The sequence below is a fragment of the Moschus berezovskii genome, chromosome 14 (assembly GCF_049115385.1).
Source record: "Moschus berezovskii isolate FMDL1 chromosome 14, NW_MosBer_1.0, whole genome shotgun sequence".
NCBI classification, from domain to species: Eukaryota; Metazoa; Chordata; class Mammalia; order Artiodactyla; family Moschidae; genus Moschus; species Moschus berezovskii.
Genome location: NC_142473.1, coordinates 37,784,906 through 37,929,084, shown reverse-complemented (window position 1 = coordinate 37,929,084; position 144,179 = coordinate 37,784,906). Strand labels below are relative to the sequence as shown.

General features: G+C 41.9%; 2 protein-coding genes and 1 pseudogene across 2 annotated transcripts; 2 read left to right on the top strand and 1 right to left on the bottom strand.

Annotated features, from left to right (window-relative positions):
- Positions 1-42,543: 42,543 nt before the first annotated feature.
- BSX (brain specific homeobox) lies at positions 42,544-46,490 on the top strand. The gene is made up of 3 exons (XM_055422708.1): positions 42,544-42,805; positions 44,748-44,944; positions 46,251-46,490. Exons 1-3 carry the CDS (start codon positions 42,544-42,546, stop codon positions 46,488-46,490), a joined length of 699 nt encoding a protein of 232 aa, XP_055278683.1.
- Positions 46,491-61,907: 15,417 nt separating this feature from the next.
- On the bottom strand, positions 61,908-142,464 carry JHY (junctional cadherin complex regulator). The gene is made up of 9 exons (XM_055422502.2): positions 142,343-142,464; positions 139,436-139,854; positions 117,502-118,015; positions 96,268-96,381; positions 84,819-85,480; positions 78,914-79,208; positions 65,572-65,652; positions 64,686-64,814; positions 61,908-62,490 (listed from the first exon to the last, which is right to left on the bottom strand). The coding sequence occupies exons 2-9, from the start codon at positions 139,759-139,761 to the stop codon at positions 62,293-62,295; spliced, it is 2,319 nt and encodes a 772-aa protein (XP_055278477.2). The 5' UTR covers positions 139,762-139,854; positions 142,343-142,464; the 3' UTR covers positions 61,908-62,292.
- LOC148775572 (AN1-type zinc finger protein 6-like) lies at positions 96,466-97,476 on the top strand (annotated as a pseudogene).
- Positions 142,465-144,179: the final 1,715 nt, after the last annotated feature.

Sequence of the window (144,179 nt, the reverse complement as noted above, 5' to 3'; positions counted from 1 at the left end):
AGAAGCCCCCGCCATGAGAAGCCCGTGCACCATAGCTGGAGAGCAGTCTCTGCTCACAGCAACTAGAGAAATCCCGCATGCAGCACCAAAGAGCCAGTGCATCCCCAAATAAATAAATACAATTCAAGGAAAAGAAAGCAAACAAAACTGCCTTAGGAGGAAGATGAAAGAAAATTGTTTTGTTTTGGTTTTTTTCGAGTGGGAAGAAACATTTACTTCACAAGCATATTGGTTGGTTGTTTCTTTAAAATATGGGCCATGTTTTTTGCCCAATTTATTTTATTTTTATTGAAATATCGGTTCAGTTCAGTTCAGTTGCTCAGTCGTGTCCGACTCTTTGCGACCCCATGAATCACAGCACGCCAGGCCTTCCTGTCCATCACCAACTCCCGGAGTTCACTCAAACTCATGTCCATCAAGTCGGTGATGCCATCCAGCCATCTCATTCTCTGTCGTCCCCTTCTCCTCCTGCCCCCAATCGCTCCCAGCATCAGAGTCTTTTTCCAGTGAGTCAACTCTTCGCGTGAGGTGGCCAAGTATTGGAGTTTCAGCTTTAGCATCAGTCCTTCCAATGAACACCCAGGACTGATCTCCTTTAGAATAGACTGGTTGGGTCTCCTTGCAGTCCAAGGGACTCTCAAGAGTCTTCTCCAACACCACAGTTCAAAAACATCAATTCTTCGGTGATCAGCTTTCTTCACAGTCCAACTGTCACATCCATACATGACCACGGGAAAAACCATAGCCTTGACTAGGCGGACAAGAGCACAGTAATGTCTCTGCTTTTTAATATGCTATCTAGGTTGCTCATAACTTTCCTTCCAAGGAGTAAGTGTCTTTTAATTTCATGGCTGCAATCAGCATGCGCAGTGATTTTGGAGCCCCCCAAAATAAAGTCTGACACTGTTTCCACTGTTTCGTCATCTACTTCCCATGAAGTGATGGGACTGGATGCCATGATCTTAGTTTTCTGAATGTTAAGCTTTAAGCCAACTTTTTCACTCTCCTCTTTCACTTTCATCAAGAGGCATTTGAGTTCCTCTTCACTTTCAGCCATAAGGGTGGTGTCATCTGCATATCTGAGGTTATTGATATTTCTCCCGGCAATCTTGATTCCAGCTTGTGCTTCTTCCAGCCAAGCGTTCCTCAAGATGTACTCTTCACATAAGTTAAATAAGCAGGGTGAGAATACACAGCATTGACGTACTCCTTTTCCTATCTGGAACCAGTCCATTGTTCCATGTCCAGTTCTAACTGTTGCTTCCTGACCTGCATATAGGTTTCTCAAGAGGATAGTTGATTTATAATGTTAATTTCTCAAGTGTACAGTAGTTATACATATATGTTAATATATATATATGTATTCTTTTTTACTTTCTCTTCCATTATAGGTTATTACAGAAGAGTAGAGTTCCCTGTGCTATGTAGTAGGTTCTTGTTCAGTTCAGTTCAGTTCAGTTCAGTCGCTCAGTCGTGTCCGACTCTCCGCGACCCCATGAATCACAGCACGCCAGGCCTCCCTGTCCATCACCAACTCCCGGAGTACACTCAAACTCATGTCCACAGAGTCGGTGATGCCATCCAGCCATCTCATTCTCCGTCGTCCCCTTCTCCTCCCGCCCCCAACCTTTCCCAGCATCAGAGTCTTTTCCAGTGAGTCAACTCGTCGCATGAGGTGGCCAAAGTATTGCAGTTTCAGCTTTAGCATCAGTCCCTCCAATGAACATCCAGGATTGATCTCCTTTAGAATGGACTGGTTGGATCTCCTTGCAGTATAAGGGACTCTCAAGAGTCTTCTCCAACACCACAGTTCAAAAGCATCGATTCTTCGGCGATCAGCCTTCTTCACAGTCCAACTCTCACAACCATACATGACCACGGGAAAAACCATTGCCTTGACTAGACGGACCTTGGTTGGCAAAGTAACGTCTCTGCTTTTTATTACATACAGAAGAGTGTGTCTATTAACCCCCAACTCCTAATTTATTCTTCTCCCCACTTCCCTTTTGATGGTCATAAGTTTGTTTTTTATGTCTGTGAGCCTATTTCTGTTTTGTAAATAAGTTCATTTGTATCCTTACACAAATGTATTGTTAATTTATTGATGATAGTATGAAAACAAAACACTGTAGTCCTTAAAAAGATAGGAAAAAAGCTCTCTAGATAGATGTGGAACAGTGACCAAGATAGTTAATAGTAACAGGCAGCAGATCTATTTTTAAAGGAAAAGAGCACGGTTCAGTACAGTGTGTCCTCTTAGCTATCACTGTTGTAAATAAATAGTCTGCTGGCATAGAATATCTCTAGTAATAAAGATTACCTTTGGGGAAGATAATTGGATGGCTGGGGGCAGCGGTGGGAGGGAGCTCTCTTTTTACTGTGTATCTTTTGCACTTTTTAAGTCCATGTACATGTATTATCTATTAAAAATAAATTCCTTTATTGGAAAGAGATAGTAGGAGTTCACCAACAATATACTATTTCCTACTCCCCTTGCTTAACATACTCTCAGCTAGAACTCTCTGCACACATACCCTTTCCTTCCACAGGTGCATCTGAACAGTTAAAAGAGAGCAAGTCTTCTCCCTTGTACCGCAGAACCCAACTATGCATACGCACACAAGGCAGCCATGCGTCTGTCATACTCCCAGTCACCCCATGCATGTACCCAACAAGAGTCCCATGTATGAATATGTGTGCTTTTATGTACATTTATGCATGTGCATATGTGTTTATAGGCCTGTGTGCCTTTGACCAGCCCCCTTACTCTCTACCCTCACCTATGCCTGCTTCCATGTGTGTCCACCTGGATGGAGGCCTCCAATTACAAGGCAAAATAGGTCCTATTCAGAAGCACTGAAGGGGCCTAATTATAGGTGACTGTAAAACTCCAATTAGACAAGGACTCATTAGCTGCCAAACAAGGGAGGAGAAAGCAGACCCGAAACTCAAAGACCTGAATGACAATTGCAGCCTCCCTGACAGTTAGGAGAGAGGGGCTTAATTGCCCTTTGAGAAAACTGGGATCGGGTAGACAGGAAGGAGAGGGAGGCCCATAGTCAGAGAAGGGGAATCCTGCAGAAGAGGCCTCCTCTACTTGTTCTCCAGCATCAGCCTGGAGGCCCTTCCACTGGCTTCCATTGCTGGCATGTGAAGAGAGGAACTGGTTTATTATTTATTTTTGGCTGTATCAGGTCTTAGTTGTGACATGAGGCCCCAGAGCCCTTGGGCTTAGTAGTTGCAGCGCACAGGCTTAGTTGCCCCGTGGCACATGGGATCTTAGTTCCTTCTTGTTGTTGTTGTTCAGTGGCTAAGTTATGTCTGACTCTCTGCGGCCCCGTGGACTGCAGCATCCCAGTCTTCCCTGTCCTTCAGTACCTCCCGGAGTTTGCTCAAACTCGTGTCCATTGAGGACTCATGTCTTGCCCTCAATCTTTCCCAGCATCAGGGTCTTTTCCAATGAGGAGGCCAAAGTATTGGAGCTTCAGCAACCGTCCTTCCAATGAATATTTAGGGTTGATGTCCTTTAGAATAGACTGGTTGGATCTCCTTGCAGTCCAAGGGACTCTCAAGAGTCTTCTCCAACACCACAGTTCAAAAGCATCAATTCTTTGGCACTCAGCCTTCTTTATGGTCCAGCTCTCACATCCGTACATGACTACTGGAAAGCCCATAGCTTTGACTTTACCTGGGATCAAACCCACATTCCCTGCATTGGCAGGTGGATTCTTAACCACTGGACCACTAAGGAAGTCCCAGGAAGAGGAACTTGCGGCTCACATGCGCTCTCTCCTTTCTGCTCTCTGAGCTGCCTCAGGGCTCCCTCAAGAATCCTGGGGCTTTGGTCCCCTTCCACTCATCTGAATCCATTTACTGGGCAGCAAGAATGCCTCATGGAGAGGGTTCACGTTCTAACCCTGACTCAGCCCCTCTGTACCTGTGTGACCTTTGTGAGCCACTTACACTAAATGAATGTTTCCTCCATTACTAAATGGGCTACTAACATCTGTTTTCCAGAATTGTGAACAAACACAGAATGGTAAATGAGAAAGTGCTCCATAAACTGCAAGTTGCTACGTAATTATTGGCCATTATGGACCAGATCCATTATGGACCAGATCCATTGGACCAGATTGGACATCCCTGAAGGACAAGAGTCATGTCTGAGTCATCTTTGAGTTCAGACTCCAGCTATGGGTGTCTGATAGAGTGGAATTGAAGAGTCATTATCACTGTGGGTTCAATGACAGACCAAAACAAATACGTCATCTTTACCCTGGTGTGAACAAATGGACAGAACGTTTTACAGTGGGAAGGAGCTGTGGTGGCTGTACTTAAATCCTTACTGACCACTTACTGTGTAGCAGGCATCATCTTAAGTTAACATGCATTCATTTATTTGATCTTCACAATGTCCCTTAGGAGGGACCACATTGTCAGCATCATCTCCATTGTAAAGGAAATAAAGCATCAGATTTAGGAACTTACCCAAAGCTACACTGATGGTAATTAGAGGAACAGGTCTTGAACCAAGGCAGTCTGGCTCCTCAGCCCATACTCTTTACATAGAGTTTAGGTACCACATCACAGATGGTGAATTACATTTGCAGTTTGTGGCCTTTTTGAAGCCCTTGAGTTATTGTTATAGGAAACATCCCTTGAGTGCTTATAATACACTGGGTCCTATGTTAGGACTTTTACATGTTATCTCCTTTCAGTTCAGTTCAGTTCAGTTACATCCCTTGAGTGCTTATAATACACTGGGTCCTATGTTAGGACTTTTACGTGTTATCTCCTTAAATCCTCCCAAAAAACCTACAAGTGCTATCTTTATTTTCTTGATTTTACGGATGAAGAAACTGAGGCCCAGAGAGGGGAAATGAATTACCCAAGATCACAGTAAGGGATGAAGGTACAGGTGTACCTCATTTCTTTGTACTTTGCAGATGTTGGGTTTTGTTGGTTTGTTTGTTTTTTTACAAATTGAAGGTTTGTGGCAACCCTGCATTGAGCAAGCCTATCAGTGCCGTTTTTCCAAAAATGTTTGCTCACTTGTGTTTCCATATCACATTTTAGTAACTCTTGCATTATTTCAAACTTTTTCATTATTATTGCATATTTTATTATTTATTTTGGAGATCTGTGATAGGTGATCTTTGATGTTACTATTGCAAAAAGATAATCACATGCTGAAGACAGATGATGGTTAGCATTTAATAGCAATAAAGTATTTTAAAATTAAGGTATATAGAATGTTTTTAGGCATAATGTTGTCCACTTAATAGAGTACAGTATGGTATAAACATAACTTTTTAAAAAATTATAGTATTTTTGACTTACAGTATTTGTTAGTCTTAGGAGTACAGTGTAGTGATTCAGTTATTTTTTTCTGATAGTTTTTATTATAGGATATTACAAGATACTGAGTATTATTCCTTGTGTTATACAGTAAATCCTTGTTGCTTATCTATTTCATGTATAGTAGTTTGTATCTGTTAATCCCATACTCCCAATTTGTCCCTCCCTTCATCCCCTTTGTAATCATAGCTTTATTTTCTATGTCTGTTTCTGTTTTCTATATAGATTCATTTATATTATTTTTAGATTCCACATATAAGTGATATAATATAGTATTTGTCTTTGACTTCACTAAATACAATATATTCTAGGTTAGCCATGTTGCTGCAAATGGCACTATTTCATTCCTTTTTATGGCTGAATAATATTCCACTGTGTATCTGTACCACTTCTTCTTAATCCAGTTTTCTTTTGATGGGCACTTGGGTTGTTTCTGTATCTTGGCTATTGTATTTAGTGCTGCTGTGAACACTGGTGTGCATGTATCTTTTTGAATTAAAAAAGTTTTTATTTTTTCTGGATATATATCCAGGAGTGGGATTGCAGGATCATCTGGTAGCTCTATTTGTAGCTTTTTCTGGAATCTTCATACTGTTCTCCATAGTGGCTGCACTAATCTACATTCCCACCAACAGTGTAGGAGGATTCCCTTTTCTTCAAACCCTCTCTGGCATTTGCTATTTGTAGAATTAAAAAAAAAACACTTTCATTTATTTATTTTTAATTTTTGGCCACATAGCATGTGGGATGTGTTTCATATATTGCTAGTGCAATGTCTTAACCACTGGAACACTGGGGAAATTATTTGTAGAATTTTTGATGGTGGCCATTCTGACCAGTGTGAGGTGATACCTCATTATAATTTTAATTTTATATAAATTTCTAAAGTTTATATAATTTTTGTCTGTTTTGGGTCTTTGTTGCTGCACAGGTGTTTTTTTCTAGTCATGGAGAGAAGGGGCTACTCTCTACTTGGGGTGCATGGGCTTCTCATTGCAATGGCTTGTCTTTGTGGATCATGGGCTCTTGGGCATGGGGGCTTCAGTAGTTGCAATTTCCAGGCTCTAGAGCATAAGCTCAATAGTTGTGGCACATGGGCTTAGTTGCTCTGTGGCATGTGGGATCTTCCCAGATCAAGGATCTGTGTTTCCTGCATTGGCAGGTAGTATTTTTTTTTACCACTGAGCCACCAGGGAAGCCTGCATTGTAGTTTTGCTTTGCATTTCTCGAATAATTAGTGATTTTGAACATCTTTTCATGTGTCTGTTGGCCATCTGTGTTTTCTTTGGAGAAATGTCTGTTTATGTCCTCTGCCAACTTTTTTTTTTAAACACAGGCTATCTTTTTTTTTAAATTTTTTTTTTGGCTGCATTGGGTCTTGGTTGTAGCATATGAGCCTCTCTCTAGTTGTGGTCCATGGGCTCAGCAGTTGCCTGGCAGCATGTGGGATCTTAGTTCCCCTACCAAGGATTGAACCCATGTTTCCTGCATTGGAAGGTAGATTCTTAAACACTGCACCACCAGGGAAGTTCCCGCTGCCAATTTTCTAATTGAGTTGTATTTTTTTTTGGACATTGTTTTATGAACTATTTGTATATTTTGGATATTAACTTCTTGTTGGTCACTTTGTTTTCAAATATGTTCTCCCATTCTGTAGGTTGTCTTTTTGTTTTGTTGATGGTTTCCTTTGCTGTACAAAAACTCTTGTTTAGGTCCCATTTGTTTATTTTTGCCTTTATTTCTTTTGCCCTGAGTGACTGATTAAGAAAATATTGCTATGATTTATTTCTGAGAATGTTTGGCCTATGTTCTCGTCAAGGAGTTTTATGGTGTCACATCTTATTTTTAGGTCTTTAAACCATTTTGAGTTTATTTTTGTATATGGTGTGAGGGAATGTTCTAGTTTCATTGATTTACATGTAGCTGTCCAGTTTCCCCAACACCACTTGAAAAGACTGTCTTATCTCCATTGTATATTCTTGCCTCCTCTGTCATAGATTGATTAACAGTAGGCACATGGGTTTATTTCTGAGTTTTCTATTCTGTTCCTTTGATCAATATACCTGTTTTTGTGCCAATACCATGCTGTTTTGATTACTGTGGCTTTGTAATATAATGTGATGTCTGGAAGGGTTATACCTCCAGCTTTATTATTTGTCTTCAGGATTGCTTTGACAATTCTTAGTCTTTTGTGGTTCCATATGAATTTTAGAATTATTTGTTCTATTTCTGTGAAAAGGGTCATGGGTATTTTGATAGGGATTGCATTAAATCCATAGTTTGCCTTGAATCATGTAACCATTCTAACAAGATTAATTTTTCCAATCAAAGAGCATGGGATATCTTCCATGTCTTTGAATCATCTTCAGTTTCCTTTATCAATGTTTTATAGTTTTCAGCATATAGGACTTTCACCTCCTCGGTTAATAAACAATTTTTAAATGTGTTGGGAAACAAAAAACTCATGTGACTTCATTGAGATAGTCTCTTTATTACAGGTCTGGAGTCACACTTGCAATATTTCTGAGGTGTGCCTGTAGAGTTAAAGTTGGAACTTTGTTAGTCTGACTCAGAGCCTATATCCTGAACCTCATGATACTTTGCAATTACTTTGCAAAAGCAGCCACCTCTGTTGTTGAAACTGTAAGAACGATTCTTTGTGGTTAAGCTAGTCTTGTTCTAAGAAGAGAAAAGTCTGATGGATGCACACCATGGATGTAGAGACGGGACTGAGCTGGTCATGGTGTGTGGGCAGAGGAGGAACAGGGAAGGAGAAAGGTGGCCACAGTTCAGTTCAGTTCAGTTCAGTCGCTCAGTCATGTCCGACTCTCCACGACCCCATGAATCACAGCACGCCAGGCCTCCCTGTCCATCACCAACTCCCGGAGTACACTCAAACTCATGTCCACAGAGTCGGTGGTGAATTTAACTCGGATGACCATTATATCTACTACTGTGGGCAGGAATCCCTTAGAAGAAATGGAGTAGCCATCATGGTCAACAAAAGAGTCCGAAATGCAGTACCTGGATGCAATCTTAAAAATGACAGAATGATTTCTGTTCGTTTCCAAGGCAAACCATTCAATATTACAGTAATCCAGGCCTATGCCCCAACCAGTAATGCTGAAGAAGCCGAAGTTAATCGGTTCTATGAAGACCTACAAGACCTTTTACACCCAAAAAAGATGTCCTTTTCATTATAGGGGACTGGAATACAAAAGAAGGAAGTCAAGAAACACCTGGAGTAACTGGCAAATTTGGCCTTGGAGCACGGAATGAAGCAGGGCAAAGGCTAATAGAGTTTTGTCAAGAGAATGCACTGATCATAGCAAACACCCTCTTCCAACAACACAAGAGAAGACTCTACACATGGACATCACCAGATGGTCAACACCGAAATCAGATTGATTATATTCTTTGCAGCCAAAGATGGAGAAGCTGTATACAGTTAGCGAAAACAAGACCAGGAGCTGACTGTGGCTCAGATCATGAACTCCTTATTGCGAAATTCAGACTTAAATTGAAGAAAGTAGGGAAAACCACTAGACCATTCAGATATGACCTCAATCAAATCCCTTATGATTATACAGTGGAAGTGAGAAATAGATTTAAGGGACTAGATCTGATTGATAGAGTGATAGAGTGGTGACAGTATGTCTTCTAAAAGCAAGATATCTTAGTCTCTGTGGGGTGAAAGATGATATAGGCCTCCAAAGTGTTTGTGACCTAGAGGTGGCACAGAACTAATACTCCGATGATTAGGCTATAAGGCTTACATGTTGAAGAGAAGTGCTTTGGAGGTTCATCATAGAGAGATGCGCATATGGTAGATGGAATCAGAAGAGATAAGGAGGAATTTTACCTGGGTCTTTTTTTTTTCTTGGCTGCACAGCCTTCATGATCTTATTTCTCCAACCATGGATTGAATCCATGCCCCCTGCAGTGGAAATGTGGAATCTTAACCATTGGACTACCAAGGAAGTCCCCCTTGACCTGGGTTTTGAAGGGAAGAGAGGATACCAGTGAATGAAGAAAGCTGGGGAGGGGATTTCCAGGTCCTACAGTTGTGAAGAACTGTAAAAAAATAGATCTTCATGGCCTACATAATCACAATGATATGATCACTTACCTAGAGTCAGACATCCTAGAATGCAAAGTCAAGTGGACCTTAGGAAGCATCACTATGAACAAAGCTAGTGGAGGTGATGGAATTCCAGCTGAGCTATTTCAAATCCTAAAAGATGATGCTGTTAAAGTGCTGCAGTCAATACATTAGCAAATTTGGAAAACTCAGCAGTGGCCACAGGACTGGAAAAGGTCAGTTTTCATTCCAATCCCAAAGAAAGGCAATACCAAAGAATGTTCAAACTACTGCACAATTACACTCATCTCACATACTAGCAAAGTAATGCTCAAAATCCTCCAAGCCAGGCTTCAACAATACATGAACCATGAACTTCCAGATGTTCAAGCTGTTTTTAGAAAAAGCAAAGGAACCAGAGAGCAAATTGCCAACATCCATTGGATCATAGAAAAAGCAAGAGAATTCCAGAAAAACAACTACTCCTGCTTCATTGACTACGCCAAAACTTCTGACTGTGTGGATCACAACAAACTGTGGAAAATTCTTCAAGAGATGGCAATACCAGACTACCTGAACTGCCTCTTGAGAAATCTGTATGCAGGTCAAGAAGCAATAGTTAGAACTGGACATAGGACAACAGACTGGTTCCAAATCGGGAAAGGAGTATGTCAAGGATATATATTGTCACCCTGACTATTTAACTTATATGCCGAGTACATCATGGGAAATGCTGGGCTGGATGAAGTCACAAGCTGGCATCAAGATTGCTGGGAGAAATATCAATAACCTCAGATATGCAGATGACACTAACTTCATGGCAGGAAGTGAAGAACTAAAGAGCCTCTTGATGAAAGTGAAAGAGGAGAGTGAAAAAGTTGACTTAAAACTCAACATTCAGAAAACTAAGATCATGGCATCTGGTCCCATCACTTCATGGCAAATAGATGGGGAAACAATGGAAACAGTGACAGGCTTTATTTTGGGGGGCTCCAAAATCACTGCAGATGGTGACTGCAGCCATGAAACATGCTTGCTCCTTGGAAGAAAAGCAATGACCAACCTAGACAGCATATTAAAAAGCAGAGATATTACTTTGACAACAAATGTCCGTCTAGTCAAGGCTATGGTTTTTCCAGTAGTCATGTATGGATGTGAGAGTTGGACTATAAAGAAAGCTGAGCATTGAAGAATTGACGCTTTTGAACTGTGGTGTTGGAGAAGACTCTTGAGAGTCTCTTGGACTGCAAGGAGATCCAACCAGTCCATTCTAAAGGAAATAAATCCTGAATATTCATTGGAAGGACTGATGCAGAAACTCCAATACTTTGGCCACCTGATGTGAAGAACTGACTCACTTGAAAAGACCCTGATGCTGGGAAAGATTGAAGGCAGGAGGAGATGGGGATGACAGAGGATGATATGGTTGGATGGCATCACTGACCCGATGGATGTGAGTTTGAGTAAGCTCCGGGAGTTGGTGATGGACAGGGAAGCCTGGCGTGCTGCAGTCCATGGGGTCACAAAGAGTCAGACACGACTGAATGACTGAACTAAACTGAACTGACAGTTGTGATACCTAAATTTTCCTTTTTGCAATGGCCCTACATCTGTAAGACTGTGCTATCAAAACAGATTTATTAAGTAGTATATTTTTCTACTTATAATCAAAGCAATAAAACTATTGATTAAAGCTCCTGATCATCACTTACTAGCCAGTATGTACTCAACAAACATATATTCAGCACCTTCTATGTATATAGTGCCGTGTCTGGTACTTGAAATACATTGATAGATAAGTCACTGCGCTTCTTCAAAAAAACTTTCTGAGTTTTCTAACTGGACAGTTCTGTCCCATACTATCTTGGGTACATCTGTTATTAGGCCTTTTGAAATATTTTAAAATAAAAACAACTACCATTTACTGAGAGACAGCTCTGTGCCAGGCACACATTGGGCACTTTCTATAGGTGTGGTTTTATTCATTCATGTCTCCCTTCCACCCACACTTGAATACAAGCTTCATGTTTTGATCATTGCTGTGTCTCTAGTACTCACAGTGATACGGAGTAGGTGTTCAACAAATACTAGTTGGACTGAGCTCATGAACTAATTCAAGTCTCTAACAACCTGCAAGGTAGTTGTGATTCATTTTCTTTCACTGCTGAGCAATCTACTCAGAGATTGAATAAGCTGCTCAAGTCCGTGCAACTCTCGGTAACAGGGCAAGGGTTTAAATCTCAGATCTGTCTGACTTTAAAAGTGCTCCTCTCAGGACTTCCCTTGTGGTCCAGTGGCTAAGACTTGGCACTCCCAATTAAGGGGGCCTGGGTTTGATCCCTGGTCAGGGAACCAGATCCCACATGCTACAACTAAGAGTCCGCATGCCACAACTGAAAAGATCCTGCAGGCTGCAACTAAGACAGTGCAGCCAAATAAATAATAAATAACAATTTTTAAAATATTTATTTATTTATTTGACTGTGTTGAGTCTTAGTTGCAGCACATGGGCTTCTCTAGTTAAGGCACAGTCTTAGTTTCCCTGAAGAATGTGGAATCTTAGTTCCCAAATCAGGGATCAAACCCATGTCCCCTGCATTGCAAGGCAGATTCTTAACCACTGGATCACAAAGGAAGCCCTCCAATAAATTTTTTTTTTTTAATTTAAAAGTAAAAATAAAAGTGCTCCTTTCATTCTGTTCTTCTGCCAGAGAGGCCTGAAGATAGGCACGCTATGTTGGAAAGCCCTGAAATGAGACATGTGTGAAAGAGGGTTGAAGCAGGGGGAGTGGCCAGGGTTCAGGGTCAGAAAAGGAGCGGGGAATGAGGCTGCATCCTGTGTTATGTGGCAGGCCGATACACTGGGTAGAAGACCTTGACTGGATTGGGAAAGCACTTGTGCGTGTGGTGCCAAGTCGCTTCAGTCGTGTCTGGCTCTTTGTGACGCCATGGACTGTAGCCCACCAGGCTCCTCTGTCCACGGGATTCTCCAGGCAAGAATCCTGGAGTTGGTTGCCATGCCCTCCTCCAGAGGATCTTCCCGGCTGTGGAATTAAACCCGAGTCTCCTGTAACTCCTGCATTGCAGGCGGACCCTTTACCCTTGAGCCACTGGGGAAGCCCTGGGAAGACATTCAGTTCAGTTCAGTTGCTCAGTCGTGTCTGACTCTTTGTGACTCCATGAACCACAGCACACGAGGCCTCCCTGTCCATCACCAGCTCCCGGAGTCTATCCAAACCCATGTCCATCGAGTCAGTGATGCCATCCAACCATCTCATCCTCTGTCATCCCCTTCTCCTCCTGCCCTCAATCTTTCCCAGCATCAGGGTCTTTTCAAATGAGTTAGCTCTTTGCATCAGGTGGCCAAAGTATTGGAGTTTCAGCTTCAACATCAGTCCTTCCAATGAACCCCTAGGACTGATCTCCTTTAGAATGGACTGGTTGGATCTCCTTGTAGTCCAAGGAACTCTCAAGAGTCTTCTCCAACACCACAGTTCAGAAGCATCAATACTTTGGCGCTCAGCTTTCTTTATAGTCCAACTCTCACATCCATACATGACCACTGGAAAAAACATAGCCTTGACTAGACAGACCTTTGTTGGCAAAGTAATGTCTCTGCTTTTTAATATGCTGTCTAGGTTGGTCATAACTTTTCTTCCAAGGAGTAAGCGTCTTTTAATTTCATGGCTGCAGTCACCATCTTCAGTGATTTTGGAGCCCAGAAAAACAAAGTCATCCACTGTTTCCACTGTTTCCCCATCTATTTGCCATGAAGTGATGGGACCAGATGCCATGATCTTAGTTTTCTGAATGTTGAACTTTAAGCCAACTTTTTCACTCTCCTCTTTCACTTTCATCAAGAGGCTCTTTAGTTCCTCTTCACTTTCTACCATAAGGGTGGTGTCATCTGCATATCTGAGGTTATTGATATTTCTCCCGACAGTCTTGATTCCAGCTTGTGCTTCCTCCAGAAGGCACTGGGTAACACAAATTTTTGACTCGGTTGGAATTATGTTTTAGAAAGATTAGAAGTAGTGAACAGGGAGGTTAGGATTTTAGGGAGATGGGAGATGACCAGAGTCGTTAATTCATCATTTGAGGGAGAGGTAATCAGTAATTGAATGGAGGTGGTGACAGTAAGAATGGAAAGGAAGGATGATGTCAGAGTAGACTCAGATGTCCCAATGAGGGACCAAGATAAAGCTCAGATGTGGATTTGCTTTGATGGGTGGGTGAGGTGCCTGGTATGAATGGTCTCCTCCCCACTCCTATGTCCAGGTGGGCAGCAGCCTCTGTAGGACCACAGCTTTCACCAGTCATCTGGGCAGAGCCTATGACCAGCCATTTCCCTTGCAAATATTTATGGAGCACTTAGAACAATCTGTTCACAGTCAGCATTAGTACTGCTTTTTCACTTTGGGCTTAGGTCAATAACATGCATTAAGGCTGCACTGTCCTAGGGTTTGGAGATACAATGAGAGCAGACATATGGGACTCGATTAGGCTTCCCCATTCAATCTATATGTAACTCCTCCTTTCAGTTTCTTCAGCTGTAAAATGAGAAAAATAATCCCATCTATCTTACTGTGCTGTGAGGATTCAATGAGCTAATATAGGTTAAGCAAAGAACAGTGCCTAATTATAGGAGAAATGCAAGTGATTGTAGTAGTAGTAGTAGTAAATGATTGGTGTTTGCTAATGTGATGTGGAAGACAAAGCCCCTCCCCTCAAGGACAGCATCATATAACTGTATTCATCCAATCTAGCAAGACCCTGCAGTAACAGGTATAGACACAAGGGTCAGAAAGAGTTCTAAAGGGAAGTGATATTTTAAAAATTATTTATTTATTAATTTACTTTTTGGCTGCCATTCAGTATGTGGGATCTTAGTTCCCCCACCAGGGGCTGAATCTGCACCCCTCGATTCGAAGTACAGAGTCCCGAAGTCCTGGGAATGGTTTTTTTTAAAAAAATTTTATTGGAGTATAGTTGATTTACACTGTCATGGTAGTTTCAGGTATACGACAAAGGGATTCAGTTTTACATATAGATCTATTTTTTCAATCTATATTTTTTAACTTGTAGGAAAAACCTACAATTTTTTTCCCCTTGTAGGTTTTTATAAAATATTGACTATAGTAACCTGTGGTATACAGTGGGTCCTTGTTGGTTACCTATTTTATATATAATAGTATATATATATATGTTAAGCTCAAACTCCTAATTTATCTCTCCCCTCCTTCCCCTTTGGTAATCTTGTTTTTTATGTCTGTGGGTCTATTTCTGTTTTGTATATAAGTTCATTTATATCTTTTATTTTAGATTCCACAAAAAAGTGATATTATATGGTATTTGTCTTTCTTTGCTACTTCTCTTAGTATGATAAATTCTAGGATCATCCATGTTGTTGCAAATGGCATTATTCCATTCTTTTTTATGGTTGAGTAGTATTCCATCATATATATATGTATATACACATATACCACCTCTTCTTTATCTTTCCTCTGTTGTTGATGAGCATTTAGGTTTCTTACATGTCTTGGCTATTGTTAATAGTGCTTCAGTGCTTCAAATAGCAAAGTAAATAGTGCTTCAAATAGCACTATTGTGATAATATTTCATTGATTAAAGGTGAGTGATTCTTGTGATTACTTTTCTATTGTTCAACCGGATCCTTGTCCCTGACAGTCAAGTTCTCTTTATATTTCTCAAAAATCCTCAGTGATGAAATGACTATCCACTCTTCCCCAGCATCCAGAATGCTAGACTTCCCACGAGTGTGTGGGAGTCAGAGACACCCATATAATTCTGGAGGTGACCTTTATCCCTATCAAGCTCAGCAGATCTGCAGGAATTAAGTCCTGGGACAAATGAGATTATGTTCCCTCTGGAGAGAAGAAAAAAAAAAGAAGACAATCTTCGCCTCTCCCTGGACACAAATATTCTTTTGCCTGATCACCTGCAAAGCAGATGAGCCTCTGAGATGCCCTTTTTCTTGTTCACTTAGGGGTGAAAAATTACTAGCAAAAAACCAATTAGTATCTTCTACGAGCAGGTCCCAAGCCTTCTGGAGCCAATTTTTTTTACTCCTTTCTCTGCACAGAAGGAGCATCTGCTTTGGGATCTGGTCCTAATTGAGTCCAGCCCATGCCGTTGTCATGTGTTAATTGTATCCCCAAGAGAGAAGAGGGAGGGAGGGAAAGAAGGGACTTAGTTCCTCTTTTGTCTCCAGCCTAGAAAAAGGCAATCAAGACAGAGGGTGGTTGGCCAGAGGGGTCAGAGGTCAAAGATGGAGGAACTACCTAGACACATTAGTGACTGATTTACATGCAATAAAAAAGGATAAAAACAAATTGTTTTTTGAGCACTCATTAATTATGCACCAGGAACTTTTTTTTTTTAAGATATGCCACGGGACTTGCAGGATCTTAGCTCCCCAACCAGGGATTGAACCCAGGCCCCCAGCAGTGAAAGCCCTGAGTCCTAACCACGAGACTGCCAGGGAACTCTGACCAAGCACCATTCTAAATGCTATTTATGGATTAACAGATTAACAGATTTAATCACAGCAACTCTCCAAGTTGCTTCCCAGGTGGTGGTAGTGGTAAAGAAAAAGTTTTAGCTACTTAGTCTTGTCCAACGCTTTGCGACCCATGGCCTGTGGCCCACCAGGCTCCTCTATCCATGGGATTCTCCAGGCAAGAATACTGGAGTGGGTTGCCATTTTCTTCTGCAGTGGATCTTCCTGACCCAGGGATTGAACATGGGTCTCTTGCATTGCCGGTAGATTCTTTACCATCTGTCTATCAGGGAAGACCCAAGTGGTGAAGAACCTGCCTGCATTGCAGGAGATGTAATGGATGCAGGTTGGATCCCTGGGTGGGGAAGATTCCCTGGAGTAGATCATGGCAACCCACTCCAGTATTCTTGCCTGGAGAATTCAGTGGACAGAGGAGCCTGGTGGGCTACAATTCATAGGGTCCCAGAATCATACATGACCGAAGCAACTTAGCATGCACTTTCCAAGTTAGGTGTAGTTGTTAGTTCTCATTTTAAAAATGGGGGAAATGGGGGCACTAAAAAATTAAGTATTAGTTAAGTATTTCAACTATTAAGAAATAGTTGAATAGAAGCCAAGATTGGGCCTCAGTGTTCCTGCTGCTGCCTCTGTGCTCTAACCACTGCGCCGCTTGGCTTCTCCCTGAGGTCTCCCCTTGGCTGCTCTCAGAGAGCTGAGCCAGCAGCATCAGAGCAAAGACTCAACTGCAGGTGCTGCTGCTGAGAATCATCAAGCCTAGGTCTCTGTGATCTCCCGGTATTCTGCCAAGAGAGCCTGGATGAGCAGCAGATGGAGGTGCCTCCTGGATGTAGAACCTCTGACCTGGCTACAGAGGAGAGAGGCAGTGTTTAGGGACACTAGGTGGACTTCCCAAGCAGTTCAGTGGTAAAGAATCCATGTGCCAGTTCTGGAGACAGAGGAGACATGGGTTCGATCCCTGGGTTGGGAAGATTCACTGGAGGAGGAAATGGCAACCCACTCCAGTATTTTTTTTTTGTTTGGACTAATGAGTTTTTAATTCATATAATTGGAATTTTTAAAGTTTTATTATGATTAACATACTATAAAATTCACTCATTTAAAATATACAATTCAATGGCATTTAATATATTCACTAAGTTGAGTAACTATTATTGTTGTTGTTTAGTTACTAAGTTGTGTCCAACTTTTTTTGACCCCATGAACTTTAGTCCACCAGGCTCCTCTGTCCATGGGATTATCCAGGCAAGAATACTGGAGTGGGTTGCCATTTCTTTCTCTTCCGGTAGTCTTACCTGGGAAATCCCATGGACAGAGGAGTCTGGCAGGCTACAGTCCATGGTGTCGCAAAGAGTTGGACGTGACTGAGCAGGAACATCCATTAGGGCTATCAAGAAAACAGGATATGCAACAGGTTGAGACAAGCAAAGGCAAATTAACACCTGCCACTGGGGCCATGGCCTGAAACACAAAGCCCAAACTCTCTAGTAAAGCACCACAGGCCCCTCACCTCGTGGCTGCTGCCAAGCTCCCAGCCTCAGGTACTTGTTTTGGATAAAGACTGAGAAGAGGAAATCCCTCTCTCCTGTTGCAGCTTCTTCTCATCGCCACTCTACTGGCCAAGCCCAGCATCCCCCTGACTGCAGAAGAATTGCTTGGGTTCAAATCCACATGCCAGGCTCCAATCCTTCTGTTTCTCAGAGCACAGAGTTACATGTTCAAATATCCTTGGGAAATAAAGGAGGTATAACTCAATAGTGAGTGAGTAGTGCCTCCTGCCTTAACCTTAAAAGCACGCATTTTGCCTAAAAGCTTTCAGGATAAAAACATAAAAAAACACTACTGAGCAGTTCAGGGCTCTTGGCTCCTCAGGAGGAGGAAGGATGGGAGTGAACCTAGAATCTCTCTTTTCCTGTGAATTCCTAATAGTAAGGAAGCAGCGTGGTGTGATTCATCCACACTGTAAAGGCATGCATGGACTCTGAAGCCAGATTATGTGATTTTGACCCCAGCTCTATTATTTATTTATTTGGAGAAGGAAATGGCAACCCACTCCAGTATTCTTGCCTGGAGAATCCCATGGATGGAGGAGCCTGGTGGGCTACAATCCACGGGGTTGCAAAGAGTCAAACATGACTGAGCGATTTAACTAACTTTAGCTACTATTTATTACCTGTGTGACCTGGGACAAACTCATATGCCTCCCTTGACCCCCATGTCTTCATCTGTAAGATGGGGAAAATGTCAGGACCCACTTCATGAGAACCTCCACTTCATGAGAGCTGTTGTAAGAATTAAATGAATTACATGTAAGCTGCTTAGAACAGCATCTGGCCCTTATTTGGTAAGTGTTAGCAGTTATTATTTCTATAGTACACATCTCACAAGTTCTGGATGCTGTGGACATACAATGACAACCTACAGTTCTGTGTGCGGCCTGACAGCAAGAAGGTATATATGTCATGTGTGCATGCATGCTAAGTCACTTCAGTCATGTCTGACTCTTTGTGATCCCATGGACTATAGCCTGTCAGGCTCCTCTGTCCATAGCATTCTTCCAGGCAAGAATACTGGAGTGGGTTGCCATGCCTTCCTCCAGGGGTCTGCCCGCCCCAGGGATTGAACCTGTGTCTCTTATGTCTCCTGCACTGGTGAGCAGGTTCTTTACTATTGGTGCCACTGTTGTTGTTGTCCAGTCACTTAGTTGTGTCCAACTCTGTGACCCCATGGACTGCAGCACACCAGGCTTCCCTGTCCTTCACCATACCTGGGAAACCCCATGTATGTCACAATATCTCTAATTTATCAGGTTCCCTGGAGTTCACCACTGTATCACTCATTATTTTGTAATGATTAATAATAAATAATTAGTATTCAGTATATAATACAATGTTTTAATAATAATAAAATTAACTAAAAGTAACAGGGTTCCTCTGTCCGTGGGATTCTCCAGGCAAGAATACTGGAGTGATTTCCATTTCCTTCTACAGGGGATCTTCCCAACCCAGGGATGGAACCCCCATCTCTTGCATCTCCTGCATTGGCAGGTGGATTCTTTATCACTAGCACCACCTGGGAAGGCTACATATAGAGAATTTTCTATTAGTTGGATGCCATACTAATTGTTTTCTATGTATCATTTCAGCTTTGACGTAAGTTGTACATGACAAGGACCATTGTTATCTTCATTTTACAGATGAGGTTCCTGAGGTTTACAAAAGTTAACTAAATTACTCAGTCAATTTTTATAAAGCTGCCTCAATTGAATTTAATCCTATATCAATATCTTTTTTCACAGGACTGGAAAAAGTCAATTTTCATTCCAATCCCAAAGAAAGACAATGCCAAAGAGTGTTCAAACTACCCCACAACTGCACTCATCTCATTCAAAGTAATATTCCAAATTCTCCAAGCCAGGCTTCAACAGTCCCTGAACCAAGAGCTTCCAGATATTCAAGCTGGATTTAGAAAAGGCAGAGGAACCAGAAATCAAATTTCCAACATCTGCTGGATCATAGAAAAAACAAGAGAACTCCAGAAAAACATCTACTTCTGCTTCATTGACTACGTTAAAGTCTTTGACTATGTGGATCACAACAAACCATGGAAAATTCTTCAAGAGATGGCAATACCAGACCACCTGGCCTGCCTCCTGAGAAATCTGTATGCAGGTCAAGAAATAACAGCTAGAACCAGACATGGAACAACAGACTGGTTCCAAATTGGGAAAGGAGTACGTCAAAGCTGTATATTGTCACTCTGCTTATTTAACTTATATGCAGAGTACATCATGGGAAACGCTGGACTGGATGAACACAAGCTGGAATCAAAATTGCAGTGAGAAATATCAATAACCTCAAATATGCAGATGATACCACCCTTATGGCAGAAAGTGAAGAACTAAAGAGCCTCTTGATGAAAGTGAAAGAGGAGAGTGAAAAGGCTGCCTTAAGGCTCAACATTCAGAAAACTAAGATCATGGCATCCGGTCCCATCACTTCATGGCAAATAGATGGGGAAACAGTGAAAACAGTGACAGACCTTATTTTTGGGGGCTCCAAAATCACTGCAGATGGTGACTGCAGCCATGAAATTAAGACACTTGCTCCTTGGAAGAAAAGCTAAGACAAACCTAGACAGCATATTAAAAAGCAGAGACATTATTTTTCTGACAAAGGTCTGTCTGGTCAAAGCTATGGTTTTTCCAGTAGTCATGTATGGATGTGAGAGTTGGACCATGAAGAAGGCTGAGTGCCAAAGAATTGATGCTTTTGAACTGTGGTGTTGAAGAAGACTTTTGAGAGTCCCTTGGACAGCAAGGAGATCAAGCCAGTCCATCCTAAAGGAAATCAGTCCTGAATATTCATTTCTAGGACTGATGCTGAAGCTGAAGCTCCAATACTTTGGCCACCTGATGCGAAGAACTGACTCTTTGGAAAAGACCCTGATGCTGGGAAAGACTGAAGGCAGGAGGAGAAGGGGGCAACAGAGGATGAGATGGTTGGATGGCATCACTGACCTGATGGACATGAGTTTGAGTTAGCTCTGGGAGTTGGTGATGGACAGGGAAGCCTGGTGTGCTGCAGTCCATGGGATCACAAAGAGTCAGTCACAACTGTGTGACTGGACTGAACTAAACTGTCAGTGTCTATAAAATTTATGGATAAGAAATTCTGGAGATAAGAGGTTTTTCTTTTTTTGGCCATGCTGCATCGAAAGAAAGTTCCCTGACCAAGGATTGAACTTGGCCCTAACCACTGGATCACCAGGGAATTCCCAGAATTATTCTTTAAAAGGAATTCTTCTTGTGCTGTTTCCAGGTAGTGGCCTGTTAGGCTAGGAGGAGACAGCTTGGAGTAAAAGGAAGCAGAGAAACTCAAGGCTGAAGATGTACAATTTAAACTGTGCAAAAGTGAAATTGGAAAAATGTGCACAGCATTTGGCATTTTATTGAGTGCCTTCTGGTCGCTCTAGATTATTTTGGAAACAAGGCATCATGTAACTAAATGGGGATGTCACGTTATTTTTTGTTTGGTTGGTTTTCTTTTTGACTGTGCTGAGTCTTCGTCGCTGTGCATGGGCTTTCTCTAGTTGCAAAGAGTGGAAGCTACTCTCTAGGTGTGCTGCACGGGCTTCTCACTGCAGTGGCTTCTCTTGCTGCAGAGCACAGGCTCTAGAGAGCTGGCTCAGCAGTTGTGGTGCACCAGGTCAGCTGCCCCAAGGCCTGTGGGATCTTCCCAGACTGGGGAGCCAGTCTGTGTCTCCTGGCAGGTGGATTCTTAGCCACTGGGCCACCAGGGGAATCCTCTTTCGTTTTAGTGTTTATTTATTTGGTTGTGCCAGGCCTTAGTTGGGGCACGTGTGATACAGTTCCCCGACCAGGGATGGAACCCAGGCTTGGGAGCACAGAATCTTAGCCACTGGACTGCCAGGGAAGCCCCGCATTCTTTTCTTGAAGAAACCTCTGCAACAGTCGTGAGATCCTCATTCTCTAAATGGGGCAACTGAAACTAGGAGGGGTTGGGTGACATGCCGAAGTTCAGTGCAGACACAGGAGTCAGACTTGTGCCAGGAGGAAGTCAGGTCCTCTGCGTAGAAGAGAGATGTGTGCACAAAGTATACGGAACGTGCTGACCCAACAGAGGAGACCAAAGGGGAGGAGGAGAGAGAGGTTGCTGCCCTGCTCAAGCCTCAGCCCTATCATCTGGCACCCAGCTGAACCGCAGCACACCAGAATCTTTTGTGGCCACAAAACGTCTCTTCCTTTTCCTTTCCTCCAGTTGCCTGCATGTTTCATTATGATTTTGATTGCGGGCTGGAAGATTTATGCCCTGCAACCCTTTTCCCCAGCATTCTCATCACTTTAATTTGTTGAGCTGCCTAATTACCTAAATACTTCTGGCCAAGAAGCAGGAAGGGGATGCTGGGGCTGGTGTATCCATCACCTTCCTCCTCTTCCCCAGCAGGGCCGTCCCCATCTCAATTCCAAAGGCCCAGTGGTTTCCATCGGAGGGTAGCAGCTCCATTTCCCTCCAGTATTAATAATTATGACATTAGAGGGGTGATCTGCTGCAATTCAGCCTTTCTATTTGCAGGCTGGTGGCTGCATATCAATGGCATGATTAGGCAAATGAAATCAGATTGGCACTGTTATGAAATATTTACATGGCCAGAATGCATATGCTTCAATCTCATTGTTCCCATTATTAAGCCATTTTATAATCTCATAACATTTAGACTCACACTTTGCATTTCTAATTAACTTGAGAAGTGACTTCGCTGGGAATTAATTGCAACTTGTGCATTCTTATACACACAAACTCGCCAAAGAACAAACTGTGGTTGGCAATCATGCAGCTCACCCCCAGGCTGGACTCTAGGCTGACTTCTGTTCTAACCCATCCTCTGTCAGTTGGGAAAAGTGCTTGGAAACTTTAGTTTTCATTAAAATTTGGCAACAGATCACATGCAGGAACAGTCTGAGTGCCAGAGACCTGTTTCCCTTTGGAGGGACTTGTGTCCACCTACATAGCCTTGCACAAAGAGCATTGTGAGGGAGTAGTTTTCAGCCTTTTGGATTTCATGGATCAATAACTTCTTCAATAATAATAATGAAAGGTTTGGGATATCTAAGTAGCTGTTGTGTTGAGCTATTACATTGTCTTTATTGAAAATTACTTCAGGATGAAGAATATGGTGTATCTCGCACTCTTTAGTTGGTTAGTTAGCATTTGAAAATCTCTAATCACAAGTCCATAACCCTGAAGTGGTCGCTACAAGCACTTTAATGATCTTTAACTCCTATTAACATCAGAGTTTTGTTAATATGCACAGTTGGTGTCAGAAATGACTTTTTTACTGGAGAAATGAGTGATGTTGAAGATATTGTGGATTGGTTAGAAATACTGACAAGGCATTTTCATGAATGCCTTGTAGCCCAGTGGCCTACATGGTTCAGAAGAGGCCCAGAATTTTGCCCCGCCAAATTTTAAGAAACTTGTACAGGATCTGGCTTGGATTTGATTAAGAAATGATCTGAGGGCTTCCCTAGTGTCTCAGTGGTAAAGAATCTGCCTGCCAGTTCAGGAGACACAGATTAGGTCCCTGATCCGGGAAGATTCCACATGCTCAGGAACAACTAAGCCCGTGCACCACTACTGACTGTGCTCCAGAGCCCAGGAACTGCAACTACTGAAGCCTGAGCGCCCTAGAGCCCGTGCTCTGCAACAAGAGAGGCCAACACAGGAAGAGAAGCCCTTCCTTCACATGGCTGAAAACCTACGAACTCTCTCAATGAAACAAAAACCAAGTAGCGTGACTCCCATTCTACAGAGGAGAAAACAGGCTTCAGCAGCTTGTCCATTGTCACAAGGCTAGTATGAGTTTTCCATATCTGAACCCAGATCTCCCCACCTCTAAGATCTCAGAGAGGAAACATCTTTGCTGGGATGTGACCTCAGGATGGGGGTATGATTCCATTCAGCATCTGATGGAGCATAGGATTGAATATTCTTTGGTGGTCATCTGGTCCAGAGATTCCCAATCTTAAAATAGATCCATGAACCTTTAAAGAAAAAAATTTTAAAGTTTTCTTTTATTTATTTTTGGCTGCTCTGGGTCTTCATTGCTGTGTGTGGGCTTTCTCGAGTTGTAGCAAGTGGAGGCTACTCTTCATTGCTGTGCCCAGGCTTCTCATTGTGGTGGCTTCTCTTGTGGCTCTTGGGCTCTAGGGCACTCGGACTTCAGTGGTTATTACACTGGCTTAGTTGCTCTGTGGCATGTGGGATCTTCCTGGACCAGGGATTGAACCCATGTGTTCTGCATTGGCAGGCAGATTCTTAACCATTGGACCACTTGGGAAGTCCCATGAACCTTTTAAAGATAATTATATACCTTGATTTTTTTCCAAGGAAAAATATTTTAAAAATACTCTGATACTACTTATGCCATTTCATTGAAGAAAGTATATTTTTTTAAAAATTTTATTTATTTATCTTCATTATTTATTTTTGGCTGTGCTGGGTCTTCATTGCTGTGCAAGCTTTTCTCTAGTTGCAGTGAGTAGGGGCTATTCTTCATTGCAATGTGCAGGCTTCTCATCGTGGTGGCTTCTCTTGTTCCAGAGCATGAACTCTATGCACACTGGCTTGTGGGCTCAGTAAATGCAGCTCCTGGGCTATAGAGCATAGGCTCAATAGTTGTGGCATACAGGCTTAGTTGCTTCTTGGCATATGGGATCTTCCCAGATCAGGGATTGAACCCGTGTCTCTTGCATTGGCAGGTGGATTCTTTACCACAGAGCCACCAGGGAAGCCCAAGAAAAGATATTTTAATGCTGCTGCTGCTAAGTCACTTCAGTCGTGTCCGACTCTGTGCGACCCCACAGACGGCAGCCCACCAGGCTCCCCCGTCCTTGGGATTCTCCAGGCAAGAACACTGGAGTGGGTTGCCATTTCCTCCTCCAATGCATGAAAATGAAAAGTGAAAGTGAAGGCGTTCAGTTGTGTCTGACTCTTAGCGACCCAATGGACTGCAGCCCACTAGGCTCCTGCAATGCTAGGAGAATAGAAAGGAAGTAATCCCTTCCTTGGCCACTTCATGCGACGAGTTGACTCACTGGAAAAGACTCTGATGCTGGGAAAGGTTGGGGGCGGGAGGAGAAGGGGACGACAGAGAATGAGATGGCTGGATGGCATCACCGACTCTGTGGACATGAGTTTGAGTGTACTCCGGGAGTTGGTGATGGACAGGGAGGCCTGGCGTGCTGTGATTCATGGGGTCACGGAGAGTCGGACACGACTGAGCGACTGAACTGAACTGAATCCCTTCCTGCCTTCATTCAGTGAATATTTATCAAGTGCCCATTTCATACTTGTGTTCCAGGTGTTGGTGAAAAAACAGAAAATGAGAACATCAAAGTCCTTGTCCTCTTGAAGCTGATGTTCCGCTAATATAACTCAACTCTTTAAGTAAAAGAAGTTAAACTCTGTGAAAGATTCATTCCAGGGTACCTCTTGTTATCTTTTCATCTTAATTAGTCAAATCCTTGTGTGGTGTGTCTGGTCCACAGACCAGCATTTGGGAGCTCTGTATCTAATGCATTTATTTGTTTCCAGGGACAGAGCCCCGAAGTTATCTCAGATGGAAGGAAATCAGATCAAATTTTAGATAGTGTCTGGATTGTCACAGGGCTCACAGGGAAATGGGGCATGGCCTTGTACACTGGGGTGGCAGGAGCCAGTTTTCTCTGAGTGCAATTTCCGGTGCTTTGGTTCCACTGGTTAAGTGGCAATGTCCACGTCACTTTACTTTGCCTGTTTTTCCTGTACCCTCACTGGTATGCCTGGAGACCCTTCAAAGCATTCCAAGCACCTTCCCATCTCCCAGTTCACTGCAGCTCATTTACAGCCCTGGGAGGTTAACTGGCCAAAGAGGTCACCTGGCAAGGCAGAGGTGGCTTTAGGACCAATCCTGGCTCTTCTGCTTTTCATCCAAACTAGAGTCCTCTCTGTTGCCTGAAGCAGTGAGCTCAGAATTCACAGCAACGGGTCTGCATGGCTAGTATCTCTTACTTGCTGAGCTGTCCAGCAGGCTCAGAAATGGCAATAAATGACTCACACACTGAGAAAGTGTCCTTGAGAGAGGGCACAGTAAAGAGGACGAGCATAGGGGAGGAGCAGGCCTGAAGGTCTGAGGCTGGAAGGGTGTTCGGGGTGTTCCCCGGGCTGCCCAAACGTCAAGGTGGAAGTGAGAAGGCCAGGGTCCTTGCCTGAACTTGACAGCTGGAGAATAAACAGTGAGCTGCCCTTACTCTGCGTGAGCTTGGTTTAGTTTTGCTTTTGTTGTCCTTGTTTAGTCAAGTTCTGTCTGACTCATTTGAGACCCCATGGACTGTCACCGTTCAGGGTCCTCTGTCCATGGCATTTTCCAGGCAAGAATACTGGGGTGGGTTGTCATTTCCTTCTTCAGGGGATCTCCGTGACCCAGGGACTGAACCTGCATCTCCTACATTGCAGGTGGATTCTTTACCAACTGAGCTGCCAGGGAAGCCCCTAGTTTTGCTTTAGGGAAAGGAAATTCCTGCTGGATCTTCAAGTAGCATCTGATCTTTCCTCTGGCCTCCAGGCAGGCCTACATTGGTATCACCCCTGGTGGCTGCCGCTAGGCCGTATGCCCCTCCCTTCTGCCAGGCAATGCAAGCCCTCTGCCCTCCATCCGAACGCCTGCCCTTCCCAGTCACTTCCCACAGAAGCTTTCTCGGCTGGTGAGAGTGTGGGCCTGCACAAGTTTCACCTTGTTCATGCTCACGTCACTTTCTTCTTTAACTCTAGAATTTGTTCTCGGTCGCTGGTGCTATTGCCATAGAGAATGGTAGCTGGGCAACAGTACAAAACAGTGCCTGGTACCGAGATCCTTCTGTATGGCGCTGAGAAGTGTGGAGGAACTTCTTGAGAGAAATGCATCTCTTTTTGTTTTATTCTTTGGACAGAGACTAAAAATGAGTCTGTGGTTCCTGAGCCCACAGCAACTGCAAACCAAGTGAGGAACCCCAGGAAGCATGGTTGGGTTGAGAGCAGCGTCCTCACAATGAGTGCTTGGCCATGGAAGATCTCGACATATGCGACCAAGAGGCAACCTTTTCTTTTTTCATTATATTGTCATTGAAATAGGGTATACATGTAACATTATATAAGCTTCAGGTGTCCAATGGAATGATTCCATATTTGTATCCATTGCAAAGTGATCACCACAGTAGGTCCATTGCCATACGTAATGACAGTTGCTATCTTGTGATGAGAACTCTTAAGATCTACTCTCTTAGCAGTTTTTAAATACACAAAACAATATTATTAACTATAGACAATATGCTAAGAGGTGATCTTTTATATATAGCATTTAGTATGCTATTTAATATATATTGGGTTGGCCAGAAAGTTTGTTGGGGTTTTCTAAGAGGTTATGGAAAAACCCAAATGAAGTTTTTGGCCAACCCAGTATGTCCAAATATGTGACCAGTTTAGTTTCTGCTAGTCAATAAGATTTGGATTGACTTTTTGTCAATAAGTGTTGGATTAATTAATCAATAAATGAATACAATGTGTATTTCTATGCTGCATTATTCATACCACATTTGGAATATTATGTTCAATTCAAGGCAGGTTCTGTTTTAAAGTTCAGAGCTCCACAGCAGTGAGAAGGCTGAAAAATGATGTTACAAGGAGCAGTGCTGGTTCTGAGATTTTTATTCTGGGAAGGAGAATACTCAGAGAAAAAAGTAGAGCTTTTAATTTTGTTTGTTTGTTGGTTTAATATTGCAAAAGCTTTTCTGTAGTGGTTTAACTCCAGGTGGTTCTATGCTTAGAACAGGAAGCAGTTGTACAGGTTGCTGCTGCTGCTGCTAAGTCGCTTCAGTCGTGTCCGACTCTGTGCGACCCCATAGACGGCAGCCCACCAGGCTCCGCCGTCCCTGGGATTCTCCAGGCAAGAACACTGGAGTGGGTTGCCATTTCCTTCTCCAATGCATGAAAGTGGAAAGTGAAAGTGAAGTCGCTCAATCATCAGCGACCCCATGGACTGCAGCCTACCAAGCTCCTCCGTCCAGTTGTACAGGTTACACAGAAGTAAACTGAGACTTCGTAAGAGAGAGTTGTTACACTGTCTCACATCTTTTAGGTGGGAGGCCTACTCTGGGTAGAGTTTGGACAAATGTCTGCTAAGGCCCTTTCCTGCTATAAAATTATACTACATATATGTATATACACGGGCTTCCCAGGTGGCGCTGTGGTAAAGAACCTGCCTGCTAATGCAGGAGATGCAAGAAACTTGGGCTGGATCCCTGGGTCCCTCCTCCCCCTGGAGGAGGGCATGGCAACTCACCCCAGCGTTGCTGCCTGGAGAATCCCTTGGACAGAGGAGTCTGGCGGGCCACAGTCCATAGGGTCACACAGTGAGACTCCACTGAAGCGACTTGGCACACACGCGTGTAGCATGTGGTTCTGCTGCTGCACCCAGACATAGGTTTCCGCTTGTCTTTTATTGTGGGTAAATGTGACTAAGACCATCTGTTCTCTGAAAGTACACTATTTGAGTGAATGTGAACACGGCCTTACGTTGATATGCATATAAAGACACAGAAGCACATAACAGTATTGTCTAATTTTTGTTAGGCACTTACCATGTGCTGGACCCACCAACCACTTTCCATGCACTGTCTCATGTAAATCTCCCAACCATCCTGTGAAGAGATGGGATCATTTATTTATGTCCCCATTTTACAGATGAGACAGAGGCTCTGAGAGGTCCCAGATAACATACCCAAGGGCACACAAGAAGGGAGAGCTGGGCTGAATGTCCAGGTGTCTCTGACGATCAGCCTCATGAAAGAGGATGTGTGATTTGTGTTTAAAGACAGACACACATTCTAAGACTGGGCATTTATTGTGGAGACCTGCTGTGTCCAGGTCAGTCACTGTCTCACTGCATGATGGAACTGCAGAGGCGGTGGGGTAGCTTCTCTTCCGAGTGACAGGCTCCCTTCTTCCTTCAGGATCTGTTTACTTCAACCTCAAGGAGCTCATGGCCAGGGTGGCCACGCTGGGCTATGCTGTTGGTCTGGGGTTTCCCTGCCACAGACCCGTCATAGAATGGAAATAATCTCACATTTCTTTAGTTGAAGCAAATGAAAATTTCTGTGCCTTATTTCACTTTGGTGTTTGTATGTTTTGTGTCCATATGTACCTTATACATGGGCTTTTGTTTTTATTTTCCTAATGGATGAAGTTGGCATGGCAGAAGCTGAGCTCTCTGCAGCAGAGGGGAAGCCTCCCGATGAACGAGGGTGGTTAAATGAGAGGAGATGCTTTTCACAGTTTGTCTCAAACAATCACTTAATGGGCACAGGAAATTTCTGCGAAATGGGTGAATAGCGTGGGTCCATTTTATCAGCCCCTTAATGAAGTAAAGCCCGCTGGCTTTTAAGAGCCAGGCAGCAAAGCAAAAGTGGTCTTTATCCTCACACACCAAATCTGTGCATCGGTAAAGTGCAGGCCCTGACAGGAATTTCAATTATTTAATCAAAAAGAAAATGAAAGAGGTCTTAAGTGTTGTGATTTGAAGACAGCCTTTTCATAGACCAATCTAGTGTGCGCTCACATTGAATATGAAGCAAAATGGGAAGGAAATTAAGGCAGCTTCGGCTTAAACCATGTGATTGCAAATAGTAAATTAGTTTCTCGATGTTTTCATTTAAGTGTTTAAGTGGAAGGTTTTATTCCTAATGTAGCGTAGTGACACAGAAGAGAACCCTCACCGGCTCTAGCTTCCCCGTCTTCAGGCGGTGATGCGTTTGCCCTGGGGAGGGAGAGGGAGAAAGGGAGGCTAAGAGGGAGAAGAAGGGGAAGCGGAGCCGCAGTCACGTTGAGGTGCTTTTGTTTTAAATTGCTTGCGAAGTAGCTTTCACAGCAACTCATTAATCGGGCAGATGAGTAACGTCTGTTGAAAACGGACTGAGTGAAATGCATTTAATTTGGAAGGGAAATCAGAAACTGCATTAGTCAGAGCATTTAAATGGCAGCATCATCCAGTTGCCTGTTGTTTTGCTTGATGCGGCCTCACTGAGTTTGTTCTTAAGGGATAAGGGTTGGTAAAACCGGTTGGCATTGAGATTCAGAGAAAATATGCCCCTCTGGCTTTCAAAGGCTTCTGGGTGGTTTCGCTGGGGCTTCAGTGGTAACCTGCTGGTGGGATGGGTGAGGACATCCTGGGAATCTCTTGGGAAAGCACTAATTGGGTTGGGCCGAGTTGACCTCTGGCTGGTGCAACAAGTAGCTGGAGGTTATTTCTTTGCAAATGAGCATCCCTTTGTGTTTGTAATTAGCTTTGATTATTCGGCTAGGGGCCCACGGTGGTACACAGCAGGAGGTCTGGCTCTGGCTCACTCTGTGGACCAACAGTGTATGGACTTTTAATATCAAATTAGGCAATCCATTCTGTCGCACAGTCGTGACCGACTCTTTGCGACCCCATGGACTGTAGCCTACCAGGCTTCTCCGTCCATGGGATTCTCCAGGCAAGAATACTGGAGTGGGTTACCGTTTCCTTCTCCAAAATTAGGCAATAGGGCTTGGCATCTCTGAGGATTAGACTTGCCAGCACCCTGCCTGTAGCCCACAGTGGGAGGAGAGTGACGGTGAATGTGTCTTTAAACTTGCCATTGTCTTGGTTATGCTAGGATTACTGACCTTGTGTGTTTCTGTTTTAGTCATCCAAAGTCCCACCTCCTCCAGGAAGTATTCCTTGACTACCTCAGGCCAAGAGATTTATTTTTCCCCCCTAGGAGTCTAGAGGACTCCTAGCAAGCTTTTGGTATATGTTTCTGTGATACTTTCTGGACACTGAATACTGAACATACACAGTTTTTACTGTTGTCTGCTGCTGCTGCTTCTAAGTCACTTCAGTTGTGTCCGACTCTGTGCGACCCCACAGAAGGCAGCCCACCAGGCTCCCCCATCCCTGGGATTCTCCAGGCAAGAACACTGGAGTGGGTTGCCATTTCATTCTCCAATGTGTGAAAGTGAAAAGTGAAAGTGAAGTCGCTCAGTCGTGTCCGACCCTTAGCGACCCCACAGACTGCAACCTACCAGGCTCCTCAATCCATGGGATTTTCTAGGCAATAGTACTGGAGTGGCTTGCCATCTAACTTTCTTTTTATGGTTGAATGGTATTTTTGCCCTTCTTTCTTTTTATTATGGAAATTTTCAACAAATAGGACAAAGAAAACAGCATAAGGAATTTCCATGTATTGCTCACTAAATTTTACTGGTTATTAGCCTTTTGTCATATTTATTTCCTCTTCCCTGCCCTGGTCTCCAAGAGTTAGTTACCTTTTTCCATTATTCTAAAATAATTTTTTATGCTTGGTATGTTCAAAGCAGGATCTAATCAAGGACCACACATCATGTTTGATTTTGTGTTTTAAGTTTCCAGTCCTCATTTTATTTTTATTTTCCTCATGGCATTATTTTGTTGATGGAAATGGGGAATTGTCCCATGGAATGCTGAATCGCCTGGATTTATCTCACTACTTCTATGCAGTATGGTTTAGCTTACCTTTGGGTCCTTTGTATTTTCTGAAACTTAAAGTCAGATCTAAACCTGATTGGATTCAGGTTAAGTATTTGGCAGGAATACTTTATAGGTGATGACAGGTGCTTCACGTAACATCACAGCAAGGACACAGGTAACGTCTAGTCGTCCCACCATTAGGGATGTTAAGATTGATCACTGAGTTGAAGAGTTGACCGCCTGATTGCACCAATATAGAGTTATAGTTCCTTATCTGTAGACAGCAAGTAATCTGTGGGGTGGTACTTTGGTGCCATCAAAAAAAAAAAAAAATCAGTTTCCCCATTTCACAGCAAATGAGGGCCAAGAACCTTGCATTAGAAAGTTTCCTGTTTTCTGTAGCACCTAGTTGTGTAACCGATATGGTAACAATTCAAAAAGTGTTTGGTTTTGAGAGAATAAAATAAAAAACTTAATGAGAAATTCTGTATACCCTCCTGTGACTGATACATTGGTTAAAGGGTTCAACAACTTTGGGAGTCATGAAACACTAACACTTCACTGGATGTGGAGAGACTCAGGTTTCCTAGCCTCAACTCGGCCAACAATTTGCTGTGTGACTTTGGGCAAATCACTTACCTTCTCTGGAACTGATTTGTAAAACAAGGAATACAAAAAGAAGAAATCTGGGACTTGTTGGCAGTCTAGTTGTTAAGACTGTGCTTCCAGTGCAGGGGGTGATGGTTTGATCCTGGGTTGGGAAACTAAGATTCCCACATGCTGCAGGACATAACCAGAAATAAAAAGAAATCTTTAAGTTTCTACCAGCCTTAGAATTCTAAAAAATATGAAGAACTATTTGGACCAGGTGGTTGTAGCCTGCAGATCTTGAACCTACTTGAATTTGCAAACCACCAGCCCCCTCTTGCACCATAGGTTTGTGGTATTTAATAAGCTTACAGGTTGTCATAGCAACCACTGCCCTCCCCATAGCTTATTATCTGATTGCCAGGTCAGCTCTCTGCCCCATTTGATAGTGAATTGGAAAGGTGACCAGGCATTGATTGGCTTTCATGCCATTTTATAAACAGTGGAAAACAACTTGCTTCTTTCCCAAGCCAAGAAAAATCTTCCAGGCTTGATCATCAGAATGGCTCTTTCACCTATGCTCTTATTTATTCACTTACTCAATAGTTGAGACCTTACTATGTGCCAGACATTGAACTCGATGCTTGAAAGATCATTGGTCCTCCTTACTGTGGAGTTTACAGTTTAGAGAGGGAGTGATGGTTTAGTCGCAAAGTGGTGTCTGACTCTTTGTGACCCCAGGGACTGTAGCCCACCAGGCTTCCCTGGGGTCCATGGGATTTCCCAGGCAAGAATACTGGAGCAGGTTGCCATTTCCTTCTCCAGGGGATCTTCCCAACCCAGGAATTGAACTGGGGTCTCCCGCATTGCAGGCAGACTCTTTACTGACTGAACCACAAGGGAAGCCCCTAGAAAGGGAGACAAATGATTAAAGAGGCAGTTGCAATATAGTGAGAAAACTGTGATGATGCCAGAAGTATGGTAGCACAAGGGCAGGGCACCTAATCCTCCTGGGGGCATCAGGGAAAGGCTTCCGGGAGCAAGTGATTTGTTTTAGCTGAAAACTGGAAGCCAGCGCCGGCATGAGAGGTGGCAAGAGCAATGAATGTTCCTGGCAGAGAGGGTAACTTAACCTACTGCCAAAGGATTTTAAGCATGGACTAACAATCAGTTTTGTACTTTTGAATCATCACATTGGCTAGTGAAGAAAGGATTGGAAGGAGTGACAGAAGGACACAGAGACTATTAGCATTTAAGATTATGCAAATATCATGAGGTTTGAAAGTCTGAAAAGCAGATGATGTTGTATTTACATCTTCTAAGCTACTGCTGCTGCTCCTGCTAAGTCACTTCAGTCGTGTCCGACTCTGTGCGACCCCACAGACGGCAGCCCACCAGGCTCCCCCGTCCCTGGGATTCTCCAGGCAAGAACACTGGAGTGGGTTGCCATTTCTTTCTCCAATGCATGAAAGTGAAAAGCTAGGCTTCCCTAAAAGCTTAGTTGGTAAAGAATCCTCCTGCTATGCAGGAGACTCCGGTTCAATTCCTGGGTCTGGAAGATCCTCTGGAGAAGGGATGTCTACCCACTCTCGTATTCTTACCTGGAGAATTTCATAGACTGTATAGTCCATGGGGCCGCAAAGAGTCAGACACTGAGCAACTTTCACCTGACAAGCTACTACTATCATGGCCGACATCCACAGAAAGTGACTAATAAACATTTGTTGGGCTTCTGTTGTGGCTCAGTAGTAAAGAACCTGCCTGTGATGCAGGATATCGTCTGCAATGCAGGAGACTGGGGTTCGATCCCTGGGTGGGGAAGATCCCCTGGAGGAGTAAATGGCAACCCACTCCAGTATTCTTGCCTGGGAAATCCCATGGACAGAGGAGCCATGGACTGGCGGGCTACAGTCCGGGGGGAACTCAGCAACTAAACAACAACAATACAATGCTATCAGAGAGTAAGTGCTCTAAGCTATTATCCTTAATAATAATTAGCATTTTCATGCTGCTGGACAGCTTTGAAAGATCTTTTGCATATTTTCCTCATAAAATAGTCCTACAATGGGTCTCTGAGGTAAGTGACATTATCCCCACTTTGCAGATAGAGTAACTAAGCCTCTTAAAGTTGGAAGAGTAGGATGGGAAGATTTTTCACTTCATAACTTCTATGGTTTTTCACCTTGAATGATTTGAATATTTTTCCTATAGAAAAAATAGCACATAGTCTAGTTGGAGAAACAGAACATGGCCATGAAAAGAGATAAAACATATCAATGTTGTAATTAACCTATTCTAAAAGCCCAGTGAGTGGAACATCTGCTAATACTATGGTGACTAAGTGCTGTGGACAGGGGTAGTTTTCTCAGGGACAAGGGTATGAACTGGATCTAGATCTGGATGGAAATTTTCTATGTAGATGGGAGGTGATATGGATGAACCTTCCTGAAAGAGACAGATGAAAGAAAGTTTTAATGATCAAGTTTTGTGAGGTTAAGACCTCAGAGTGCAAAAGAAGAGAGTGAAAAAGCTGGCTTAAAACTCAACATTCAAAAAACTAAGATCATGGCATCCAGTCCCATCACTTCATGGCAAATAGATGGGGAAAAAGTGGAGGCAGATCAAACCCACATCCCCTGCTTTGCAAGGCAGATTCTTAATCACTGGACCTTCAGGGAAGTCCTTGATAATATTTTCTAAATTAATGTTTTTGAACTCTGTCTGGGGGAAAGTAGGAACATGAATAACACAGCCATCCAATAAGAAGTTGTCATCTTTCTTAAAATCATCTTCAAAGTATCTTCTAGAGCTAAATAGCTATTCCCTACGTGGATCCAAGAGATGACTCCACCTTCTCAATACATTCTTTTATTTTTTTTCTTGACAAAAAACTCTTTCTGCAATTATATAAGCCTGCTTTTGTCTAGCAACATGGTATCAGATTCATTAATCACTCATGTCTGTGGTATTGCTCATTTGGGCTTGCTTTTATCAGTTAGTTAGGCCACCAAAACCACTGCCACCACCATCACCTCCATCTCTATCACCAGCAGTAGCACCAGTAGCAGGGCCTCTTACTAAGCATTAACTGTGTTAATGCTTACCAAACACTGAGCAAAATGCATTACATATATTATCTTTTAAAATTTTAGATATAAGAAATTCCCTGGCAGTCCAGTGGTTAGGACTTGGTGCTTTTGCTTCCAGGGCCCTGGATGGATTCCTGGTCAGGGAACTAAGATCCTGCAAGCTGAGTGGTATACCCCGAACCCCCCAAAAATTTGCAATATAATTGATATATATATATTACCTTAAATAGTCTCCATTTTACAACTGAGAACAATAGGGCTTAGAGGAATTAACCAAAATTTCCATTATCATACAGCTAGTATGTAAAGGTGATGGAGCCAGATCGCTAATCTTAGTCTGCTTGACTCTAACCCTGTTCTGTCTTCAACTGGCAATGTATACTGCTCTCATCATCTTGAAGCGTGTGTGTGTGTGTGTGTATTCATATTGCAAAGTTAAAACTTTAAAACAACCTTTCTGTTATTTTAAGTTCTGGTTATTACAGGTCATGATATGAATTTTATAAAGTTATAAATTGGAGGATTTATAATCCTCCAATGAGAAGAACTGGGGAGACTGTCCTCTTAAATCAAGGGCAGTAGTTTCAAGTTCCATTCCAGATGAGAAACAGGCAGCATCTATTATTGTTTTGCTTGTCTATAGTAATGTGGTTGGAATGAACAGGGTATGGACACTGGGGTCAGATAAGCCTGAATTCAAGTCCTGGTGTACAAAGCTGAGTGACTCTACCTAAGTGATCTTCCATTTCTTGGTATGTAAAAAGGAAGAGCTGTGATACTCAAATGAGAAGGCAGAGCAAAATGTATGATAAATAATATAAATGCAAGAAATTCACCTCATTATCCATAATGTCATCATTGAAATAGTTAAAAAGCATTCTTCAAAGACTTGAAGTGACTAAATCCACATTATTCTTAATTTCTGGATGAAAGTGAAGTGTGTGATCAACTTTTTGAAATCACGTATTTTATATGAAAATAAAGACTTGAAGAACTTTTACTAAGGAATTAAAGTTTAATGTCCCTTATGGACAAACATCAAGTGAACACAACGGTGTACTAATTTGGGTCCAGTAACTTACAGAGAAAAGCTAAAATCATAATAAAAATAATAGAGTGAATTTTGATTGGAGCATTTTGGGGTTGAAGTATAATAACATTTTTTTCTTTTATATTTTAATCTTAAAATTATTTTTGAATAAATACTACATTCATATGATTCTTACAGAAAAAATACAAAAGGGCATTTAGGGAGAAACCTACTTCCCAGCAAGTCCCTGGCACCTCAGTCCCTAAAGGCAACTAATGCTAATACCTCTGGGAGTTCCTTTTCTTCTGGGTTTGTATAATTTAGCCATGCTGCGCAAATCATATCTGTTGGATAAATTTCAATGTGCATTTGTAATTTTGACATATATTACCAAATTGTTCTCCATAGAGATTGTACAAATTTGCATTCTTTGCATCAATATATGAGAGTGATTCTTTCCTGCACAGCTTTGCCAACAGAATGAATAATTAGATTTTTAAATATTTTTATTCAACAGGTTAATGTCTCACTGTTATCTTTCATTAGTCTTATTTTTAGTAGTTATCATTATTAGCATCTTTTAAAATGCTTGACAGCCATTTATTTATATTTTCTTTTAGGTGAACTCTTTCTATCCTATGCCCATTTTTAAATTGTACTCCTTTTAAAAAACAATATTTATTTTTATTTATTTATAAATAATAATTTACAAATAATGTGGACTTTTAAAAAAACATTTGTTAATATAAATATATTATTATTATATATTAATATTACTTATTATTATAAATAATAATTTATAAATAATGTGGACTTTTAAAAATATTTATTTTTATTTATTTATAAATAATAATTTATAAATAATGTGGACTTTCTTGAGTTTTACACATTCGTAAGTGAATGGTCTGTATCTCGTGCCTTTGTTGGCTTCTGTGAGCTGTAGTTTCTGGGAAATGAGCAGCTCTCATTCCTGTAACTCTTGTAACCCAGTCATTCGTGTGCCTCCTTCATGAGGATTCAGTGCGGCTGTGGTGCTGTTATCCCTCTAAAAAATAAATAAATAAATAAATAAATTGGTTGTGCTGGGTCTTAGTTGTAGCACTCCTGATCTTTGGTTGCAGCATGTGAACTAATCCTAGCATGCAGGATCCAGTTCCCTGACCAGGGATCAAAACCTGGGCTTCCAGCTTTGGGAAGGTGGAGTTCTTACCACTGGGCCACCAGGGAAAGCCCTTGAATTGTACTCTTGATTTTTAAAAATTGATTTGTAGGAGCTTTTTTATGTAAGAAATTATCCTTGTGTCTGGGATACAAATTGCAAATACTTTCTCCCAGTTTCTTATCTTTTTCCTTTGTTTATGATAATTTCTGTCATGCAGAATTTTTAAAAATTAATTTTTATCAATGTTTTATTCTATGACTTCCAAGTTTTTATGTTATACACAGAATGATTTTTCCTATTTTAAGTTTTAAAAAACTTCCTCAATACTTTTCCTTCTGTTTTCTTTTAAGATTATATACTGTGTTGGTTATTGGAAGACAAACCCAATATTTTTCTCTTACAGTGACAACATTTGTACCTCCCATGTTTTTGGCCAACCTAACTTGATTGCATTGTTAATGAGAGTTCAAAGAATAAAAATCAGTTTGCTTCATGAACAATATTCTCAAACAAAATATAAACAATTCACCATTTTAACAAAACATACCCAATATTTAATTCTATGAACATAGACCTTTTGGAAAATGTTTACAAATTTCTGTACCCAATGATAGAGTTTGAAAGGATCTTATAATCTCTGATATTAGAAAATCACATAGTAAGTATTATGGTAGCAGCTCATTATTTTTGAAACTATACATACTAATTTTGTATTGTTGTTTAAAGTACATTGTGCTAGTAGGTGCTAAGTTTTAAATCTAACATAGAATTTAAATAGTTTAGAATGGAAGATAAGAATACTTAAAAGGCATTTTGTAAGCTTATTAGGTTTTTTCCCCTCTGGTAATATACTTAGTTTTGGGGTCTTGATGTCTTTTGGGGTTTTGATGAGGAAATGATGGAATACTAATATGAAACTTATTCAAACCTCATTCTTATTCTACTATATACTTCTTAGAGGATTAAGAAATGCTATGTAATCTCTCACATTTCAAACCTTTAACATCAGGTGTTTTTTTTTCCTGTCACTTTGTGAAGCATGTTTTGAATTGAGAGGCCAAAGTCAGCGCAGAAAACTTCAAGAGAGAAATGGAAGTTTTTAACTCTTCAGACCTTATCCTCAATGAGCAAACTGGATAGAGTTATTTCTCCTTAGGTTAGGAATACTATGGTTTAAATACCCTATCCTTGAGTGTGTTCTCATAAGAGTTCACACCCTAATTTTCAGTGTAAAAGCATTATTTGAAGATACATTTGCAAGAAGCATTTGGTGACTCGTTCTTTTTCTCGGCATGTCATCCACTTTGGTAGTGCTTAAAGTACTCAGCTAGAAGGTAAGTTGAAACAGACAACAAGCAATATAATACAAAATGTTATGAGTAAAGTGTGTTACTCAGACCCTTCTAAAATACATTTCTCTCTATTTTGAAGGCCACGGTATAGGCATCTTGACTAATGGAACCAGCCTCTTCCTTTGATCATCAGTAGGGTTATCTTTTTGGGAAACCAAGTCTCAGTTCAGATGACAGTTTTAGATGAGGCTGACATGAAAGAGAGAAGGACTGTTTAATTATTAGCTCCCTGAGAAACATGCATTCTCTCTCTTTAGATTAATAATTCTTCAGCTGGAGCCATAAACAGGAGCTTGATCAGGTCTTGTAGGTTGAGGGGGGGATTTATTTGATCTTTATTTTTTTGCTCAGATAGTAAATAGGATCTGAATTTATGTGTCAGCCTGGCATACAATTACAGCCTGCTGACTCTGGGTAGATCAATTTTGGTCAAACGAGAATAAAAAATTAAATGTAACGTGAGTGCATTTCTTTAATCTCCTAAGGCTTGGGGAAAGCTTGTGAAGATGGGTAGTGAGTACCCTCTCAGACAGTAGATGCTCAATGAATGCTCCCAATAATAGAATATCATAGATGGATGAAAGGCAAGCATTGAGAATGTTGGAGGCTGGCTTCAACAACTGCTTTCCATTTTCTGTTTGTGAATACCTACACTGGAAAAGGGCAAAAGGAATTATGGCAATTAACTAAGTGTGTACTGTCCAATAGGTAGCCACTAGCCATATGTATTTATTGAGCACTTGAAATGTGACTAGTCTGAACTGTGAACAGAGATGTGCACTAAGTATAAGATACACACGATTTTGAAGATTTAGTATAAAGAAAGGGATGCAAAAAAACTCAATGATACCTATATTGATTACATGTTGAATAATATTTTTGATATATTGGGGTTAAATGAAATACATTACTATTTTACCTGTCTCTTTCAAATGTGACTGATAGAAAATTTTAAATTACTTATGTGGTTTGCATTATACTTTAATTAGATGATGCTGGTCTGGACTTTGGAGATAATGTAGGCAATGAAATATCTCTGCTTTTAAGGGCCAACTTGCAAGCTATATAACAATATGACTACTTTACTCCTTAGGTAGACTTGTGGGAGAGGAGGGGAGAGGAAGGCCTGTTGACTCTGGAATGCCTCTTCCTTTAGACCTGAACCTTCATCATGCAGGCAGGCTTAGTCGCTCAGCCCTATCCAATTCTTTTGCAATCCCATGGACTGTAGCCTGTCAGGCTCCTCTGTCCATGGAATTCTCCAGGTAAGAATGCTAGAGTGGGTTGCCATTCCCTTCTGCAGGGGCTGTTTCCCCACCTAGGAGTTGAATTTGTGTCTCTTGCATTGGCAGGTGGATTCTTTACCATTGAGTCATCTGGGAAGCCCACCCTGAGCCTTACCCCAAAATTGAATCTCAAGAAGGGGCTGGGCACCTCGGGGGCCTCCTTCACCCCACTTGGGAAGTAGGATGGGCCAGACCAGAGCCCCAACATCAGAGAGAAACTTGTCAGCTTTCTTCACCTCCTGATTTCCCAAGAGTCTGGGTTGTAGTAGCTCTATCTAAGAGGAAAAAGGAACTTTTGTGGGACAAGCCCTGCCGGCACAGCCTGCCCTTGTGCTGGACTGAGGCCCCACAGCCCCTAATGGGGTCCCAACTGGGATTATCTGAGCGCGCTGGGAGAAGGGGGGTCTCCTTCATGGAAAAGGGTGGTGATGGAGGAATCCCTTTCTCAGTCTCCACTTCCGATCCCCAATTTTCACCTCTCAGCCTCCAGGGGCCTGCATTAGTGTGGACAGCGGGTCCACTCTCTCAGCCAAGGAGCTTTGCTTCCCACCACCACCGAAAGGGGAAAGGCAAGGAAAACTCCGGCAGTCTTGGAGGTCCTGCCCTTTCTCAGAACTGTCCAGTTTCCTCCCTCCATCTCTCACTTCCCAGGTTCCCACGTTCTGTGGAGGCATAGGAGGGAGGGCTGGACTCCTGGGGAAAAGGCTTTCAAGCGCTTTTCCGTGGGACTGGGCTTTTGGGCAGGTGGGTCCGGTGTGAGCAGTAGCTAAAGGGTAGTGTGGGGAGGTCCTGAGGAGATAGCCTTAGCTTGGAGGGAGAACAGGGAATATGAAATAAGGGTATATGAAGGAAGGAAGCAGTAAGGACTGAGCAGGCTGCGTACCTTGCCCTCTCCCTTCCCTTCTTGGATCCTGCGAACATCCCGGGAGAGGTGTAAGGTTGAATTCTGAGAAAGGGTTTGCAACACCTTGGCTCCAAGGTAACTGCTATCCAAGGGAGTGTTTTACTGCCCCTACGCCTAAGGAACTTTCAGAAATCTTGTCCTTTCTGAGCCTGAAGTTAGTCCCCGCCCCCGAGTGAAGCTGAAATCCCACCCTCAAGGGTGGATGCGGGTCTGCTTCTTGTAGGGATGCAGTGTAGTTGCGCCGACCCAAAGGCTCTTTACAGTGGCTACTGCTGTTTGTATACCATTCCCTCAATGGCCACTCTGCCTCTAAAGTCTTGGGAGACAGGCTGCCTCAGCTCTCACTGGGAGCTGATAAATGTGGGTCAAGTGTGGACTGTCACCCCCACCACCTCTTCACGAAGAGTATTCTTTGTCTTCCCCTGGACCAGAACTAAGACCAAGCATTGACTCCCGGAAGTCTGCTGTGTTCCCTCTCTGAGACCACCTGCTTTGGGGTCTTCAGTTCTTACCATTATAAACTTTTAAAAGATCACATTTCAGGCTCCAGAACATGAGTTCTGACTTTGCTTACTTTCCAAGATCTTATTTTAAAGTTATTTCCCCCTTCTTTCTCCTTCCTCTCACTCTCCCCATCTATTTACCATTTACCAGTTCATCCTTATGGAATACGACGCTCCCACTTCTTGGAGCTCTGTAGTTTGGGGCCTAATTGATTTGGTAATTAATTTGTTCTACCTGCTAGATCAGATGGAAATCCTACCCGTGCGCCCAAGGATTAGCACTTGGCTTTCTAACACCTCCTCTAATTATCTAATAGCATGGGTTGTGTGGACTCAGTCTCTATTAAAACACTTTTACTATTAGCAGTAGTGATTGGAATTGTGATGATGACTAGATTTCAACAAATTAGAGCTTAAAAATGGAGAGATGGAAGAGAAGTGGCTTCTTTTAATTTCCCAGAGTTTAACATCAATAATTAGAGCAATTTTCAGAGATGCGAGCTGAAATTACCTCTGCTGTGTTGTAGATGATCACCTTAATTTTAGCAAATTGACTCTAGGGAAATAAATGTGACAGTTTAGAAAAAGACAAACAGAAAAAAAAAAAAAAACCAACAACCCAAAAGATTGGAAGGGAGGAAAATGAAAAGAAAGGTTGCAAAAGGGAATGGGAGACAAAAACACAGTACAATTATTTTGAAGGCTAGGGTTGGTTGACAAGTGATGGTATAGCAGAAGTAGCAAGTCATGTGAGTGGAATGAGGAGAAAGCAGTGGAAATTTGAGAGAAGGAGGAGGCTGGCATTAAGAGGTAGTTCTGGACATAGTTATACAGATCAGATTACTTGACTAATGTAGATATAACTTTCCTTACACCACCCTCTAAAACTGAGGTAAATAATGTTATGATCATTTATTTACCTCCACAATCCAGTCATCCCTTAGCCATCAACTTAAGTTGGGTCAGTAGATATAGGCTCTCTCCTCACTTCTCTTCCCCTTGTGCTATCATTGCTCTAAAGTTTTAAAGCCCAGACCCCAATGCTGAAGTACGTGCTTTATTCCTGTTGCTTCAGGGCCCTTTAAATGTCCTCTGCTCTCTAAAGAGGAGTTTGTCCGACGGTAGAGACCTTTTCTCTTTCGCTTTCTTTAAAAGACGACTGGGAGCTAGGCAGCTCCTGCAGTGGCCAGGCAGAAATTGAGGTCCAGAAACCTGGTAAGAGCAAGAATCCAGTTCTCTCTGCTCCACTCTTCCCGGGCCTGGCCGGTCGCTTTCAGCACCGCGGACAGCTCCCCGCCCCGCCCCGCTCCGCCCCGCGCCCACCGCACCCTCCCCTCTGCCTCTGGCAGCCTTGCCATTGGCTCTCCCGCCTCCCCTCTCCAAGCTGCCAATTCTCCTACACGTAGACCCAATCTACCCAGGAGCTTATCTTCTCGCCTCTCCAGCTCCGGGGGTAGCCCAGGGCCGAGAAGAGAGCATCAGGGATCCGAGCTCGAGGGTGGTTGGCTCTCGACCAGGCGTGGTGAGACGTCGCCTGCTTCCTACACTTCGTCCCCGGCCCTCGCCCTGTGGCAGGCGCTGGGTTCAAGATGAATCTCAACTTCACCTCCCCTCTACACCCGGCGTCATCTCAGAGGCCCACGTCCTTCTTCATCGAGGATATCCTGCTACACAAGCCCAAGCCGCTGAGGGAGGTGGCCCCTGACCATTTCACCAGCACTCTGGCCTCCCGGGTGCCTCTGCTAGACTATGGCTACCCACTCATGCCCACACCCACCCTCCTGGCTCCTCACCCCCATCACCCACTACATAAGGGAGACCATCACCACCCTTATTTCCTCACCACCTCGGGTAAGTAACAGGGCTCTCAAGGAATGGGGAGCAAGAACAGGTCTGCCAGCAGACTCTGAGCCTGTGATGGAGTAGAGGAAAGGCCAGAGCTGCCTGGGCCTGGCTTGGCGGCCTCCTTCTCTAAGTGGCAGGGGAAGAATATTGGGGATATAGCTGAGAACACATGGAGCTCCCTTGAGGCATGCCAACCCAGGGTGGTAACTCTGTACTTTTTATAATAAAGGAAACATGCCTAGCCAATAAGTGGCTGTAGGTTTGGGTGATATTCTTGATGCGCAGTGTTCAGTTTCCTTTTTCTTGGTCTTGGTCACTTTGGTCCATCTCTGTCCCCATCGCTATCTCTTTCACTCTGAGGGGGACCCCTGACTATCCCACCCCGTGGAAGGGAACTCAACTTTTCAGCCCAGAAGCTCAAAAGGTTCCAGTGGGGCCAGCTCTCTCCTTCCAGGTGCTGAGCATTCGCAGATACTTAAGGGGTTTAGAAGTAAAGGAGGGTTTGGGATATTGTACGGACTGAAGGTTTGGACTGGCCTGAATAAGGGAGAAAAGGTAAGAAAAAAGAGAGAGAGAGGAGGCTGTTCGTTAACCCTCTTCACTTCCAACATCCATCATTTAATTCACAGTCTTGGGCTGGGCTGCCCTCCCCTGCCCCAGTTGCTGGTGTCTCTGGAGCCCCAGCCAAAGTAATGTGCTTTCGGAGGCATGGCAAAGAGCAGAGACCAGCAAAGTCTGGCTGGGACAGGGATATGTGGGGGATATACCAAGTTTTTTTTCTGCCTCTCTCTGAAAGGCCACATTCACACTTTCTTTTCCGGCCTCTTCATTACAGCCGAATAGAGTGATTCGTTGAGTCCAGATGCAGAGCGCAGCGGGAAAAACAATCCTGGTCGGGGTGGGGTCTGGAAAGACAGGAGACAGTCTGTGAAATGTGGGCGCTGGAATTCACGAGAAAAGCTAAAGCGTTTGTGAAGCGGTAAAACCCAGGCTTTGGGGCACTGGGTTGGAAGGGCAATTATAAAACTTGCGTCCGAGTTCGCCTTTTGGTTTTGGCTTCACCACGAGCCAGAGACAGCTCTTTAGCTGCACCCATGTTCCCCGCAAATAGCAAATAGTGGACAAAGCCCGCGATACAGGAACTACTTGTTTTCTGTTTCTGCTTTTTCTCTCTGGAATCAGCCGATATTGATGTCTGTGGCGGCTGGTCCGCTTGGCGCGTCTCAGACACGGTAAAGCCTGCGAGGGTCTCCTGAGGCAAGGCGCTTCAATCCTTCTGCGTGGGGTTGGAGGGAAAGAAGGAGAAAAAGAATGAGAACCGGATCAGAGAGCGGGGACCCCAGCGCTTCCCCGAAACTGACAGGAAATGTGCGAGACGGAAATTACCCCTCCGTTTTCGCTCAGGAGCTTCACTTGCAACTGACTGTTGTCTATTCCCTTTGGTTGCAGGCGGGAGAACCGGGGCGGCTCAGTGAAGAGAGGTGCTTTTTAAGTAAGGTTGTGAGGCAGGATCACATTCACTGCTTCCATCAGCCCCAGGACATCACTGATTGTCGCTGAGTGTCCAGACAAGACTGGAAGGATCGGGTGGGGGGCGGGTGGGGAGGAATAGCTGCTGGACCACTCGACGTTTGCAAGAATATTTTGGTAGGCGCAGCCATAAGTTTTTCTCCAAGAGGACATTTTCAAAGGCTTCTGGATCTATTTGATAATTTTCTTTTCCGTTTTACTTACTGTTTACTGTTTGTATTTATAAATGGCCTTTCTGATAAAGATCTCCAAGCGCTATTCTTGCAGTTTGTTCCCCCCTGCCCTGCGATTCCTAGGGGAAGCTTTGGGGGCGAGGGGCGGGACCGGTGGGGTAGCGAGGCGGAGGGGCTGCCGGGGAGCTAGGGTGGGAGTGGGTCGAGGGCGCTCTCTGCCCACTTGACCGCTCTTCTCTCCGCAGGGGTGCCGGTCCCCGCGCTGTTCCCGCACCCCCAACACCCGGAGCTGCCGGGGAAGCACTGCCGCCGCCGCAAAGCTCGCACAGTTTTCTCGGACTCGCAACTCTCGGGCCTGGAGAAGAGATTCGAGATCCAGCGCTACCTGTCCACGCCAGAGCGGGTGGAGCTGGCCACGGCCCTCAGCCTGTCGGAGACGCAGGTGGGCCGGAGGACGGGGAGGCCCCTTCTCGGCTCGCTCCTCTCCCTAACGCCTCTGGGCGGGCCGCAGAGCTCTTGAGCGGAGCGACCCCGCTCCCCTTTATTCTAGACTTCTCCAAAGACCCGTAGGAAGACTACCGACACTTCCAATCTCTTGTCTGAGTCACTGAAGCAAAACCTCTCGAGCGGGTTCCGGACACGGAGGAAACCCCCCTCGAATGATTCTGATGATCACGTCCTGTTTGAGAACTACCATTTCTGCGCTTTCCCCCACTTCTTTCCCATCAGGGCAGTAGCCCAGGTCAGAGGCGAATCAGTAAGAAATAAGAGGGTTCTTGACCCGAGAGAAGTCCACATAAGGGTTTTTTCCCCCCTTAATGTTTCTCACAGCCGCAAGTCTTCATACCCACCCTCTCCCTAACACACTCTCACACACATGCACAAATATGAGCCTTCTTCCTATTTCCCTGTCCTGAGTGGGAGAACTGTTTTCATTTTCTTTCAGATGCTTTTCACCTGCAACCTCAAAACGCCTGGTTCCACTCCCTCTATTCTCTAAAACCCAGCTTGCTGTGAAAGCGCAGGCCTGCCAGGCCCCAGTGATTTTCTCTCTGATGAGAAGCAGCAAGTCTGCTTCTCTCCCTTCCTGTCCAGGAGTCTTGCTGGACCAGGTATTTAGATGTCACAGTCAGAGAAACGTGAGTTGAACGGAAAGGAAGCTCACGCACGCAGAATTTACTGTTAGAGATTCTAATTAATAGCAGTATTAGTATGTACTAAACACACCACACTGAGCCTCTTTGTTATTTTGGGGCAGTTACTTGTGAGAGCCCTGCTGCTGCTGCTGCTGCTAAGTCACTTCAGTCGTGTCCGACTCTGTGTGACCCCATAGACGGAAGCCCATCAGGCTCCCCCATCCCTGGGATTCTCCAGGCAAGAACACTGGAGTGGGTTGCCATTTCCTTCTCCAATGTGTGAAAGTGAAAAGTGAAAGTGAAGTTTCTCAGTCGTGTCCGACCCTTAGCGACCCCACGGACTGCAGCCTACCAGGCTCCTCCATCCATGGGATTTTCTAGGCAAGAGTACTGGAGTGGCTTGCCATAGGCTATCTGATTCCCATTCAAGCTAAGACGACAACTTGTTAGCCGTTCAGGTGTAACCTAACCCAAGGGTGAGACAGTCAACAGCTTCTGGATAACTCGTCCGTCAGTGGGTGGAGATCTATTTTCTCAAACCCGAGCATTCGCTTTTTTCTTTGCTGAGTGTGAAGGAATGACGTGCTTTTCTTTCTTTCTCCCGGGAATCAGGTGAAAACGTGGTTCCAGAACCGGCGGATGAAGCATAAAAAGCAGCTGAGGAAAAGTCAAGACGAACCCAAAGCGCCTGATGGGCCCGAGAGCCCCGAGGGCAGCCCCCGCGGTCCCGAGGCCGCACCCGCCGAGGCTCGGCTGGGCCTGCCTGCCGGCTCCTTCGTGCTGACGGAGCCGGAGGACGAGGTGGACATTGGGGACGAGGGGGAGCTGGGCTCAGGGCCGCACGTGCTCTGAGCCGCGGGGTTGGAGAGGCGGGGAGGACGCGGCGGGGCGGGCCTGGGAGATCGGCTTCGGGAACACAAACGCTGCACACCTGTTAACCCTCCAACCCGTGCGGGCCCGTGCGCCCGGCCTCCCGCCCCCTTCCCCCGCCCGCCAGAACCCGCGCCGCCGGGGCGAGAGTGCGCCTGCTTCGCTCGTCCGCGAGTCCCGCGCCTTCGGCAGCGCCCACGGGAGCTTGGGCTCTCGGCGCCCTAATTCGGTGCGGGAACCTCTTCCCTGCCGCGACTGCAGACCCCTCGGCCCTCGCCCTCAGCCACCTGTCCCCGCTCGTTGTCCAGGCGCTGCGGCCTCTCCACCGGACCCCTTGCCCCTCCTTGGGCAGACCGATGGGCTGCAGGTAAGGGACCGGGTGTTCCGCTCACATCCACTCCGGGACAGACTCGCGCGCTGCTCGCCGCCACGCTCCCACTCTCCCCCGACTCCCTCCTCTTCTCAGGGCGGCGCTTCCATCCTCTCTTTCCAAGGTTCTCCTCAACATCTCTTGGTTCTGCACCCAGAACCCTTTTTGAGCTTGTGGTCCCCCAGACCCCCGCGGTCTTCACTCTGGTGACCCCCAGCCCCAGTACTGGGAGGCGAGAAACTTGGGCGGAGAAAACCCATCCAGCAATTCCCGCTCCCGACCTTGTTGCGCGTCTGCCCAGCAACTCTTCCACACCCCTCCGGCTATTGATATTTTAAAACTGAGTGTCTCTCGGGTTCTGTGTGGAAATGCTCGTTCTCATTGCATTTTAGTGAATCTTAGCAAGATGAAGCCTAAAGGAGAATGCGCATCCCCTACCAGGCATGCCTCTTGTTTGGGGACTTTTGAGGTGGGGGCAGGAATCGGGTTGGCCCTGCCCGTCGCCCCCCTTTCCTTTCCCCTGGGAGGTCTCCTATTCTTTTCCCGGGTTTGCACTCTCTGTAGATAATAAAGGGCTCGCCGGGCAAAACTGGGAACGAACACGAGTTTCCGGGAATCATTTGTTACCGCGACCTCCTGCGCGCACGCCCCCTCCGCTCAGCCCTGGGCAATTTCCTGTCCTCGGCAGGACTGAGCAGGGCTAATAACTTTTACTTAACAGATTCCCATCTTCCCGACGCCGATTTTTCTGTTTTGAATCGTTTAATAGTCTCGGGTTCCACCTACGTGAAAAAGGTCTCTGCAGATGGTATTTTTGATTCTCAAATGCTGAAAAGACATCGGTCTCTTGATATTAGGAGTTTGAAATTGTGCTAAACGAATTGTGTGACGACATTACGTACCCAGTACACTTAACAGATATAGCACCCGTGCCAAAGGCGACCTCAGTTTCCGACCTTCCTTTCTTTCTGGTTGTGTATTTAGGTAAAAGAGCCCTGAAAACCTGGAAAAGAGGCTATGTCGAGTTTTTTCTCTTGGGTCCTAATGACTAACGTTAATTACGTGAATTACAGCTGTACGACCTTGGGTTCCATTTAATTACAATTTTCGGCTCCTTATTTCTCTAATAAGAGGATGAACCCTAAAGATCCTTCTGGGTCTAGGTTCTATGATTCTATCAATGTAGCAACAGACTTTTTTTTTAAGATTGTTTGGGGAAATATTAACTTAAGCAGAGATAAGTGTCAGAGTGAGACTTTTATCCAGTCTATATTATTTAGGAGCAAAGCTATTGCTTTAAAAACACAAGCAATGTATATACTATCTGGATTTTCCATATGCTTATCAGTTAACAATCAGTGAGTCTTGGCAAGAAGGGATTGTTTTTCCATTTATGAAAAAGGAAATTGAGGCTTGGCAAGGTGGAAGGATTTACCCATGAAATCAGGACTAGCTAGGAGCCAAAGCAGGACAGAAAATCTCTTCTGACTCCTTGATCACTTCTTTTCCCCAAACGCTTTTTCTTCTGATAACAATGCATTGGTTGGCATTTTGCTTCTAACACTTTGTAAGGACACCCCTCTCATTTATTTAGGTCTTGTAGATGTGCTACAAATGCAAGTCTAGATTCAGATTCCTCCTCTCTCTCCCCCTGTTCAGATAACGACGGTACCATTTTAAGCAAGTTTTTGACAAATGCTTTAAGGAAGACTTGGTTATAGAAAGAAAGCAATTTGTGAATAAGGATGTTCTTGGTAACTGGGAAGAGAAAGTAGATACTATTACACAAGGGGAAATCTCAAATTCTTCTAATCCCAGGAAGAGCAACTACTAAGAGGGATTTTGGGGGACAATCTTCGAAGTGAGTAGAAATACTGTGTTTCAGGGGAAATAAAAAAAATTAGATGGTTAACACAAACCCCAAAGCACCAAGCATTTCTTTCTTTCTTCTCTTGTCTTCACAAGAAGATGGCAGGGCTTATTTTGGCTTTAAGAATAACAGATTAGCTACATTTTAAAGACTTTTTTGTCTTGAAAAGACAGGTAAATAGGAAACACTGTTAGCATAGGCACAATATTGCTTGACTGGAGGCAGAATGAATCCTGGAGCTAGGAAGCAGCTGTGTCTTTCATTCAGGAGCATCAACACAAGAAGATGCTCACTCTGCCTCATCCTGGTTTCCCTCTGTGGCTTTCCCTCAATGGATGGGTTAGTTGGGAAGAAGAGCTCAGACCTGCAGCACCAGCAGAACCTGTGGCACCATTTCCACATCAGACAGTATTCCCTGAAATTGGTGCAAACAATTCAATAGCAAAGTTCTCCTAGTTTTTCTTTCCTTTTTCTTTCTTTTTTTCCCTTTTTTATACACAGTGAGTTAGCGATGATGGTAGAGGATAGACACAATTTAGTCTCAATTTAATGTAACATGATAGCACTTTTTGTTTTTGGCCTTCAATACTGATCAAAGCCTACATAGGCTGAAAAGGTATTTTGTCTGAATTACCCAGGCTTTTGCTTCAACTCAGTTTCACTTGGTGGTGAAGATCTGACAAAACCACGCTCATTATGGTGTATTAAAGAGAGACATACACAGATCTGGTTCTGAAGGGTCAAAACCATCTTAAAATAGCCCTGGAGGACAAGTCATCCTACTTGTAATCCTAAATGTAGTAAATAATTTGTTTGGTATTTGTTCTCAATGTTGTTTCTGATGGACAGCATTTCATAGCTTCTCAGAGAGGGACTCAATAATATTTCTACTCACATGACATAAGAACGCAAGAAATTGACAATACGTCACTTAGCCTAGTATTAGCTGATAGTGGCACTAAGAAGTGATTAATTGAAATCCATGACACCACTTCAAAAGACAGAGGACTGGCTTTTATCAATGGATTTGATAACTAGAGATAAAGAGGTATGAAGGCACAGAGCAAGCAGAATGCCTTCTGGTGCTAAGAGAAACATGCAATAAACATATTTAATTGAATCAATAACTTCCTGGTCTTGAATTGGGCTCAGTGTATGTGCAAAATAATGAAATATATTTATGTTATGTTTTTGGCATCACATTTTAAAGAGAATATTGACAAACTAAAATTAATCCAGGAATGAATACAGGAACCTAGATAGTAAAAGATACAGGAAACAAGTGTGAACTTTTTAGCTTGGAGAAGCAAAGCTTTGGGGAGGGTTGGGAGAGGCTGTGTTAGTTGTGTTTCAGTGGCTACAGAGGGATTACGTGTCATGAGGGCATGTCTAGTCTGCTGTGCTGGAGAGGGCAGAACCAGAGCCAATGGGTGGTTCCAGGGAAGTAGATCTTGGAACAATATTTGAGTAATTTCTATAAGACAAGTATTGTGTTGTCCGTCAGTAGAACAGGCTAAGTCCACAAAACACTAAATACTTTTCACTAGAAAAGTGTGATCAGAAGCTGGCAGGCAAAACATTTAAAATTATTTGTCATCTTACTAAGAAAAAGATTTTAGTTCGTACACTCTAAATAAATAGTAGAGTTAAGAAAAACAAGAAAAAGAAGAAAAGGATATTCGTTTATTCATTAAAGAAGTCCCAGAACCTCACTCTAAAAAGTAAGTGAAAACTAAGTGATGTTCCTCTGAGTTAAAGACAAAAATATAATCAGGAAGGAATTGTCAATATTACAAGAGACATTTGACAAAATCTAAGCCCTTCATTTTATAAAGAAAGACATTAAAATCCAGATATAACAAATTATGGGCAAATGTCAAATAGACAGTGGTGGAATTAAGACTAGAAGTCAATTTTAATTATACCTTACCACTAATTCATATTGTGATAAAAGTGGCAGTGGGGCTATTATTGTATTATGTGGAGGAAAGGATTTTGCATAGTAATTTTAGATGTAAAATTTTAAAAGATTAGCTGGAAATTATCTAGCAGATTCTTAGATCAATTTATGGTAAAGCTAATTAAGAGCAATCTGAAACTTAAATTGACATTCCTAGGAGGTACTGAGTCCCTTAGCCCTGTTTTTATCCAAGCCACAGTTGAATAACAATTTGCTGGGATGATTTAGAAGATGTTTGAGTGTCCAATAGGATGAGCTAGATATGTCGAAGCTGCTTCAAATCCCCATACTTTTCTAAAAATTTTGGCCTAAATCTCCTTTAATTACAGACAAAGCAACTGAGAGAAGACTGACTTGCCTCATGTCATACAGGCTATTAGTTTGGTAAATTACAGAATTAATACATGCAGAGGTCAGAGAGCATTCCAGTAAATATTTAGGAGATAAAAATTTGAAATGACTTTAGTGTTTTCACTTCAGATTCTCTCTGTTGTATTTTCTAGTTTTAATCCTGCCTCCCAAAGACAGATTTCTCCTTCTCTCAGAATTCCTGGTGTGTACACTGGATAACCTTCCCTCCGTGATTTCATTTTTGTTGTTGCTCTGTTGCCAAGTTGTGTCCGACTCTCTGAGACTCCATGGACTGCAGCACTTCAGGCTCCTCTGTCCTCCACTGTCTCCCAGGGTTTGCTCAGATTTGTGCCCATTGAGTCAGTGACGCTGTCTAACCATCTCATCCTCTGCCACTCCCTTCTACTTTTGCCTTAATCTTTCTCCGCTGTTCCAGTCTTCTCTTATTACTCTTTGTATTATTGTGGAACCATATCTGATTTGGCCACTAGCTAGATGGCTTAGAGACTTCAATTCTCATCATTCTTTTGCTACTGATTACTTGGCATCTGTAAAGTATTACTTTGCTAAAAATTTTTCTTACTTGGTATCTTAAAAATGGGGAGAGTACCCTGTAAATCAGTTGAGAATGGGAGGGGATGTGAGATAACAGTTATAAAAATACATACTGTGGTATCTTGGAGGAAACATGCTAGAGAAAGATGATGAATTACAACATACATCTGAGGACAGGGAGGCCTGGCATGCTGCGGTCTATGGAGTCTAAGAGTTGGGCACCACTTGGCAACTGAACTACAACATAACATTGAACATATCAGTTTGGTCTTTGATACTAAACTTCAGAGGACATCGGCTGTAGCAATATGGTTACCAAAAGGTCAGTATTAGTTTTGTGTGCCATCACCATCATTAAAAGGGGGATACAATTCCTCTTTCCAAGGAATTGTTTTTTTATAACTTCATCTTAATTTCTGTCATTGACCTCATGTGTGGACTGAGAGGATCAGACAGCCTGGATGAAATAGAAAATGTCCCTGGGGATGCTTTATCCAGAATGCTCCTTTTCCTCTCCCTTACCTAGCCCAGCCCCCTTCAGTCCCAGGTTTCTGTTATCTTCCTTAATGACAGACATGATACTATGTAAGAAGGGAAGTTAGAATTCAAATTCTTGGGAACCCTCTTAAGAGAGAAAGAATTGCCTGTGATTCCAGTACAGGGATCAAACCTGCACCCCTGCAGTGGAAGCCTAGAGTCCTAAACACTGGACCAGCAGGGAAGTCCCTTTGCATGTATTCTTAACATTGCATTTTCCTGAACCAGTCTCTCCCACAGCCTCTAGCCTGTCCACTCTGGATCCTGTGTCAGTGCATCTTTCTTCCCCTTCATCCCGTGGTTGCCTTTCATTTCACTCTTGTTTCCTCCTTCTTCCTTATTCTTGGTTTACTCTCTTATTTTGGTGGAGCACAGGCTCCTTTAGCTTCCTGGTTGGTATGTGAAAGATCAATGTTTTGAGATCATTCTTGTGTAAAAACATCTTTAGTCTCTCAGTATTTTGGGTAAGTATAGAATTCTCAATTGGAAATCATTTTGAATACATTTGAATAGTTTTGAAGGTATCATTCAATCGTGTTTTAGCTTCCAGTGGCTGCTGTGAAGTCTAATGCCATTTTGATTCTCAATATATCCTGTTTTATTTATTCGTTTTCCTCTTGGGAAACTTGTAGAGTCCTCTCTTTGGAGCAAGTGTGCTGAACTTTTACAGTGATGTGCCTGTGTTGGAGGTCTGTTTTCACACACTTTTTCAGATGCTCAATAGGCCCTTTCAATATGAAACCTCATTTTTTTTCAATTATGGGAAAATTTCTTGAATTAATTTTTTGGTGATTTCTCTTCCTTTTTTTTCTATATTTGTTCTTTATGGAACTATTATTTTTATTTTTTTCAGCCTCTAAACTTATTCCTTTCTCTCCTACTTTTCTATATTTTTGCCTTTTTTTGCTCTGCTTTCTGAAAAAAATTCTTCCGTTTTAATTTATAACCTTTGACTTTTTAATTTCAGCTATCATTTTTCTAACTCTCAAGATCTCTTTAATTTCCCTCTCCTTTTTATTGGTGTGCCATATAATATCCTCAGATATTTGGAAAACCTTGATTGTCTGCTCATATTTAAGTAGGAGAAACAGAAAGCTGAAAGGAAGCTTCTGAATACCCAGTGAGACCTGCTGGCTGTGAGCTCTCCTGTAGGATAACACGGTTGACTCCTTCACTTGGAGAACCTCTGAGGTCAGAATCTTTAGCTCTTTTCTTCTGGGCTGGTCAGATTCCCAGAGAAGAATTTCCAAATCTCTGCTTGTAGGATGAAGGCCTAACTTTCTGGGGGCCTAGAGGCAAAGGCAGAGAAGGCAATGGCAAGCCACTCCAGTACTCTTGCCTAGAAAATCGCATGGACAGAGGAGCCTGGTGGGCTGCAGTCCATGGGGTCGCTACTAGTCAGACATGACTGAGCGACTTCACTTTCACTTTTCACTTTCACACATTGGAGAAGGAAATGGCAACCCACTCCAGTGTTCTTGCCTGGAGAATCCCAGGGACGGCGGAGCCTGGTCGGCTGCCGTCTATGGGGTCGCACAGAGTCGGACACGACTGAAGCGACTTAGCAGCAGCAGTAGCAGAGGCAAAGAAGCAGCAGAGGTCTGTGTATTTAGAACACCTGTGCTCACTGTTGACCCTGTTCTTGGGATGATGCCTCCTAACAGCCAGACATTTCTCACTCCTGAGATACTGTCCTACCCTCTGCAGAGGGTTCAGCAGCCTTTTACTGGGGTGGTGGAGGGTCAGTCGTCCTTCATTTCACCCCACCCCCTTTCCCCCCTACTTCCAGTGGTAATTGACACCATCAGTTCCTGAGCATTTGAGGGCATTCTGTAGTGTAAATCAGATTGATTTTTGGATTTCCCCATTGCTTGGTTACGATTTCTTATTTTTTGAGGCTTTTAATTACTATTATTATTTTACAATCTATTCACCCCTTTTCTAGTTTTAAAAAAGTTGCTACCGGTATCCCTCTTCCTGTTCTCCCTGTTCTTATATGTTTATGCCTTTAAAAAACAGAAAGCTGTTACTGTGATTTAGTGGGAGCTTGCCAAAGGAGTGAAACAGATATGCACATGGGCATGTGTGTGTGTGTTCAATCTACCGCTTTTATCCAGATTTCTCATAATTTGAATTTAATGTTTGTTTATTCTGGCTTTTACAATGGAGGTACTGATCTTTTATCTTGATGTTTCTTTTATGTAACTGAATTTGTTAAATTCAGGAGTTGCATTATCATTCAGTTCAGTTCAGTCGCACAGTCGTGTCCGACTCTCCACGACCCCATGAATCACAGCACGCCAAGCCTTCCTGTCCATCACCAACTCCCGGAGTTCACTCAAACTCATGTCCACAGAGTCGGTGATGCCATCCAGCCATCTCATTCTCTGTCGTCCCCTTCTCCTCCCGCCCCCAACCTTTCCTAGCATCAGAGTCTTTTCCAGTGAGTCAACTACAACAGACTAAAAGGCTGACTTCGTTGCCAAAGCACAGAATATCCCCTCTTACCTCATATTCAGTAATGTAGTACCAATGGCTTGGGATCTACCCATTTGAATGTACTGGAAGTTAGTTAGTCCTTAAGAATCTTTGTGAAAGGTCCTGAATAGTTTTACAGGATATTCTTAGAAATTTCAAGGTGAAGGGATTTGTTCTTTCATTTTTCTTGGTCTCAGATTAATTTGAAACCTGGGTCTCTAATCTCTGAATAGAGAAACAGGAAAGATAAATAGAGACAGCAAAACAGAGCCACAGACACACAAATACATGCGCACACAGGCTCATAAAGAGAATGATGCAAACAGGACAGGGAGAATTGGAAGGTGATCAATTAAGACATTAAGTGTTTTGTGACACATGGACGCATCTACATTTTGCCATGATAACAAGGCCATCAGCTCGTTTTCAGAGGGCTGTTGCCTTCTTCAGCTCAGTCCTCAGATCAAAGCAAAACTGTCTGCTTGCATTTTCCAATCAGAATGGGCATGCTAATTTATACTCCTTAATGTGTGATGGTAAGAGACCCCTTCAATTAGCTGAATTCTATAGATGGCAAAATAAAAGGTATACAAAGAGGCGCAGGCTGGAAGAGCCGAAATTCTCATTAAATCAAAAGGTCCAGTATTCATTACCTCTTGCATCTGAGGCTAAACACTAAATATGGGGATCATCAAAGGAGGTTTAATGGGTTAAATTGAGAATATAATCTAATTAAAACATTAGACTTGGCAAATAGTTCTTTGATATTCATATAAAGGTTTCATTAAAAATGGGTGCTTGAGGTTTGTATGCTAGATTATCAATTTTAAGTAGAGACAGCATCCTTGGTACTGCTTCAAAGTGTCACCATTGTGTGGAAGCAGGGGAAATGGGAGAAGACATTGCTGCCAGGTGATGCGTTGGAGATATGGGGTAAGGCCAGTCAGGTTTCATGACAGTGATCGCATTGTCTGGATGGCAAAAAAGAAAGTGTAAGGATTAATTTAGGAGGCAAATTTGCCATGGAGGAAAGAGTCCATTTGGAGCCCAAATTATTTAGTGTAGATATCTACAGGGATTTTACTCACTGGACATTCATTTTCTTATTCCTTCTCCTGTATAAACAGCTTCTCAAAGGATAACTGGTATACTTGGTGGATTTTAAATTTCTGAAGGTTATTTCTCTCACTGTCAAATTTGTGCCCTTAGGATACCTACTGTTTAAGCACCTCTTGCAAACGCTTGGGACTCCAGCGACAAGAGGTGCTCTGAAAAGCCAGTCTGGCATCCTCCATATCCGGTCGGGTCTTTCTGAGCTCATTAAAGAAAATTTCTGACATCTTATCAGATATTTCCAGGGCTTCACTAAATATATTTGCCTGAGATATTCACATCATTGTAATCCTCTCGACCTGTTAGAGTTGTTTAATAGTGGAAGACCATTTATTCAGCTTATTGAAAATTAATTACTTACATGGCTCAGGTTTGCAAGGGGACAATGAAAAGGCAGTGGAGAGGCAGCAGGGGAGATAAACCTTGCCCGCCAAATTCTTTTTTCTTCTCTACATTTTACCCAAAGAGGCCCTATATTGAGTGGTAAGAGAGAGCTGAAAAATCTGTGCACGTTGCATCTTATTGCATCTCACACTGTGATATTTTCATAACCTTTTGGGAAAGCCTCAACTTTCCAGCTATTCCACTAAATCAAAATCAAGTAACAAAACATGAAGAATGGGAATCTTAAGACAGACTGGGAAATAAAGGGAACAAACAAAAGAATGAATAAATTGATGAACGAAAGAAAAATCTGCTATCCAAACCCTTTTGCTTTCCATTGAATGGATGTTTGCCTAGGAAATGGAGACATTTTGTGTTTTCTCAGTACCTTTGTAAGAAAGATGTGTGGTTTTGCTTAATGAAGTGAAGGGGGGAGTAGAAACAAATACTGTACTTGGTCTGGAGGCTGTGGGTTGAGGGGACAGTTCTGAATATCAGATTTTTAGCTACTCTGAGATCCTACTTCCGTATGCTTTAAAAAGTGGAGTGAATATCTAAGTAAAAATTTTATTAGACTACATATTTCTCCTTTTTTTTGCCTTTATAGTACAGAAATTTTGTCTGACAATGTAGAAAATTTCTTATAATCAAGGATATAGAATGGGAGTGAGACACTGGACAAACAAAATCTGCAATAATGAAAAAACATCACTTTGTGCTGTTGTGTATCTTTTTGTCTTTCTGTTTTTACCCATTAGTAATAGACGTTATGAAAATGTAGTTAGCATTAGAGAGAAGTCCTAGCGTCGTCCTGTAGAATACTTGAGAGTTAGAAGAAATGTGTATTATTGTTGTTATTGTTGTTCAGTCGTTAAATTGGTGCCCGACTCTTTGTGACCCCATGGACTGCAGCATGCCAGGCTCCCTGTCCTTCACTGTCTCTCGCATTCAAGGTTTATTCTTGATAGGAAAAGATAATCTTTAAAAAGGCATGTTTAGGAAAGCAACCTTAATTTTTCCTTAAGAACTTTATATTTTCAAGTGCAACTTCTAATCTAGTGGTAATATATGTTTGGAAGCACATCTTGGAGAGAATTAGTTAAACTTGTCCTGATATGTGCAGACTGTCACCCAAATTCATTTTTTATGCAATTTTTCAATCAGTAATTAAAAAAGAATCCCCTCTGAATTTATCCTGTCTGATATTATAGACCATTTGCTATCAACTCAAAGTTCTCAATTAGCTCCAGTGTTGTTCTAATTACTGGATGTGTTTTCAAACAACTCCCAGCTAATAACTGTTGGGATGAAGAGTCATTTTCTCACTATAGAGTAGGCTGTGCATGCTCATGTTTGCTGCGATGTTTTGACAATGATTCATTAACCAATAATAAGGCCCCGATTGGAACCATTAGACTTTGGTGCTTTTGCTACCCTTACCTTTTATTTTATTCCTCAATATTGTCTTTTCTTGAGTTGGTTTCTAGATAACTCCCAGGAGACTCCTTACAATACAGAACAATATCATGAAGACAGCTGTCATTAAATTCAGCTACTTGTCCAAAAGCTCCCTCTAGGAGGATGCTCTTGTTGGAAACTCAAGATGGAAAAACGTCACAAAAGGAACTATAATAAGAGAACATACGTGATTTAAAGGTCCTTTATTTATACCAGCTTGCAGCAGCAGCATAGAGATTAGGCAGATTAGGCACTATGTCTTTCAATGACTTATCTAACATCTGGTCAAATCCAGGCCCTCCATCATTTTATCACTCAGGTTTATAGTTTCGTGCCCTCTGATAGGCAGGTTCTTTTTATTTACTAAATATCTGAAACAGAAATACTATGAAAATTAATTACTGACCCACTTGGGTCTATAGAAGATCAGTGTTATTAGTACAATTTTCTGGAAAGGAGGATCAACAAGTGTTTGTCCTTCCCTGTTCTTGCAGAGTCTCTGTCCTGTCCTAGTGTCATGACATTCTGCTTAGACATTAGAGACTTTCTGCTGCATCTTATGGTTGTGGGATGAGCTATTCTTTGATTTCAACCCCCAAACTTTCAGCAAATATGTTCTTTTTTTTTTTAGCTAAAGTCATTTTAGATGCTACTTGTCACTTTCAGTATTTGGGTACAAAGAACTTTTTAAAAAAGCAAGCGTCCCATTTTTAAACAGTTATTTTTGGCTGTGCTGGGTCTTTTGTTGCTGTGCAGGCTTTTGTCTAGTTGTAGAGAATGGGGGCTACTTTCTAGTTGTGGTGTGTGAGCTTCTCAATGCGGTGGCTTCTCTTCTTGGGAAGCATGGGCTTTAGACATGAAGGCTTCAGTAGTTGGGGCACACAGGCTGTAGAGCACAGGGTCAATAGTTGTTGCTTATTTGCACAGGTTTAATTGCTCCAGCGGAGAAGGCAATGGCAAGCCACTCCAGTACTCTTGCCTGGAGAATCCCATGGATGGAGGAGTCTGGTGGGCCGCAGTCCATGGGGTCGCTAGGAGTCGGAGACGACTGCATGACTTCACTTTCACTTTCACACATTGGAGAAGGAAATGGCAACCCACTCCAGTGTTCTTACCTGGAGAATCCCAGGGACGGGGCAGCCTGGTGGGCTTCCGTCTATGGGGTCACACACAGTCGGACACGACTGAAGTGACTTAGCAGCAGCAGCAGCAATTCCTCCAGTGAGATCTTCCTGAAATCATTTCTCTTGCATTGGTAGGCGGATTCTTTACCACTGAGACACCAGGGAAACCCCTGTGTACAAAGAATTTTAATTGTTCTAGGGTCATACTTACTGGATGGTAAAGCTTTGCCTTGGATGTCCAGTCTCTGGGAAATGTTGATATCAACTGATTCATTGAACCTGCTTCAGTGGAGTGTAGGTTCTAAATGGCATTGATATGTGTGAACGTGCCAGAAGGATTTAATGCTTAGGCTGAGAGAAATGGTTCAGTTCAGTTCAGTCACTCAGTCGTGTCCGACTCTTTGCGACCCCATGAATCACAGCACGCCAGGCCTCCCTATCCATCACCAACTCCCGGAGTTCACTCAAACTCATGTCCATAGATTTGGTGATGCCATCCAGTCATCTCATTCTCTGTCAGCCCCTTCTCCTCCTGCCCCCAATCCCTCCCAGCATCAGACTCTTTTCCAGTGAGTCAACTCTTCGCATGAGGTGGCCAAAGTATTGGAGTTTCAGCTTTAGCATCGGTCCTTCCAATGAACACCCAGGATTGATCTCCTTTAGAATAGACTGGTTGGATCTCCTTGTGGTTCAAGGGACTCTCAAGAGTCTTCTCCAACACCACAGTTCAAAAGCATCAATTCTTCGGCGATCAGCTTTCTTCACAGTCCAACTCTCACATCCATACATGATCACTGGAAAAACCATAGCCTTGACTAGACAGACCTTGGTTGGCAAAGTAATGTCTCTGCTTTTTAATATGCTATCTAGGTTGGTCATAACTTTCCTTCCAAGGAGTAAGCATCTTTTAATTTTATGGCTGCAGTCAGCATCCGGAGTGATTTTGGAGCCCCCAAAATAAAGTCTGACACTGTTTCCACTGTTTCCCCATCTATTTCCCATGAAGTGAGAGAAATGGTTAGGGGAGGTTTTTAAATGTTCTGGGGAAAAAAAAAACTGTAATAGCATCTCATTTATTGGTCAACATTTGAGTTGTGTTGTAGATGTCTCTTACAACTTTTTCAGTGCAGTAATGAAGTTGCCAGATTGTGCATGTTAAAAAGGCAAGATAGGTAATAATGAATATTTCTAAAAATGGAACTTAATGGTGGAAGTTCACATCCCAAATTGAAATATATAGCTAATTCCTCTTTGCTCACACAGAGAAACAAGAACGCTCTCTTACCATAATCAATCAATCCAACAGCGCCGCCCTTGCTGTTCAAAGACTGGAGTTTAGACCTGCCTGCTCTCCCACTGATTGCAGCCATGAAATTAGAAGACGCTTGCTCCTTGGAAGGAAAGTTATGACCAACCTTGTTAGTATATTAAAAAGCAGAGACATTACTTTGCCAACCAAGGTCCGTCTAGTCAAGGCAATGGTTTTTCCCGTGGTCATGTATGGATGTGAGAGTTGGACTGTGAAGAAAGCTGATCACCGAAGAATCGATGCTTTTGAACTGTGGTGTTGGAGAAGACTCTTGAGAGTCCCTTATACTGCAAGGAGATCCAACCAGTCCATTCTAAAGGAGATCAATCCTGGATGTTCATTGGAGGGACTGATGCTAAAGCTGAAACTGCAATACTTTGGCCACCTCATGCGACGAGTTGACTCACTGGAAAAGACTCTGATGCTGGGAAAGGTTGGGGGTGGGAGGAGAAGGGGATGACGGAGAATGAGATGGCTGGATGGCATCACCGACTCTGTGGACGTGAGTTTGAGTGAACTCCAGGAGTTGGTGATGGACAGGGAGGCCTGGCGTGCTGTGATTCATGGGGTCGCGGAGAGTCGGACACGACTGAGCGACTGAACTGAACTGAACTGAACTGCTCTCCCACTGTAGGACTGAAGGGTTTCAGAGTCACACCCTTTCTTGATCATCATTGCTTCTTCTGAAAAATCGACACTTGAACAAGATAAACCCCTTCCAAGCTCTAAATTCCTTTAAGATAATTTAATAGAAATGGAACATTTAAATAACTTACCCTGTCCCTTTACATATGGAAATATGGAAATGTCTTTATATGCATATTTCCTTTATCTTCCAGAGCAAGTTTAAATTTAAGGCCATTTAGGGAAAAAAATCATTCTAGCTCATGTTTTTAGAAAAATCTTTGAACATGTAACCTGAAGGGTCCACTTCTTTTATAAATACATTTTAGGAGCGGCTTGGGCTATGATTTTCCTGAACTAACTCCTCATATATGTTCTGATTTCCCCAATACTACTGAACCATGATGCTCCAACTTACTGTTTATCTTCAGATACTTGTTATCATTCTGGACCTTCAATTCTGTTTCCAGTAGGAAATTAACTTTTGTACAGGCAGTCTTTCTACCATGTTGTGGTATATGTAGATGTATACAACATAGGAATAAATCTCCAAAGCTAGTCCTTATGCCACCTGTAGAGAGAGACAGATTTGCCTGGAGAATTCCACGGACAGAGGAGCTTGGTGGGCTACAGCCCATGGGGTTTCAGAGACGGACATGACTGAGTGATTAACACTATACTGTACTATTGTTAAATGTGTCCATTTCTGGATACAGCCATCTAAGGATGCAATGCCCACCTAGTACAAGCAAGTCAGAAAAATTAAATCCTCCAGTAAATTAAGACCTGGGAATTTTACAGTGTGTATTGAGTTTCAAAAGATTTTTTTTTTAAGTAAAAAAATATTTATTAATATTGACATTCAGTAGTACACAGTGGGGTGTTTTTGTCTTACCCAGTGTTTTTGTGTGAAAGCACACGCCTGAGGATATTTTTAGATATTTGTGATGGCAAGATGGGGAGCACATTTATAGACCTGAGTAGCTTTGAGAAAGAGTGTCTCAGAGTTCTCTAACTTGAGCATTCCTGGACTTGGTAGATTTCTGATTAATGTCTTGATGCTCTGTTAGAACAGCATTGAGATTGGTTTTACTTGAGTGAGCACATCTGAAGCACTTTCATTTAAAAGATTTTATCCTTTAAAATACTGAGAGATGTTAGAAATATTTTGGAAACGACATCTCAAAATTTACCTGTGTTTAACCATTTGAGTTCTTTTCAATAGAAACCGAAGTGTTCGTCCTTTTTTTTTTTTTTTTTTCCTTATCAGAAAAACGAGAAATAAACGCAAGTAGATACATTTATTTCTGGGTAACTTCAAGCGTTTCATTATGCTGAGAAAGGGTAGCCATCATTTTAGAAATTAGGAGAGCCGATAGAAAACTAGAAGGTTTTATTCCCTAGTTCTTATTCAGCCCCAGTTTTAACTGATTTTGAAAATAAATAATTAAAATAGTTTTTCTTCCTGAAAAGTAAAATATGGCGCCGTATTGTAATTAGGGCTCCATATTTTAAGTCCTATATAAAGCAAACATGGACTGCAGTCAGATGATGGCGTGAGGTCATCACTTAACGCAGAGCAGTTAAAGTTGGAGTTTCTCTTCTCCATGTCCATTCCCCGAATGTCTCTGGTCTCCAACACATATGTAGTCTATACAATGTGAAGGACTTTAAAAGCAGCCACGGCCTGTTTTTCCCTTTCGTGTCTGTTCTGCAGCACTTCCAGCAGTGAGATTTCAGGTAAGGTGTCTTCTTTTCCAGCATGGGCTGGATTTTTCTTTTCTTTTGAGGCTTGACCACTCAGATTTGAAGATTTGGGTTTGGGGATGGTCTTAGCATATTCCAAAGCCTAAAAGCATATAAAAGTTTATTTGAGATGGGAAGGGAGCCCTGGATTCCTTAAATCTAGTCTTAGAAAAGGTTTATTGATAATCTTAATGGAGACTGTTGCTACAGGTAATATACTAAGACATAGGTGGAAATGGAGACCAAATGGAAAATAAAAATAATGCAATATAACACACAGTTTAAATAAAATTAGCCATGTAACAAAATGCTGTGGAAAAAAAAGAGTTGAAGACTGACACATACAGTTGTGCCTTTGGATGTTTTCTTTATAAAACTGAGCTTTATTAAAGTGCTTGAAAATAGATTTCTTATGTGTTTGATCTATTTAGCTTCTGGCAGTCTTATTAAACCAGACCTCTATAAAGGAGATATTAACAGACCTTTCCATCCAAAGAGGACTTGTTACAGCTTGAGACCAAAGACATCACTGTAGTTGAGATAAAATTGAGCCTCCATTATTATACCAACTATTCTTGTTTCTGGCTCTTAGACCTCTCGCAAGTATTCCTTAGAGGTTGAAAATTATTTTTTCTTTTTTTTTTTTTGTATACCTATAGAAACCTGGATACTGAAAAAAAGCAGACTTTTATTCCAGGTTGTCAGTTCTGAAAGGCATTACAATAAAAATGAGATCACTAAATATGATTTCTAAATCTGCCTTTATATGTTTTAACACTTTTTTAAAATTTAAAAATTGAAGTATAGTTAATTTACAATGTTATTTTCAGTTCAGTTCAGTCGCTCAGTTGTGTCCGACTCTTTGCGACCCCATTTTAGTTTCAGGTATATAGCAAAGTGATTCGCTTTTATATATATACACACATACTTTTTCAGATTCTTCCCCATTATGGGTTATTACAAGATATTGAATATAGTTCCCTGTGCTATACAGCAGCTCCTTGTTGTTTATCTGTTTTATATGTAGAAGTGTGTATATGCTAATCCCAAACTCCTAATTTATCTCCCCTCCCTAGATTTACATTTTAGTAAGAGTTTCCTGAGAGCTGAAATGGGGATAGATACAATATATGTAAGTTCTGGAAGGGGAAAAATTCCCAAAACAGAAAAACTCCAGACTTCTCCGTGTGTGTAGGTTACTTCTGTTGGAATTTCTAATTATAGACTTGCTGCCTTGAATTTTTTCATGAAAAAATAATGGTTTGGAGAAAAAAAGTGGCACCATGGAAACTCAATCAAGAGGACTGAGGTCTTCAAGGTCTGAGGAAGAAAGGCAATAGATAGAAAATATGAGAGTCTGTGAAAGAGAACACGAAGTACAAATACCTAAAAGCAACAAAGGGTCACTTGTCCCTCATGCAAAGGGTCCCCCGTCCTTGCTGGGACTGAGGCAGAGACTTGTACTGCAAAGCTCGGTGTCCCCATAGAACGTATTTCATTCACATCACAACTTAGAGTTGGATGACTTCTGAGAGGGAGAACATTCTGTATTTTATGAAATCATTTTTCTTGGGTTGCTGTTGTTCAGTCGCTCAGTCATGTCTGACTCTTTGCGACTCCATGGACGGCAGCACATCAGGTTTCCCTGTCCTTTATCTCCCAGAGTTGGCTCAAACTCGTGTCCATTGAATCAGTGATGCCATTCAACCATCTCATCCTCTGCCGCCTCCTTCTCCTGCCTCAATCTTTCCCAGCATCAAGGTCTTTTCCAATGAGTCAACTCTTTGCATCAAGTGGCCAAAGTATTTTCTTAGGTAGAGGAACCTATACCTATTGTACCATCCCTTAGGAAAAACGTAGGGAGTGAACTTGAAAGAATGAAGGACTTTCCTCTGACACTGGCACCCAGAGATGGCAAGAAGATGCTAATTTCTTAAAGCTTATTTAGTGCTAGAGAAGGAAATTGATGGTTAATCAGGATTACTAGTTTCTTTTAGAAAGAAAACCACCTAAGCATTCAATTTTTGTGTGACAAACTTGAAATACTAGGAGGAAAACACATGGAGGACTGAAAATAATAGTGACCCTCAGGGGAACAAAAGACTCTCACCTTCCAGCAGCAGATGTGGGTATATCACTTTTACATCAATACCTGTGAATGACGGGGCTGCTGCAGGAATGCTAATAGCTAAAACATCCTCTGTGTTCAAAAGATGCGGGGAACTTAAGTCATGCGGTCACAAAGGTTTCCTTTTCATTCTGATTGAAAAGAGAACAGCCTTGGTGAGAGTTTCTTACCTTTTGCCGCGGGACAGCAGATTTATTTTCAGTAATTGCTGTTTGTGGCTTTGAGGGGATGGATAGTGCCTTCATGTTGTACTCCTTCACTTGTTTAGCATATTCCTTTTGCTGTATTAATTTCTGCATCTGTTCAGAGAAGTGCAGGGAGGGTGACTCACAGGTCCTGCTAGATCACTGTGTTCTCTCTTTCAAGTGACACTAATTTTAGTGAGCTGGGCATACAGTATCATTAGCACAGGGGAAATGGGATTACCACGTGTGACAGCAGTGAAATGGTTAAATTAATGTTTCTCCTAGAAATCACTCTCTCTGAAGGGGGGACTAATACACCCAGTGTTCCTTTAACAGGGGCTAAATCACATTCAGCCTCTGCTTTGTTGCGTTTACCCAATTTATTTTCATTTTGCGTCCAACTTTGAACTCTGCTCTCTTTTTATGCCTTGAGTGCAACTGCAGTTAAAACACATTAAATGAAGATCTCCTTTCACTAGAGGAAAGAGAATAAAGTGGATGCACTTTTCATGGGTTGGGAAACTCTTACCCTGAGTGTCTTCTCTGTAGCCACTCTTCAGTATTATGAAGATAACTCTATTGGGAAAGACCAACAACCACATAACACACACATCTCTTTTCATGGGCATGTGCCCCACTTTTCTGTTTGGGCCTTCAAAACTAACTTAAAAGGTGGATACATAAAACAACATTGGCTGAGTAATTTTATTTCACGGTAGAAGGAGTGCCCGGGGCTTATTATTGATACCAGTGCTATTTCAGAGGGAGATGTTTGAATTAGAACTTGGTTCCGGGGGTCTCTCTATACAGTTCTGCTGGAAGACAAAGGGTAGATCTGAGCCTGGAAATGCTGTAGGTGCCTCCCACTCACTTTGTCTCTGATGGACTCAAGGTCAGGTCCAAGGCCTCCAAATTTCACGTCTCTGTTCTGATAACCTTTCAGCTTGGAGCTCTTGAAAATACAATCAAAGAGAGAGTTTCTTTTAGAGACTTGTATGTTCCCGCCCGCCCCTCCAAGTTGTCATAGCCACATGAGAGAGGGGAGAAGCGAAATGAAGAATGGTGGCCTGTGTGGACCTCGGGGGACTGGGTGTGTCCTGACAGTTCTTCCATTTTAATGGTCGTCATTGATAACAGTGTCCTTGGTAATTTGTAGCTGGTGGGCTGACATGTGTGGACTTTTCCACTTCTGCAATAAAAAAACACTGAAATTCTGAAAATTATAAATAAAAAATTTCAAGTGAGTAAAGTGCTGCTTTGTTATTAACTTTTTTTAAAAAAACTTTTTTCCTATTTTTTTAGTTTAAATATTTAAAAACTTTTTGACAATGTTGTGTTGGTTTCTGCCATACAACAATGCAAATCAACCCTAGTTACACATACATTCCTTCCCTCCCTAGCCTTCCTCCTCTTCCCCATCCCTCCCCTCCAGGTCATCACAGAGCACCAGACTGGTCTTCCTGTGCTACACAGCAACTTCTCACCAGCTATCCCTCTCATACCTGAGAGTATATATATGTTGATGCCACTCTCTCCCTCCCCCACTGTGTCCACATATCCATTCTCTACATCTGTGTCTCCATTCCTTCCCTGCAAATAGGTTCATCAACATAAATTTTCTAGATTCAATATATATGTGTTAAGATACTATATTTGTTTTTCTCCTTCTGACTTCACTCTGTATAACAGGCTCTAGGTTCATCCACCTCACTAGAACTGGCTCAGATTCACTCTGTTTTATGGCTGAGTAATATTCCGTTGTGTATGTGTACCACATCTTCTTTATTCATCTGTCAGGGGACATGTAGGTTGCTTCTATGTCCTGGCTATTGTAAACAGTGCTGCTTTGAACATTGGGGTACATGTGTCTTTTTCAGTTATGGTTTGCTCAGGGTACATGACTGGTAGTGGGGTTGCTGGGTCATACGGTAGATTTGTTATTAATATTTTTAACATGACAGACACATTCCTACTTTGCTGCTACTTTGACAAGTATGTCTAGTTTTGTACCATTCACTGAACCAAATGATCTCCCTGGAAGAGGCTATCTATCAATAAATGACTTGAGTAAGCACACTGCTTTGAAGGGAGAGTGCCCTGTCTGATGTTAAGATTCAAAAGAATGGAAACATGTAAAGCTTAAGAGTCTAAGGAAGACCCACTGAGAAATTCATTGTATTCAGTGTGATTCTGGATTTGTTGAAGGGTACAGGTAATTTTGCTTCCTTTGTGCCTCAGCTGTTAAAGAATCCGCCTGCAATGCAGGAAACCGTTCGGTCCCTGGGTTGCGAACATCCCCTGGAGAAGGGAAAGACTACCCACTCCAGTATTCTGGCCTAGAGAATTCCATGGACTGTATAGTCCATGGGATCGCAAAGAGTCGGACACGACTGAGCAACTTTCACTTCACTTCACAGGTAATTTTATATGACAACTATTATCACTATTGCATATTTAAAGGGGCAATACAAAACAAGGCCATTTAATTATTAAATTATGACACTTGAGCACAGTAGTAGGCAGGAAAAATACTAAGGAGCTTCTGACTGTAGGATAGATTGAGATTTTTCCCAAATTCCTGCTTTTGACAGGAAATCTGACTTGTTATTTGCAGCAGATGCCCTTGTGGTAAACCATGTCCTTTAATTTGTGAGCTCCTTTGGTTGTCTTCCTTGGGAAGGGTGCAGGCATGCTAAGTCACTTCAGTCATGTCCAACTCTTTGCAACTCTATGGACTGTAGCCCCTCAGACTCCTCTGTCCTTGGGACTCTCCAGAGGCAAGAATACTGGAGTGGGTTGCCATGCCCTCCTCCAGGGGATCGTCCTAAGCCAGGGATTGAGTCCCCGTCTCCTAACATCTCCTCCATTGGCTGTCAGGTTCTTTACCACTAGTGCCACCTGGGAAGGGTAGGAAGGACAATGCCAAAGAGATGGTTTGGGTGACAGTAATGATCTTGGGGCACATCGAAATTGGTGCTTAGAATAAAGAGCCATACCGTGGAGATGGCAGTTCTGAACTGTATACATGGTACCACCTATTTATATGCTAATGACAAGGCATTTTTCTAAATGTTGAAAGTTCCTGTTAATTATTGAAAAGTGAAAGTGAAAGTAGCTCAGTCAAGTCTGACTCTGTGACCCCATGGATTATACAGTCCATGGAATTCTCCAGGCCAGAATACTGGAGTGGGTAGCCTTTCCCTTCTCCAGGGGATCTTTCCAACCCAGGGATTGAACCCAGGTCTCCCACATTTATCACAGGGAAGCCCAAGAATCTGGAATGGGTATATACACTATATCTAATGTGTTCTTTCCTAAGAGAGAATTTGGCAGAGATAGTCAAGAGACTTTAAAAATGGAACATGTCATCATATAGTTACTGCATATAATTCTCAAATCTTAACGGTAAATTTACATATACACATGGATCAACTGTTACTACTTACAGGGACTATTGACTGACTACCTGGGGGTCAGATCACTTAGCTTCTCCATTGCTATTTCCAAGGCTTAGAGCCAAATTCTCTTTTTCCCAGATCCCAGCACTGAGCTTTGGCCTTTGAGATGGAGGGTGTACCTTGGAAAACTTTTATTCACACTGCGACAGCCCCTCCCCCTTTCCCTTTATCTTGCCTTGAATGTGGATATGATTTCTGGAGCTAACAGCAGTCTTGAGGCCAGGAAAGGGAAAAAAGAACAACAGAATCATAAGTACTGGTTCTGATGTTTTCAGCTCTGGAACCACCAGTGCAACTAAACTAAACCTCCTTGTGAATTAACTATATGTAAGAAGAATGAACTCAAGAATTTTTCAAGTTGTTGTAAATAGCAATTCTGTGACTTGTAGCTGAAGGCAATATTTCTATGGTCCTACAGAATTTTTATAGTACATCTCGGGGCTTCAAAGGGCCAAAGTCATGTGCCATTTAGGCAACAGTTCTACACTGCAAAGATGAAAGTTCTGTAAATAGTATTTGCCTTATTGGAATGTTAATATAACATTATATTATATAATGACATTTATAGTCAAAACTCTTTCAGTGCATCTAATCCTAAAAGATCAAAGAAGATCCTTTCTTAAAGAAGGCTTTGTTGTTGTTTGGTTGCTCAGTTGTGTCCAACTTTTTGTGACCCCATGGACAGTCTACTGAATCTGTGATGCTGTCCAACCATCTCATCCTCTGTTGCCACCTTCTCCTCCTGCCCTCAATCTTTCCAAGCATCAGGGTCAAAGAAGGCTTTGGACTAAAATGACTAGAACATTAATAACATTATGTATATAGAAGAAACAGTGTTCATTGAAGCCACTTAAAAATCATAAATCTCCTTTAAGAGAATGGAATCATCACCCAGAAAAACCACTACAGCTGCTTTCCTGCCCTTTAGATGTGTCTGCACCTACTTTTCTAAAATTGTCCCTATGCTACAAATTATTTTGTTATTTTTCCCTGAGGTTAGCATGACACTGTATTTCCCTGCCACTGAATATTTTCTGTGTATAACATGCTATTGACTCTTTGTAGTTGAATTATTTAGTGCTTTATCCAAATGGTGAACATTTAAGATGTCCTAGGGATGAGCACAGGCCTCCCTTGTGACTCAGCTGGTAAAAAATCTGCCTGTGATGTGGGAGACCTGGGTTTGATCCCTGGGTTGGGAAGATCCCCTAGAGGAGGGAAAGGCTACCCACTCCAGTATTCTGACCTGGAGAATTCCATGGACTGTATGGATCATTATGGAACCCCAGCTGGGATCCCCTATTCAGCAAAGACTGCTCCCCATGCACACACACAGCAGCTGCTCCTCCAACCACACCCCTCCTCCTGTGCACCCACCCACAGCCCTTGACCCTGGCTAGCCTCCCCCAACACAGGCCACCAGATGGGCTCCTGAGACCCTCCCCCCTGCAAAAGGCTGTCTGTGTGCAGCTCATTCCGCTGGGGGTGGAGAGTAGGAGGGTGTACGCTAGACTGGACTGGCAAATAGAGGCCTGGGGTGGGGGAGTCAGTGTGTCTCAGTTTCCTCCCCAACAACGGAACTTTTATAATATCTGAAAACTGAGGGGACTTCCCTGGTGGCTCAGAGAGTAAGAGTCCACCTGCAATGCAGGAAATGTGGGTTTGATCCCTGGGTTGGGAAGATCCCCTAGAGAAGGAAATGACAACCCACTTCAGTGCTCTTGCCTGGAGAATCCCTTGCACAGAGGAGCCTGGTGGGCTATAGTCCATGGGGTCACAGAGTCAGACACAACTGAGTGACTGACACATGCGCGCACACACGCACACAGGGATGAGCACTGTTTGTCGGCCACTCATTGTTTCTTCACAATTATTTCTTCTCTTCTCACTTCTCAATTATTTCTTCGCTTCTCTGAAGAGAAGTGAGATTATTGAAACAGAATCGTGAACGTATTCAGGGCCATTCATGAACATTTCCGTTAAGGAGGCAGAAGAATGCTTCTTTTGTGCAGATCTTGATGACACTGAGTATTATCACATTGTAAAAACTCTGCTGATTTTTAGTAGGTGAATGAGCTCAGATATCCTTTTCTTGGCAACTGTGAATTTGTTCTTTATCTGGCCTATGCCACCTGTGCCATTGTTTTTAGCATAATCACTAAGTTACTATCTATTTGCCAAAGTAAACCAAAGATGAAAAAGGAGGGAACCCACTCATGTCCAAGTCACAAATCCAATTTGTCCAAAACTGAGAGAAAGAAATGATTAGTGCCCAGAAATCACATCCTTAGTCTGAAGCAGCTTAGCCTTAATCATCCCACCGACTCACAAAAGACAGATTGTGAAGCATGAGTAATTGCTTATTACTGCCCTGTCCAAGTTCTTACTATCACCTGGATTAGACGTCATGGCGGTCACAGGAAGACAGAACCGAGGGCCCAGTACTGAAGACTGACACAAAAGAGTGTGGACCGAAAGGGGAATCTCCAAATGCTGCTGACCCCTTGACAGGCTGAGCTGCTGCCAGCGAATATAAGAAGGGACGTTTCTCAAGGGAGCGCCAGGGCTCCTGACAGAGTTTGTTCTGGGTGACCGGCAATGAAAAATCCTGGATTCACTTGTTAGCCTCAAGTAATCTTGATTGGTTCTCAGTGCTGTAATTTTGTTTGATCCCTTTCCATCAAAAATCTTTTTAACAGCTTAATTGAGATAAAATTCACACACCACCACATTCACCCATTTGAAGTTGTACAAGTCAGTAGTTTTTAGTGTAGCTATCAAGCTGTGCAAGAGTCACTCCACAATCCAATTTTAAAACATTTTTATTATCCTAAAAAGAGACCCCATACCCATTAGCAGTCACTCCCCTCCCCTCTCTCCGTCCAGCCCTAGGCAACCACTAATCTACTTTCTGTCTCTTCAAAAGGCTGTCATAGGCAAATAATCCCTAGAATTTACTTTGATTTACCTCTTTTTGGCTGTTACAAGACCAAAAGCTCACGACAGCGCGATGCCCTCAAATTTTTTAAAAAATTACATCAACAATAATGTCTCATTAGGTCTCCAAACATGAGGAAAATAAAAATATGTTTTCAACAAATCTCCAGTGGGGTTTCACTGCTAGTGTTTGTGTGAGATGCCCATGGGCTGACATTAGCCAACTCTGGCTCTAGTTGGTGACTAACCAGGCCAAACCTGCCCCTTGGAACTGGTGTCCACGGGTCATGACTTTGGCAGAGTTTGGCATAGGATTTCCTGGTGGAAGGTTTCTGCCAGCCATCCATCATGCTTCTCAAGTTAAGAGATGGATTTTACTGTAAACTTGGGGCAAAAGCTCCCTGAACTGAAAATGACATCAACTGTCCCCGGGAAGACTTGTGTCAACTCTGAGAGGTCATGCCCCGAGGTGGGGGGACACTGCAGGACTTAACCCCAGAACATTCCTCAGATGTGTAAGGGTGAGAGAGTTATGTAGTGATGGGATAGAAAACAATGTCTCCAATACTGGGGAACAGCAAGGGAAGGAAATCTGCTCTGCGGTTACTAAACTTAATCCAAATAAACCTCTTCTTAGAAGCAGTCGAGCAGCAATACCCAGATTGTCTGTGACAACAAACACACAAGTTAATTACTGTGGCTCAGCTCTGCACAGCTGTCAGAGAAGTCCTTAAGCAGTTATTCTGTGCAGGTTGCAGTGGATATTTTTATACTGTTTGTCATCCCTTGTGCTGGGTTAATCTCTCACTGCCTGACATCTGGACTCAGTGGCATGGACAATGCTGAGTATTCATAAATCAGTCACAATACAACTGCCAGGAGAAGAGGGACGGTGCTTAGGCCTATTATCTTGACAAATCCTCAGATTTTTACTGTGGTTCAAGTCAATTCCCTTGGAGACCAAGAGATTTGCTTTGACTGGGAAATGGGCCTGATCTGGGTAATAAGTCCCTGTGTCTGGGGCCCTGGCTACCTGCTGTCCTATACAAATAGCTTGGTTCTCAATCATTGTAGCTTCTGGAACGGCTCCCTGGACAAAGAGTGCTTCTTTGTCTTTGTTGGATGTAGGCTGAAGGTCTTGGATGGAGAAAATGGGTACGAGTGGATTGTTACATCCCCGAGAGAAAGCAGGAGGGCAGGAATTTCCCAAGTTTAAAGAGGGTTTGGAAAGCAGTAAGTGGAAGTTCTCTTTCTTCCTCTTCCCTCTCTCCCAGATCTTAGATGTCTGGTGATACCCACCACCATCTGGGCCTATCCTCTACCCTCCCAGGTAAAATGCAAATTCAGACTACAGGAGGAGAAGGAAGGGAAGGGAAATGAACATCTAGTTGCATTTATTCTTCACTAGGTACTAAGCTAAGGTTTTGGGGTTTCCTTGGTGGCTCAGTGGTAAAGAATCCATCTGCAAGTGTAGGAGATGCAGGAGACAGGGGTTTGATCCCTGGGTCAGGAAGATCCCCTGGAGGAGGAAATGGTAACCCACTCCAGTATTCTTGCCTGGAGAATCCCATGGACAGAGGATCCTGGCAGGCTACAGTCCATGGGGTTGCAAAGAGTCAAACATGACTTAGTGAGTAAAACAGCAACAACAATCTAAGGTTTTAATATGGTATTTCATTTAACTGTCAAATGAAATCTACCAAAAGAACGACTCTAATTGTACAAATGGGGAACTAGGGGCTCAGGTGAATTAATAACTTGCCAAGTTATGCAGGGATTAGGTGATGGAAATTTAGAAATGGCCAAGTGTGTGACTTCCACTGATCCCTGCTCACTAGAAATTGAGCTAAAATAATCCACAGTTGGTAGGAACCCTAACCCAGAAGGTTCTCATCTGAAGTGGTGTGTTTGAGCTCTTTCTTAGGCCCTGATAACTCATAAGTTCTAGAGGGACAGGACATCCTCATCTTGAGAATGTGCTGGTTCCTAAGCTCTGAATACATTTCCCCATAGAAGTAATAATATGCATGGTGTCTGGCTTCCTAGTCCAGTGTACAAACCCTGTTCTGTTTATGAAGTACTTGAAAACAGTACTAATTGTACCTCAGAACCTAACTGTAATGTAATCTAAGCATATAATGATGTTTTGGTGGAAAAATAAGTTACTTATGATCCCAGGAACACATTTCTTCTTAATACAGTAAAACTGGGGATTATCCCAGCTCCAAACAACTAGTAGTGGTCTCCATGGCCTGGGCAAGAATTAGGACAGAGGATGTGAGGAAAGGTCAGACAAGGAGCTCAAGGAGCCCTTGGGTGGGGGTATGGGAAGGGGTGGTGGTAAGGACCCTGGGTTGTGAGTGAGTTGAAGACCTGGGCTGCGTGGGCTCTTGGCTGGGGGCTGTGGCAGTGGGTTGAGGTGTTTCATCTCCATCAACCTCTGAGGTCTTTCTCAGGAGGACACAGCAAGCCGGTCCTCCTTTCCTTCTCTGTAATATAGAACTAGTCCACTTTCCCTTGTTCTCTTTAAGGCCACCCTTTCCTTTTTTTCTGAGGCTCCCACATGAGATTTTAGCTCATGACCCCCTATTCCTGGTGTGCTCTGCGTCTATCTGCTCTGCATGACATAGCCAGAACAGTCTTTCTTAAAAGGCTAAGCTGAATATAGTAAAGTTGCAGGATATAAAATTAACACACAGAAATCCCTTGCATTCCTATACACTAACAATGAGAAAACAGAAATAGAAATTAAGGAAACAATTCCATTCACCATTGCAACAAAAAGAATAAAATACTTAGGAATAAAGCTACCTAAAGAAATAAAAGACCTATATATAGAAAACTATAAAACACTGATGAAAGAAATCAAAGATGACACAAATAGATGGAGAAATATACCATGGTCATGGATTGGAAGAATCAATATAGTGAAAATGAGTATACTACTCAAAGCAATCTATAGATTCAATGCAATCCCTATCAAGCTACCAGCGGTATTTTTCAGAAAACTAGAATAAATAATTTCACAATTTGTATGGAAATACAAAAAACCTTGAATAGCCAAAGCAATCTTGAGAAAGAAGAATGGAACTGGAGGAATCAACCTGCATGACTTCAGGCTACACTACTAAGCTACAGTCATCAAGATAGTATGGTACAGGCACAAAGACAGAAACAGATCAATGGAACAAAATAGAAAGCCCAGAGTAAATCCATGCACCTATAGACCTCTTATCTTTGACAAAGGAGGCAAGAATATACAATGGAGAAAAGGCAATCTCTTTAACAAGTGGTGCTGAGAAAATTGGTCAACCACTTGTAAAAGAATGAAACTAGAACACTTTCTAACACCATACACAAAAATAAACTCAAGATGGATTAAAGATATAAATGTAAGACCAGAAACTATAAAACTCCTAGAGGAAAACATAGGCAAAACACTCTCTGATGTAAATCATAGCAGGATCCTCTGTGACCCTCCTCCCAGAGTAATGGAAATAAAAGCAAAAATAAACAAATGGGACCTAATTAAACTTAAAAGCTTTTGCACAATGAAGGAAACTCTAAGCAAGGTGAAAAGACAGCCTTCAGAATGGGAGAAAATAATAGCATATGAAGCAACTGAGAAAGAATTAATCTCAAAAGTATATGAGCAACTCCTGCAGCTCAATTCCAGAAAAATAAATGACCCAATCAAAAAATAGGCCAAAAAACTAAACAGACATTTCTCCAAAGAAGACATAAAGATCGCTAACAAACACATGAAAAGATGATCAACATCACTCATTATCAGAGAAATGCAGATCAAAACCACAATGAGGTACCATCTCATGCCGGTCAGAATGGCTGCTATCAAAAAGTCAACAAACAATAAATGCTGGAGAAGGTGCAGAGAAAAGGGAACACTCTTACACTGTTGGTGGGAATGCAAACTAGCACAGCCACTATGGAGAACAGTGTGGAGATTCCTTAAAAAGCTGGAAATAGAACTCCCACTGCTGGGCATATGCACCAAGGAAACCAGAATTGAAAGAGACACGTGTACCCCAGTGTTCATCACAGCACTGTTTACAATAGCCAGGACATGGAAGCAACCTAGATGTCCATTGGGAGACAAATGGGTAAGAAAGCTGTGGTACATATACACAATGGAATATTCAGTTCAGTTCAGTCGCTCAGTCGTGTCCGACTCTCCGCGACCCCATGAATCACAGCACGCCAGGCCTCCCTGTCCATCACCAACTCCCGGAGTACACTCAAACTCATGTCCACAGAGTCGGTGATGCCATCCAGGCATCTCATTCTCCGTCGTCCCCTTCTCCTCCCGCCCCCAACCTTTCCCAGCATCAGAGTCTTTTCCAGTGAGTCAACTCGTCACATGAGGTGGCCAAAGTATTGCAGTTTCAGCTTTAGCATCAGTCCCTCCAATGAACATCCAGGACTGATCTCCTTTAGAATGGACTGGTTGGATCTCCTTGCAGTATAAGGGACTCTCAAGAGTCTTCTCCAACACCACTCATTACTCAGCTATTTAAAAGAATGCATTTGAATCAGTTCTAATGAGGTGGATGAAACTGGAGCCTATTATATAGAGTGAAGTAGGTCAGAAAGAAAAACACCAATACAGTATATTAACGCATATATATGGAATTTAGAAAGATGGTAATGGTGACCCTATATGTGAGACAACAAAAGAGACACAGATACAAAGCACAGACTTTTGGACTCTGTGGGAGAAGGTGAGGGTGGGATGATTTGAGAGAATAGCATTGAAACATGTATATTATCATATGTGAAATAGATCACCAGTCCAGGTTTGATGCATGATACAGAGTACTCAGGGCTGGTGCACTGGGATGACCCTGAGGGATGGGATGGGGAGGGAAGTGGGAGCAGGGTTCAGGATGGGGAACACATGTACATCCATGGCTGATTCATGTGAATGTATGGCAAAAACCACCAGAATATTGTAAAGTAATTAGCCTCCAATTAAGTTAAAAAAAACATGAAAATAAAAAAGAATGTTAGTAGGATCTAGCTCTCTACTACAGAGGCTAAGAATAAGGTTCTAAATCTGATGACTGCTAACCAGAAAACCACCTTCAGTTCTGTCATCACATGCTTTAGTGTTTCCATGTAAACTGCTGACTAAGGGGAAAGAGCCACTTAAACCACTAGCTATCTATTAATCCACAAATCATCTGATGAACACATACACATTCTGGCCAAAAATGAGCAGCTAACATGTCAGGGGACTCACTGTAATTTCTTTGCAAGACCCTAATTTGACCAGTATGTGACTGAACTGACAATTTTGTGTCTGTATCTTTTCACTTTATCCACACACCAGAAAACAGACTAATGAGCAATACAATGATCAAAAGCACAATAAAACAGAAGAGAAATAAAGCCCTCAATTAACCACCCATGACTGAAATTCCTCATATTTAACTGTAAAGCATATTATCCCTGTTCCTGATATTGAATCTGATAAAATATCTGAAGCAGGACTAGTAACAGAATAGTTCCTCGGGAAATATAACTGGTTAATAATAAATGGAGGACAGAAAAACATAAGCACAGAGAAAGAATAAATGAAAGCCTGGTTTTTACAGAGACCTTTATTTTCATTGAAAAGTATTTCTTCTCTCTGAACTCAAGAAATGCTAAGGGTGCAAACCATTCAAATTAAAACCGTCACCTGATTTGAATGTCTTTGACATGAAACTTTTCATTCGTATCTTTTGATGTCTTGTGACTATACCCCAATTTTTCACCCTAGCCCTTTGTGTCTCATCTCTTCTTTTCAGTTGTTTTATTAACCTTCTGGTTATAAAAGTAATGCATGCTCAGTTCCCAAAAAAAAGAAATCAGAAAATATGAACAATTATCAACAGAAAATAAAGGTCAATGTTAATCCCATAAAATAAGATAAAAAGACTAAGCTAATTCTGGTTAGAATTCTTCAGTGCCTCCCGCCAACCTGCACCTCTACCCTCCAGCCTAGAGATTAGAGCCCTCCTTCCACCAGTGACAAGCAAGATACTGGCAGATCTACCCAACCCCCTCAACTCTCTGACCTATTTCTCCACTGTCATGTCTCAACACTTAGGCCTCTCAGTTTGAGTGACTGTGCTGTGCTTAGTCGCTCAGTTGTGTCCGACTCTTTGCAACCCCATGGACTGTAGCCTGCCAGGCTCCTCTGTCCATGGGCTCATCCAGGCAACAATTCTGGAGTGAGTTGCCATGCCCACTTCTTTACTGTCTGAGCCACCAGGGAAGCCCCAGTTTGAGTGACAGCAACCTTGAATTGCTTCAGTTCCCAGCATGCTTTGTGTTCTCGCACACTTGAGAACATTTGCTCATGCTGGTCCCTCTGCCTGAGATGCTTTCATTCTTCCTTCTTCTGTTAATTCGTGAACGTCCTCTCAGACACCTCAAGATCACCCCTGAAACTCTGCTTGACCCCCAGATGGGGATGTGTGCCCCCTCAATGCTCCTCTGTGTTCACCCTGCATCTCTCTCTTTTATTTCAATATACTGAAGCCACGTGCCTGCATGCCTTCCCCAGTTCCAGGTAATTGTCCACTCCTGCTGCTTGTTCACTATACGTCCCCCAGCACCTGACACCAGGTCCTGGAAGGAATTCCACACATATGTGTTGAGTTGAACTGAGGATGGCTTCCTACATCTGCCTGAGACTGGATGCTCCCCTGGACCCAGACTCTTGTGCCCCCAGCTGCTGAGTGTCATCTTCCGTGGCTCACAGTCTAGTCCCTCCCTAAGAACTGCCCTCACCCAGGAGTAGCCCAAAGTTACTACCAAAGTAACAAAGTAGTAGCCCAAAGTAGCCGTGCCCAAAGTTACTACCCTTCCCCACAGACAGGCAACAGCCAGTGGCTGATTTGTGTCAGGGAATAGCTGGTGCCTTGCCTCTGAAGGGCCATCCCAACTTCAGAACCCTCGTGGGCTTGGCTGAAGCGTCTGCTTTGAGCCTCAAAGCTGCCGCCTCTCCCTTGCTCCACCCTACCTGCTCCCTGCCTCCCAGGGGTGGTTCTGGAGGAGGGCTCCAGCTGACAGATCTCCATTTCAGAGTCTGTTCCTGGGAGGGCCCATCCACTACAGGCCTATTGCTTCCAACCAAGTCTTTCCCTGTTGCCCCTTAAAGCATTTTCCAGCTTTTCCCTTACTATTTGACACTAGAAACAAGTGGTCTCTCCTGAGGAGTTTTTATTGTTTGGAACAGTGGAAACACAAAGGGCATAAAAAGACTCCTTCATTTCTTCCTGGAAACCTTCCTTTTTTGCCTCCCACCCCCATTTCCTTTATTTAGCAAAGCAGACCTGATGGGAAAGACTTCAGTGCACAAAGGTGCAATGATGGTGAATCTTTTTGTTGTTGTTTTAAAAATATTTTCATTGGAGGATAATTGCTTTACAGTGTTATATTGGTTTCTGCCATACATCAACATGAATCAGTCAAGGGTATACATACGTCCCCTCCCTCTTGAACCTCCCTCCCACCCCACCCCCCACCCCATGGTGAATCTTATAGTATAGTATTGAGTTATAGTAAACACAGAACTCAGTAAAGCAAACATTGCAGAAGAAAAGTGCAGTCATTGGCTGTCCTGGGTGTTTTACTGCAGGAGCTGAGGTTGAGATGAGAGTCAAGGAAGAGTTCTTAGGGGATGGGGGCAGGAAGAAGAGAAAGAGGAGGAAGAGGAGCATCCCTATTCCAGGCCTACGATAAGGGGAATGAAAATCAAGGACCATGCGTATTATCAAAATGGAAGGTTAAGTAAGATGCTGTTATTACCTTAATGCTGCTTCTTTTCCTATGCTTTTTCCCCTTTTCCAGTTGAAACAGATAGCTTTCAGAATTGCTGCGGCTGATTTTCACTTGCTTTCTTTGGCCTCTCTCTGAACTGAGCTGGGATTCACTCTCCACCCTTGATAGTATGGGTGGAAGGGTGAGGCCGGGTGAGGCCCCTTCGTGGGGCTGCACCTCTGTCAGCTGCAGCAGGGCTTGCTGATGCTGCTCCATTATCTGGGAGAGCCGGGAATCTGGGGAAGCTTTAGCAGGTTGTTCCTCAGAGGAAGAATGGAATTTCCTTAAAGGAAAAACAAAAAAGCACAAATCAGTTAAAATGTAGATACATAAGACTTAGTATAAAAGTCTTCATGAACCATTGATTTACTGTATTTACCACTCCCAAGGAACCCACCACCAATGTAGGAGACATAAGAGATGAAGGTTCCATCCTTGGATTGGGAAGATCCCTTGGAGGAGGAAATGGCAACCCACTTCAGTATTCTTGCTTGGAGAATCCCATGGACAAAGGAGCCTGGTGGGCTATAGTCCATGGGGTTGCAAAGAGTTGGACTTGACTGAAGTGACTTAACATGCATGCCAATCAAATTAATGTCCTTTAGTTTAACCTTTTCATAATGATATTATTATTAATAATATCCTATTTTTTTTCTTTAGGATATTCTAGCTCTTACTTAGAACTTTCATTTACTGCATTCAGAATAGAAAAAAACACCATTCTTAAAAATCAAAGGCCTTTCCACCACAAAATACCTGGATATGGTGGATTAAATTAAACAAATATCCTTTTAAGTATATAATTGAATTTGTAAGAGAGATGGGGAATCTTCAAAGACCACAAACTAAACAGGAACTAAAACTAAAACAGATTTTGGATGAGCTGAAGCTATAGCTTTCTTTGAGGGAATTCTGAACCTAAGTGCTTGCATTTTACCATTTAACACTGGTATTAGGTATGTCAGACCTTGGCCTTGTGTGGGGCAGGGAATCAGAAGTGAGATACATACACTAAGACTCTCACACTTGAAGATCCCATTCTCCAGGAGATCCTTCCAACAAAGGGATCGAACCCAGGTCTCCTGCATTGCAGGCAGATTCTTTACTATCTGAGCCACCAGGGAAGCCCTGAAGAGATACAGCCTCAATGTAAAGGTGGATTAGTAAAAAAACTCATTCACCAGCCTTGAGAAACAACAGAGCAACACTCTCTTTGTCTAGTCCCTGAACTAGAAAAAAAAAAATTCCCTGGGAATTTGGGGCAATATTTGGGGTTCAAATTTACCTTATCTACATAACCATGGAACTCCAACACCAAGAAATTAACATAAAAATGATACTGGAGGAAGGATACCTCTGTAGGTGGCAGAAGCAGATACAAAAGTTCTCTGGAAAAATGCAAAACGACCTTACATCAGTCAGAAAGGCCATCATTAAAAAGTCTATAAATAAGAAATGCTGGAGAGGGTGTGGAGAAAAGGGAAGCCTCCTACATTGTTGGTGGGAATGTAAATTGGTACAGCCACTATGGAGAACAGTACAGAGATTGCTCAAAAAACTGAATATACTTGCCATATGACACAGCAATCCCACTCCTGGGCATATCTCCAGACAAAAGTATAATTTGAAAAGATACTATGCATCCCTATGTTTATAGAAGCAGTATTTACAGTAGCCAAGACATGGAAACAACCTAAATGTTCATCAACAGATGAACGGATAAAGAAGATGTGGCATATATATACACAATGGAATATTACTCAGCCATAAAAAAGAATGAAATATGCCATTTGCAGCTACATGGATGGACCTGGAGATTATCATACTAAATGAAGTAAGTCAGAAAGAGATAGACAAATACCGTATCATTTAATATGTGGAATCTAAAACATGACACAAATGAACTTATCTATGAAACAGGAACAGATTCACAGACATAGAGAACAGACTTGTGGTTGCCAAGGGGTGAGGGGAGGGTTGGATTGGGAGTCTGGGACTAGCAGATGCAAACTATTATATGTGTTAGTTGCACTCAGTCATGTCTGACTCTTTGTAACCCCATGAACTGTAGCCTGCCAGGCTACTCTGTCCAAGGAATTCTCCAGCAAGAATACCTGGAGAGGGTTGCCATTTCCTTCTCCAGGGGATCTTCCCAACCCAGGGATTGAACCTGGGTCTCCCATATTCCAGGCAGTTTCTTTACCATCTAAGCCACTAGGGAAGGCCCAAACTATTGTATACAGAATGTATAAACAACACTGTATACCATAGGTAACTATATTCAGTATCCTTTAATAAATTACAGTAGAAAAGAGTATGAAATAAAAGTTCTCTGGAAGGATACATCCCCACCCAAACCTGCCTAGGTGTCTACAGATAAGGTGGCTACACATAAGTTCACAATCCAAAATTTTAGAACATGTAAGGAAATAATCTACCAAATAAGAGAGTCCAGACACACATGCACACTCACATACAAAGCAGTAGTAGATTTCTAAGAATTTGGGATAACTGAATATTAGAGAGCATTTGTAAGCAAGCATGTGTATAATGACTAAAGACATGAAATAAGAAATAAAAACTCTGAGAAATGTATTCTGAAAAAGGAACAGGAAGGTTTTAATCAGAACCATATAGAAATTCTAGACATGAAAAGCACCATCACTGAAATTTACAACTCAATGGACACATTAAAGACCATACTGGACACAGCCAGAGACTTATAAACAGGAAATGTCTCCAAAAGAAGCACAGAGAGATATGAGATGGGAAATAAGAAACAGTTAAAAAGACATGGAGTCTAGAATAAGAGGATCAAATATATATCTATTGTGTGTTCCTGAAGGGAAAATAGAGCAAACTTGGAAGAAATAGTATTCAAAGGGAAAATGTGTGATGATTTTCCAGAATTTATGAAAAAGATGAACCTTCAGATTTAGGAAGCCCAGAAAAGTCACAAGCAAGATTATAAATTTCAAATGAAATATGTCATCAGTTCAGTTCAGTCGCTCAGTCGTGTCCGACTCTCCGCGACCCCATGAATCACAGCACGCCAGGCCTCCCTGTCCATCACCAACTCCCGGAGTTCACTCAAACTCATGTCCACAGAGTCGGTGATGCCATCCAGCCATCTCATTCTCCGTCATCCCCTTCTCCTCCCGCCCCCAACCTTTCCCAGCATCAGAGTCTTTTCCAGTGAGTCGAAATATGTCATAGTGAAGCTTAAAAACACAGAAAACAAAGGAGAGACCTCAGAACCAACAAGAGAATAAAAGACAAAAAGAATAATTATATTGATAAAAGTCTTTTCAAAGAAATACAGAAGCCAGGAAATAGAAAAACAGTGTTTTCAAAGAGTTTAATTGTTTACCAAGTTAAACAGTAATTTAACAGAATAAAGTAAAGGAATTTCAGGTAAGTTTACCCGTGAAATGTACTTGCTGAAAGAACTTCTAAAGGATCTACTTGAGGAAGGAAGAGTGAAATGGAAGAAAGATGGAAAGCAAAGACATTAATAAGCAATCTAAAATCTAAAACAGCATGGACTCTATCCAGCAATCATAAAACAGCAATTAGGAGATATAAGATGCTGAATGAAAAGAATATGTATGACACAAGGGTGACTGGATTAGAACAAATCAATGATTTTGAATATGTCTACAGGATAATAGAAATATTAATTTAACACTAGACTAGTTAAGTATATAAGTTTAAAAAAAGAGAATAGAAAGAAAATGTGCATTTCCTAATCAGTAGAGGGGAAAGGTAACAAAGTTCTATGAGTTCAACAGATAATATTTTTTTAAAAAGATGATATTGAAAGAAGTAGGGTGGCTAGGACAAATTAAGATAGTGGAAATAAACTCAAGATTTGAGTATCACAAAAAATGTAAGTAGTCTAAAATTTAAAATCTGCCCACAAACAACAACAAAGGAAAGGCCAAACAAAAAACCACACATGAACTAAATAGATTTACTGAAAAGTTCTATGCAGCTTTCAAGTAACAGTTCCAATTGTATATCCCAGAGGATGTGAAATGAGGGGATTATTCTAAGGCTAGTATTATCTTGGTATAATTGATAACACATCCAGACAAGGCCAGTGACAGATTGGAGAATTTTAAGCCAGTCTCACTTCCTACATGTGAATGTTAAATCCTAAATAGCATTAACAAATCAAATCAAGCAGTTTATTAAAATAGTATGACAAGTTGGGATTGTCCTAGGAGTAAAAGGTTGATGGAATGTTAGAAAATCTGTTAATACATTTAGCCACATTAAAGAATTAAAGGAGAAAATTTTTCAGTTGATGCTGAAAAAGTATTTGATAACATTAAGCATCTATTTATGATAGATCTTTGCAAGAACATAGAAATAGGAGGACGTTTCCTCTATATCTCCCTAACTACTAAAAATTAAATATTTTCAATGGCAAAATGTTAGAAGCACTCCCTCTAAAGTCAGGGAAAAAAGACAAAAATGCTTGCTATATCTATCACTATCTCTTCTAGGAAGTGAATTCTAAATCTTGTTAAATGTACATTCCACACCTCCACGTGGAGCACTGAAAAGTCTTCTGATTAATTCATATGTGTTAAAATTGTCTCTCTACTTTGAAAATAAGCTCCTTGAGGGTTCCCATGCATCATACTACTTTTGTATCTTCTATAACATTTTAGTCCTATATTCAGTTGTATCAGGCATGTAATAAATACATTTGATTGAATGACATCAAGAAATCCCCCTGATTTTAAAAATAAGTTTTCATTTTTCTAATTACAGAAGTAATGCATATACATTGTAGGGAATTTGGACAGCTCAGAATATATAAAGAAGAAATTAAAAATAATCCCAAACTCTTTTGCCAGAGATAAACACTATTGGTGTTTTGGTGCATTTTCCATCTTTGTACATTTTAACACGTAGGTTAAGCTTATACTCTTTTAGGTAAAATTTTGTACCTCACTATTTTCTCTCTATAAGGACTTCCCAGGTGTCTCAGTGGTAAAGAATCCACCTGGCACTGCAGGAGATAAGGGTTTGATCCCTAAGTGGGGAAGATACCCTGGAGGAGGAAATGACTGCCCACTCCAGTATTCTTGCCTGGAGAATCCCATGCACAGAGGAGCCTGGTGGGCTACAGTCCATGGGGGTCGCCAAGAGTCAGACATGACTCAGCAGCTAAACAACAATAGCAACATTTTCTCCCTGTAGAAGCATAATTTTAAAGGGTGTGTTGTTTTTCAGTCACTAAGTTGTGTCTGACTCTTTGCAACCCCATGGACTGTAGCATGCGAGGCTCCTCAGTGCATGGGATTCTCCAGGCAAGAATACTGGAGTGGGTACCTATTCCCTTCCCCAGAGGATAATGAAGGTGAAATCTTTACAGTCTGAGCTACCAAGGAAGCCCATTTAAATGATTCCATGATATTTAATATTATAATTTACTTAAACATTTCTTTATTCAACTATTGTCATTTCTGTAAATGGTGATATATTTGCACATACATAATTTTTTCTGCATTTTAGATTATTAAGATTGACCATTACAGGGTTGGAGATAACTTGTTTCCTCCAAATATTACTTGCAGTTCTCAAGATATACTGTATCTTTTTTTTTTTAACTGTATCTTTTTTGATAGGATCCCTCTGTCCTTCTCCTGGCTAGTCTCTGGTTTAACTACAGTGGAAAAGCTAGAGAGAGGGAGGAAAAAAAGAAATACATGAAAAGTGGACTATTTCGGGTAGAAGGCCAGAGCCAAGGATGCCGTTAGGTGAATTTCTCCTCTTGCCTGACCACTGTCATGAACACAACCCTCTGTCCACCAGCCCATCCTCCCTCTTCTAGCCTCTCATTTCTCCAGAAAACCACCTGAGGACAGGGAATTCTTACCATAATATTTCTAAGTTCTTATACTTTGCTTCTGTGTAAGCCAGTTTGGGTTGCTGCTTCTTTTCGGTTGAGGCTTGCAAGTTTATGCTAGAAACAGGCTGAGAGCTTTTCTGGCTACGGGAGGCGTGCTTCTTGGTAAGTTCATGAAGGTAGTTCAAGTGCATATCAGATATAGTGTCGATGTGCAGCTGCTGGTAGGAAAACCTTTTCTTTTCTTGGTCTTCGTGTCCTCTCTCTCTATTAGCATTCATCACCGGGTAATATCCGGCAGGATTTTTATGTAATACTTTGTCAGAAACCTGGTGCGGTGGAGCAAATTGACTGGAGGTTACTTTGGGATCCTGGCTTCTCAGTACACTTGAGTATTGCAAATCATCGTTCGTGGCATTCATAATCACAACTGTTTCCTGTGTTACTTCAGTATCAATAGGCTTATTTGGATTTTGCTGATGTCTGGGAGTGTTATTCTGGTTTCCTCGACTGACAACCAGCTCTTCAGGCACCAAAGACTTCGGACCATGCCGGTGTTTATGCTGTTTTCGAATCTTGTGCTTGGCTGGTCTTTTGGAAGGTTGCTGGCCATTGGTTGTTTCTGAAGATTGACCTCTGGGTCCATTGCTTGACTTTTCATGTTCATATTGAGACCAGTGTTCCTGGTAATCCTAAAAAGATATTTTTTGTTAATGTAAAGTTAAAAGATTGAATTTAATGTAAAGTTAAAAGACAAAAATTTTAGTGTTTCTCAAACTGGGAGTTTTGAGACTTCTAGGAAAGTGATCATGGGATTGAAAGGAGATAAAGAAAGAACACAGGAGGCTTTCCTCATTTCAGGCAATGGGAAGGTGATTAGCTGAGTGCTTCCTCTTGGCAATTTCAGATTATGAATTTTCTAGGAAAAAAAATAGCTTAGAAGGGGCATTATATTAAGGGCAAGTCTTTGACTTAAAATGTTGTAAAATGAAGTATTACCACATAGGGGGAGAAAGCAGCTTTTTCCCTAAAGAGCTGCATACAGAGGAAGTGCAAATCAGCATCAAAACACACACATTTGTCTTCACTAAGATAAATATTAAAAATCTTAACCAGAAAGAACATCAACGATTTGTTTTACCCACTAAATACAAGTTTAGTATGAAATACAATTCACATTATCAGATCTTAGTCTTATAGGTCAGAAGCCAGAAATGACCTCTTCACCAGATGAAACAAATTAGATTTTATTCAGAGGATTATAAAAGAGTCTGCATGGTGATGGGACATCTGTGAAACCACAAGGGTTGTTTTGCTTCTGTTCCTTAATATAGCCTGTACTTAGGCAATCAAACATCTGAGGGAAATATTTCAATTTCAGAGTAGTCTTTATGCTTTCCAAAGTCTTGTAACAACACAATGTACTCCTGGTATAATAGATACACTATGTAACTATATTGCACTAAGCCATTTAGACATATTTCCCAAGGAATAAAGCACTCATTACTTTGTGAAAAACTAGCTGAGTTAAGAGGCCTTTGGAAAGAATGATTATATGCTTACTGAAAACAGTCAGAGGACCATATGCCTCCATGTGCTGTGTAACTGCAACGTATTTCTTCCTATGTGAACACATATAAAAAGCCTCTGTGGCCTGTATCTATGCAAGGTTAATTGAAAAAGTGCAAGTTACACAGATCATTTGAGGGAAAAGAAAACCTTGAGATAAATAAATCATTTTTTTGCTCAAATTATTTGTTTTAGGAATATTTCACTTTTTTGATATAATTGCCAAGACTCCTGTATAATATACTGCTACTGTATAATACTATTCTTGTATAATATCATTTAGTGCCATTCTATTTCTCATGGTATCTCATTATAATAAGGTTGAGATTATTGAATTTAAAATAGTAATATACAATATTACTTCTTATATCAGATTTTCATGTAAGAATGACTTATAATTTGAAATTTAGAGTAAGTTCTCCTTAGACTTTGAACTTTCTGGAAGATTGGCCAGGTTCTGATTAGCTCCTCAAAGTTTTACCTGCGGTGTCCAAAAAAGAAATACTTCCTTCTCTGTATTTCAATTGAAAGGGTCCTTCCTTCCATGCAGTATACTGAGCGGCATGGACAAAATGTGGGCAAGAAGTCTCTGCCAATACACAGCCTAAGAACATCCTTGCTTGTAATGCATCCAGAAGAAAATTATTTTACACTCTTACAGGTGTGTTCATGAAACACAGTGGCTCTTTTTATGGCTGTCATCACTGTTCTTGAAGGTCAAAAAAGATCGACCTTTGCTATGATCTATAGATATTTACTGATGCTGATGTTATTCTTTTCAGTATTTGTTTAGCCTTTTTTGTTGACTTTTAATATTGTGTCAATTTCTGCTGTACAGCAAAATGACTCATATACGTATACACATTCTTTTAAATGTCCTTTTCCATTCTGTTTTATCACAAGAACATAGTTACCTGTACTATATAGTGTAAGACCTTGCTGTTTGTCCATTCTATATATAATAGTTTGCATTTGCTAATCCCAAATTCCCAATCCATTCCTCTTCCACTCCTCCTCCCTCTTGGCAACCACAAGTCTATTCTCTATGTTTGTGCGTCTGTGTCTGCTTCATAGATAAGTTCATTTGTGACATATTTTAAATTCCACATGTGAGCGGTATCAAACCGTATCTGTCTTCCTGACTTACTTCACTTAGTATGCTAATCTCTAGGTCCGTCCATGTTTGTTCAGCTTCTTAACTGCTGGAAGAATAAGTGACCAGGGGTTCTTTTTCTGCTATCATCTGACTATACTTGGTCCAGTTCTCTCTCTCATTTCCACCAATGAGAAGCGACCCGAGGTCATTCCACCAGTGAGTACCAGACCCAAAGTCTTGGCTCACCACTTGGTCTTAATCATGTAATACCTTTTCTGCTGACAGTTCAGACGACAGTCGTGCTCTTCACAGGGTGCTTTGTCAACAAGGCCAAGGACTCATCATTTCGTGAGGAACTTCAGTTGTCTCAAGTGTTAAATCCGCCATTCACGTAAATGTGAGTGCCCAGGGGTGGCATTTCAGTCTCCAGAAAGAGAGACATTTATGGGCTGGATGTGATTTGTCTCACCTTCCGAGCAGCCTACTTGAGATCTGTGGTTTACTAAAGATGTATCACCTATAGTTGAGGCATCAGGTGTCACTCTTTAGGGCAAGACCTGAGTTCCCTGAAATTAATATACAAAGCGATTCTCAGACTATTTAATTTCCAGCAGCACTGTAATCCTCGATTGCACCCCCCTCTCCCTGGGATTCTTTTGTTACCAACACTCACAGTCAGTCCAGACTACATGCACTCAGAATAACTGCTTAATGGCAGTAGGTTTTTCCAGCACACACAAAGAGCAGAGTCCTGTGGCTGGGGCATTAGCACCAGTCTCCTGATGCCTAATGCTAGGATGATATTTCTTAGTAAGATCTGTACTCAGTTTTTAATTCTCCTCTGTATTATGCCATCCAAGGGAAGGTTGCCCCCAACCCTGAAAAGGGCAGCAGCTGTCTCTTTCATGACATTCCTGTTGACATAAGCAGAGGGGAGAATGCACACTTTGATCTCAGCAAAAGTGAAATGTTCATCTGCTTTAAAACAAAATCCATTCTTATTCTCAATCACCCTGATCAACCCTAGAGTCCTGAGGGTTGTGCCTGGACTCCAAGATTAGCTCTGAAGTTTGTGTTTTTCATTTTTAATTGGAGGATAATTGCTTTACAATGTTGTGTTGGTTTCTGCTGTACAACATCGCAAATCAGTCATAAATATATATATGTATATCGCCTCCCTCCCACCCCACCCCTCATCCTGCCCCTCGCGGCCATCACAGAGCACCAGGCTGGGCTCCCTGTGTTCTATAGTAGCTTCCCACTAGCTATCTGTGTTACTCAGGGTAGTCTACAAATGCCAGTGCTACTTTCTCAATTTGTTCCACGCTCTCCTTCCCCCACTGTGTCCACAGGTCCATTCTCTACATCTGTTCTCCAATTGTGCTGTGTTTCTTAACAACAAAACACACATTCTTTGAGTCCGGCTTATACATTCCATCCAATAATATTAATAAAATTTAGAGAAGACATTCAGTTCAGTTCAGTTCAGTCGCTCAGTCGTGTCCGACTCTTTGCGACCCCATGAATCACAGCACGCCAGGCCTTCCTGTCCATCACCAACTCCCGGAGTTCACTCAAACTCATGTCCATTGAGTCGGTGATGCCATCCAGCCATCTCATTCTCTGTCGTCCCCTTCTCCTCGCACCCCCAATCTCTCCCAGCATCAGACTCTTTTCCAGTGAGTCAACTCTTCGCATGAGGTGGCCAAAGTATTGGAGTTTCAGCTTTAGCATCAGTCCTTCCAATGAACACCCAGGGTTGATCTCCTTTCGAATGGACTGGTTGGATCTCCTTGCAGTCCAAGGGACTCTCAAGAGTCTTCTCCAACACCACAGTTCAAAAGCATCAATTCTTCAGCGATCAGCTTTCTTCACAGTCCAACTCTCACATCCATACATGACCACGGAAAAAACCATGGCCTTGACTAGACGGACCTTGGTTGGAAAAGTAATGTCTCTGCTTTTTATTTATTTATTTATTTTAATTTTTTATTGGAGGCTAATTATTTTACAACATTATATTGGTTGGTTTTGCCACACATTGACATGAATCCTCCCCGGGTGTACATGAGTTCCCCCTCCTGAACCCCCCTCCCACATCCCTCCTCCCTTTATCCTCCCTCTGGGTCATCCCCGCACACCAGCCCCAAGCATCCTGTAACATGCATCGACCCTGAACTGGCAATTCGTTTCACATATGATAATATACATGTTTCAATGCCATTCTCCCAAATCATCCCACCCTCACCCTCTCCCACAGAGTCCCAAAGACTGTTCTATACATCTGTGTCTCTTTTGCTGTCCCGTATACAGGGTTATCATTTGCATCTTTCTAAATTCCATATATATGCGTTAGTATGTCTCTGCTTTTTAATATGCTATCTAGGTTGGTCATAACTTTCCTTCCAAGGAGTAAGCGTCTTTTAATTTCCGGGCTGCAATCAGCATCCACAGTGATTTTGGAGCCCAAAAAAATAAAGTCTGACACTGTTTCCACTGTTTCCCCATCTATTTCCCATGAAGTGATGGGACCAGATGCCATGATCTTTGTTTTCTGAATGTTGAGCTTCAAGCCAAACTTTTCAGTCTCCTCTTTCACTTTCATCAAGAGGCCTTTGAGTTCCTCTTCACTTTCTGCCATAAGGGTAGGGTCATCTGCATATCTGAGGTTATTGATATTTCTCCCTGCAATCTTGATTCCAGCTTGTGCTTCTTCCAGCCCAGCGTTCCTCATGATGTACTCTGTATATAAGTTAAATAAGCAGGGTGACAATGTACAACCTTGACGTACTCCTTTTCCTATTTGGAACCAGTCTGTTTTTCCATGTCCAGTTCTAACTGTTGCTTCCTGACATTAACTGGCTCTAATTTTTTGTGTTTGGATGAATAAATGCATCATGCTGCTGCTGCTAAGTCACTTCAGTCGTGTCCAACTCTGTGCGACCCCCTAGATGGCAGCCCACCAGGCCCCCCCGTCCCTGGGATTCTCCAGGCAAGAACACTGGAGTGGGTTGTCAAAGCATTGGAGGCAAAACCCAGTGAATAGCTCTTTGGAAAGGTAGAAAGATAACGTCGGATGGGATTACAAGAACTTTGATGTTAATAAGTCAAAGATGCTACATATCTTTCACACTATCATTTCTTATCTAGAGAGGCAAGAGTTATTTTATTTTAGAGAGAAGAAGGAAAACATCCTATTTCATCCTTTTGAAGCCTTCATTAACCGGGGAGCATTCATCTTTTCCTTTTGACCACATGCTTCTCTCCTGGGAAGGATCTTCTGCAGGTGAAAGTGTGTCCTCTTACACTGACCCCCTGGGCTCCGACTCTTAACTAGGTATTCTGTACACTTCTGAGTACACAATAGAAATGGGATCTGGAAAAGCTTCACAGGAGAGCACAAAAAAATTCAGGACAATAGAACCTCATGGACAGGTAAAGGATGATGGATTACTCAAAATAAAGATGTCAAGCATGGATAAGGCACTTATACAGAAAATAATGAGAATGACTATCAGTTCTTGGTATTTTTAAAGTGAAAATACACAGGCTTAAATGGTCTTAGGGACCTTGTTTCCAGCATATCACCTTTCTTTTTCTGGTCCTATATTTCTAGTTTCTTATCTTTTCTAGCAGGTGAAAGGGAAAGTGTTAGTTGCTCAGTTGTGTCCAACTCTTTGTGACCCCACAGACTATAGCCTGCCAGGCTCTTCTGTCTATGGAATTCTCCAGGCAAGAATACTGGAGTGGGTAGCCATTCCCTTCTTCAGGGGATCTTCCCAACCCAGGAATCAAACCCAGGTCTCCTGAGCTGTGGGCATATTCTTTACCATCTGGTAAAGCCACCAGGGAAGCAAGCAAGTAAACAAGTAAATGTTTAAAGCTCTTCTATTAAAAAAAGAAAGAAAAAAAGGAAACAATTCCTTACTTGACCTCATTCTCTGGTTAAACTTCATCTCTTCAGTGGGGGTGGTGGGATAAATTGGGACTGACACATATACTACTATCTAGAAAACAGATGGTTCTTTTTGAGAACCTACTGTATAGCACAGGGAACTCTACTCAATGCTTTGGGGTGACCTAAATGGGAAGGAAATCCCCCCAAAAAGGGGATATATGTAAACAATAGCTGATTCACTTTGTTGTACCGTAGAAGCTAACACAACATTGTGTAGTAACTATTGCTGTTGGTCAGTCACTGAGTCAAGCCCGACTCTGTGACCCCATGGGCTGTAGCACGCCAGGCTTCCCTGTCCTTTGCTATCTCCCGGAGTTTGCTCAGACTCATGTCCATTGAGTTGGTGATGTTACCTAAACATTTCATCCTCTGCTGCCCTCTTCTCCTTTTGCCTTCGATCTTCCCAGCATCAGTATCTTTTCCAATGAGTCAGCTCTTCGTAACAGGTGGTCAGAGTACTGGAGCTTCAGCATCAGTCCTACCAATGAATATTCAGGGTTGATTCTTTTAGAATCAAGACTGGTTTGATCTTGCAGTCCAAGGGACTCTCAAGAGTCTTCTCTAGCACCACAATTCAAAAGAATCAATTCTTCGGTGCTAAGTCATCTATGGATGTGAGAGTTGGACTGTGAAGAAAGCTGATCACCGAAGAATTGATGCTTTTGAACTGTGGTGTTGGAGAAGACTCTTGAGAGTCCCTTGGACCGCAAGGAGATCCAACCAGTCCATTCTAAAGGAGATCAATCCTGGGTGTTCATTGGAAGGACTGATGCTGAAGCTGAAACTCCAATACATTGGCCACCTCATGCGACGAGTTGACTCACTAGAAAAGACTCTGATGCTGGGAAAGATTGGGGGCAGGAGGAGAAGGGGACGACAGAGAGTGAGATGGCTGGATGGCATCACCGACTCGATGGACATGAGTTTGAGTGAACTCCAGGAGTTGGTGATGGATAGGGAGGCCTGGCATGCTGTGATTTACGGGGTCGCAAAGAGTCAGATACGACTGAGCGACTGAACTGAACTGAAGCCTTCTTTATGGTCCAACTCTCACATCTGTACATGACTACCGGAAAAGCCATAGCTTTGACTATACGGACCTTTGTTGGCAAAATTGTCTATACTATAAAAAAAAAAAAAAAGCAACTACTCCAGTAAAAATTAAAAAACAAAAAATCCCCAAACATCTCATCTTGTAATCCGTAGCCAAGCATGTTAAAATGCAGGTTGGTCTTCATCTTCCCCGCTCTCATCCTGACCCTTGTATACTGCAGGTGAACTCTTATTCTCACTGCCCCAGTGAAAACTGCTCTGCTCAGGCCACCAACCACCTCTTAGTTGCTAAATCCTATGGTACCACTGTCCTTAACTTTCTTTTTCACATGTACACTGTTATTTCAAATTTACAGAAAAAAATGGCAAAAATAGCACAGAAAACTCCCAGATATCCTCACTGATTTGCTTTTTAACAGTTTGCCACGTTTCATCATTCTGTCTGTAGATCACTCACTCTCCATGTGTAGACAGACACACAAACATACATTCTGTCATTTAAACTGTCATTGCTGGTCCCATCATCACTTAGGTGGTCTGAATCATCTGAGACTTGCATCTATGAGTTGGATACTTTCCTCCCTTTTCATGGCACAGGTACACAGGCTTCTCACTGTGGTGGCTTCTCTTGCTGAGAAGCACAGGCTCTAGAAGTTTGGGCTTCAGTAGCTGCAGCTCCCGGGCTCAGGAGCACAGGCTCAGTAGTTGTGGCACAAGTGTTTAGTTGCCAAAAATCTTTTAATTGACATAGAAAGCCTTTCCTGGCCCCCAGCTAACCTGCCCAGCCTCTGTCCCCTCCTCATCCTTTCTCCTTTAGTCACTGAACTCCAGGTAAAACTCTCAGGGCAGACTAGATTCCCCCCCACACTTTCATTCCTCTGCTCTCATTTGTCTGCTTGGCATGTTTTGACTCATCCTTCCAGGGTCAGCTTAGATGCCATGTCTTTTCAAGAGGCTTTTCCCGTCTTTTTAGGGCAGAATTACGTGCTGTTTTAGTTATACTGCATTTTATGCTGACTTTCACATCACTGCATTCTGATGACTATGTAACTGTTTTGATCTCCTTAAGGGTAGGAACCATCTTTAAAAGGGTCTTTTGTTAAGTTTTGTTTCTATTTTTTTTCTGAAGAGTTTTAAAAAAATCCATGTCTTTGGGGCCAGGCACCTAAAAGCTGGTGTTTGGAACATAGTAGGTATTCCATAATTATTTATTGTCTGAATTATTTTGATTTCGCATAGAGGTATCTCTATGTTAGTAAGAGTTACTCATGGTTAGAGTATGTTTACTAAAGGGTGTGTAGATTCTTTGAAAGTCACCTTTTACAAAAAAGAATTCAAATGAGGCCCATTTTCACTTAAGAGTCACTAAATGACCTATAAATGGTTTTCTAATCCGCCCGTGGGCTTCCTGGGTGGCTCAGTGGTAAGAAATCTGCTGGCCAATGCAGGAGACGCAAGCAACGTGGGTTTGATCGCTGGGTCAGGAAGATCCCCTGGAGAAGGAAATGGCAACCCACTCCGGTATTCTTGCCTGGAAAATCCCATGGGCAGGGGAGCCTGGTGGGCTGCAGTCCACAGGATGGCCAAGAGCGATACACGACTGAGTACACCATTAAATACTGAGCATCAGCTTTGGGCAAGCAATGTCCTAGGAAGTGGAGAGAAAACTTCATACAAAATGATGGGAATTATCAAGGAACTTAGAGAGGAGCTGGTACAAAAGAAACACAGACAGCAGCTAATGGGACAAAGGTCAAACAGGTAAACCCTGGAGGAGTGGTCCTGACCACAGGCATGATAGGGTGCGGTGCGAGAGGCAGGAGGAGAAGGGGAACCAGAGCAAAGGCAATGGAGCTGGGTAATTGAAGAGAAGAAAGAAAGGCATCCTGGGGACCTTCCTGGCAGTCCAGTGGTTAAGACAATGCAGTTTCAATTCGTGGGGCATGGGTTCAGTCCCTGGTTGGGGTACTAAGATCCCATATGTTGTGGGGCCAAAGGGAAAAAAATAAGGAAGGCAGCCTGGAGGTATGTACATTGAGTATCCAGTCAGCATGTTGGGTGCAGCTGGTAGCTAGGCAATTCTTTCTGAATAAAGGGAAACATTCCTTGGACCGCTCTGTGTAGCTGTCTTTCTAGGTCCAACAATCTTTAGATGTTTTGCTTCTTACCGTCTTCACTCAGGAGTGGGTTAGAACCAAGTGAGTCTAGGACACTCAGAGATGAAACAGCTTTCTTCTGATTTTTTTCTTTACAAAGTTTTTTGTTGTCTCTGCCTAGGGTCATGCCATGCATCAAGCATCCCAATTTTACCTTGATTCTTTTATCATTGGCTGAGTTGCCTATAATTTTTCATAGTGACAAGTGTGAAAACTAGAGGTTGTAAGAATCTTACATGCTTCAAGTGTGTTTTCCATAATAATTTAAGTTAACTAGAGATAAAGGATCTTAGATTCATAGCATTTTGCAGCTGGGATGGCCCTTGTTCATTTCTTTTTCTGCAACTCTGAAAGTAGCCTGGAGCCTACTGTGTTGGAAAAAAATAAAAGATGATTTGAGCTGTCCCTCTTCTCTAATGTTTCTGAAACTGGAATGAGCTTTCTTCTTCTCCCCCGTGCCCTGACCCTGCATTACCTAACATGTGGGATTGTAGTTCCCTGACCAGGGATTGAACCCATGTCCCCTGCATTGAAAGCACAGAGTTTTAACCACTGTATCACCAGAGAAGTCCCTGGAATGAGCTTTATTCTTATTATTGCTTTTCCATTGAACATAGTTCTACCTAATGATGTCAACAGGGTCTGTAGGCTGGGTGATTTCAGAGGGCTTCTCCTTCTGAAAGTGTTTGTTGCTTAGTCATTTCTGACTCTTTGCAACCCTATGGACTGTAGCCTGCCAGGCTCCTCTGTCCATCAGGTTTCCCAGGCAAGAATACTAGAGTGGGTTGCCATTCCCTTCTCCAGGGGATCTTCCCAACCCAGGGATCGGATTGGGGTCTCCTGCGTTGTAGGTGGCTTCTTTACTGTCTGAGCTACCAGGGAAGTCCAAGAATCACTACTACACATAATGCTATATACTGGTTCAAGAAGAAATCAGCTGCTAGACCTTTTCTTGATTCTTCTAGAAAAACAGTCAGTGAGAACAGTTTGGTGAAATCTTCCCTGAAACAACATTGTGATTTCAAAGTAGTAAACCCATGGCCTCCAAAGGGATGTCATCAAGCTAAATTAACTTTCATGTTATGCCAGTGAGGGTTTATTGAGGTTCTGGGGTTTCCCATCCATTTTTAAGAACTGTGCCCCACCCCCATCATATAGGGATACTATGTGACTGATAACTCCAAAAGGAAATAGACCTTTTTAAATTTTTTTTTAATCGTGCCATGCTATGTGGCATGTGGGGCCTTATTTCCTGACCAGGGATCAAACCCAGGCCTCCTGCAATGGAAGCATGGAGTCTTAATCACTAGACCGCCAGGGAAGTCCCTGGGAAACAGACTTGGGAACAGTATTGGATCGGACAGTGTTTGGACCTGCCTGTATTGTTTCCAGGCCATTCCTCTGAATGTCTGCAGAGGGATGTAATGATTTTCCTCTAGGAAAGAGAACTTTGGGAAAGTGGGTAGGGTTGGCTGGCTAAGCAAGTCATGGCCCATTTGGGCAGAAGTCCGTCTTACCCATCAGAAGGTGGTAACTATTCTCAGGCATAAGAATAATCCCTTAAGTGATAAGACGTCAGCTACAGACCATCACTTAGATCCAGCAGTAACACTTGAAACACACTTAAAATTCAATCTAGCAACTGACCTTTAGCTGTTGGGCTCTTTGATGCCATTTGTCTTCAGGGTCAATAGCGTCATTTCCAGTCTCTCTGGCATTCTGAATAGACGTCTTGTCAGTTACTCTGATGGGGTAGGAGAGCTGCAGTGGTAAAACATAGCATGTTAACTGGATTAGTTTTAGTCTGAACTCTCAAAAGAGGTCCTGCAGTGTTACGTTTTACCTATGGTTCATTTCAATCATTCATCTCAGGTACCTTAGGTACCCGGATTATTCCCAAGGAAAATAGGAATAAACAATGTTTTCTCTTGCAGGGATGATGTGAGAGTTGGTGTTTTGAAGTCAAATTTTGTTGTTGTTGTTGTTTAGTTGCTAAGTCGTGTCCTACTCTTCTGCCACCCTATGGACTGTAGCCCACCAGGCTCCTCTGTCCATGGAATTCTCCAGGCAAGAACACTGGAGTAGGGAGGAGCCAGCAGCAGTAGGCCCGGAGCAAGCAGGGTTCGGCGGCCTCACCTGTCCCCATTCATCGGTGGCTATCGGTCGCAGCGGGCAGTGTGTCAGGCAGAGAGAGCCGTCACCATGTGTACAACAGGGGAATGTGGCTTAAGAAACTAATCACAGCCAAGTGCCTATGCTTTGTTCTGCTGGCTGCAGATTTTATGGAAACCCTGGTATGAATGGCATGTGTTCAGTGTGCAATAAAGAACATCTTCAAATAGTAGTTCAGAATAGTGATGGTAGAATAAGCCCCCCTGTACCTTTTGTCACTAGTCTGTCTGAGTCTTTACCAGCCCAGGGCACAGATGGCAGTGTCCCAGAAGCTCAGTCAGCGCTAGACTCTACATCTTTGTCTATGTAGCCAAGCCCTGTATCACACCAGTCACTTTTATCAGAATCTGTAGTGTTTTCTCAAGTGGACAGTACATCTATGGACAAAACAATACTGGAAACAGAAGACCTGCAAATTTCGGTATCAGAAATGGCATAGCAACCATCTGAAGAGCAAAGTCAAGTCTCTTGAAAAACCGAAACAGAAAAAGAATCTCTGTTTCATGTGCAGGAAGAAAGTGGGACTTATTGGGTTTGAATGCCAGCGTGGAAATGTTTACTGCGGTGTTCACCATTACTCAGATGTACACAACTGCTCTTACAATTAATTACAAGACTGATGGCTGCTGAGAAAATCAGAAAGAAAATCCAGTAGTTGTTGGTGAAAAGATCCAGAAAATTTGAACTGCTGGAATACAAAATCCTTTGATTATCTGCAAACTAAAAACTGATGAGGTATTTTTCCCCTAGTCCTTGGGAACATAGAGCAATGTATCTTGAATAGACCTTTAATCATGAATGTCATCAGAAGAATAGATTTTTGTTTTTGTTTTTAAAATTACTCTGAACATTTATTTCCAATGCAGTTTCTGTGGCTGAAAAGACTTAAGTAAACTCTGCAAGTATTATCCTTTTAAGATCATTTTAATTTGAGTGCAGAGGGCTTTTATAAGAAACGTGGAAAAATTTTGGAGGGCTGTGATTTTTACCAGTATTAAACATGCATGCTTTAATCTTGCAGTTTATTTTCTCATTGTGTATAGCTTTTCTCTGAAGCACAATTTCTGTCTTGATAATGCCCTTTAGGGCACAGCTCGTTATCAGTAACTGAATATATATTAATCATTATGGCTGCTTCTGATTTTCACCGACAAAGGTTATACATATGTTAGCATATAGTTTCTTTGCACCTACTATTTATGTCTGAATCATTTGTCACAGGAGAGTGTGTGTTGATGCAATTTTAGTGAAGTTGCTCAGTTGTGTCTGACTCTTTGAGATCCCATGGACTGTAGCCCACCAGGCTCCTCCATCCATGGAATTTTCCAGGCAGGAATGCTGGAGTGGGTTGCCATTTTCTTCTCCAGGGGATCTTCCTGACCCAGGGACTAAACCCAGGTCTCCTGCATTGCAGGCAGATGCTTTACCGTCTGAACCACCAGGGATGCAATTCTAAGTTTGTGTGTTTTAAATTTTTTTGAGTGAGGGAAGGAAAAGCTGTATGCATTTCATTTGCAGGTTTCTTTTAAGATTATGTTCATTGGCCTGTGTGTATGCAATATGAAGAATGATCTTAAGTAATTGAGCTGTATTTATATTTATCCACTGTCTTTGATTAAATAAAAAGGAAAACCATAAAAAAAAACAAAACACTGGAGTGGGTTGCCATGCCCCCTCTTCAAGGGGATCTTCCTGACCCAGGGATTGAACCCAGGTCTCCTGTGGCTCTTGCATTGCAGGCAGATTCTTTACCACTGAGCCACCAGGGAAAGCCCCTCAGTTCAGTTCAGTTCAGTTGTGTTCGACTCTTTGCGACCCCATGAATCGCAGCACGCCAGGCCTCCCTGTCCATCACCAACTCTCGGAGTTCACTCCAACTCATGTCCATCAAGTTGGTGATACCATCCAGCCATCTCATTCTCTGTCGTCCCCTTCTCCTCCTGCCCCCAATCCCTCCCAGCATCAGAGTCTTTTCCAGTGAGTCAACTCTTAGCATGAGGTGGCCAAAGTATTGGAGTTTCAGCTATAGCATCAGTCCTGCCACCAGGGAAAAACCCTAGCTACCCGTTTTAAGTCGAGAAATTATGTTGTCTTTGTACTATATGGAATTCTAGCCACTGGGTAGCATTTCAGAGAACAAACTTAAAGTTCCACAATCTTAAAGGTGGCAGAGATTTTCTGAAAATAACCCAGCACACCCTCTGGTGTTTCCGTGCATCCCTGGTCGACCTTCCTCCCCTCACTGCCTTGTCACATGCCCCTTCTCCAGGTGGGAGAATCTGCTTTTCAGTATTCGTATAGATGGATAGAGGAAGGCAGAGTAAGGTGGATTGTGAATAGTCCCTTGCTGTGGGAGATCCAGTCCTTCCAACCACCCGCTGGAGTAATAAAATGTTAGATCTCTGAATCCCTGTTTCATTAATGATGAACATTCTTTTCCATCTTCAAGAAACCTAACTGCTATGAATGAAAGTGTTAGTCGCTCAGTCGTGTCTGGCCCTTTGCCACCCCATGGACTGTAGCCCGCCAGGCTCCCCTGTCCATGGAATTCCCCAGGTAAGAATACTGGAGTGGGAAGCCATTTCCTTCTCCAGGGGATCGTCTCAATCCAGGGGTCTAACCTGGGTCTCCCAAATTGCAGGCAGATTCTTTACTGTCTGAGCCACCAGGGAAGCCCAAATTCTACAAGGCTGTTCCTTATAAGAGCAGTGATATGTTTGTAACTTCTATGCCTCTGCCCTTTGAAATAACACAGAATAAGTCAATCCGTCTTTCAGAAAGTGCATTGGGGTTTAGGATCTTCATGGTTGCATTTAAATTCTCCCCGTGTGGCTGACTTTTACTTCATACTTACGCATGCAGACTAGTATTCAGTGCAGAAAGGCAAAAATACTTGTTAAATATTAACTAGTAAGCAGGTATCATTGACTCAATGGACATGAGTTTGAGCAAACTCCGGGAGATGGTGAAGGACAGGGGAGCCTGGTGTGCTGCAGTCCATGGGGTCGCAGAGAGTCAGACATGACTGAGCGACTGAACAACAGCAAAGCATTTGACAGTGATGATAGCCTCACTCCTTATTCAAGGTAGCTTCTCTGGCACAAGAAAGACAATTTGTTTTTTGTTTGTTTGTTTGGGGTGCAGCCCTCTATCTGAATGCCTCCTGATCAAAACTGCCCAACTCAAATAGTGTGAAAGTTTCAATGTTTAAAAGGTTGATCTGTGAAAGGAAAAAAATGAAAGTAAAACTTTTTTCATGTTTGAATTCTCACTGCTAATACAGGAACACAAGGATCATGGTTGGATCATGGAGTTTTTGGTTTTTTGTTACAAATGGAAGTAATCAATAGGTTTTGAGTAATTATCTACTCTGCAAGTGGAAAACTTCATGATACCATGCAACAGTTGAACTTGTGCCGAGATGGGAAGTTTGGAGTTATAATGCTATAAGAGCTCAAAGTCAGGAGCCACTTTCTTGTGTTTCCATCTCTCAGCCCTTCACTGTTTCCAGAAACCCGGGATGACAATAAAAGTATTAAGATTTTGCAAGTTTTGTCATTGTTTTCTCAAAGGCTTCAATCCCTTACTGCTGTGATGTGAAACAGAAACACAACTCATTTGAAAGAGAGATCAACTCTGTCCTGGAGGAGAAATGATGGTCGGGATAGGGAAAAAAAAAAATCTAACTAGGCTGCCTAAGCAGGCGAGGAAATAATCCTGTTTTCAATCTCAAACATGCAATGTCTTGGACAAGCTGGAGCCTGGGAGAAGCTGGGTTTATTCCTAGATCTGCCACGAGGAGATTTGATGCCCTAGCTTTTGTAAAGGGGACTTCGTTAATTTGGTTTTTCACTGGCGATATTATTTGATAAACCACCATGGGGTCCCTTAATGGAGCTCTGATAAAAAGTTTATAGATGAAAAAATATAAAGGCATTGTCCTACACTCCCTTCCCCAGAGAATGTAAGATGTACAGCATTTCCATTCACAGGCTGTTTTGGTAGAACTCGGTGTGTGAATCCCCCCAGTGAGTCTCTGGGTGGATAAAGCATACTTCTACATTATCTCTTTGAAAGTGGAATGGGACACAACCTCTGCTAGCTATTTCTTTTTTTTTCCCCTTGGTGAGCCATTCTATTAATACCAATCAAATCGAGAAAATGATCAAATGAAATTGCATTTTGAGCATCATAAGCTGTGTAATGTCTATTCTGTTAAATTGGGACCTATAATTGCTTCTCTACTGAAAAGATACAACAAAGACAGCAATCATGCCATGTCATTATCCCGGACTAGAAAACCGGCCTTTGCTGGGAGGACTTCAAAGGCCTGTGGTTCTCGAATTGCATTTGGCTGCTATTGTTGAAGCTCGGGCAATCTTGATTAGGTGTTTACACTGAGGTAAGGCGCAGAGCAGAGCGCCTGAGTGCCTGGGTCTAGAGCCATTAAAAAATTGTACATTATGTTCCTGGCTTTGAAGTGAGGGTTTGTATGTAGGAGAGCGACTCAGATTGAGTACAGCTGAGCTAGATTGGGCTGGCTACTTCTGTCTCAAAGAAACTCATTGGGTTCTTAGGGAATCGGCACCACAAAACAAGTTGATGCTTTACCGAGAGCCCTATGTGGATCCGCGTTTCCCCACAGAGACACACGCTGAAACATGTTTAAATACAATATCACTGTGAGGTCCTGCAGTCTCTGAAGGTTTGGGTCCTTTTTTCCCCTTCCTGTTATATTCTATCAATAACCTTGTGTTTAGTTGTTGTGGGGGAGTCTGGTGTGAATTTATTAGGTTCTTTGCTATTCTCATTCCTTGATGGTATTTATGATATATGACAAGCATATATCCAGATTAAAATCACCCAGAGGGTCCTATTTTTCCAAAGTTGCTGTTTGCTTACCATCATTCCAGCACATCTGTTATTGAATCCCTCTCTTAGGAGCATAATCAGTGGACTCAGTGTGTGTCTCTGTGAACTTGGCTGATGAGTGATGTGCAGTGTTAACTTGCCCTGTTTCTGATCCACATTGCTCTGTGTCGGTTTGTGCCTGCTAAGGTCAGCACTGCTGCTGCCTGTATTACAAATCTTCTTCTGTGGCTGGCAGAAGAGGCAGGGACGTCAGGCTCTTGGGCTCCGACAAGCGTATTTAGTACAGTTGTTTGAAGTTTGAATTATCTGGGCATTTGTAATGCTTATTCAGCTATTTAGAGACAAAACACCTGAAATGTTTTGGCTCTGCCGCTGGCCACTTTCTCTATCCTATAGAACAGGGAGTCCCTAACCTCTGGGATCTGTGGTGCAGCTGATGTAATAATAATAGACATAAAGTGCACAATAAACGTAATGCTTGAATCATCCTGAAATCACCCACCACCCTAGGTCTCTGGAAAAATTGTCTTCCACGAAACCAATCCCTGGTGCCAAAAACGTTGGGGACTGCCGCTATAGATCACTTCATAATGTATTTAGCATGCATCTACTCCGTGAGAAACTGATGACACTGAGGTCTCTGAATGCATTATTTTTACATTCAATTTCTGTATAAGACTCTTGAGCTTTTTACAACCCTACATGAATTATGCCAGTCACCTACTTAAAGACCCTTCAGTGCACTTCCTTTGCCCTTAACCTTTAAAAGCTTTAAAAGGTCCCACACCCTCTACACTCAGCCTCTCCTCCCTGCTCTCATTGCTGTTGTTCAGTCACTAAGTCATGTCCGACTCTGTGACCCGATGGACTGCAGTGCACCAGGCTCCCTGTCCTTCACTATCTCCCAGAGTTTGCTCAAACTCATGGCCATTGAGTTGGTGATGCCATCCAACCATCTCATCCTCTGTCGCCCCCTTCTCCTCCTGCCCTCAGTCTTTCCCAGCATCAGGGTCTTTTCCAATGAGTCCAGTCTTTGCATCAGGTGGCCAGAGTATTGGAGCGTCAGTTTCAGGATCAGTCCTTCCAATGAATATTAAGGATTGATTTCCTTTAGGATTGACTGGTTTGATCTCCTTGCTGTCCAAGGGACACTCAGGAGTCTTCTCCAGCACCACAGTTCAAAAGCATCAATTCTTCAGTACTCAGCCTTCTTTATGGTCCAGCTCTCATATCCATACGTGACTACTGGAAAAACCATAGCTTCAACTATACAGACTTTTGTCAGCAAAGTGATATCCCTGCTTATTAACATGCTGTCTATGTTTGTCATAGCTTTCTTTCCAAGGAGCAATCATCTTTTAATTTCATGGCTGCAGTCACCATCTTCAGTGATTTTGGAGCCCAAGAAAATAAAATTTGTCACTGCTTCCACTTTCCCCCTTCTATTTGCCATGAAGTGATGGGACCATAATCTTCATTTTTTGAATGTTGAGTTTTAAGCTAGCATTTTCATTCTCCTCTTTCACCCTCATCAGAGGCTCTTTAGTTCCTCTTTGTTTTCTGCCTCTTTAGTTCCTCCTGCTCTCGTTAGACTGTATGTTTTCAGGTCTCTTGTTGGGCCAAATGCTCTAGGTCCATGCACAGGCCATTCTTTGCCTGGAAACTCTTCACTTTACCTACTCTGACCAATCCCATTCACTGGTCTACTCTTGGCCAAAATATAACTTCCTCCAGGAAGCCTTCCCTGATACCCCTAGGAGGTTATAACAGATGTACCTGAGCTCACCGCCTTAGTGTTCTGTCCTTTTCTGTGTGTGACGAGTTTCACCCTGGTTGTTATGTTTGTCTCACCTCTAGATGTTAAGTCCCACGAGGGCAGGAAAAGGAGGGACTCTGTGCCGGGCTGTATGGCTGCAGGGGCACCACTCCCATGAGCTGTGTGGTGACTCTGGATGTGCCTGGCACATACATGCTCAGTAAACGTTACTAAGTGGGAAGATTCATCTACATTGCTCACTGGTTGCTCCATTTACATCAGAACACATCTAATCTATTGTTTCTCTGCCTAGATTTGTGGTTTTCGATTAAAGCCAGGTGGCGCACTGTCAGCAATACAAGGTAGAAGCTAGGATCCCATGTCTGTTCTGTCCCGTGCTGGCTTGGCTCCAGGCCCATTAGCCCTTCCTCTCTTCAGCCCTTTGCATGTGCTGTTTCCTCTCTCAAGAAAGCTCTTCTCTCCTACCTTCGTGACCTGTCGACAGTAGTAATCCCCACCCCCAGCATTCTCTGTCCCTGCTGTGCTTCCTTTCTCTCCTCACCACTTACATCACCTGCTAATACCCTGATTACCTATTTTGTCTATTGTCTGTCTCCTCCCAATAGGAAGTTGGCCCTTATTTTTGTCAGTTTTGTTCACTGATGTATTCCAAGCACTTGGGACAAAGCCTGGCACATAAGAAGCTCTTAATAATTGTATGCAAATGAATGAAGCCAACAACCATTTTCAAAAATGTGAAAGAGATTTTTAGGAATGTGCCATGACATGTAAGCGAGGGTTGATTAGCAACCTGAACTCCCTACAACACAGCTAAGGTTATGTAAGTGTGACCTCTGGACGGCCACAGGATTCAGATTGCTCCGTGACTAAAACCCTTTGGTGATTCCATGTCGTATAAAGGAGAGGCCTAACTCTTCAGCACAGTAGTTCTAAAACTTGAGCACGTGTCAGAATCACTTGGAGGGCTTGTTAAAACACGGATGTAGGGACTTCCCTAGTGGTGCCGTGGTTAAGAATCTTCCTTGCAAAGTAGAGGACTTGGGTTCGATCCCTTGTCAGGGAACTAAGACCCCACAAGATACAGAGCATCTAAGCCGGCCTGCCACACCAAAGAACTGACGCAGTCAAATAAATAAACCTTTTTTTTTTTAAAAAAAAAAAACCCAAAAAATAAAAAAAAAACATACACAAATGTAGGGAATTCCCTGGTGGTCCAGTGGTTACAACGCAGCAGCTTCACTGCCAGGGTATGGGTTCGATCCCTGATCAGGGAACTAAGATCCCACATACCTCACAGCACAGCCAAAACAGCCCCTAAACCAAAACAAAAACACAGATGTAAAAGCCTCACCCAGGTGTTTCCAGATTGGGAGATCTGGGCTGGAGCCCGAGAGTTTGCATTTCTAATGAGTTCCCAGTTTGCAGTTCTAATGGTCCTGATGCTGCTGGTCAGGGACCGTATTCTGAGAGTTCTTCCTTTAAAATGACACCTAAGGGCCCATGTGAAAGGTCCCTGACCATTTCTCTAGCCTAAATATGGACCTCCATCCTCACTATCCAGTCATCCACAATACGATCTAGTCCTCCTCCTTCACTAACTCACTTGATTAAGTAATGCTCTCCAGTCCTTTCTTAAGATAGCCTAACTTAAGCCCATAGGCAGACACTCATACTATGCCTTGATATGTCTGTTTCCACTAGTCGAGTTACATGTTTACCAAGTCTTTTACTTGTTTATTCCTATTGTATATGTTGTTAAAATTATGAATTTGATTTAAAGATCAGATAATCTGGAGAAATCTGAGTGTGAACAGAGAGTTGTTTTCACAAAAACTGAGCTGAATAATTTAGAATGACCCAGTCAAGCAGATGGCAGTTTCACAGCTGGGTGAGGTATGTGTCTGTGTGTGTGAAAGACTAGGGGACACAGTCACAAAAATCTAGAAAGGTTATGTTCTCAGAGTGTTTCTCAGCACTTGCTAAGTTTTTATTAATACTTTGCTTTCAAGAAATTGGACGTGGAAACCATAGATCTTTCAAACTGATGTGAGAGAGATGTCGCAAAACTCCAGTCCATAGAATATGCACTGACAGGAAGGCCAGGCCGCTTAGTGGAAAAAAAACTTCATGAGTTAATGTATATTTATATACTTAGAGTGAAGGTAAGACACTTTACATCATTTGTCATATCTACTTTAACCATTTGACTTGATTGCCTGCCTGCCTGCCAGTTCCTGACCGGCGCCACAGTGGCTCCTCCTATGCTCGCAGGTCTCCACTCAGCCGTGTCCTCTCGCAGCCTCTTAGCACCCCGCATGCTCCCTTTGCCTGAGGTCTCTTTGCTGCCCGCCTCCACCTGCTACCTTCTACTCCTCCCTAAAGACTCAGTTCAGGGACTGCCTCTTCCATGAAGACCCCTCTGACTTCCCCAGACAGACCTGGGCATTTTTTTTCTGGGTTCTTTTTGGGCCACATGTGTCTCTAGGACAGCAGTTATCACTTGGTCCTGTTTCCATGTCTGCTTCCTGCTTGGCCAGAAGCTCCTAAAGAGCATGCACTCTGACAGCGGCAAAAATGACCACAGAAACGTGGCATCCGGTAAAGAGGCAAAGGATGGTGCCCATCACCATGGCTGTCGACTTTCCTGCAGAACGGGGCACTGTGGCCTGGGTAAGAGAGCACAGAATTATCGCATTCTCCAGGCACGTTACCATTATTTTTTTTTAATTGGAGGACAATTGCTTCACACTGTTGTTTCAATTTCTGTTGTACAGCAAAGTGAACCAGCTATATGTGTACATATTTCTCCTCTCTCTTGAACCTCCCACCCCATTCCACTCCTCTAGGTCATCACAGAGTGCTTTGATGAGCCCCCTGTGCTATATGCCAGCCTCCCACTCGCTGCCTGGTTTACAGATGGTAGTGTATATATGTCAGCGCTACTTTCTCAGTTCTTCCCACCCTCCTCCTGCCCCTTCTGTGTCCACAGGTCTGTTTCCTATGTCTGCATCTCTAGTCCTGCAAATAGTCCAGACACGTTTTTTGAAAGTTATCCTTAGACATGATTCATCCTGTTAAAGTTCTGGTTTTTGAAAGGGCATGCTTCAGTTATGAGGAAAGTTGTCTCTTCACGGGTCCCTCCTCAGTAATGCTGAATTAATGAAGTGTCACTCTATAGATCAGACAAATAAGTGCTGACTAGCGCATACGAGAAAGATGCCTTAAGAAATGTCTTGTATTGAAAAACCATGAAGTTCAATTTAAATTATGCTGTTATAAGTAAGTGCTCTTGTTGTGGCTGCATAGGGCAAAATTTAAAAAAAAATCTATCAATGAACATACACAAAGTAGCTACTCTATGGAAGAATATTTTTTGTCAGTATGAGACATGGGACTCAAAAACACCACCAAACTGGAAGAATTCTATAAAAAAGCATTCTGTGTTTCTGACCAAATATAATTAGAAAAAGATGATCATAATTTAAATAAAAGTAAAGTTTAATTTTATAGAGAACCAAAGGTTTCTCAAACCATGATATTCAAAACCATGGAAAAGGAGAGCATTATATCACTTAGATATTAATCTTATTCAATAGACTAAATTCAGATCAAACGTTCAGTAATAAATGTAACATTTATACAAGGCTATAATTATGCAGAGCATTCACATATAACATCTTATTTGGCCATCTAAATAACTCTGGATCTGTAGAAGAAGGTAAACATTCAAGATTTAATTTACCAAAGGTAATAACTGGCTCTAATAATAATGGGGCTCAAATCTGGTCTTTCAATGCCAAATTCCATTATTTAAGTCAGGAGTGTGAACTCCTCAGTTTTGAAATTTTTTTTCACTTGAGAGTGATAAAAACCTGAACCACCTCCCCTCAAGTATTTAAAAATTACATTCCTTCATAAAAGATGTAGAAAGTGCTTACTGTATGCCATGCTCTAGGAATTCAGAGATGAGCCAGTCCTTGCCTTCAGGAGCTCAGAGTCATATAAAGACATACAGACACAAACATTAAATAGTGGAGGGTGGTGTCATGGGTTTTATGGTGGGTGTTCAAGGATGAGTGAGGAACTCAGAGTGTCTTGAAGGCAGAGGGCTTTGGGCTGAATCTCAAAATGGAGGGTGAGATTTTCCCAAGGAAACAGGACAGGGAAGGGTAATTCATCAGCCTGGACAGAGGGCCAGGGAAAATGTTGGGTTCAGGGAACCGTGAGTTCCCAGAGTATGGCTGGAGCATAGGATGCAGGGGAGGAGTGACAAAGGACAAGGCTAAGCTGGCAGGAAGGGGCCAGGTCACAAAAGGCCTCGAGTACCACTCTGAGGGTTTGAATCTTATCTTGTAATTAACAGGGACCCTCATTAAGCAGCTGGTTGATACGATCAGATTTCTATCCAAGAAGAACACTTGTGACCGCAGTGGAGAAGTTAGATTTGCAAGAGCTGTGATATGAAATTGCACTTCGAGACCAAAGCGTCAAATATTCATTAAGTTCCTTGTCACCAAGTATAAATGTTTGAAACACTAACTGAGGCCAAATGCAACTTCTTAAATATTGCCAATGAGTACAAGACTATAGGGTCCTATAATCCCTGGGGCAGTGTTTGATTGATGGGGGGACCTTCAGGAGACAGCCTGGTTAGTGGACAGTCTTTTGGGAGTCACATCATAGAATGGGCTGCTAGAGTCTGTGTGCATGCTAAGTCCATTCAGTCGTGTCCGATTCTGTGTGACTCTATGGACTGTTGCTAGGCAGGCTCCTCAGTCCATGGGATTTTCCAGGCAAAAATACTGGAGTGGGTTGCCATTTCCTTCTCCAGGAGATCTTCCTGACCCAGGGATCGAACCCTCACTGCATCTCCTGCATTGGCAGGTGGGTTCTTTTACCACTAGCACCACCTGGGAAGCTAGGGTCTACAGATGTTATCCTTTTGGCAACATTTTGTTCTTACTCTACCTGAAGTCATATGCTTTTCATTTTCAGACACTGTAGCCTGACAAAAAAAAAAAGCTGTTTAGGAGGACATCTTTTCAGGGTGGATTCCTTTCCTTTCTTGTGACTTAAGGAACAACCCGTGTAATAACAGCTTCCCTTCACTGAGTGTCTGCCATGTGTCAGGAGCTTTGTATAAATTCTTCCAATAGCCCTCCAAGGCAGAAATGAACCCCCTATAACAGATGGAGAAGCTAAGGTTTAAATAATCACTTGCTCAAATATCTAGTTAATGGTACGACCTAGTACATTGAAGAGCCAGCATCTAACCTGTGATAGTCTGACTTCCAAACCAGTGTTCTGTTTTGGTTTCATCTCTTCTCCCACTATATTGTGTAGCCCCTTCCAAGGCTGGGACCAACCAAAGCTCTTTGGGACCAGGGCTTACATAGTCTTCTCTTTCTTATCCATTCACGTCTCAAATCATACCTTCTTAGAAAGTGAAAGCTTCCCTAAGTACCTTGTTAAACATCCCAGTGACTATGCCAAAGCCTTTGACTGTGTGGATCACAATAAACTGTGGAAAATTCTGAAAGAGATGGGAATACCAGACCACCTGACCTGACTCTTGAGAAACCTGTATGCAACAGACTGGTTCCAAATAGGAAAAGGAGTACGTCAAGGCTGTATACTGTCACCCTGCTTATTTAACTTCTATGCAGAGTACATCATGAGGAACGCTGGGCTGGAAGAAGCATAAGCTGGAATCAAGATTCCTGGGAGAAATATCAATAATCTCAGATATGCAGATGACACCACCCTTATGGCAGAAAGTGAAGAGGAACTCAAAAGCCTCTTGATGAAAGTGAAAGAGGAGAGTGAAAAGGTTGGCTTGAAGCTCAACATTCAGAAAACAAAGATCATGGCATCTGGTCCCATCACTTCATGGGAAATAGATGGGGAAACAGTGGAAACAGTGTCAGACTTTATTTTTGGGGGCTCCAAAATCACTGCGGATGCTGATTGCAGCCAGGAAAATAAAAGATGCTTACTCCTTGGAAGGAAAGTTATGACCAACCTAGATAGTATATTAAAAAGCAGAGACATTACTTTGCCAACAAAGGTCCATCTAGTCAAGGCTATGGTTTTTCCAGTGGTCATGTATGGATGTGAGAGTTGGACTGTGAAGAAAGCTGATCACCGAAGAATTGATGCTTTTGAACTGTGGTGCTGGAGGACTCTTGAGAGTCCCTTGGACTGCAAGGAGATCCAACCAGTCCATTCTAAAGGAGGTCATTCCTGGATGTTCATTGGAAGGACTGATGCTGAGGCTGAAACTGCAATACTTTGGCCACCTCATGCGATGAGCTGACTCACTGGAAAAGAGTCTGATGCTGGGAGTGATTGGGGGCAGGAGGAAACGGGGACGACAGAGAATGAGATGGCTGGATGGCATCACTGACTCGATGGACATGAGTTTGAGTGAACTCCGGGAGTTGGTGATGGACAGGGAGGCCTGGCGTGCTGTGATTCATGGGGTCGCAAAGAGTCGGACACTACTGAGCGACTGAACTGAACTGAACTGAAACCTTTATTAAAGAAAGTTGATTCAGTATCCTTTGAGGTGTTGATCCCTACCCAAAATTATTTTGTTAGATGTTTCTCATCAGGTGATTGGATATAAGTTTCCTGAAGACTGGGCTTTACATCTCTTATTTCCTGTGATGTCACTAGTACTGAAGAGTACTTAGCATACAGCTGGTGCTCAATAAAGATACATTTGGTTGAATGACATGCTGCCTCAGCAACTGCCTCAAAGATGTGCTGATGCTCAGAACGGGTAGTGGATTCTATGTAAGGACCTTATATTGTTTTGAAGGCCATGGGTAATGGAATAACCTTTCTATATGCACGCTGCAAAGTATCTGTAATTTCTTGAAGAAATTACAAGGGAAAGACAGAATAACATGTATAAAGCACTTCCTGCTGTTTTCTAAGCCCATAATAAATTTCACCTTCATCAGTCTTCAGAGTTACATTTTAGAATCAAGATAGAAAGGTAGCTTGAAAAGTATTTCAGGAGACAGTTTCCTTTAATGGTAGATCATAAATTGACTTAATTCTAGTGAGTTTCAGACAAATACCTCTGGCTACTAAACAAGTCATGAATAAAAAGCAAGCACTGAATATTCACTAGCTAAGTATTGGCTGACTGATACTTAGGTGCCCTCTAGCGTGTGTTGGTTTTTATATCAATTCCTTGCCTTGCACATCATGTGACTGAGATCTCATAATGCTTTCTAAAGGTGATTTTACCAGTGCATTTTAATGTAAGATAAACAGATCTATGAAAAATGGTGAAAAGATCATGGAGAAATAAAATTTAAAAAATCAGTGGTTCTTCTCTGAGCCATTATTTTCAAGCACAAGAGCAATTTAGGTGACCCTGAGCAATCAGAGAATATAAAGTTACCAGGGTTCCTACAAAACACTGGATATTGCAAACACATAAGCATGTTTCAAAAGTAAGACATATGTAAAGGCATGAAGTGAAGAACTGTGCTCCCACTCTACTTCTGCCCCATCCTCTACAATCTATGTACTCTTTCTCACTATTTTAAAAACATATCAAGAAAATATGTATATTTTTATTCCTCCCCCCTTTTTTTCCACTATATATACTTTTCTACAACTTTAACTTCTGTCTTAGTAATAATAAATCCTGATAGGTTGTCCATAACGGTTCATGGGAAACATCTTATTTTTTTTTTTAAGCTTTGGATGCTCTGATATATGGACATACCATAATTTATTACAGATTTCCCAAATAACAGACATCTGGGTACCTTCTAATCATTAGCTATTAGAAATAAGGATGAAATGAATGATTTTGTACAGGATTATTTCAAAACTGCACACATATAACAAGGATACAGTCCTGGGAGAGGAAGATGTTGGGTCAAATTTAAAAAATAATAATTACTAACACTTATATAGCATTCACTATAAGCCAGGCATCAAGTTAAGCACTCTCCATATATTAATTCACTTAATCTTTTTAATAATCCTTTGAGGAAGGAAGGTACTATTATCATCTCCATTTTAAAAATGAGGAAAACGAAGGCATAGAAAGGCTGCACAGCCTGCCCAAGGTCAGACAGCTAGCAGGTGGCAGTGTTAACCAGCCTGGCTTGAAAGCCTATATTCTCGGCCATTATGCTTCGCTTTCTCAGTAGTTTGTGTAGTGTTTGTATTTTAACTGGATATTAGCAACTTGTCCCCCATACTAGTTAGTCCAATTTATTCTCTCACCAGCTTGACTGTACTTTTTTTTGCCCAGAGGTTAATAAAAAATTGGGAATTTTATTGGTTTAATTATAGATGAAAAATGGAATCCCAATATAGTATTAATTTGCATTTCTCCTAAATGACCAAAGTTGGTTATATTTTCATATGTTTAATAGCCACATGTATTAATTTTTCTATGAATTATATACTCCTGTATTTTCTGAATTTTTATATTCACAAAAGATATTGTCTATTGGTCTCTTTCTTACTGACTTGTAGGAGCTCTTTACATATTAGAGTTATTTGTGATATGAATTAGACATATTTTTCTAATTCTTTATATCTTGATTTTCTTATGCTTTTTTTTCTTGCAGAAGCTTTTGATATTTATATACAGTTTGCTGCTGCTGCTGCTGCTAAGTCACTTCAGTGGTGTCCGACTCTGTGCGACCCCATAGACGGCAGCCCAACAGGCTCCTCTGTCCCTGGGATTCTCCAGGCAAGAACACTGGAGTGGGTTGCCATTTCCTTCTCCAATGCATGAAAGTGAAAAGTGAAAGTGAAGTCGCTCAGTCGTGTCCAACTCTTAGTGAACCCATGGGCTGCAGCCTACCAGGCTCCTCCGTCCATGGGATTCTCCAGGCAAGAGTACTAGAGTGGGTTGCCATTGCCTTCTCCAATATACAATTTACCCTTGTACTAAGTGAGGGTTAGGGGCACTGACCCTCCATACAGTTGAAAATCCATGTATAACTTTACAGTCAGCCCTCCATATCTTCAGTTCTGTAGCTCTGAATTCAACCAACTAAACATTATGTGGTACTGTAGTATTTATTTATTTTAAAAAATGCACAAGTAAGTGGACCTGTGCAATCAAACCCATGTTGCTCAAGGGTGAAGTGTAGTCAGATTTATCTATGTTTTGTAGATTCTGAATTTTGAATAATTCCAAAGTTATATGAGAATTTTCTTGTTCTCCCCTTGGTATTTTATGGTTTAAATTTTTTTTTTTTGTAGTGTATAATTTCTTTACAATGTTGTGTTAGTTTCTGCTGTCCTATACTATGAATCAGCCATATGTATACAGTGGTTTAATTTCTAAAAATATTTGACCCGCTTGGGATTTATCTTGTTATATGATATGGGGTATGTATCCAACTTAATTTTTTCCCAAATGTCTATCCAGTTGTCTTCTTGGAGAACTCATCATTTCGTTACAGATTTGCGGTCTTGCCTTTATCAAATAATTATGTCATCATATATTCTCACACTAATGTGGTCCTAATTCTAGACTTTCTGTTCTATGTGTCTTAAGTGCATTAAACAAAACTTTATTATTTATTTATTGAGGGTTTAAGTATACTCTGTTATCTAGTGGGGCTACATTCTTTCATGACTCTTTTTAAAAAAAATTTGTTTAATTGTATAATTACTTTACAATATTGTGATGGCTTTTACTGTATCTTTCATGACTCTTCATTTCCAGAGCTTGTGTTATTATTCTTGCCTGTTTCTTATGTGAACTTAATAATTACCTTTTCAACCTTTTTTTTTTTAATGGGTTGACATTTTTACTGGGATGTTGTGTTGTGAACTTCTTAGACTTACTTTCAAATCTTCCCAAATAACAATAAACTGCTTAAGACCCTGTCTGATTCACTGGGCATAGAGACTTGCAGCAAAATGGTGGGTTTTCTTGGCTGTGTAGTGGTAATTGACATTTATTCATTCACTAAACAACAGAGATCATTTATCCTTCCAATAGTTGTAAGATGTTTCTCATCTCTTTCAAAGAAATGAGTAGGGAAAAACAGATTTCCAAATAGGAAAACCTTCCAAACAGATGCTGCTTGCTTAAAACAGCCTCCAAACCTGCCACCCCAACTTCTTACCTCACAGCCTCAGCCATTGCAAACATCAAGGGCCAACGAGTAGGGACTGACACAATTGTTACTGTAGGTTTCTGAAAAACCCTTGATGTTCTTTCTGTGTCATCCAGGGACGAGCACCCTTGGCATCACCTGGGAGTTTGATAGGAATGCAGACTCTTGAGTCTCACTCCAGACCTACTGGATCAAAATCTATATTTAAACACATCCTAAGGTGATTCATGGGGTCACGGAGAGTCGGACACGACTGAGCAACTGAACTGAACTGAAAGGGGGTTCATAAATACCTTGAAGTTTGAAGGAAAAAAGATCAGTGGTTCTTAAAAGTGTGGGCTTGATAGCAGAAATGGTATACTCTGCAACTATGTAGAAAAATTCAAATCCTTGGGCCCCACCCTACCCTTAATGAATCAGAAATCCTTGTGTTAGGTCCAGCAATCTGCTTTAACAAGCTCTCTAGATGATTCTAGAGGAGGAGAGGAAGGACAAGAAGAGGACAAGGGGACGACAGAGGATGAGATGGTTGGATGGCATCACCAACTCAATGGACATGAGTTTGAGCAAACTTTGGGAAATAGTGAAAGACAGGGAAGCCTGGCATGCTGCAGTCCATGGGGTCACAAAGAGCTGGACACAATTGGGCAACTAAACAACAATAACTAGATGACTGCGATGCACCTAATATTTGTGAATCGCTGCTCTAGATCATCGACTCTCAGTCTTGCTGAGACACTAGGATCACCTGGCAAGCTTTGGAAGCTCCACAGTGCTTCCAAAGTGAAACATCAGAATTTAGAATTAGAATTGTGAAATTAGAAAAGCGAAATTAGAATTTCAGTTGCTGCAGGCTCAGGAACCAAGACTCTTTGATTGCAATGTGAAGCCAAGGATGAGAACCACTGCTCTAGTGTGGAACAATGCTTCTCAAACCTGGCTTCATGTTAGAACCACTGAGGGTCTTTTTTTTTTTTTTAATATTGATGCTCAGGATCTCATCCAGAGATGTAAACTGGTCTGGGTAGTGAGAATCACATCCCTGCCCGCCCCACCCCCCACCCCCCGGATTGAATCCAGCCAGGATTTCAAACCACTGTTCTAGAAATACCATTTCTCCCACATAAACTTCAAATGACAGTAAAGAGAATAAAGTTTGGAGGTGACAGAAGATGGATATTTTTTATTTCCCACATATGTACTTAGCCCTGATAGTATGTGAGGCTAGAAGATTTAAAGGTAAGTACAGGGACTTCCCTGTTGGTCCAGTAATTAAGACTTTATCTTCCAATGCTGCGGGTGCAGGTTCAATCCCTGGTTGGTGAGCTAAGATCCCACATGCCTTGTGGCCAAAAAACCAAAACATAAAACAAAAGCAGTACTGTAACAAATTCAGTGAAGACTTTAAAAATGATCTACATCCAAAAAAAGAAAAAGAAAAAAATCTTTTAAAAAAAGTACAAAGCATAGTTCCTGCCCATCAGGGAATATATAATCTATACTGGCAGAGAGATCTGCACATATTTCACACATAAATAATGACTTGAACACATCATTCTATGCTACTGACTATAATTCAAAAAACAAGTTACACCTGATATTGTATATCACTATTAGGTCAAACTAGTTTGTATCTTTTTTTTTTTTTTAAGGAATTGGAGTAAAATGAAGGAAATGTATGTTGGAAAATGGTGAAGAAACAATTTTGAATATAATTAGCAATCAACCTTTAGACATTTGAATCTGGAGAAAGTGGAGGAAAAGATCCATGGCCATTTCACAGAATAATTTGAGAGCTTAAAGACTGGGCAAACCGGAACTGCTTTAAAGTTTCCTCCTGGGCATAATGAAAGAAAATTATGCTATGGAATCAATGAAAATCAACACACCCTGATATTATTTGTAAATTAAACTATAACTATTAAGAAAAATTAGCAATTAAGATATCAATTAAAGAGCTTATAATAAACCTTTTTTCAGTTTTATTATTGGAGATATAACTAATTCTTTTTTGCCTATTTGCCTCTTGTCTTTTGAGAACATATTTAAAAATAAAGGAAAAATATTGCCTTAGTCTAGGAGAATTATGGACTATAAACAGCTTTCACAGAATTTATTTGTATTTTAAAATGAGTGACCAAGCAAAATTTAAAATGTCACATAAGTTTCATGGAAAAGTACATTCACAACTAGAACTAGGTAAAAAAATGTTGAAAATTCTGTTTGAAGTCAGCTAAGTATTTGTTTTGATAATCAACTAAAAATACATGTCCACTCCTTTGTTTTATTTCCAGTTACAAAGGCAAGGATATGACATAATCTTTTAAGACCATAGACAGAGTTTCCTCAGTTAAGAAAAAATCACACATGTCAGAAAACACTCACAGGTTAGAACAGGTCAGCGTACCCTAAATAATACCAGTTTGAATAGGTCTAAAAGCAGCCCTGTATGTGTATGTATGTGTGTGTACACACGCTTAGTGGCTGAGTCATGTCTGACTCCCCTTGGCCCCATGGACTATAACCCTCCAGGCTCCTCTGTCTATGGAATTTTCCAGGCAAGAATACTGGAGTGGGTTGCCATTTACTACTCCAGGGGATTTTCCTCACCCAGGGATCGAACCTGAGTCTCCTGCATTGGCAGGCAGATTCTTTACCACTAGCACCACCTAGAAAGCCCCAAGGGCATCCCTGTTTAATATAACAACCTCTCCTTCATGTTTGAAAATGATCCCACATTGTTGGGTGATGAATTTCAAGCTGTTTCCCCAATAAGGGTGGTGGATGCACTGATCCAGTCATTCTCTTCTTCATGTCCACAAACATGTCCCCTAGGAGGTGGGCTGATGTGAGCTTTACGTGCGTCCATGAAATAGAGCAAAGTTTACTGGCTCCAATAGGTCTTGAATCCATCATCTGAGGTAGAATAAACTTAAAATGATTAGATGAGAAAGGGAGGGTACATACTATTGTTCCAATTTTATAGACAGACTAAAGTTTATAATCATATGGCATCATTTGCACAGGTTAAAAGACAGTACAGTGATTATCAGTGGGAGTTGGAAAGATAATAGAATCACCTGGATAATAATAAAAAAAATACCCATGTTGTATCCTGCCGTCCTTGTGCTACCACCCTATATATCTATACATATAGATACACACACACACACACACACATGCTGCTGCTAAGTTGCTTCAGTCGTGGCTGACTCTGTGCGGACCCCACAGATGGCAGCCCACCAGGCTCCTCCATCCCTGGGATTCTCCAGGCAAGAATACTGGAGTGGGATGCCATTTCCTTCTCCCATGCATGCATACGAAGTCGCTTCAGTTGTGTCCGACTCTATGCTACCCTATGGACCGCTGCCCACCAGGCTTCTCTATCCACAGGATTCTCTAGGCAAGAATACTGGAGTGGGCTGCCATTTCCTTCTCCACACACATATATATATACATACACACACACACATATATATGTACACACACATACAGAATCTGAGCTGAGAATCACTTCTGTCAATTGCTGTTACTGATATGAATGTGTCATGTCACCTCTAATGTACTAGAGGGATTTAATAGGATTGAGGACCAGTGCTTTCATGGGAACAAAGGCAGCCAACACAGAGAATCAAATCCTCAGCTATGTATTTTATCTAATGGAGTTTATAGTTAAAAAACAACAACAACCACCTATGGTTCCTTGGATGGAAACATTTTGGATCTAATAATTGAATATAGCACTGTAAGCTTCTATTTTGCTCTTAAGAATTTGTGGAATAATCCCCCCAATTCTTCAAAAAGGAGCAAGGTACAAGGAATTTGTTTTACCCAGCCAGGTGTTTACAGTGACGTCACCCCAAAGGAAGTGATACCCAGCTATTTGAAACAGAGGCAAATTCCAGTCTAGTGCCTGGAAGAGATTTTTAAGAAGTCGCTACATACCTGTTCCAGGTGACCTTCCCCCCTTTTTTTATTGTGAAGTTGAAGATAAGAGTCCATTCTTGGAGTGGGTAATCCCAAAGTCTGCTTGTTCTTTTCCACAAAATATTGTTTGGACTTCCTTCGCCGAGGGCCGCGTGATCCTGGCAGGAATGCCTCGCTGCGTGAACTTGAACTCTTCAAGTACCGAGAGAGGTTGCTGGACTTCTCAGGGTCGCTGTCACTCAGCGCGGAAAACGGCTCAGTGCGGTGGGTGCTAAGCTCGTAGTTCGGGCTTACGAATTCACTCCCAAGTAAGGAGGCTGTGCTCCGTGGGCTCTTCTGTTCACCCTTCCCCCCTGAGAGGTCCATCGAAGGCTCCTTGGAAGGGTAGAGTGGGTTCAGAGTCAGATTTTCTGTAGAGCTGTCCACAGATTCCGGCAACGCTTCCACAGGCAACAACTTGCCCTCCTCTTTCCTACTCTTCCAGTTTGGATCGTAGCGGAGGTGTGAGTATTTGTCTTCTGTGGGTTGTTGGCTGCCCAGAGCAGAAAAGAAATGTCAAGTCCTTCATCCAAACAGATTACTCATTCTCTTCAGCTGACCATCTTACTTGACATCAATCTCCATCTTTCTCTTACAATTTTCCTTTTTACTATCTAACATATGAAAGACACATCTCAGGCTCAGACTCTGCCTACACACTACACACAAGGGCAAAAAGTCGTCATTATCTAAGTTCATTGAAACATGGAATAAAAAAGGGGGATGATTCATCTCTAAATACTGGAAAACCAATGTCTGTAACATTAAACCAGTGAAATCATCTTGGTGTGAGGAATGCTATTACTTAGACACACCATAAGTTGCATAAGTAATCTGCTGCGGATAAAATGGATTTCACACTTAGCTGGTGATATACACATTTAGCTGTTTATCAAGGAAGGGAAATTCGACTGTTGCCTGGACAATGATTCAGTCTGCATCTTTTGTGGGAGAAAAGCAGGATTTATGCCAACTGAACACCTACACAGGTTCATCCTCCTGTATCAGGGATTTTTATTCGTCACTTCATTTTGTCTTTGTAGATTTTTCAAATATGCTACGGGAAGATCCCTCACATTTGGGATCAGACATTGCCTCTGAAAGCTCTCAGCTCATATTCTCTGGGTCAGGTCTGTGTACACAAAACTCAGTAGACAGGTCAGCGTGTGTTTTAAGCTGTAGAAAAGCCATATATGAATAAAAGGTTAAGCATAGGGTCCTGCCTGGTCCATATGAATGGGTCCATAATCAGTACATATGACCCCAAATCACATCCTCCCTTTTTCCCCATGATGATCTCAATTTGTAAAGCACCTCCTAGTCTTAATCAAAACAGGGGGGGAAAAAAAGCTGGTAATATGGGCATATTTAATGGCCTCTTTGATCTTCAAAAGCTAAATGGGAGAGATTTTCCTTCCTCGAGTACAGTAGATGCAATCCTCTAATCAAAAAGAAAATGTAAATCATCTGGGCTTTTTATGCTATTTGATATTCTCGTTTACAGAGGACATAATTTTATGCTGGGTAAACAAACTAATGGTGCCCCTAATGCTAATTTAGTCTTCTTAATGTGAACCTAGATTTCTTTGATTTGATGTAAAGCAAAAACTAGAGCAGAAAGCCCCAACTTCCATATCTTGCTACACTGTCACTTTGAATTTTTAGTGTCCTTTTTTTTTTTTTAACCATGACGCAAGGCTTGCTGGATGGGATGTCAGTTCCCCAATCCAGGACTGAACCTGGGCCACAATGTTGTAAGTCTCAAGTCCGTACCCACTGGACTGCCGGGGAGTTCCCCTTGTCACTCTGAATTTGTAGTTCACATGTTAAGATGGAAAACTTATTGGGATGGACTGCTCTTCCTTTTCCACTGAGGGAAGAAAAATAATATTCTCCTTCAGCAAAGCACCTGGATGGATGGTCCATGATTGTCAGGAAACTGACATCAAACCATGTAACTCGTCACTCCCGAAACTTCACAGGGCTACCTGCCTCTGGGACTTTGAGGAGGTCCCTCCATGTGATGCCCCCTACTGTCCCAGGGGCAGGGGGTGGTCCAGCAGGACATAATCTGGACTCGGGACTAGACAGACCTGGGCTCAAGTCCTGGGCCCATCACTGCCTATCTGTGCCTCATTTGGGAGACCGTGTCATCTCTGAGCCGGTTTCTCTCATCTGTAAGTTAGGGATCAGTGATATTTGTTCTCTTTATTTCTCAAGATTCCATAAAATCCGGATGAGAAAACGTAGCTTAATTCATGTGCTGTATTTGTGCTTAGTTCACTGTTCACCATGGCAACTGTATCTCCTTACCTAGGTCAGGTCCTGGGCAGCAGGGACTGAGGGCTGGCCTTCCTTTCCCTAACCTCTGCCCTGTGCTATGGACAGAAGAGGTAAAAAGTGATGCTGGAATCAATAACTGAGCATTAGATATTTATATATTTTTAAAAAACCCAACAGTAGTAAATTAATATTTAAACATGCAGAAAAGCTATTTTCTTTGGACCAAACCAGTGAATGACTTTAGGGCTTATTTTGTGCTGCATCAAGTATAAGGTTCAGCAGTGGTTGTTTAGATGGGGAAGAAAATATGAAAGTACATCCTCAAGTAAATAGAGATAGAAAGCATTTTTTTAATGAAGAAATGTGCCATTTTCCCATATCTATGATATATTCAAAGGAAAAGTGAGTTTAACTCTCCTCATTCATTCCTTCACTTGATTCGACAGAATTTAACTTTCTTCATGCATTTGCTTGCTCAGTGATTCTATAGATGTTTATTGAGTATGTACTAAGTCAGGGGGAAGTGGTGCTAGTGGTCAAGAACACGCCTGTCAATGCAGGAGATGTTCGATCCCTGGGTCGGGAAGATCCCCTGGAATAGGAAACGGCAAGTCACTCTAGTATTCTTGCCTGGAAAATTCCATGGACAGAGGAGTCTGTTGGTCTACAGTCCATGGGTTTACAAAGAGTCAGACACAACTGCACATCCCCACACAAGTTACGGGGAGATGGTGGTGAGCTCAGTTGGGGATACAGACCAGGAAATGAGTGATTTACAACTGGAGTCATGAGGGCACCGAGCAGGAGAACAGGGCCATCAGGACTCAGGAGGGACATCCAGTCCCATCTTGGGAGACAGGGAAGCTTTCTGAAGGCATTGATGGCTTAGCTGATACCGAAGGCTAGGAAGGGCAGAAAGTCTAAGCCAGGCTGAGGAAACAACTTGTAAAAAGGAACCGAGGGGCAAGAGAACATGGGGCTTTCCAAGGACAAATTTTGCATGGATAAAGTGGAGGGTAGGAGTGGGGACGGTTGAGGAGTGAAGTTCAGGGTTAAGCTGAGGTGAGATTTTGCAGGGCTTTGTAAATTTCGTAAAGGGTATGGCTTAACTCCATTAACTTGAAAGTTTGGATTTAATTTAGCAAAATCACTCAGAGAACAAAGTAAGACATAGATATATTTGGATAAGCACAGTGATGCGGTGTTCAAGGGGCTTATATACGGTTATCTACGGCTTGTATACGGTTTGGGGGGGAATGTTTTAGAACAGGTAGCCTTCTTTGCACTATTTAAAGCAGGGGTTGGCAACCTTAAAAGTGATACATCTGGGCCTCCCCGGTGGCTCAGTGGTAAAGAATCAGCCTGCCAATGCAGGAGATACGGGTTCAGTCTCTAGTCCAGGGAGATCCCACATGCTGTGGAGCAACTAAGCCCTTGCACCACAACTATTGAGCCTGTGCTCTAGAGCCTGGGAGCTGCAACTACTGAGCCCATGGGCTGCGACCACTGAGGCACGTCAGCCTAGAGCCTGTGCTCCACAATGCAAATAGAAGCGTAAGCACCACAGGTAGAGCACAGTCCCTGCTATCCACAAATAGAGAAAAGCCCGTGCAGCAATGAAGACTCAAAGATAAATTAAAAGACAAATTATTTTAAAGTGACACATCTTATTGGGGCCCACTGGCCCAGCGCTTTCCTAGGGTGGGTTGTAGAGTGCTGGCTTTGGGAAGATAGAACATATTATGGCGTGCTGATCTAGGGAATGCTTATAATCAATCTTCATTTTTAACCTCAGAGCAACCCTATGGGGAGGTGTCACTATTATGCCCATTTAATAGATGAAGAAACTGAGGTTTGGAGAGTGAGGATCAGATTGCCTGCGCTGAATTCCTCATGCTGCCAGTTACCGTGGGCAAGTTATTGGACTTCTCTGTGCTTCAGTTTCCTCATCAATAAAATGAGGATGCTAATAGTACCTACCGAAAAAAAGATAATGTACCTACTTCATAGTCATTGAGAGTATTAAGCACATTTGTATATATATATATGCTGAGAACTACGTTCTTTTTTAAAATAAATTTTCTTATTTTCTGTGTTTGCTTTTTAAAAAATATTTGGTCGTGTTGGGTCACAGTTGCGGCACACAGGATCTTCGTTGTGGCACGCGGGCTTCTCTCTAGTTGTGGCTTGAGGGCTTAGTTGCCCTGCAGCATGTGGCATCTTAGTTCTCTGACTAGGGATCAAACCTGCATCCCTGCATTGCAAGGCGGATTCTTAATCACTGGACCACTGGGGGAGTCCCTAGAACTATGTTCTTGGCACAGAGTAAGGAGGGTCCCAGGAAGGGTCTGCTATAAAAGCGCGTGCCAACAAACTCTGTCACTGGTGTCTGTTGCTGTGTGTTGCATTCTGTCACATGACACGACACTGGTGTGGCTTGTGCTTCCTGCTGATTGGATCTCAAGGAATACTTTTCTCCCTAAGGCCTAAGTTATTTCCAGGACACAGTGTTGTCTGGTGATGCACTAAGTGGCACCTTAGTGGCCTGAAAGAATGAATACTCTACCTTAAAAAAAAAAATTAAATTTTTTCCCAAGAACTAGGCATCATGGAGAATCTGTTTGAACTGTGATTTAGGAAAATGGGATTAAGAAATGTCTGTGTTTCCACATGATGAGAAATTTTAGGCACTACTGAGAGATGATGAGGAAGATAAAACTGGGATAATTCAATTATTTTAGACTTTCAGAAGGAGATGTAATTTCTAACCTCAACAAATTGCCATCAGACACTGCCCACAGAAGCAGTATCACACACCTTGGAAAAGATGGGTGTTTTGAGTGAAAACTGGAAAATTCAGAAGGTTTTGAAATAAATCAGACATACTGAGTTGCTCTGACTGTGAAAGATATTTTTGAACCAATTGTTTGAAGAGACACTCTAATAATGTGTATTTACAAGATTAGAATAAAAAAATGTGGCTCTTCTAAGAGCTTTAATTACACTGTACCGTGTACACCTACAATGACTATCTTAAAACATCCCCCTTTTTCTTCTTTTTGATGGAAACCATATGTAGGGACAAATGGGAGGTTATATTTTGCAAACTCAGGAGTGTGGAAAGCTGTAATACTTCACGGAAACAAATCTAATGGTTGAAATAGAACATGATACTAAAGAACCCCATTGTTCTGAGCTTGTGCGCTGAGATGCTCCATTGTATTGTGTGGTCCAGGTCAACACACTGGAATAAAATGAGTGTGAAGTGCTCCTTCATTGGTAATCATGTTCACACAAAACACACACCTTGTTTTCTCCCCATTGGATAGGGAGGTTAGACAATGAGTACACAATGCTTTTGTTGCCATTCAGACAACAGATGCCAGGTCTGCCCTTCAGATGCCCAGGTTAGAGACGGATGCAGAGAGGAAGGGGAGGGTGGTCTCCTAGGCATATGCCATCCTATTTGCTGTCTCTAATGGACCACATTTGAGCACTGACTGTGACAACTTCAGTCCAAATAAAATCAAATCTCCATTTGACGAAGAGCTTCGTGTTCAGTTTAGTATTCAATCAAAAAATTACTAAAATTAGAGCATGTTTCTAGTACAATTAACATCCTTTGCACTCATAATAAAATATTCAATAACTGGCCATTTTGCCTGTCAAGAAGGTGAATAAAAGCATTGCTATTAATCATTTAGCAGTTATTTCTTTGCCACTTTATTTTAAGTAGGCAGTTAAATTGAAACTGCACATGTTATTATTGATTTAGGTTTAATTTAATCCTTTTAAACAGAACAATTATTCCCAATTTATATGCCATTAAATCTTTTATGGATATGAACAGCAAATTCAATTTCTGTTTAAGTGTACAGTTTTTAATGCTTCTTTAAGGAGCAATAAAACTGACAATTGCTTCCAAGGATTCCTGAATTCTGTGCTCATCTTAATCTTTTTATCAACAGCTTTTAAGTAAATAAAATGAAATAAATCCAAAGGATAAAAAAAAGAATCACTTTTGCAAGTACGAAACAAAAAGGTTCCACAAGTATATTGAAATCCTTTGGGAAGGCTATTTATAACCCAGAAAATTTCATCTAATGCAGGCATTTATTCTAGTAAAAAAATTAAACATTTTAATAGAAGAAAAGTAGTTTAATGAACCAAAGGCCAAAGACTATCCACAAGTGAAGGGGTTGGATTGTTACGTTATCTGGTGAATTTTGTTGACCGCAGTCATACAGTTCGGATAATTCCAACCAAAGTCTCCCTTTTTTGACAACAGCTTTTGACTGCAAAATAACCAAATATTTGCACCAGGTTCTTATTAGTACCAGTGTTGATTCATGGCAATCTCTGAGTTAAAATAAATTATCTTAAGAGGGCATGCTAGTAATTGCAATGTGAAATTTCCAGTACCTCGTTTCCATTAAGATTATCTTATGTGAAACAAAGGCTGCATCCTCACAAGGGAAATGCTGTATGACACAGAACATATTTAGAAATGAATTCCCCTCCTTCAGTGAGAGTTTACAATGCTCTTGCCAGACATTTTCCCTGGAAAACTCGGGAGTTCTTTTCATTCTCCAGAAACAGTGGCTAAAAGGCAGAGACCCAGACTGACAGCACTTCCAAGTGCTTACACTTTCTTTAAACAGTTTCTTGTACTTTTTTCAAGTTTTTTCTTTTTTTTTTTTGGATGTGGACCATTTTTAAGAAAACCCACTCCAGTATTCTTGCCTGGAAAATTCCATGGACAGAGGAGCCTGATGGGCTACAGTCCATGGGATTGCAGAGAGTCACACAACTGAGCACACACATACCATTTTTAAAGTCTAGATTGAATTTGTTACAATATTGTTTCTGTTTTATATATATATATATACATTTTTTTTTTTTTTTTTTTCTGGCCAAGAGGCATGTAAAGCTGAAACTCCAATACTTTGGCCACCTCACGCGAAGAGTTGACTCACTGGAAAAGACTCTGATGCTGGGAAAGATTCGGGCGGGAGGAGAAGGGGACGACAGAGAGTGAGATGGCTGGATGGCATCACCGACTCGATGGACATGAGTTTGAGTGAGCTCCGGGAGTTGGTAAAGGACAGGGAGGCCTGGCGTGCTGTGATTCATGGGGTCGCAAAGAGTCGGACACGACTGAGCGACTGAACTGAACTAAACTGAATGTAGGATCCTAGCTCCCTGATCAGAGATGGAACCCGCATCCCTTGCATTGGAAGGCAAGGTACTAACCACTGGACCTCCAGGGAAGTCCTCTCTTGTATTTTAACTGCCAGATATTAATGGCATTGGAATTGCAAGGTAGCTGTGATGTCATGGGAAGAGCAGTGGAGAGGTCTTGACACCTGAGCCCTAGTCCAGATTTTGCCACTGAGCGGTTATGTGAACTTGGGCAAGTTTCTTATCCACTCTAGGCCTCAGGTTCCACCTTTTATTAATACAGTAAGGGATAGGCTGAACTTAAAAGACCAAACAGCTCTAAGAATCCACCATTTTAAAAACTGAATTGGGCCTATCATGGGAAACTCACCAATGTATATAGGGGTTGGGGAAAAATTTTAAATTCAATCCATTAAAAAATTATAGTAACCAAAGACTTCCACATTTCCAAATTTGTCAGGGAGTAGAAACAGATGAATAGAGTGAAGGTTGTGAATTAAACTTGTCTGCTCAGTTACTTGGTTACAATCTTCCTCTTGATAAACTGGCAGGACTGTAGGTGATGTAAATTTCAATAACACATTGTGAGGTTTCGAACTCACTGTTTATTTACTTATTTTAACACAGTAATGCATCCCCATTTGGAAATAAGCTGGAAAGGAACTCATGGTCGTCTCTGAGGGCAATAAAACCCCAGGAGTCACGGTAGCATTAGCATTTCTGGCGGGGACTGTGCCTCTAATAGAAACAATTCATGCCCACGCACACACCTCACTTCCTCCTCTGACTGCTCGTCTGTCATGATGGCACAATGCCTGCTCTGAGGAGCGCGTCAGGCTTTGACTGCTGCATTGTTTGTGAGCAACTGAACATAAGACAGCAGTGACCAATACCTATGACAGCAGGTCACTTCTTTGATATGATGATACCCATGTGATCAGAAATAAACTACCAACATGCTAGTAGCTATCACCAAATACTGTGTGAACCCCATAGGATTGTATATATGTGCATGCATGCTCAGTCATGTCTGACTCTTTGCGACACTATGGACTGTAGCCTGCCAGGCTCCTCTGTGCATGGGATTTCCCAGGCAAGAATACTGGAGTGGGTTGCCAAGTCCTCCTCCAGGGGCATCTTCCCCACTCAGGGATCAAACCTGTGTCTCTTGCATCTCCTGCACTGGCAGGCAGATTCTTTACCACTGAGCCACCTGGGAAGGCCTTGGGTATAGAGTAGAATGCATTTGAAGAGGTTGGCCAGCCAATGACCTTAAATGGAAAATCTCATCAAGACAACATAAATTAACATGGATGAATGTTGCTAGAAACCAACAGGAATGAAAGTTGATGCCTGGAAGCTCTCAGAATGTTCTTGATAAAACTAGGATATTACACCTAGCCTCAAGTTTATTTACTCTCCCAACCAGAGGGGTAAAAATAAATCTCTATGACACTTATGAGAGGAAGTAATCTTTCATCAGCTCAAATATATCTTATGTGTGAAACTGGAGGGGGAAGTTAAAATTCTGACTTTGGTTTTTTACTAAGTTTCTCTACCTTCTTTTGGTTTTGCTTATCCCATACTAATATTTAAGTCCTAGAAATCACCATTCAGTACTTCACTTGATTCTTGAATTGTTAATTGGAAACAACATACAGACTCCCTGGTATGTGTGAGGGATTGGTTCCAGGACATGCTGAGAATACCAAATTCTGTGGATGCTCAAGTGGCAGGGCCCACCCTCTGTTTCCACAGTACCACATCCACTAATTCAACCAATTGTGGGTTTTGTACTCCTGTAGTACTATTTATTAACAAAAAATCCTCACGTGAGTGAACCCATTCAGTACAAATTCATTTTGTTCAAGGGTCAACTATATATATATACACACACACACTACATATTTATATATAAATACTACATATTCATATATATATATGGAAGCTTTTGAGAGGAAAAATTATATACTGCCACAAAAATGCAGATGATTATTCCTGAGTCCTTTTCTTACTTTCAGTCAATTCTGAATATTCAAGTTAACTAAGAATACCTTCCTGCGCCTGTCTTCCACCCAGTAATTTCTGGCACAAGGTCGTCTGTTAGACAGAATGGGGGATATCTGGTGAGGGCTCTGCTTCCCAGGTGATGAGAGAGCCTTCACTGAAGGAAAACATTCTGTTTTCCAGGAGAGTTGCTGGGGAATATAGGCTACTGTGATGCTGTTCATATGGACCCTCAGTGGATGTGAATCTGAGCAAGCTCTGGGAGGTGGTGAAGGACAGGGAAGCCTGGTGTGCTGCAGTCCATGGAGTCACAAAGAGTTGGACATGACTGAGTGACTGAACAACAACAAATGATCCTCCTGCCCAAAAGTGAAATACCATTAATGTTTATTGTGTTCTGAGGACACAGGACCCGTTACAGGTTTGTATTACTTAGCTAAAATTTATCACTTTACACGCATATTTAATCTGGCCTCAGTTCAGTCCATATTGAAGTGGTTACAGCTTTAATTTCTGATAGAGAGCAAAACTGAGTTCTTGACTAGATCAGTCCTTGATCACCTACCCAAATACATACAATTGGAGGCATAGACTTTGGAGTTAGAAGGCAGTTCATTCAGTTCAATTTCTGGCTCAGCCACTTAGTAGCTACATACACCTAACAAAACTTTCAGAGCCTTGGTTCCCCATCTGCAAAATGGGGATAATATTGTCTCAGAGCCACTTGTTGTGATAAATGAGATAGTAAATATCAAGCAAATGGTCCTCCAAATAGTAGCTAATTATACTGAGGTATGTTTGTAAATAAAACCTTATCAAACACATATGCCAGTTACTGTATTGCTGCTTTCTGATTTTTTTTTTTTTTTTAACATATGAGGTTTCAGAGGGCCGCAGGGCTGAAGAGGTTATTTCTAATGCTCTAGGAATTACATTGATCTCCTTCTCCCTGAGTGCCGAGTGTCATAAGGCTAGTTCTGGAGTGGGGTTTAAGGATTATCACGTGAAGATCCTCTTTCCACTCTTGATTCATTCACTGCAGTCAATGCTGCTCCAATTTCTATTAAGTAAAAGGTTTTTCTAATCCATATACATTGAGCTGAGGCTTGACTTTGCTGAGGTACAAGGGAGTACTTGCTTTGAGGAGGTTCTAGTAACATCAAAACACAAGAGTAGAGCTCAAGTGACTTGGCAGGCAGCTTTTAAAATGGTTGCCCATAAAAGGAAGAAGAAAGAGATTTTGCTTGGTTTTAAGGCAAGACTTTGACTAATTATTTTGAACTATAGTTCCCAGAATGCCATCTACCTGACAGAAATAAAAGCACTCTTGAATTTCATATTGAGAGCCTGTGATCAACTTGTCTATTTCTTGACTCATAAACTACTCAGATCCAAGCAACGATACACATAGGAAAAGTTTCCAAGATGAACAGAGAAAGGGGCCAGTAAGGAAATGCTCAACTGGATGATATTTTTTTAAGGCTTAAAAAAAAACCTTTTATTTGGCTATGCTGGGGCCTTAGTTGCAGTATCTTTCAGTTGTGGCATGTTGGATCTAGTTCCCTGATCAGGGATTGAACCTGAGCCCCCTGCATTGGAGTGCAAAATCTTAGCCACTGGACTATCAGGGAAGTCCCTGGATGATATTTTTGAGGCACTACTTGACTAAATGCTTTGGTTGTGTTTTCCTTTGTAGTGGAGAACTGGTTCTCCAGTCAAGCACTGCACAGCCAAACAATTACTAGGCCTATAACCCACTCTAATCCTGGGGATTATAGTCTTTTGTTAATGTTTCCAAGACAAATCAGTCTAAGGAAAATACCATTATTTTAGGATCTGTGAATCAGAAGGCCAAGGCCCTAACCATGCTTTTGACTTTGTATTATTCTTTATTTAAAAATACATTGATGTTTTTGGGGCTCCCTTGGAGTCTAAAGTGTCACATTCTTCCAGCTACTGTGGATTTGTGAAATGGTTACTTTTCTTCTTACTCTTGAGTGGGGACTGTCTCTTCCTCCAGTGCTCTGAAAAAGATAGAGAATCAATGGCTCTTCTAAGGGGACCCTGTATAGTGAAAACGATCACTGGATTGAAAGTTGAGAGCTGGGTGCCCATTTCATCTCTTCCACTAAATTACTTTGTGACACAGGAGATCAAGCCCTGAGCCTTTACAGTGGGAATACTGACTCCAAGACCCTAGACTACCATAGAACTAACCCTAGGGAGTATCAACTAGTGAAAACTCACACAAAAGAAACCGCTTGAATAAAAGCCCTGGCATCACCCAACCACCAGTAGTACCCTGTGCAGGATGCCTCATCCAAACAAACAAAACAAAAATACAAACCCAGTCATCAGCAGACAGGATTACCACCTCACTCAGCCTTGCCCATCAGAGGATAAAGAAACAAACAAAAACTCAGCACAAATCTCACCGTATACAAAGCTTACACAGACCACTGGAGCAACCTTCCGTTCCATCGCTCAGTCGTGTCTGACTCTTTGCGACCCCGTGGACTGTAGCCTACCAGGCTTCTCCGTCCATGGGATTCTCCAGGCAAGAATACTGGAGTGGGTTGCATTTTCCTTCTCCAGGGGATCTTCCCAACCCAGGGATCGAACCCAGCTCTCCCACATTGGAGGCAGATGCTTTAACCTCTGAGCTACCAGGGGAGGGCAGAAATCAAAAAGAAGAAAGAATTCAACCTTGAAGCCTGGGAAAAGGAGATCTCAAACACAATAAGTTAAAAAAAAATAATGAAAAGGCAGAGAAATACTACACAAATGAAGAAACAAACTAGAAATACAGAAGTCCAAATAAATGAAGAGGGAATAGGCAAACTACCTGAAAAAGAATTCAGAATAATGATAGTAAAGATGGTCAAAAACCTTGAAAACAAAATGGAGAAAATGCAAGAATCAATTAACAAAGACCTAGGAGAATTAAAGAATAAGCATACAGAGATAAACAACACAATTACTGAAATTAAAAATACTCTGAAAGGAATCAATAGCACAATATCTGAAGCAGAAGAATGAATCAGTGAACTGGAAGATAAAATGGTAGAAATAACTTCTGAAAAGCAGAATAAAGTAAAAAGAATGAAAAGAACTGAGGACAGTCTCAGAAACCTCTGGGACAATATGAAACGCACCAACATTCGAATTATAGGGGTCACAGATAAAGAAGAGAAAAAGAATATGAGAAAATTTTTGAAGAGATTATAGTTGAAAATTTCCCCAACATGGAAAAAGAAATAGTCAATCAATTCTAAGAGGCACAAACAGTCCCATACAGGACAAACACCAAGACACATACTAATTAAACTAACAAAGACTAAATAAACACAAAGAAAGAATATTAAAAGCATCAAGGGAGAAGCAACAAGTTACATACAAGGGAAACCCCATACACTTAACAGCTGATCTTTCAGCAGAAACTCTTCAGGCCAGAAGGAATGGCAGGATATACTTAAAGTATTGAAAGGGAAAAAATCTACAATCAAGATTACTGTACCCAGCAAGGATCTCATTCAAAATTGATGGAGAAATAAAAAGCTTTTCAGACAAGCAAAAGTTAAGAGAATTCAGTACCACAAAACCAGCTTTACAACAATGTTAAAAGGACTTGTCGGACTATTTTTTTGGGCTCCAAAATCACTGCAGATGCTGACTGCAGCCATGAAATTAAAAGACGCTTACTCCTTGGAAGGAAAGTTATGACCAACCCTGATAATATATTAAAAAGCAGAGACGTTACTTTGCCAACAAAGGTCCGTCTAGTCAAGGCTATGGTTTTTCCCGTGGTCATGTATGGATGTGAGAGCTGGACTGTGAAAAAAGCTGATCGCCGAAGAATTGATGCTTTTGAACTGTGGTGCTGGAGAAGACTCTTGAGAGTCCCTTGTACCACAACGAGATCCAACCAGTCCATTCTAAGGGAGATCAATCCTGGGTGTTCATTGGAAGGACTGATTCTAAAGCTGAAACTGCAATACTTTGGCCACCTCATGCGACAAGTTGACTTACTGGAAAAGACTCTGATGCTGGGAAGGGTTGGGGGCGGGAGGAGAAGGGGACGACAGAGAATGAGATGGCTGGATGGCATCATCAACTCTGTGGACATGAGTTTGAGTGAACTCCGGGAGTTGGTGATGGACAGGGAGGCCTGGCGTGCTGTGATTCATGGGGTCGCGGAGAGTCGGACACGACTGAGCGACTGAACTGAACTGAACTAAAAGGACTTATATAGTTAAGAAATACAAGAGAAGAAAAAAGATCTACAAAATCAACCCCAAACACTTAAGAAAATGGCAATAGGAACATATATATCAATAATTACTTTAAATATAAATAGATTTAATGCTCCAACCAAAAGACGCAGACTAGCTGAATGGATACAAAAACAAGACCCATATATATGCTGTCTATAAGAAACCCACTTCAGACCTAAAGACACATATAGACTGAAAGTGAGAGGATGGAAAAATATATTCCATGCAAATGGTGAGCAAAAGAAAGCTGGAGTAGCAATCCTCATTATTAGACAAAATAGACCTTAAAATAAAGAATATTACAAGAGATAAGGAAGGACACTACATAACGATCAAGGGATCAATCCAAGAGGAAGACATAACAATTGTAAATATCTATGCACCCAACATAGGAGCACCTCAATACATAAGACAAACACTAACAGACATAAAAGGAGAAATTGACAGTAACACAATAATAGTAGGAGACTAACACCCCACTCACACCAATGGACAGATCATCAAAACAGAAAATTAATAAGGAAACACAAGTCTTAAAAGATACATTAGATGAGAATGATCTCATTGATATCGTCAGGACATTCCATCCAAATGCAGAAGAATACACCTTCTTCTCAACTGTACATGGAACATTCTCCATGATAGACCACATCTTGGGTCACAAATCAAACCTCAGTAAATTTAAGAAAACTGAAATCACATCAAGCATCTTCTCCAACCACAATGGTATGAGACTAGATATCAATTACAAGAAAAAACTGTAAGAAATGCAAACACATGGAGTTTAAACAATACATTTCTAAATAACCAACAGGTTACTGAAGAAATCAAAAGGGAAATCAGAAAATTTCTAGAAACAAATGACAATGAAAACACGACAACTCAAAACCAATGGGATGTAGCAATAGCAGTTCTAAGAGGGAAGTTTATAGCAATACAATCCTACCTCAGGAAACAAGAAAAACATTGAATAGACAACCTAACTTTACACTTAACACAACTGGAAAAAGAAGAACAAAAAAACCCCCAAAATTAGTAGAAGGAAAGAAATCATAAAGATCTGAGCAGAAATAGATGAAAAAGAAATGAAAAAAATAGTAAAGATTAATAAAACTAAAAGCTGGTTCTTTGAGAAGATAAAATTGACAAGCATTTAGCCAGACTCATCAAGAAAAAAGTGAAAAGAATCAAATCAACAAGATTAGAAATGAAAAAGGAGAGGTTACAATAGACACTGAAGAAATACAAAAGATTATGAGAGACTATTATGAACAACCCTATGGCAATAAAATGGAGAACCTGGAAGAAATGGACAGATTCTTAGAAGAGCTCAATCGTCCAAGACTGAACCAGGAAGAAATAGAAATTATGAACCACCCAGTTACAAGCACTGAAATTGAAGCTGTGATCAAAAATCTCCCAAAAAACAAAAGCCCAGGACCAGATGGCTTCACGGGAGAATTCTATCAAACATTTAGAGAAGAGCTAATGCCTATCCTTCTAAAACTCTTTCAAAATATTGCAGAGGAAGGAACACTTCTAAACTCCTTCTATGAGGCCACCATCATCCTCATACCAAAACCAGACAAAGACAACATAAAAAAAGAAAACTACAGGCCAATATCACTGATGAACATAGATGCAAAAATCCTCAACAGAACTTTTGCAAACAGAATTCAGCAACACATCAAAAAGCTCATACACCATGATCAATTTGTGTTTACTCCAGGAATGCAAGGATTCTTCAATATATGCAAATCAATCAATGTGATACACCATATTAACAAATTGAAAGAAAAACCATATGATCATCTCAATAGATGCAGAAAAAGCCTTTGACAAAATTCAGCACCCATTTATGATTAAAACTCTTCAAAAAATGGGCATAGAAGGAACCTACCTCAACATGGTACAGGCCATATATCATAAACCTACAGCAAACATTATTCTTAATGGTGAAAAACTGAAAGCATTCCCCCTAAGATCAGGAACAAGACAAGGGTGTCCACTTTCACCACTATTATTCAACATAGCTCTGGAAGTTCTAGCTACAACAGTCAGAGAAGAAAAAGAAATAAAAGGAATCCAGATTGGAAAAGAAGTAAAGCTCTCACTGTTTGCAGGTGATATGATAGTGTACGTAGAAAACCCTAAAGATAGCTATCAGAAAATTACTGGAGCTAATCAGTGAATTTAGCAAAGTTGCAGGATACAAAATCAATATACAGAAATCACTTGCATTTCTATTTACTAACAATAAAAAATCAGAGAAATTAAGGAATCAATCCTATTCACCATTGCAACAAAAAGAATTAAATATCTAGGAATAAACTTACCTAAGGAGACAAAAGGACTGTATACAGAAAATTATAAGACACTAATGAAAGAAATCAAAGCTGACATAAACATATGGAGAGAGATTCCATGTTCCTGGGTAGGAAGAATCAATATTGTCAAAATGAGTATATTACCAAATCCAATCTACAGATTCAGTGCAATCCCTATCAAATTACCAATGACATTTTTCACAGAACTAGAACAAAATATTTCACAATTCATATGGAAACACAAAAGACCCCGAATAACCAAAGCAGTCTTGAGAAAGAAGCATTGAGCTGGACAAGATTATACTACAAAGCTACAGTCATCAAGACACTATGGTGCTGGTGCAAAAACAGAAATATATACCAATGGAACAAGATAGACAGCCCAGAAATAAACCCATGCACCTATGGGTATCTTAGTTTTGACAAAGGAGGCAAGACTATACAATGGGGCAAAGACAGCCTCTTCAATAAATGGTGCTGGGAAAACTGGACAGCTACATGTGAAAGAATGAAATTATAATACTTCCTAACACCATACACAAAGATAAACTCAAAATGGATTAAAGACCTAAATGTAAGACCAGAAACTATAAAACTCTTAGAAGAAAATATAGGCAGAATATTTGATGACATAAATCTAAGTAAGATCCTCTATGACCCACCTCCTAGAGAAATGGAAATAAAAACAAAAGTAAACAAGTGGGACCTGATTAAACTTAAAAGCTTTTGCACAGCAAAGAGAACTATAAGCAAGATGAAAAAGACAACCCTCAGAATAGGAGAAAATAATAGCAAATGAAACAACTGACAAAGGATTAATTTCCAAAATATACAAGCAGCTCATACAACTCAATGCCAGAAAAACAACCCAATCAAAGAGTGGGGAAAAGACCTAAAAAGACATTTCTCCAAAGAAGACATACAGATGGCTAACAAACACATGAAAAGATGCTCAACATAGCTCATTATTGATGCTGCTGCTGCTAAGTCGCTTCAGTCGTGTCTGACTCTGTGCGACCCCATAGACGGCAGCCTACCAGGCTCCCCGGCCCCTGGGATTCTCCAGGCAAGAACACTGGGGCTCATTATTAGAGAAAGGCAAATCAAAACTACAATGAGCTATCACTTCACACCAGTCAGAATGGCCATCATCAAAAAGTCTACAAACAATAAATGGTGGAGAGGGTGTGGAGAAAAGGGAACACTCTTGCACTGTTGGAGGGAATGTAAATTGATACAGCCACTATGGAAGACGGTACGGAGATTCCTTAAAAAACTAGGAATAAAACCACCATATGACCCTGCAATCCCACTCCTAGGCATATACCCTGAGGAAACCAACATTGAAACAGACATATGTATCCCATTGTTCATTGCAGCACTATTTACAATAGCTAGAACTGGCTGTGATTCATGGTGTCGCGGAGAGTCGGACATGACTGAGCGACTGAACTGAACTGAGAACATGGAAGCAACCTAGATGTCCATGGACAGATGAATGGATAAAGAAGCAGTGGTACATATACACAATGGAATATTACTCAGCCATAAAAAGGAATGCATTTGAGTCAGTTCTGATAAGGTGGATGAACCTAGAATCTATTATACAGAGTGAAGTGATTCAGAAAAAGACATAAATATTGTATTCTAATGCATATATACATAATCTAGAAAATGGTCCTGAAGAATTTATAGAGCAGCAATGGAGAAACAAACATAGAGAATAGACTATGGACATGGGGAGAGGGGAGGAAATGTATGTGACATGTATGGAATGTGACATGTATGGAAGGAGTAACATTACCATATGTAAAATATATAGCCAACGGGAATTTGCTGTATGACTCAGAAAACTCAAACAGGGGCTCTGTATCAACTTGGGGGTGGGATGGGGAGGGAAATGGGAGGGAGGTCCTAAAGGGAGGGGATATATGTATACCTGTGGCTGATTAGTGTTGAGGTTTGACAGAAAACAACAAAATTCTATAAAGCAATTATCCTTCAATAAAGAAATAAATTTTAAAAATACATTGAATAGTATTTACATTGTCCTTGGGTAAAAAGCAAGGTTAAAGTCAGGTCTCTGAGCATTGTTCAAAGAGGAAAAACTCAGCATTGGGGAAATGAGGTCACATAATGGATCCTTGCCTTGGTTTCTTCCTTGTAAAAGTACAGACAAGAATACCTATCCTTTCCGATGCCCTGTTTCTATAAATAAAACTACCATTTATTACCTAGGAGACTATGACTCTCTTAGATTAGTGCTACAATAAAAACATGGTTTAAAGCATAGAGTCAGGCTGCAGGAGTTTGCTGCTCTACCACGCCCCTGGTGAAATAAATAACCAGCTTCTGTAAGCCTCATTTGCAGTCTCTAAGATGGGATCATGATAGTGTCCACCTATTGGGGCTGCCAAAAAGATTAAATAAGATGATATATGTTAAGTGTCTGGCACAGGGATTGGGCTCAGGATAAGTATTCTGTCAATGCTTTTGTTGTCAGAAGCTTAATCTTTGCCTTCTCTTGTTCTTTCCAACCCCAGTTCTAAGTTGTCACCAAGTCCTAGCAATTCTTTATATACATATGTCTCCACTCATTAGCTGTGAAGGAAATGAATAAAAAATTGCTATGAAGGGAATACACTCATATAAGAGTATGTATTGGTTGGAACTTCCCTGGTAGTCCAGTGGTTAAGACTCCGTGCTTCCACCATGAGGGTCTTGTCCCTGAGATCCACAGGCTGCACGGCAAGGCCGGAAGAAAAGTATGTGTTGGTTATCTCTGAAGAGGAAGACGGGTGTGAGAAGGGGAACAAGGAAACTGTCTGCAACATTTTATGTTTTAAAAAATATATCTGAAACATATGGCAATAAGGGTGAGATGGTATTTTTCTCTGTCCTTTTCTGTGGGTTAGAATTTTTTCTTAATTAAAAACCTCAGGGAATTCCCTGGTGGTCCAGTGGTTAGGACTTGGCATGTTCACTGCTGTGGCCCGGGTTCGATCCCTGGTTGGGGAACTAAGATCCTGCAGGCTGCACAGCATGGCCAAAGTAAATAAATAAATAATTCTTTTTTTTTTTTTTTTTAAAGAAACCCTCAACATCAGTAACAAAGCACTCTGATGTTAGGTGACTTCATCTCTGTCAGCTTCATTTTCCTGACCTGTAAAATGGGAATAGCAGCACTTTCTTGTGGGATTGCAATGAAGAATTGAGTGGTTACAATGGCCTTTCAAAAGAGATGATGTTGCTATTACTGTTGTTGTTATAATTATTACCATCTGGTGGTCTCTTTGCTGTGTTTTTACTGTCTAATTCATAATGCACCAGCTTGCAGAATAATCTTCCTTGAATACTGCTTCATCTAACTGTCTTCCCCAAGAACCTGTGTTTTCTCCTCTGTGTATACCCAACCCCATTCAGTCAGGGGTGGCGAGCTGGCTAAAGCCTTCCTAAGCCTCTTTTACCCTCTAGCTCTGTGGCTACACCTCAGTCATAGCATTTATCACTGACAAGTAAGTCTCCTACATACGAACGAGTTCCATTCCAAGATGGTTAAGTCAGTTAAGTTCAGTTAAGTTAAGATCAGTTCAGTTCAGTTCAGTCACTCAGTCGTGTCTGACTCTTTGCGACCCCATGAATCACAGCACGCCAGTTAGTTAAGTCCAATTTATTTGTAAATCTAACAAAGCTACCCTCGGTACCCAACTAACAAAATTGCCTTTATAGTACTGTACTGTTAGGGTATAGTACGTTCATATCTTTGAAAGTTCATGACTTGAAGGTTCGTGTGTAGGGGACTTACTCTACTCCGACAGCCCCTAAGAAGCAGACGAGCTCGATTCAACTTGGTATCTTCAGTGAAAGAGAAAGAAGGAAAGAAGAAAGCGGGGAAAGACGTAGGGCTAGGCTCTCATCCTGGCTCCCATGAAAGCCTGTGCCGGGAGTGTGTTCTTGGGAAACATCATTTGAGTTTCCGTGCATGGGCTGGTGGTGTCCACGAAGGCCCTTGTAAGCAGGCCCCTCCTCTAATTTTCCTACATTCAAAAAACATCCTCTGTCATCAAATGGGGCTCAATGGGCCACACACACTCATGTTAATTCTGTTCTTTTTTCCCCAAATCTTGCCTAGTTTCCAAAACCCTGCCTGCCCAAGTTCTAAGACTTCCAACAAGCTTTCCTCAATTTATTTTAGCCCTAAGTTAAAAAACATCTAACACAAAGAAGGTCCAGGAGGGAGGGGATATATGTGTACATAGCTGTTTCACTTTGTTGTACAGCAGAAACTAATACAACATTGTAAAGCAGCTGTATTCCAATTCAAAAAAATAAAAGCAGTTTATACTGCACATTTGTAAAAATTGTTTCCTTAAACTTAAGAGAATAAGGCAAGGCATTATTTTCTACAGTCCCATGCACCCTTATTATTTGGCTAACAAAATTAAGCCCTACTTCTGACTTTATATCATTGCCCCTCCTCAACCCTTCAGCTTTGGTTTTATTGGGGAAAAAAACATGGTAGAAGAGTGTTTTTCTTTTTTAAATCTAACACATACATAACTTATTAAGAGTCACTGTTTGAAGCACTTTATATATATATGAAACGCACACATACACACACACACACACACACACTGATTTTAGCTTCACAATAAACTGTGAGATAACTACTATTATTATCCCATTTTTACTGATGAAGAGCTGAGGCACAGAGAGTTTAAATGGGCTTGGCCAAGGTCACACAACTAGTCAGTGGCAGAATCTGAAACCACTTGGTCTGCTTCAGACGCTTTGTAACTTACCACCATCCCAAGACCCCTTTCTAATCAATGGCTTTGAACTTCAGTACTCTAGTGTGTCATTTATATTTTATTAAAACTGAATAATATTGCACTCATTTATATCTTCTTAGATGTTTTGGTAGCTTCTAGCATAAAGTGAATGCACCGTAAATACTGATGATTATAGAAATTAAATCTCTGTGATTATATAAGCCCAGGAAGGTAGACCTCTTCTGGCTCAGGTAGAGGTCTCAAGTCCCCCTCAACAATGTACTTCACTGACGTGATGGCAGTATTGTGAGATAAGCAAGCTGGCTCATTTCACAGGAGAGAAAAAGGGAGCTGCAAAAAACTAAAAGCAACTTATTTCAAATTATACACTAAACACCATTGCCTCGAAAACTCAAGAACACCTGAGTCCATGATCATGGCACTTTTCTAGATTAGGCTTTCTGGGATTTCTCCAAGGTGAGGTCATAGCACCTTGGAATGTGGACACTTGGAATATGGACAGGAAGTAAGGAGCATAAGAAATACAAATGTCCTTATCATTAATAACTATTCTCATCAAAAATCTTGGCTCCAAGCTGTCCTTAGCTGCTTGGAGATCTGTCTCACATACATTACAAAGGAGCTTGTTACTAGAGCCTGTTCAGAAACAGACTCACAGACTTAGAAAACAAACTTCTGGTTGCCAAAGGGGAAAGGTTGTTGAGGGGGAGGGATAAACGAAGAGTTTGCAATTAACATGTACACACTACTATAAATAAAACAGATAATCAACAAGGACCTATATAGTACAGGGAGTTCTACTCAATATTCAGTAATATTGAAAAAAGAAAAGAATGGGAAAAGAATGAAAAAAGAATTAGATATATGTATACCTATAACTGAATCACTTTGCATACTTGAATAATACAACACTGTAAATCAATTATATCCACTATAAAAAAAAATCCCAAAACAAGAGCCTGTCCTTATTTTCACTTGGGACAGTACCAATAATTATGTAACAGCGCATCTCAGAACCCACTGTTTCTTACACAAGCCAATTCCTTACCTGTTAATTGCACCAGCATCTTGGGTGTAGAGGTTTTCCTTGTAGGCCCTCTGAGCTGCTTTTCTGCTTGCTTCCTCTTCCGTCTCACTCAAGTTCTCCTCCTCTAGGCTGTCAGGCTCCATGTCGTTGTCCTGAATTTGGTCTTCAAGGTCACACTGGGACTTTATCTTTTGAGTGGGGCTTTCTGAGTCAGATTCCAAAGAGTCTTTTGAAATCAGATATAAGTCTTCTTTCTTAAAAGATGGCTCTGTGGACTGGACCTTTAAGTCGGTGTGATGAACAGGAGATTGAATCGACAGCTTGGGAATGAATTTACTATGACTCATCTTGAGAAAAATACAAAAATGAACAGGGATTCTCTCTTGTGGATGGCAGCAGCTGGCTGGATATTTAAAGTTGTGGTTCACAAAAGCATTTGCCTAAAAAATTATATTTATGTTATTCTGTGACAATTAAAATCTCTAATTCCAATATTAATTAAAAAATTAAGTAAGAGAACCTCATTATATTATCTGCAGGCTTTTGTATGCACCCTTTTGTAAGTATGAGAAAGGTCTATTGGGAAAAACTATTGTGTTTTTCCATCTACAGGAACACTTCTGCTGCAGAGCTCATAAACAGTCTGAATAATCAAATGCAGCTTTATTGAGGAAATCAAATGACTGGAATCCTTTTTCTAGCTTCCAAGGGCCTGTTACAGATAAGATTGGACAAAGCCAAATGGGTAATTACGGATAGTACTTCAGTGCCTTATTTCCAGTACCCAGGGCACTGATATATATATATGCCGTGTTCAGTAGTATTTACGGACAGAGTAAAACAGGTTCAGGGCTGCCTTTTGGAAAATAAAGGAGGGGGAGACAGTATGGTTTCCACAGTTGGAACTGAAAAGATGATGGAAGCTAGTTTGTTCCTAGACCTATATTGGCTGACTTTTCATTTGAAAGACTTTTTGATATCCAGGTTGCTACCAGGTAGGAATATGTAATTGAGGTGGATGTAACATGGAGATCAACTTCGGCTCAGTATTAATAAAAGCCCCATGATAATTATCAAAACTGTTCAACAAAAGATTTGATGGCCTTGTGAATTCTGCCATTCAGTGATTCATAGCAGAGGCTGGGTATCCACGTGGACCTGAAAGGGATGCTGTCCTGGGGAATGTTGGCTGGGTGGAAGATTGGCCTGAATACAGCTGGGGTGCCTTCTAACTCGCTTAAGAGTCTGATTCCAAGTGAGCCCTCCCTGTCTCAAAGGGCTGTCATAAAGACCCAGGAGATGGTTTATGGAAAGGGTGCTTTGAGTTCAGATACGATTGAAAGGTAATGATGTTTTTGGATTGTGCTTCCTTTCATCTCTAGCTGGCATTTCTGTTTGCTCTGTCTTCTATCTCACTGCCTTTATGCCATTTTTTTCCCTGTAGGTCAGATAACAGAAACAACCTTTCTGATCAGAGATTACTGTAAAATTTGTTTTAATGGTCTATTCTTATTCTTTTGGCAAATCCTTTCTTTAATTAAATAACACGACCATTATTTTAGTCTGAGTTGACCTTGTTGCTAACGTTTCTATGGAACATCCTCAACTCCTTGGAGGAAAGCACCTTAACAAACAAAAGAGACCGAAGGTAACATTCATATTGAAATACATACAATATTTAAATATCTATGGTTTTCTTTTTAACTTAAAGTTCCCCCCTCTTGGTAGACTAACATATTATTTGTCAAACTGTTTGTATTAATTGCCTTATTTTAAAAATATATATTTCATTCTACCATATTAATTGTCATAAATGGATCAACCTTTGCTTTTAGGATATTTTTAGAAAGCAGCAAATCCCTCAAATACTAACAGGTTTTAACCAAAACAGTTTGTAATAATACATCTTTAAGAGTTCAAGTTCACTGTACTTGGGATCTTAAAAAAGCTTGAAATAATCATTATATTTCAATATGGTACTGCTCCTTCATGAAATAATTCAGTCCTTTCAATTTCTCTTTGTTTCTTAAATGACATAGACTAGGGTTTCTTGGAGTTAATCAATTAAAAATGTTCATAGAAAAAGATACGATTTTTGTTCTTGATGTTTGGGAGATAATGAAGAGAGCAAAGCCAGATGCTATCCAAGTTGGGTCATCTGTGGAGGTGTGATTTTATAAAAGCATGGGATTAAAAAAGGAAAAGCTGATGGCTGAAATAAATTAGAAAGTGGGACTTCTAAATGCAGTGAATGTGGCTCCCTACTGGAACAAAGTTTTTCACTGAAATTTCAGGCAAAGACCGGCTGACACATCTCCTAAGTAAACAAGACAGGGATAAACCAGTGGCACCAAGAAACCGCTCGTTCCCAAGGGATCCCGCCAAGATCCTTGGGCCCAGCCCATTCCATTAGTACTGGGAAGAACACACTTCCTTCTGTAGGTGAAATGTAGCCCTGCTTTAAGGGTTCACCCACCAAGACGAGTGCAGAGGAAAAGTTACCCTGTTTTGGAGCAAGTCCTAAGCTGCCCAAAGGGGCGTGGCGTTTATTTCCTCCCTCCGCCTATTCTGATGGACAAGACTCGGCAACCAGGGGCGTCTTAAGGCCCAGGAAGTGATGGGTGATCCGGTGGGTCTGATGCCCGGGACCGGCCTGATCAACCCAGGTTAGGGCTGTTCTGGGAGTCTGGGCGCCAAAGGCTTTCCAGATCCCGACCACCGGCTCCTGGGCTCCGTCCCTGCCTTGGCCACCGTCTGTCCTTCCCGTCTGGGTCCCAAGTGCTCCCGCTTGTGGGCTCCCTTTTCTCCCCACCTGGATCACTTTCCTCGAGAGGTTTTCTCCTGTCCCCAGCCACGGTCCCACCGTCCACCCCCAATCCCTGCTCGGGCGCACCGCACACCCTGTTTGGGAGGCAAACCGCCTGTCACCTGCCGGGCGTTCCTGGCTGCCGCGACCCTGGAGGCCCCGCATCCTCAGTGCTGGCGCCTCCGGGTCCCGCCCTGCGTCTCCCAGTGCTGCCCTGGAGACCGGGGCCAACAGAGCCAGCCCCGCGCGACTCCGGCAGCCCGCCTGTAGGCGGGGCCTCAGCGGGAGGGCGGGGCCTGTGCTGTCCGTCCCGGCATCCCCCGTTACACAGTGCCGGGTCTAGGCCGTCCAGGTGGAGAGTGTGGGGCGGGTTGTGATGACCGCGTCTAGGGCGCAGCTCCCAGGATCCCGGGAGCTCCCAGTGAAGCCGCGTGCAGCCCATACTGGCTTTTCCAATGTTGAAAAGCAAGGAAAGACAGGCCGGCCACCGAGTGGGAAGGGAATATGTAAAGAACTCCTACAAATTAAGAAAACAAAGAATTCAATTTAAAAATGGGCAGATGAACAGAAATTTCATAGAAGAAATCCAGTAGCCAATAACTATGTGTTATGGATGGAAAAGGTTAATAATCAAGAAAGAAAAAGTGAAAGTGAAGTCGCTCAGTAGTGTCCGACTCTTTGTGACCCCGTGGACTGTAGCCTACACCTACAGGCTCCTCCGTCCTTGGGATTCTCCAGGCAAGAATACTGGAGTGGGTTGCCATTTACTTCTCCAGGGGATTTTCCTACCTAGGGATCGAACCCGGGTCTCCTGCATTGAAGGCAGATGCTTTAACCTCTGAGCCACCAGGGAAAATCAATAATCAGAAGAGGATAAAGTAAAGCCACTGTGGTTACCGGCCACACTCACCATGTGGGCAAACATTAAAATACTTGACAGCGCCCAGGGTTGGGGAGGATGATAGGGCAAAGATCCTTCATATACTACAGATGGGAGTGTGAGTTCGTGCAGGTACTTTGGAAAATGGCTTCACATTAGCTCGGATGTGTACACCCTGTGATTCAGCAATTTCATTTTTTAGGTGTTTACCCCCCTCCTGTGTATGCTTATGTGCACCCAAACTGGAAATAACTGAAATGTCCATCAACAATAGAATAGTTAATTTAATCGTAGTATTTCCAAAATCACTGCAGATGGTGACTGCAGCCATGAAATTAAAAGATGCTTGCTCCTTGGAAGAAAAGTTATGACCAACCTAGACAGCATATTAAAAAGCAGAGACGTTACTTTGCCAACAAAGGTCCGTCTAGTCAAGGCTATGGTTTCTCCAGTAGTTATGTATGGATGTGAGAGTTGCACTATAAAGAAAGCTGAGCGCCAAAGAACGATGGTTTTGAACTGTGGTGTTGGAGAAGACTCTTGAGAGTCCTTTGGACAGCAAGGAGATCCAACCAGTCCATCCTAAAGGAAATCAGTCCTGAATATTCATTGGAAGGACTGATAATGAAACTGAAAGTCCAATACTTTGGCCTCCTGATGTGAAGAACTGATTCATTTGAAAAGACCCTGGTGCTGGGAAAGATTGAAGGCGGGAAAAGAAGGGAACAACAGAGGATGAGATGGCTGGATGGCATCATCAACTCACTGGACATGAGTTTGAGTAAACTCTGGGAGTTGGTGATGGACAGGGAAGCCTGTTGTGCTACAGTCCATGGGGTCGCAAAGAGTCGGACACGACTGAGAGACTCAACTGATTTCATATTCTGACATACTATACAATAGCAAAAATTAATTAAATACAACTGCATGCAATAAAACAGAGGCATATTAAAATACAATATTGAGTTAAAAAACATCCCAATACATTGTATGATTTTGTACATAAATTGTTTTAAAAGGTAGAATTGACCTGCATTATATTTATGGATGCATACTTAGTAGAAGAGAAAAACAAAACG

Excerpts from the sequence above, each read along its gene's own strand:
- BSX (XM_055422708.1), top strand. The coding sequence starts at position 42,544 with ATGAATCTCAACTTCACCTCCCCTCTACACCCGGCGTCATCTCAGAGG. Across the intron at positions 42,806-44,747 it reads TTATTTCCTCACCACCTCGG|GGGTGCCGGTCCCCGCGCTG; the intron begins GTAAGTAACAGG and ends TTCTCTCCGCAG. Across the intron at positions 44,945-46,250 it reads TCAGCCTGTCGGAGACGCAG|GTGAAAACGTGGTTCCAGAA; the intron begins GTGGGCCGGAGG and ends CCCGGGAATCAG.
- JHY (XM_055422502.2), bottom strand. The coding sequence starts at position 139,761 with ATGAGTCATAGTAAATTCATTCCCAAGCTGTCGATTCAATCTCCTGTT. Across the intron at positions 118,016-139,435 it reads GATGCTGGTGCAATTAACAG|CCAACAACCCACAGAAGACA; the intron begins GTAAGGAATTGG and ends TGCTCTGGGCAG. Across the intron at positions 64,815-65,571 it reads TTGAGTCCATCAGAGACAAA|ATGCAGAAATTAATACAGCA; the intron begins GTGAGTGGGAGG and ends TTCTCTGAACAG.